At 32.4% G+C, this 125,070-nt stretch overlaps 3 protein-coding genes across 10 annotated transcripts; 1 reads left to right on the top strand and 2 right to left on the bottom strand.

The window, feature by feature from the left end:
* Positions 1 to 37,000: 37,000 nt before the first annotated feature.
* Positions 37,001 to 98,976, bottom strand: LOC132715172 (WD repeat-containing protein 93-like). Of its 7 annotated transcripts, XM_060698157.1 has the most exons (18): positions 98,546 to 98,976; positions 97,129 to 97,330; positions 96,047 to 96,117; positions 95,755 to 95,830; positions 93,902 to 94,035; positions 92,247 to 92,366; positions 85,828 to 85,917; positions 80,829 to 80,904; positions 76,149 to 76,335; positions 73,919 to 74,067; positions 70,812 to 70,943; positions 67,929 to 68,145; positions 67,019 to 67,079; positions 63,795 to 63,951; positions 60,994 to 61,186; positions 54,594 to 54,720; positions 38,937 to 38,979; positions 37,001 to 37,638 (listed from the first exon to the last, which is right to left on the bottom strand). In XM_060698157.1, the coding sequence occupies exons 1-17, from the start codon at positions 98,837 to 98,839 to the stop codon at positions 38,965 to 38,967; spliced, it is 2,301 nt and encodes a 766-aa protein (XP_060554140.1). In that variant the 5' UTR covers positions 98,840 to 98,976; the 3' UTR covers positions 37,001 to 37,638; positions 38,937 to 38,964. The 7 variants fall into 7 exon arrangements, with proteins under 7 accessions (XP_060554140.1, XP_060554137.1, XP_060554138.1 ...); XM_060698154.1 differs by lacking the exon at positions 38,937 to 38,979; XM_060698155.1 differs by lacking the exons at positions 37,001 to 37,638; positions 38,937 to 38,979; positions 85,828 to 85,917 and adding exons at positions 46,386 to 46,515; positions 91,387 to 91,455.
* Positions 98,977 to 99,014: 38 nt separating this feature from the next.
* On the top strand, positions 99,015 to 106,782 carry LOC132715174 (peroxisomal membrane protein 11B-like). The gene is made up of 3 exons (XM_060698159.1): positions 99,015 to 99,221; positions 103,785 to 103,897; positions 104,590 to 106,782. The coding sequence occupies exons 1-3, from the start codon at positions 99,151 to 99,153 to the stop codon at positions 105,138 to 105,140; spliced, it is 735 nt and encodes a 244-aa protein (XP_060554142.1). The 5' UTR covers positions 99,015 to 99,150; the 3' UTR covers positions 105,141 to 106,782.
* A 5,074-nt stretch (positions 106,783 to 111,856) lies between these two features.
* On the bottom strand, positions 111,857 to 118,714 carry LOC132715171 (U6 snRNA-associated Sm-like protein LSm6). 2 transcript variants are annotated; one of them, XM_060698150.1, is made up of 4 exons: positions 118,556 to 118,714; positions 114,551 to 114,641; positions 113,080 to 113,193; positions 111,857 to 112,641 (listed from the first exon to the last, which is right to left on the bottom strand). In XM_060698150.1, the coding sequence occupies exons 2-4, from the start codon at positions 114,639 to 114,641 to the stop codon at positions 112,607 to 112,609; spliced, it is 240 nt and encodes a 79-aa protein (XP_060554133.1). In that variant the 5' UTR covers positions 118,556 to 118,714; the 3' UTR covers positions 111,857 to 112,606. The 2 variants fall into 2 exon arrangements, with proteins under 2 accessions (XP_060554133.1, XP_060554134.1); XM_060698151.1 differs by having other exon boundaries at positions 118,531 to 118,653.
* Between the last annotated feature and the right edge of the window lie 6,356 nt (positions 118,715 to 125,070).

The following is a 125,070-nucleotide window of genomic DNA, read 5'->3' as shown; positions in this document are numbered from 1 at the left end:
GACAATTGAGATGTATTTCTTTGGAGAAAATAATAAACAATACCCCACCAACCAACTTTAATTGTTTAACATAATCTACATTCTTTTTGCTCTGAAAAGAAATATAAATTTTATATTTATTTCTTCGTTCCTGATTTATTTTATTTACTGTATGAAAAATTTCAATAAAAAACACAAATAAATATAATTAGTTAAAAGCAAATTAGAAATTTTTTAATGTGCCAAGAAGTTGTTCAAAGAAAGTGTAAATTAAATGTTTATTTAACAATGTTAAACATCGCTTTTTCCCAAAGTATTCAAATTTAGTCGCTAAACAGTGATATAGTAATGCTGGATTAAAAGTGAAATAGTAAAAAATATATGTTTAATGAAATAAGAAGAAATTGATATGTACATGCAGTCTTTGAAGCGCAATTATACATGTAATGTCATCTTAAATTAAAACTTATTTTCTGAGGTTTTAAGTACATGTTGTTCATGTTATGAAACTATCCAGTCAGTGGAATGCTGACACATCTTCAGAATGACATGTATAATTATGATTCATTGGGATACCTTAAATCTCCTACAACCGTTGTAAATGCTAGAAGGTCGCTATATGACGTTATAATCCGATTGTAAAACCACCGGATAAGGAAATAATGACGCCTTGGTTAAGATTATGTATTTTATTTAAGTAAACCTCAGGATATTACAGACATTGTAACTGATGACCACTCATACAATGAAAAAGTCAGTGTTTCATTTTATACTGTATAGGAAATGTTTATCATTGGTTAAATGTTGATGTCATAATCTAGAGACAATAACAAGGTAATTGTGACTTCTTCATCAACATGACAGCACATCATTTTATATTTGACTAGGTAAAAGTAATAATAGTGTTTATTCAATGTCAAATATGCACAAAATATATACGAACTAAACATAGTTTTGAGGACTGACAATTGATTGGTCCATTGCCTATGTTATGTTGAATATATATTTTAAGCCATTGAAAATATAATGGAACTTTTCGTATTGTGTTCCTTTAACAGATATGATAGATAATGAGACATGTATACAGCAAAAACAGTGTGCGAACGTCATATAGAATCATATTTGACAACAAGGTCTGTCACGACACATGTGCACGTATTTAAAAGGTCATTCTGTAACATAATCATGTCAAAACGCTTGGTCTGTTACAAAACTTATGTTTGCCTTGAATTATAAACATACATGTACCACTTTCTGCATTCGTGTAAAAGAATTGTTTTAGAATTAGACCTCTATATTACTCGATTGATTTTAGTTATTTCATAAAAATGTAGCTCAACAAAAATATTGGGTTGTTCTTGACTGACTTTATGTGTAAGAAAACATGGTTCTATACTGGTTGGATAGGTACGCTATGTGTTCGATGCTAGCGTTTAAAAAACTCAAATGTCCTGGGAATAATTTTTCGCATTGTGCGCAGTGCACTATTTTCTTACGCCTGGCACAAATACGGGGAGCTGTGACTAAAAAAAATATATCCAAGTGATTGCGGGTTCGGGTCCTGCTATTTCCTCTAAAACACCAATACTGGTTAGGTCCAGAGGCAGACTTGATAGTGGTAAAAACATGTTTTTGATTCTGATGAGTTTTGTTATTGAAATTGTATTCCCATCTCCCCAACCCCAACTATATGAGTGTTACTTATATTATTGTTTTCTATTATTTACTTCTGATCTTTCTGTAAACACCAACATGACGGAAACAATAGTTTTTCTTTCCTCTAAGAACTGATATGTTGATGAACAGTGAATACGTATAAATCCAGCACACAGTCAAATTGTAACGACTTGAACAACACTTAGGACAATCGATCCGGATATATGTATTTCATCCTTGAAAATGACTGTATTTGAACAGATAAATGTATTTAAAGTATGATAAACATTCATGTTGTACTGCTGGCGTATGAGAATGCATAACAACATAATTACTTTAATGCAAATTAATTAGACATAATGCATACTTGGAATTATTACTCTGATACTAGTAGTATATCAATTGGAGGAGGAAAACATTCTTTCTATACATTTATTATAATGTATCTACATATTGTGTCAGATCTTACATCTCTATAAATAAATCGTCACTTCTGTAATAGATTGGTGACCATGTGATATTATTTTTTATGATAATTATGAAATGGTAAATATATTGTTGAGATATTCCTTCTGCTGGAGTACATACAGTTGTACATAAGCAGTATTGTAATATCTAGAAACTTATATTAATATATATATACATGTAATTATATTATTATACCTAGGCCAAATGTAAATTTCTGTATGATTTATGGTATATTTTATACAGTTATTACATAGTACAAGAGATAAAGACCGGAATAGAATTTTAATGGGTGCCCGCTAATACGGGTTTTATTGAGAAGTGCTAAATTTTGTCACGAGTATAGTGACTTTGTTTATAATTTAACATATATTCCACATTGATGAATACTTTTGCATTTCAATTTGTATATTTCGCAGGAAAGTGTTATGCCAGTTATTTTTGTCTCTCCTCATGACAAAGGTTGTGCGAGAACGGGCTCTGACAGCATCTTTGTATGCTTTACCATGACAAAGGCAATACCCTGTCAAGTATGATACTGCACGTTTGCAACGTCGCTTTTCATTGGCTAATAGTTACGTTAATATTATTAGTTATAAAGATCGTTTACAGGTTATATGGCCCTATATAAACGGCTATTTGTAAATATTACCCGGGCCGTTAGACGAGGGTTATATTGCAAACAGCCGTTTATATACGGCCATATAACCTGTAAACGATCTTTATAACAAATTTATAATACAGCAAACATCATTTTTAGAGAAAAAGTAAGATTTCTTCATGAATCGACAGAAGACGTGTATATAAAACTTTATAATACTGCACGTTTGTAACGTCGCTTTTCATTGGATAATCGTGACGTTTATATAGTTTTATATACACGGCTGCTGTCGATTCATGAAAAAATCTTACTTTTTTTCTATAAAAATGATGCTTGCTGTATTATAAATTCGTTATAAAGATTGTTGACAGGTTATATGGCCGTATATAAACGGCTGTTTGCAATATAACCCTCGCCTAACGGCTCGGGTTATATTTACAAATAGCCGTTTATATAGGGCCATATAACCTGTCAACGTTCTTTATAACTAATAATATACACGGCTGCTGTCATTGATGAAGAAATCACAAAAAAAGAAGCTTGCTGTATTATAAATTCGTTATAAATATTTCTGACAGGTTATAAAGCCGTATATAAACCTAGCGGTTTGGGTTATATTTCGAAATAACCTTTTATATAGGGTCATATAACTTGTCAAAAAGTCTTTATTATTAATTATCTAACTGGTAACCAGCAGATAATATGTATTATACCTCACTGTTAGAATTCATTGGTGAAATGTTAACAAAAAAGAAAGATGCTTTGACTTTTCTATCATTATCATTTATAACATGATTTAAACATTTAAAAAATGACATTTGATAAACTATGTTTGATTTTCGAGCACTGAATAGAGACATAATGTCGTAGTGTGAGGGCGTTTCTTCCAAAAATTGTTATATCAACAATTGTTTGCAGCTGGTGTTCCTTTTAAAATTAGATAAATAATAATCGTTACACTATTTTTGTATAATAATTAATCAAAATTTGACATAAAATATAAATTTTATAAAATTTGACAGGCGTTAATAATTTATTATCGATTATATTTATTTATTTTACAAACGTTGCTGTAAAAGTTAACAAAACGCGTTCTAGCGTAACGTAAGTCTTTTTCATGTTTACGTCATTTACGTTTACACCGTTACGCCTTTCTCATATTTACATTTTAAACGGCGGTTTATTGCTTTCTGACACGCTCCTTCAAATAGTTTAGCAAAATAAGTTATCGAATCCGGACATCCGTACGTAACTTATGACACAACGTTACGTTCAAATAGTTAAGTAGTGAATTCACGTCCGAATGACTTTTGTTGAACAAAATGACCGCAGTCTATTTATAGATACCCTTTGCATTTACCCTTTTTACTATTTAACCTTAAATATGAAAGTACATGTTCAACTTGTTTTTAAAAATAGATTTCGTAAAATTTCAACAGTGATGAGAATTCATGTTTATTTAACTTCCCTGTCCAGAGAAAAAGAAATAAACTACTAGTCCTTTATAAGTATAAAAGTAGACCACGATGAAATTTAAGATTTTAAACTTGATAAACTTAGAGTCAAATTGCAACATAACGCTCATTACTGCGATTACGTCGTCCATTCCGCGCTTTTTACATTTGAACAAATCTGTGTTTCTTAAGAAAAGAGTAACATAATCTTTATTACTTTTAAATGAAGGTTGTTGAACATGTTAGATGCTTATCACCCAAAATAGTAGCACTGAATGTGTAATTAATTGTCATAAAGTTAGCAATATGTTAAATTAACATACAAAATACTATTCACTATTGTTCATGAAATTGTCCATTAATTTAAAATTACTTTTAGGATACTATACCAAGACACACAAAAACAAAAGAATATTTTTTTTAAGAAATAAAAATATGAGTAAAAGCATTTTAGGGCATACGTGTAATGGACGTGTAACACTGAGTCATAAGCTGTGATTTTAAAAGATTTTTTCCGTATGTACCCTTTTCCTTGTAAAACAAAAACGTTTAAAATCCCTTTTTTAAATTTCCAATAACCGTGTAACTTCTTAAAAACCCAGCTTATAAAATTAATGACGAATCATTTTTCCTCAAAAGGATTAGCAGCGAAAATTACGTGTTTTCAAATGTTCGGCGACTTCCTTTGTTTTTATAAATATTTGAGGTAGAAACTAGGGAACACATGTATAGCAAGAATGCATCTATGACGGTTATCGATAGTCATTATCTATCAGATAATAGTTTGTACTCGTATCTGTGAGATATGATCTGTATCATTTACTATATACTTCATAGAAAGACTATATACATGTATTACTTCCATTAACATTGGTAATTTGTTCATTGTTTAAATAATCGTCTTGCTAACCGATCAGGCTGTTTGATATATTGTCTCGCCTTTTTGGCTTTAACAAGCAAAAAAAAATGTGGCTGAATATTAAACGTGTTTGAAATTATTATTTGTCCAAAAATTTATAAGTGTTTGAAATTATTATTTGTCCAATATTATATTGGTTACAATTCAGTTACATCGCTCTTGAATAACTTAAATTTTGTAAATGCATCTTAACACTAACACACATTTAAATTCATGATTAATAAACATTTTCATGTAATTCGAAATAATAAAGGGTAATCTCATTCGCAATCAGTCTGCATTCATCAGTTTTTAATTCGAATTCAATCTTTAAGTTATTTAAACCTATTTCTTTGAAATCTTAAGGTTTTATTTTATTATGCATTTATTATTTAACCATTCCTTGATTAGAGATTTAACAGCGAAATTGTATAACCACATTAAGGAAAATTGTAGGCATTCATCGTTTATTTTATAAATTACCTCGAATTCTTTCGTGCTAAAGTAAAAGTAAAGTAAATTATTAAATTCAATATCATTATATATAACCTTATTTAAACATACAAACATTGTAAGAAATTATATTTGTTATCATCAAAACTCTGTTCAATGTGTATTTTTTTTAACGAAGTACATTATGATGGTGGATATGTATTTATCTACCTAAACAGAAAGTTCCCGACTTTTACTATATTTGTCTCCCTTGCCAAAAGCGGCAGCCATTTTGCAGGTCAATATTCTATATATTTTAATTGACAGAATATAAACATCAGTATAAACATCTGATTTTGATGAATTGTCAAATTCATTTATACTTATGAAAGAAAACATTATCATAACACTAATATGTGAACGATTTTGTATAGGTTTTCATAATTTTAAGATATTTTATCTAATCTTAAGCATATGACATACATGTATGTCGAATTACCCTGCAAATATGGCCATTCAGAGCAGAAAATAATTTCTACGTGAAAAGCATATATACATGTACTATCAAAAATACTAACTTATGTCTAAGCTGGCTGGAGAAACTTTCATTATGAAATAATATATTTGAACGTTTATTTATCCTTATGTTTAATTTACCAATAGGATCGTTTTAAGTAAATTTTCAAATTACTTATTGTTAGCATATACAAATGTTTAATTATTGTAACTACAATGTATATATTACAAAACTTCAGTTTTCACCATAGTGTCCCGTTGGTCGCAACTGTGACCTATATATGATATTCATCGAATGTCGAAAATACTAAACGTGTGTATCGTTTTGTTGCAGACACGGTTGTTTCAACTGAATACAGTCTTTTATCGTAAAATGAACGGGCTAAAACTCTTACAACAACAACAACAACAACAACAACAACTTATCTGTTAGCATATAGCAAGATTTTTATAACAAAGTGTAAAGCCTCTTAAATATTAATGATTATTTCTGATCTTTTTTAATTCGGCTGCAAAACTTTACTTTTCATGACCTATTTTCAAGTTATTGCTTTATTGCATTAAATCATTTTCTTTTTCTTCTAATGGAAAGACACTGTTTTCTTATCTCCGTATACAAATAAGGGACTGTGCAACTGTCTGATTTCATGCAATGAGAGTAGTTTACCAAGAGTAAATATCGTGGAACCAGGCTAAAATCTGAATTTTTCAACCTATCAGTTTGTTTACTTTTAGAAATTAGGAAACAAGTCCGTTTTGAAGAAATTTGAATATTTTAAAGTTTTGTATTTTTTTAAACAAATGATTAGGATAGTGCTATACGGTTTTTGGCTTCCCTTTAATTTCATCAACTGCACGTATCTTAAAAGACGTTCGTAAATGTATGCAGTGCACAGCTTACCATTCATTCGCAGCAATTTTACGCGTGCATTGTTTAGTGCAATACCGAATTTTATTGGACGAGCACACAGCTGTCAAATCTATATTGACCGAAGCTCTAGCAGAGACTGATGGAACTACAAGTCCAATATAATCAGTACTGTTCTCAACAGTGTATGATGACCTCTTTACTTTGCACCATCATTTTTTTTATTTTGGTATTTGTACAGATATTTTTACTTTAGATACAATAAAAATTTAATATGGATTTTTGGACTCTCGAAAAACGAGGCTAGATGGAGTATGATATGCTTTGATATAGATTATTTAGAAAACGGAAACAAGGCTGTATAGGTACGATATGCATTTGATATGGATTTTTTAGACCCAAATATTATATTTTATATATTGTGCAATAATATGTGGTCATTGTTGAGTACAACACTGAATTCTATTGGACGAGTACACAGCTGTTAATAAATATTGGACGAGGAGCGAACCGTGTCTGAAATAGGTTTTGCATTTGTGTACGAGTCCAATATAACCAGTATTGTTCTAAACCATGTTTATTGACCTCTTCATTTCATACCAGCATTTTTGACATTTTGACAGAACTTTGTCACTTCACTTACACTAAGGATTTTATATAGACTTTGGACTCTTAATGGCAACGAGAACAAATGGGTGCAATATGGATTTGATATGAACCTTTTGGAATCGGGAAATAAAAACGAGCTAGATGGGGTGTGATATGGATTTGATATGAACCTTTTGGACTCTGGAAATGAGAAAGGGGCCATAAAGGGATTTGATATGGATTTTATATGGATTTTTTGCTCTGGAAATGAAGAGGAGGCTGAATTGATAATAATGGATCCAATAATCATTTCTGTTGACACATCACGTGGTGAAAACGCTGAAAGTACATTGGTTGATTTTTTTTCAGGTGTGAAATGAATAGCATATTAAAAGTGAAGCACAAACGGTGATTTATTACCAACTGTAGTTAAATTTCATTTAAATGACGAATTCTTTGTCCTGAAAGAAATGACGATCCTTTGATTGAATTTAACATTAAAGGTTTTCAATATTAGATGTATTACTTAAATCATATGTATAATAAATATGTACTGACTGTATCTCAATTTTGCATTGTCAGCATGCAAGTGGAAAATATTTTAACTGAAATAAACTTTTTATGAGAATATGCTAGAATTTTTCATATTCCTTTGGATAATTAATTTACTTAATGATATATCTTAATTGTACAAGCGTGTCTAAATATTCCAATGCTCTTTTATCAAGAACTACATAAGTTTATTTTAGCCATTATTTTAATGAAAAGCCACCAATCCCGATACGCCATAAATATATTTTTATTGTTGTTTAAATTGTATGTACCTCATAATGTGCAAGTGGCGCGCTTAACAAAAAATAGCATTATTGAATATTGCATATTTTACTAACATTTATTAAATGTGAAGTCAATCGTGATACATATTCATATTATGGTTATGGCGAATTAATCGTCCAAGTCTTTCATCATCATTGTGAGGATAATCATTATGATTCTCGGTATTTCTAATTTTATTGTCACGTAATTAGAATAATTACAAGTTACTTTAGTACTAAATATTGCAACAAAAATAACTATGATCGAAATATTGCGTCAAGCGTGTTGCCCCCTCTAAGATAAAGTATAAAATATTAATAACTCGTGAAAAATATTAATAACTCGTGAATTTAAGGTAAAAAATGAAGGAAAACATTTACAGCATAAATGTTTTCAGTTTATGGTTATTTATTTTACACTTGATTATATGAGCGGGATAATATGAGGGATAATATATGTATGATTTACTCTTTTTACATAAAAACAAAACCTTTTTCCCATAAGAATAACATTGTTTTTTGTTTGTTTTCCCTCGCATTGCTGTCGGATCAGAACTATTACTAAATTCTGTTTAATTTTGTAAATTCGTACCTATACTTAAATACACAATCCTTAAAAAACGCTTTAGATTATGCACGTAGTTCGAAAAAAAATACATAACCATGACATAAAATTGCATCATCTAAAAGGGTCTGCATTTGTTAGTTTTGAATTTAAATATCACGGTTTCTTTTTATTTCTTATTTATCATCAAACAAATCCTGAAAACATTCAGTACGATCTCGTACGGTCTCGATCATTTTCTGTAGAGAAATACTCTCAATATCCAGAGGCCATGATATATTTTCATAAAACAATCTTGTAACTATATTATAACTATAAGTCTATTACAAAAAATTGTTCTGACCATCTCAATGGTTTGGTCTTTACCATGTTTTAGTAGATCTCCCGTCTGCTTTAACTGATGCTTTTCCTTATGCCCCAATTGTTTTAACCTGGCGGAACGTTTTTATCATTTGAATTGCATGTTTAAAGATAATAAAATTGAGCCGCGTCACGACAAAACCAACATAATGAGTTTGCGACCAGCTTGGATCCAGACCAGCCTGCGCATCCGCGCAGTCTGATCAAGAGCCATGCTGTTCGCTTACAAACTCTATAACAAGTAGAGAAACTGATAGCGAACAGCATTGATCCTGATCAGACTGCGCGGATGTGCAGGCTGGTCTGGATCCATGCTGGTCGCAAACATATTATGTTGGTTTTGTCTTGACGCGGCTCAATTATTATTATAAATTTTGAATACTTTTAAAGGAACAAACTGTTCTACCTGTACATATCCCTTCTTTTGAGTTGTGTTTTAGTGATAATAAGAAAGCGTTCGTTCCGTTCTAACATTTTTTCCAACATTATTACATGCATATATGAAATTTTAAGGGTAACATAATATAATATATGAACATGTAATTTGAAATTAACATAACTCCTTCCTGGTTTACGAGTTACCCTAGAATATTGATGGGCTTAAAGCTATAACTTTAAGCTGGCTTTCGGCATTTTCATGCTACTCCAAATTTGATAGGGATCACTTATTCGATTGTATATATATTTTTTAGGTATTTTGATATTAAAGTGTGTTAATGTGGGTTTCGTAAGTTCTGATTAATCACTGAAGCGTGACAACGGTGTAATCTGTAAAAGGCTGGCTTTTTAGATTTTTGTGCATGGGTGATACAAATGGAATGAATTTGAAGTGAACCAGAAGTGTAAAGATGTTGTCAATATCGAGTGTGGTTCCCATTTGCGTTGATTACGACCTGACAGCGTCTCCTAATGCTACTGATATGACCGCAAATGGCGTTTTGTGGGATTCAAACCCACTCTTCTAAAAGGGTCTGTCTAAGCTCCTGGATGGTGCTTGGCCTAACAGGGCGAGCTGAAATCGCTCTCTGAAGAATATCAGAGGACTACCAAGAATGCAGACGCCACAACTCTCCAAAATGAAGTCCAGAATGCAACAGGTGTTCGAGTCGGTTTCAAATTTTGAGTTGTATATTATGATATTTTATTAGCTTGTTCGATTTCAGGTAGTTTTTGTATGCCTTATCAAATTTCTAATTAAATAGAGTACACTCATATTTTAAAATGTTTTATAATATACTGTATAATGTTTACAGTTATTTTATACAGTTAATTCGTCACATACCCTGATAGTTTCAGATATATATCGACTTAATGAGTACATAAGTAACAAATCTGCGATAAATCTATTCAGTTTACTTCTGTTATTACTGTATTATGAATGAGCGGAAACTATTGCAAGAAAAATATTATACCATTAACATGTATAGAGGACACAGCTGACATTGTGTTATTCACTCTTGTATTTGATTAAAATGTTTGTATATTTTAGCTTAAACATGTATAAAGTAGACCGTATAATTTTAAAATTTATATATATAATTTACAAATCAAAATTATGGAGAGTATTTTGTTAAGTGCGTCAAAATCATCTTACAGAATATTAATTAATAAGATATGTTTGTAAATTATCAAATAAATGAAACATTTATATATAGAAAATAATATTTTAAGTTTAAAACAAAATCTTATCTACTTTTATGATTATTTAAATTATAAGACTCATGTGACTGGGTAGTTACGACAGCAAAACCCAATGTTTTGAATGAGTTTGGTTCGCTTCGGAAGTAAGGAAATAAATCGTGTGTAATACATTGCTTCAAAATGATAAACAACAAATGCCGCGTCATGACAAAACCAACATAATGGGTTTGCGACCAGCATGGATCCAGATCAGGTCCTCTACTTGTTATAGGGTTTGTAAGCGAACAGCATGGATCTTGATCAGACTGCGCGGATGCGCAGGCTGGTCTGGATCCATGCTGGTCGCAATCGCATAATGTTGGTTTTGTCATGGCACGGCCCAAATAACAGATAAGATACATTAAGTGACAGACAATCCAATTAAAGCGCTTGTTCCAAAGAAGATGACCCTAGCATACTAAAACATCAAATACCATCGTTTTTATACGGTAATAATTCATAATACATGTATAGAAAGCAAAAAAAGTACTCATCGTCTTAAATTCATTTGACATTTATGATCGAGTTTGACAAATGTGATCTGTAATGGTACAAATTATCACCCTATTCCATATTAAACTATTGACAGACTTAATAACTTATAGGTCAATTGTGCTTTAAGACATGTTTATATTGAGTTTATCGATTAATAGGTAAGTAACATACATATTTCATCGTTGTAATAATAAGGTCAATCAAGCTGATTTATTGCTATATCAGCATATCTCCGAAATATTGGTCGTGTTTTTCCGACCATAACCGAAATAACTTTCATACTGAGTGAGATAGGTGGATGTGCGGGATCCATCACCAAACAAACATTAAAATCAGATGATTACTTAATTTTCATGAACGTAAAACAAAAATAGATAGATAAAAGCAACTTCCATTTAACCGTTTATTCAACAGTTTTCTTTTCTTATTGCGTCGGACTTCATTTTTTAAAGCTATCACCTTGAATCTATGGAAAAAAATCTATTTCATAATAATTTTTTTATGATGATATAACCAAATGCACAACTAGAACAGTAATAAAGTTACATGAATGATTTTGCAAATATTGTATAAATACAAATAACATTACCAACAAACTAAGTTTTACTAAGTGGAAAAAACAGGGTCTCATTTAACGACTTATAAAATTGATGAATCTCTAAAGAAATTAGACTTACTGATCTTGTCAAACAACTGTAACCACATGAGCATGCAGCTCAAATTACATAAATGTTGCACTCATGTTACATGATTAGATTTAAATGAAGAATTTTTATTAACCGTAAAATATTCTACGAAGTCAAGGGCACGTTTATATAATATCACGTTTTATTTTTTATGTTAATTACCTGAAATATGCATGGAAATTTAAAATTGTCGACTTCGCTACGCGAGTCAACTGCCAGTAATTTGTTATTTATGTTATTTAAATGTTCAGGTCTAGTAATATTATACCATTTTATGAAGATGTACCCGTCTGTTCCAATACCCACAAAAAATAAATTATGTTTTGTAAGACACACATGCTTCATGTAAGAGTATCTATTTTGATCTATCTTATTAACATGCGTTTTTTAGGACAGTCATCATTATTCCAAATGGTATAATATGATTTGCTAAGACTCTGAAAATGATGATTTCGCATATTTGAAAATTTTAAAATGAAATTTCTATTTGATGCTGCAGAAAGGTTTACAGCCGTAAAAGGTATGTAATTAAATAGCACAAAAAGAGTAAAAATTCCCATTTTGGTCCTAAAGATATAGTTAAAGATAAATATGTAGATTCTATCCATTTTATTTATATGCGCCATTTGTTTTCTCGTTTAGATGTTTTGAAATTCAATATTTCACCATTTTTATGTTTTTACATTGAATACTACTTAAGCCGGTGCTATGGTGCATGGACAGTTGATTGCACTTTCCAGTACCGTCAATGAACATGATCAATCAAACCGAGTCTGCAACATTTTCAATTAATTTTGCCGTATTGTGCGTTTATTTAGGGATTTTGTTTTGAAGAAATTGAAAAAATACAAAATAAAATTGAAAGACATATCAAAATTGAGCATAGGATGATTTTAATGAATATTAAATTGAAATACATGAATTTCAATTCAATAATTAAAAGAAAAACAGAAAATAAGAGGTCAAGTACAAATACTGTAGTTGAGCTAGAAAGTGTTCCGTTATAGTGACCTTGAACTTTCCAAAGGATTTAAAGACGTTTTCGGGAGTTTTCATGAAGACTAACAGGCAAAAATCAAAAGTGTTCAATATAATTTCTTAAATCTTAAATCTTGACATGTTGTTAGAATATGATAATAGAAACAGTTCAAGCGAAATAAATGGGGGTCACCGTCCTCGTTATTGAGTTATCTGCCCCTGAATTGGACTTTTTTTTACATAAATCAAGGGCAGAACCAGTTGGTTAACTAAAATGAGTACATTCATCAAGATCCATTGTAAATCGTAGAAAATTGTTTTTATTTGAGCTGTAATTTATTTTTTACAGATTGTGATGCACAATGAAACCACACAGTTAAAGCATAATCAAAATAGACATGAACAATAACTTTTTTCTGGAAAGAAATTTGACACTAGAATTGGCCTTTTCAATGATATGACATCATTGAATCAAAATTAAGAATATGATCAATGACTGATCTCAGACCGCGTACCACAACCTTTGAATATATTGACAATTATATGCAGACTTAAATTTAATCTTTTATTTAGATCCAAAGAGAATGGATACAGATTTTTTTTAATGTAAAAATTATTTATTTTGCAAACGAGCCACTCATGTACAATTTTTATTTCAGTGCATAAAATTGATTCTATCTTAGATTTGTTATGCCTGACATAAGTATAGCAGGTCTGCATGTAGATTTAGTTTATTTCTCACTGTAGCAGACATATCATTAACATATCAAGAGGAGAATAGAAAAGGACCTAAAATTGACCCCCACGTACAAGTATAAGCACAAGAGGAAAAGTATACCAACCAGCTGATTCCTATGAGACAAGTGAGGAGAAAACCATCTAACCACATAGTTAGATTACCTTTAATCTTTTATTTTAATAAAAGAATCTTATGGTCAAAAACAGCTTTTTAGAGGTGAAAGAGAACCATTGCAACATGATTACACTTGTCCATTTCAAAGCGGGTATACTCAGTTAATGAATGAGACAAATTTATGCAGAGAATCTAAGTCTGATAACTTTCAAATGTACATATAAATGTGTCCTATGTCTTTGAAATGAATGCGTGAAGTACCAACGTGGTACATACTATACAATTTATCTATCTTTTGAAAATTACGCTTATACATATAAATTCCGTACATTTTGCATTGTTAATTTTTCTTTACAGGAAACGTGATTATGTCACTATAACTGTTGGTTATGTTCTTTATTCAATGCCATTTTTATTATTTATATTGTTCTTTTCGTTTCATCGCCCTGCAGGACACACACAATAATTTTTTTAGATTCGGGTTTCATCTTAATTAATATTTTCAGTTTTTTTATTGGTTACTAGTTCAAAAAGGAGTAGACAAAATTACTATACGTAATGTCTTTCAAAATAATACATGATTTTATGCGTGTAAACTTTCTTTCCTTAGACTTAATCCAAATATTTAGTACATTGGTACCTTGGGTGCTATATTTTATCCAAAGTCAAAGCTCCCTCTTCCCTATTAGGAAAAGACTCCCTCATCTATTAGGAAAGAAACTTTAGCTTCATAATTTCAAATTGTCGGTCAAACGTCATTTTCTCAATATGTAACTATATCTTTGTTGCATATCTTCTTATGTGTTCAGCTGTAAAATATCTTTTATAACATTCTTTGTATACTATTTTATTTCATAATCGTGGACTGTGATATTTCATGCATCTATGTCAGTACCGTCTGTCCTGGCACTGAAGTTAGATCTTCATCTACTGTTTTGATTTGTTATGAAAAACTATCTTATTTAGAAAAAAAGCTCTGAATAGAGAACAAACTTTTGATTACTATATGAGCGTTTACTAATTATTCTGTTTTTTATGATCTACGCAAATGGCGAGATTGATGCATTATCTCGATCATACATCGCAAAGGAAAGTATCGTAAAAGGGTCTAAAGCTTATTTTACGCCGAACATTTTCAAATGTATTTTATGTCATCTAGATTATCTTCATATTTAACAGAATCATATAAAGAAGCATCTGTCAAAAGAAAAATCGCCATTATTCATTTCAAATAATATCGCTCTAAATTATGATACAATGTAATTACAGACAGCAGATTAAAACCTAAGCATCACTAATTTTAAGTAATTACCTTAATACTGATGTATAAATCGAATGCATTTGCTTCTTATGTAACTTTTAGTTCAATGAATGTGGTTTTTTTTATGTTTGAAACTTAAGCAATCACCTTAGAAAATTAGACGCGGCATGGCCAAGCGGTTTGCGTGTTGGACTTGTTACCTATGGATAACTTGACATGTGCGTTTAAACCCCTTAAGGGGGCAATGAGCAAGAAACGTTTCAATCATTGCTTAGTACTGGTTGGCTCCAGGAATGGATTCATGTGTGTTTTCTAACAGAATCGAACATCACTTCTGTATGAACAAAAAGCAGATGAAAAGAACCGTCATGAAATGATCACAGCAATATAGAATATAGAGTAATTGATAAAAAGGGTATGTTAATTGTAAAACACTAACTTTCTTTACCATTTCACACAGCACACACTTAGAGCGAGATAAAATACTTGATCATGTCATGACAAAAATTTGGATAAACTATATAATTTTAATGTCCGTGAAGTACGCGGGCTAACGGGCTAGCAGTCAAGCGGGCTAACAGTATGAACTGAGCGGGCTAGCAGTCTAGCGGGCTAACAGTGTGAACTGGGCGGGCTGGCGGGCCAGCGGGCTAAAATCTATAACTTTATTTATTGAACATAAAAATGTTATGATACAATACCTGGCAGTGTGAAGTGGGCGGGCTAACAGTGTAGCGGGCTAGCAGTGTGAACTGGGCGGGCTGGCGGGCCAGCGGGCTAAAATCTAAAACTTTATTGATTCAACATGAAAACGTTATGATACATTACCTGGCAGTGTGAAGTGGGCGGGCTAGCAGTGTAGCGGGCTAGCAGTGTGAACTTGGCGGGCTGGCGGGCCAGCGGGCTAAAATCTAAAACATTATTGATTGAACATTAAAACCTCATGATACATTTCCTAGCAGTGTGAATTGGACGGGCTGACAGTGTAGCGGGCTAGCAGTGTGAACTGGGCGGGCTGGCGGGCCAACGGGCTCAAATCTAAAACTTTATTGATTGAACATAAAAATGTTATGATACATTACCTGGCAGTGTAAAGTGGGCGGGCTAACAGTGTAGCGGGCTAGCAGTGTGAACTGGGAGGGCTGGCGGGCCAGCGGGCTAAAATCTAAAACTTTATTGATTGAACATAAAAATGTTATGATACATTACCTGGCAGTGTGAAGTGGGCGGGCTAGCAGTGTAGCGGGCTAGCAGTGTGAACTTGGCGGGCTGGCGGGCCAGCGGGCTAAAATCTAAAACATTATTGATTGAACATTAAAACCTCATGATACATTTCCTAGCAGTGTGAATTGGACGGGCTGACAGTGTAGCTGGCTAGCAGTGTGAACTGGACGGGCTGGCGGGCCAGCGGGCTAAAATCTAAAACTTTATTGATTGATCATAAAAACGTTATGATACATTACCTGGCAGTGTGAAGTGAGCGGGCTAACAGTGTAGCGGGCTAGCAGTGTGAACTGGGCGGGCTGGCGGGCCAGCGGGCTAAAATCTAAAACTTTATTGATTGAACATTAAAACCTCATGATACATTTCCTAGCAGTGTGAATTGGACGGGCTGACAGTGTAGCGGGCTAGCAGTGTGAACTGGGCGGGCTGGCGGGCCAACGGGCTAAAATCTAAAACTTTATTGATTGATCATAAAAACGTTATGATACATTACCTGGCAGTGTGAAGTGAGCGGGCTAACAGTGTAGCGGGCTAGCAGTGTGAACTTGGCGGGCCAGCGGGCTAAAATCTAAAACTTTATTGATTCAACATTAAAACCTCATGATACATTTCCTAGCAGTGTGAATTGGACGGGCTGACAGTGTAGCGGGCTAGCAGTGTGAACTGGGCGGGCTGGCGGGCCAGCGGGCTAAAATCTAAAACTTTATTGATTGAACATAAAAACGTTATGATACATTACCTGGCAGTGTGAAGTGGGCGGGCTAACAGTGTAGCGGGCTAGCAGTGTGAACTGGGCGGGCTGGCGGGCCAGCGGGCTAAACATTAAAACTTAATTGAATCAACATAAAAACCTTACTATACATTTCCTAGCAGTGTGAATTGGACGGGCTAACAGTGTGGCGGGCTAGCAGTGTGAACTGGGCGGGCTGGCGGGCCAGCGGGCTAAACTTTAAAACTTAATTGAATCAACATAAAAACCTTACTATACATTTCCTAGCTGTATAAGCTCGGTGAGCTAACAGTGTAATGTGCTAGCAGTCTAGTGGTCTAAATTCCATACTTAATTATTTTAACACTAAAGCGTTATGATGCATTTGTTAGCAGTGTGAACTCGGCGGGCTAACAATGATTGTTTCATATAGTATACACGATCCTTGAGAGTACACTAAATGGTTTTAAATCCGTATTGATATTTAAGTGATGCATGGTATACAGAAAAAACGATCTTAACTGAAACAGAAAAAAACACTGCAACATAAGATTTTAGTAGTAGGGCAGTCAAATGTAGAACCTCATGTAGTGAAGCAGAAGATGCACCAGAGGTACATACATAGGTGTATACATAAACATAAGGACATCTAGGAATCTGGCGATTTATTTATGAGCGGATCTGTGGTCTGGTGGTTAAATACATACATTTGTATATATAATCAAGGGGTTTGAGTTCGACCCCCGCTCCTCCCTAACATTACCAACAGTCTTTCGGGTCCCGTGTATCGGTGCATTACATGTATTTTTCTACAGATATCCATTAAACTGATAATACATTTTTATATTTTTGAAAATTATCTAACGTTTTATCATGTATTAATTTTCATGTTTGTTCATTCGTTTGAACTAATGTGTTATACATAAACTTTGTTGGCTTGTGTATGTATTCAGAAATATTTTTATGTTGCATGTTGTCAGTAAGAATGCATAAGCTCGTGAAAAATTTCGAAATTTTCGAAAGGTTTATTAACCTTTATATATATATACTGTTCCTTGACATTTCTTAATATTTTTTGAAAAATAACTTTTGCATAATATTTGAGATTGTTATAAGTATAGGTTATTGTTTATTTTTTTAATTTTATGGAACTTATTGCAAGCCACGCGAAGCGCAGCATAAGTTCTATCAATTTGAACATATAATACGATAACAAACTCGCATTTTCTTGTATTTTCTTGTCAACGCCCGTATTGAAAAAATGAAAATCAGAATTTTGATCACAGAGAAGCAACTGTTGCCATCGGCGCAGAAACTTTTTATTAATAAAAAGACGACAAAAACTCTTATGGTTGATATTTTATTTTTAACCCTTAATGACGTTTTCGGGAGTTTTCATATAGGCATATAGGCAAAATTAAAACTGTTCAATAGAATTTCTTTAAACTTGGCATGTTGTTAAAATATGATAACAGAAACATTTTAAGCAAAAAAGAATTTGGGGTCACCGTTCTCGTTTTTGAGTTATATCAATAGGCGCCAACAAGAGCCGGTTGATCAGGTTCCACAATGTTCGGTGCTTGGACACTAGAATCATACTCAGTGGTTGGGCAGTAAACAGTGTAGATTCTTGGCAGACGGCGCGAATGCGCACCGACTGATGTGGATCTACGATGTTCGCAAAGGCTGAGTATACTCGGTCAAAGCACTTAAATTAAGTGTTAATGTCTGTAGTTTGTTATAGCCTGCCGGGATTAGGAGTTTTAAAAATGTCTAGATTTTGCTATTAAAACAAAAGATGCCAGTTCCATAACCATCCCTGGTTGGTTGAGACCATGGTTTAAATTTAATACGGAATATTTGACAGGAGTGACCTCAGAACAATCTCTGCCCCTGCACTGAGAGTCCGGTATATTAACCAGTTCGCCACAAGTTGGCTCGAGTACGAAGGTTTTTGTTTTAATCCTTTTGTAAGTCTATAACTGTGCCTGTTTCTTTGCCATGATGAAAAAACGCAAACTTCAGTTAATGAATCATGAACACGCCAGCCCTCCCACTTCACACTTCTTAGAAATGTATCATGAGGTTTTCATATTGTCACACTTCTAAGAAATATATATCATGAGGTTTTCATGTTGATACAATTAAGTATTAAAGTTTAGCCCGCTGGCCCGCCAGCCCGCCCAGTTCACACTGCTAGTCCGCTACACTGTTAGCCCGCCCACCTCAAACTGCCAGGTAATGTATCATAACGTTTGTATGTTCAATCAATAAAGTTTTAGATTTTAGCCCGTTGGCCCGCCAGCCAGCCCAGTTCACACTGCTAGCCCTTTACACTGTTAGCCCGCCCACTTCACGTTGCTAGGTAATGTATCATGAGGTTTTCATGTTGAATCAATAAAGTTTTAGATTTTAGCCCGCTGGCCCGCCAGCCCGCCCAGTTCACACTGTTAGCCCGCTACACTGTCAGCCCGTCCCAATTCACACTGCTAGGAAATGTATCATGAGGTTTTAATGTTGAATCAATAAAGTTTTAGATTTTAGCCCGCTGGCCCGCCAGCCCGCGCAGTTCACACTGCTAGCCCGCTACACTGTTAGCCCGTCAAGTTCACACTGCTAGCCCGCTACACTGTCAGCCCGTCCAATTCACACTGCTAGGAAATGTATCATGAGGTTTAAATGTTCAATCAATAAAGTTTTAGATTTTTAGCCCGCTGGCCCGCCAGCCCGCCCAGTTCACACTGCTAGCCCGCTGCACTGTTAGCCCGCCCACTTCACACTGCCAGGTAATGTATCATAACGTTTTTTATGTTCAATCAAATAAAGTTTTAGATTTTAGCCCGTTGGCCCGCCAGCCCGCCCAGTTCACACTGCTAGCCGCTACACTGTCAGCCCGTCCAATTCACACTGCTAGGAAATGTATCAAGAGGTTTTAATGATGATTCAATTAAGTATTAAAGATTAGCCCGCTGGCACGCCAGGCCGCCAAGTTGACACTGCTAACCCGCAAGACTGTTAGCCCGCCCACTTCACACTGCAAGGTAATGTATCATAACGTTTTTATGTTGAACCAATAAAGTTTTAGATTTTAGCCCGCTGGCCCGCCAGCCCGCCCAGTTCACACTGCTAGCCCGCTACACTGTTAGCCCGCCCACTTCACACTGCCAGGTAATGTATCGTAACATTTTTATGTTCAATCAATAAAGTTTTTAGATTTTAGCCCGCCAGCCCGCCCAGTTCACACTGCTAGCCGCTACACTGTTAGCCCGCCCACTTCACACTGCCAGGTAATGTATCATAACATTTTATGTTCAATCAATAAAGTTTTAGATTTTAGCCCGCTGGCCCGCCAGCCCGCCCAGTTCACACTGCTAGCCCGCTACACTGTCAGCCCGTCCAATTCACACTGCTAGGAAATGTATCATGAGGTTTTAATGTTGAATCAATAAAGTTTTAGATTTTAGCCCGCCAGCCCGCCAAGTTCACACTGCTAGCCCGCTACACTGCTAGCCCGCCCAGTTCACACTGTTAGCCCGCTAGACTGCTAGCCCGCCCAGTTCACACTGTTAGCCCGCTAGACTGCTAGCCCGCTCAGTTCATACTGTTAGCCCGCTAGACTGCTAGCCCGTTAGCCCGCGTACTTCACGGACATATAATTTTAAGCTTTTGAATAAAAATGTAAAACATTTTAAAAGTCTATGGTAAATGCGTATGAAGCCCATTTTCCACCTATATAATCGTAAATCTAGAAGTTTTTAAACATTTTAGTATGTTCTGAGTTTTTGAAGTAGAAGTAAATCTTAATTAATTTTTAAAATTTAATACAAATATATTTGTTCAATTATATTTTGACTTTTTGAAGTAGTAATAAATATTATCTAAATTAATACAATTATACTTTTAAAATTCTTTTCCAAAGGTTTGAAGCAGTAATAAATATTATCTTACTTAATTAAAAAGAAATAGTAGAAATCGAAAGCTTAAAATTACGTAAGTCTAATGCAAACAAGAGCTGTCGGTAGGACAGCAACGCTCGACTATTCTTAGTGCTTGATGGTAAAAAAGCCCTCATAATGTAAAATTTTCTAAGTTAAACAAAAGGGCAAGTTTTTTCTTTTAACCTATGTTACAGAGAGATTCCTATTATGCTCTCAAAGAAGAGCATAAAATTTCAACTTGTTTCAAAGCCAGATGTCAAAAGACTATGAAAATATCTGAGGTGGTATGCAAACTTATATGTAAATTCTAAGTGGAAAAAAGGGCATTATTCTGCCAAATGCTTGATACAGTAACGTCCTCCTGTCTACAGATTGGGGTCATGATGGTGAACACGTGTGCAAAGTTTCAAAGCCACATGTCAATGGACTTTGAAAACAATTGAGGTATTACAAAACTTCAACGTAAATTCTTAGTCGAAAAAGGGGCATAATTCTGTCAAAACGCTTGATACAGTTACCTCCTCCTGTCTACAGGTTGGGGTCATGATGGTGAACAAGTGTGTAAAGTTTCAAAGGCATATGTCAATGGACTTTGAAAAAATTTGATGTATTACAAAAACTTTAATGTAAATTCTAAGGCGAAAACATGGCATAATTCTGTCAAAATGCTTGATATAGTTACCTCCTCGTGTCTACAGGTTGGGGTCATGATGGTGAACAAGTGTGCAAAGTGTCAAAGCCATAAATCAATGGACTTTGAAAATATTTGAGATTTTACAAAAACTTAAACGTAAATTCTAAGTCGAAAAAGGGACATAACTCTGTCAAAATGCTTGATACAGTTACCTCCTCCTGTCTACAAATTGGGGTCATAATGGTAAACAAGTGTGAAAAGATTTAAAGCCATAAGTCAATGGACTTTGAAAATATTAGAGATATTACAAAAACTTTAATGTAAATTCTAAGTCGAAAAAGGGGCATAATTCTGTCAAAATGCTTGATACAGTTACCTCCTCCTGTCTACAGGTTGGGGTTATGATGGAGAACAAGTGTGCAAAGTTTCAAAGTCATATGTCAATGGACTTTGAAAATATTTGAGGTTTTACAAAAACTTTAACATATGTGGTTACGCCGACGCAGACGCAGACGCTCGGGTGACTACAATAGCTCTACTTATTCTTATCTAATAGTCGAGCTAAAAATTGATAATTTTGGTACTAAAAATATCTGATAAGAAATAGAACTAAACGGTATGCAAGACTGTTTTGAATAAATGAACAGTTCATTCATTCATTCATTCATTCATTCATTCATTCATTCATATTTATTTATTTATTTGTTTATATTTCATTTATATATACATTTGCACAGATGACTCAAAACTGTATATATTCAATAGTTGAGTCAGAGTGGATTAAATTATAAATATTTTTTAAATTGACTTAAATTCTTTAGAAAAAGTCCCCTTTTCATTTCAGATGCTGATTTTAAATAACGACTACATGGGCAAACAAGTACTACGATTCTGTATGACGTTTAAACATGGCTACATGACGTGTATTTTGCGATACAAGCATTAACTATTATTAATGTTTATCATCTAAAGAATGAACCAAAATTGTATTGTTTTTATTTGTTTGGGTCGTCAGACCAAACAAATAATGGTAGCGAAATTTCAGAGTCTAATGTTCTTAATTGCAAATGCCGAAAGTAGTCCACTTTTTTGAAGCGGTTACTTCCCTTTTGTATGTACACTAAAGCCGAAAAATTCAGGGGAGATCACTGCGTAAAGATGGTCAAAGACAGGCGCATCAATTTTCAAGCAAAGTAATTCCCGAATGGTCGAAGATTTCTAATATTGTTTTCTGGTATTTTCTGATCGAAAATAACTAAATACAAAGCGGACATTCAATCTCTGACACAGAAGTTTAATGACAAACCTAACAACAAGTAGTTCTCAAAACAGCTTAAAACTAGCGATTTAAAAGAAAGAAATATTTTATTTTGTTACAAGTATCCAACAAATTACAACGCATTTAAAGTTAAACAATAGCGTTGGCTTATAGAATTGTCAATAAATGCACAATCACAAATTACGCGGATGAATATGATTTTATCAATGAAAATACTATTTTTAGCCATGTAGATTACCGAATACTACACAAACCGAGTAGTGGAATATATAGATTCCACATGTCGGACTGTTTGGGCGAGAGGATTTTCGCTAAAATATTTACTTCAATTTTAAACAACAGGTTTACCCTGAACAAAATACCTCGAAATTAATAAGGATTACAAACCTGAATGCAATGGAAGTTCTAAATTTAGAATCACTTGATATTATTCAGACAATATGTGTAAAGCTTCTCCGTGGTACAGTGGTAACGCGCTCGCTTAGTGAGTGAGAGGTCTCGAGTTCGAATCCCAGTCGAGGAAATTTTTTTTTTGTTAAATTCTTTTTTTAATTGTTTTTGTTAAGGAAGTAGCCATGATTTACAAGGATAAAGTGTGGCTGTCGTAAAAAAAGTACATAAATGATTTTTTGATGCAACTCTAGTTATGCAGAATTCCGTATGTGCCTTACAAAATGAATTATAATACATAAAAATAAACTTATACAGGAAAATACAGTACGATTTAGATTGCAAAGATCAGAAAATACCAAAGAACTTGAAGCCCTTTGATTCTTTATAAATATACATGCTTATAGTAAGCTTCAGGATTATTTACATCTGTGTTAAACAACAGTTAAAAGTCGTTACAAGCCCTAATTTAGAATAATATGGTTTTCTTCAGGCCGTTCACATATAAATTTAACCGTGGCTGAAGGGTTTTCGGGCTCGCTTAGGAAGCGAGAGGTCTGGAGTTCAAATCCCAGTAAAGGTAACTCATTTTTTTAAATTGTTAAAGTCAAATAAACATTGGATTGAATATCAGTGTTGCAATTAGTCTTATAGCCAATTTACTACAATTAAAACGCTGGAAAGCATTGGTGGCACTAAACATATAATCTCACAACCTGCACCTTTCTTACATTCTGAGACCCAAACAAATTCAGCGCCTTCTGTGCTTTGATTTTTTTATGAAACAGTATACATAATTATACATGGAGCAACATAATTAACTTTCGTTAATCGGTTATGTAAAGAACAGCCAGTTGCGTCTAGAACCATAATTATAATGTTTATTTTTACAAGTTAAAGGGTTATCAGAATTAAACATGACTTGCTCGTACTGAATACAGAAATATATTAAATAAACCCTCTTACAGCCTGAAAAAAGTTTTCTTTTAAAAATTGAAAAAGGACAAATGTGTTTTAACATTTAAAAAAAAGAAAACGATACACTGAATATTACTTGCATATCAAAGATGCATTTTAGAAATAATTTTATCATCCAGTTTTTAAGATACAAACATTGAAGTACACTTACTCTTACAAAATGAATAACTGTCTTTAATCCAAGTCCTTTGAAATTTCACATAGCGCAATATATATTTTTCAGCTGCTTCTCAGAGACGATTTACTGCGGAATAACACGATTAATTTTTATTTTGCGAGTCGTCAATAAAAACACAAATACATAAAACATCCACATATATTAGCTTTACGCTTGAGGACCTATTTTAAAGTTCTTGCCCTGTTGCAAAACATTCCTATTTACACTTTCGTGAAATGGAAAGACGATGTTACTGTGTACTGACGGTCGTTTTCGTGAAACCAGATTAAATAAACACATTGCCTCCACCTCAAGGGGAACCGTTTTGGAACTGTTTTGCATTTCATAAAACATCTGAATTTTTCAATCTATTTATTTGTTAACTTTTAGAAACAAGTTTGTTTTGAAGATATTTAAATGCATACATCTTTAAAAGTGGTGTATGTTTCCTTTTTAGATGATTGGAATAGTGTTTGTGTGGACAGTGTTGTGTCTTTTAAACTTTAAATAGCCGCCTTCTATACACGCGTACTTTCTCATGTTTGCTATATCTGGTAACTGATGCCTTTAATGTCTTGTATAATGTGCTTATGCTCAAATGTCATGTTCTATTGTTGGCCATTAAATTTTCCTTATTAATTTACATGTTTATGTATCGTTTAATTGTGATATAATTGATCAATGTCCGAGGCTTTAGAAGTAGACGTTTAGGATAAACCATTGCAATCGTGTCAGCACTGTCTATATTTAAATAAGATACATTGTCTTGGATATCGTTGCACAATATGGCAAAATTTGGCATTGACTTAAATGTACCCGTCCTGTCACAGTATAAAACTAGTTTTACAAGTATGAATGTAATGGATTTTTGCGACGGACGCGCCCTCAGGCGCGTTCAGAGCTAAGTCATCTACACATGGGATTTCGTTGGCTACACTCGCGCAATGTGTCCTAAACCAATTAACAGCCCAAGAAATAGTGCATGAATTTGATCCTTCAAAACTCCCATACTTTGTCTGGATATCTTAATGTCTTCCATATTTAGCCTTTTCAATTTCAAATTAAGTTATCCAAGTTAAAATATGAACGTATATTATTGATAAAAACGTTGTAGTCCCGTAGTATTATTGCGCAATATGCAAATTACTGCTGAAACGATTTACCGCTGTCGAAAAAGTAGGACAGCAAATTATACTACAATAAAGGTGTAACCTCTGAGTTCCAAGACATTATTAGTAGGAAATAAATATTTCTACATTATACAAAACATTATTATTAACAAATCAAAAGTTTTTCGTGACTCTAGGATAACTCGCGCATTAATAAAAGAAGAACTATTTTCGTGACTCATACCGCGGGTTTAGCTGAATATTCAAGCAGTTATTAATATATTAGATACAGTACAATGGCTAGTATAAATATCTATTTTTGAAAATGCATGTAAGACACTTTACCGCCATGTAGTCTTTCATGGTAAGGAAGTTATAATACTAGTTCTACTTCCGATTCTTGTGGTTTGTTTACATATTTTACTAGGTCATGATATGAGTTAACCTTCGCTATTCTAAAAATAGATTCTGCTTCACCTGTTCTGATTTTTGGACAGGCGATTAGGAAGTACACATTAAACATGTAATTAATAAACCAGCGGATTGTAATGCAATACTTTTAGAAATGCTATACAATTGTAAGAAGCAAACAAGTTGAAAATGGAATTTAGTGTGAAGTTGAAAAGGACAACTAAACACTGTAGTGCTTAAGTGACATTTAAATTAAAATAAAAACGATGTGCTCTGGCCTCTACATCTTTACCTTGTAAATAAAAAATCTAAGAAATACACTATTAATTGCTGATGATTTTAACCATTTTTTTAATGAGACATATCCAAGAGAAATACAAATACAAATGACTTATATTTTATTGTCTGTATGCCCACTATGATATAACACGAAGCAATTCTAAATAGCATTCTCAAATGTATAAATTGTATCATGTTTAAAGTTTATTTGCCTGGATTTATTCTAGAAATATTTCGTTGATAGTTTTTTTTTCTATTTACATATCATTTCTTAGAATAAATCGATAAGGACACTGATTTACAAGTTTGACCAGAGTTTTTAGGCATAAATTTCATTCTGTATTTAAGTGCTTGAAAGTAGAAAATCTGAATTATATCAATTTGGGACACAAAATATATTGCTCTACAAATCTCGAACTTGTATGGAACAAATTTTCTCTGTTATATATTTTGTGTTTTGTTTTTGTTTTGGTTTTTTTTCTAAAAGAAGCCTTAATTAATGTCTTTCCGGTTGCATGTCCGTCGCATTCAGTGCTGCAGCACTTTGATTTGTATAGTCCCCTCTTCTTTAATTTCAACAAATGCGCAGATCTGAACCGACATTCTTCTAGGTAACATTTTATTCGGTTCTTCTAAAGCTATACAGTGCACAGCTGACCATTCTTTCGCAGTCATTTTACGTGTGCATAAATTACCCCGCTTAAAATATATTTGAACACGTTAAAAAAACATTGTTCTTTGGCTCGCACTAATCTGAATGATTCTTTTTCCGCCGTAAATCTTGTCGCTATTGAAAAAGTAGTAGCGTTTTAATTTGACCAAAGTTGTTGAATGTCGAATTTTCATACTTTATTTAGAATATTCATTTTGAACGAACAAAATACTTGCTTTTGAAATGTGTTATTTACTTAAGATTTAAACCGAATTACACTTATATCATCTATATTTCGTATAAGGCCTCATAAATAAAATACATATATCATGTAACTTACCAGGTGCGTGAAAGCATTTTAAATAATGTTAGTAAAATTGCAAAATGATAAGTCTTTACACCGATTCATGTTGAATTTTTTGATCAGAGATCAGGAAATACAATGCTGACGTTCAATCTCGGGAACAGCATTTCCCGACAATCCTAATAACAAAAAATTAATTCTCAAAACAACTTAAAAACTATCTATGTAAAAGAAAGAATTACTTTTTATTTTGTTACAAGTATCCATCGAACTATAACGCATTCAAAGTTTAAAAGTAGCTTTGACTTAAAGAATTGTTAATAAATGCACAATCACAAAGTACGCGGATGAATATGATTTTAAATAATCAATGAAAATTGCTATTTCCGTAAAGCTTCGGATTAGTGTGAACGGAATTAAACGCCGCCTAAATGAACATTTGTTATTTAGACTTTATGGAACGCCTGGACTGTCTTATGTGTAGAATGACTGATATACATGGTTAAATGTGATTCTGTTGAGTCCGAGATACAATATGCTAGGTCAAAATCCCAATATACTGGGTGGAAATCCAAATGCGCTCAGTTATTGAAGTGTAATGTTGTGTGCTGACTGTATTTTATTCAGTCAAGTCAATGTATTGTCGGGTGCATAAGTCGTTATGTTCAGTTCTTAAAACAAACAGGCATGTGGTAACACAATTATGTTGAGTTAAAAAGATATGTTTTTAGGGTATGACAGTTGTTATGTTCGTTGAAATAGCTCTTCTCATCATGTTCAACCATGAAAATAAACTGTTAAGTGGTACTATCATTTCGTTTGGCTGAGGCAGTGTATTATTGGGTGATCCTTTTATCATTTTCAGTTGAAATGACATGCTGTTGGTGCTTTATTTCAGACTGTTCAGTCGTGAAATAGAACTGTTGAATAGTACTATCATTATGTTCAGTTCAGATGATGTACTGTTCGGTGCAGAGGTCATTCTGTTCAGTAGTGAACACAAAATGTTGTGTGATACCGTTATTATGTTCAGTTCAGATGATATACTGTTCGTGCAGAAGTCATTATGTTCAGTTCAGATGATGTACTGTTCGTGCAGAGGTCATTATGTTCAGTTCAGATAATATACTGTTCGGTGCAGAAGTCATTATGTTCAGTAGTGAACACAAACTGTGGTGTGATACCGTCATTATGTTCAGTTCAGATGATATTCTGTTCGGTGCTGAAGTCATTATGTTCAGGTAGTGAACACAAACTGTGGTGTGATACCGTCATTATGTTCTGTTCAGATGATATCCTGTTTGGTGTAGAGGTCATTTATGTTCAGTAAGTGAACACAAACTGTGGTGTGATACCGTCATTATGTTCAGTTCAGATGATATTCTGTTCGGTGCAGAAGTCATTATGGTCAGTAGTGAACACAAACTGTGGTGTGATACCGTCATTATGTTCAGTTCAGATGATATTCTGTTCGGTGCAGAAGTCATTATGGTCAGTAGTGAACACAAACTGTGGTGTGATACCGTCATTATGTTCAGTTCAGATGATATTTCTGTTCGGTGCTGAAGTCATTATGTTCAGTAGTGAACACAAACTGTGGTGTGATACCGTCATTATGTTCTGTTCAGATGATATCCTGTTTGGTGTAGAGGTCATTATGTTCAGTAGTGAACACAAACTGTGGTGTGATACCGTCATTATGTTCAGTTCAGATGATATTCTGTTCGGTGCTGAAGTCATTATGTTCAGTAGTGAACACCAAACTGTCGTGTGATACCGTCATTATGTTCAGTTCAGATGATATACTGTTCGGTGCACAAAGTCATTTGACAATGCGCTGAGTGGTCATACAATTATGTTGGGTTCATTCGGATTTCTTCGCGTCAAAACAAGATGGCGGGGCGGGAGCAACTAATTTCCATAGGTCACGTCGAGGCTAATGACCACTAAATTGCCAAAACAATTACCTATTTTGAGTCACACATGGCCACAGTATAAAGAACGTTAAATATAAGTATGGAACCCCATTTGAGACAAACATGACCAACAGTAAATGGAACATTATATATAAGTAAGTGTGGCCTAATAAAGTCAAACATGGCCAAAAGTATAAAGAAAATTCTTTATAAGAAAGTGAAACCTAATTGAGTCACATATGGCCACAATATATTAGACATAATGTTTAAGTCAGGGAAATGTATTTGAGTCCTAATTTTATTAGGGCTACCTTACTTATATATAATGTTCCATATACTTTAGTTATGCGTGACTCAAAAAGGTTTCCCTTACTTAAACATAATGTTTCCATATATTTTGGCCTAGTGTGTCTCAATTAGGTTTCCCTTACTTATATAGAATGTTCTTCTTAATGTGGGTATGTGTGACTTTATTGCGCTACCTTTACTTATATCTAATGTTCCATATACTGTGGCCATGTGTGACTCAAATAGGTTTCCCTTACTTAAATATTATGTTCCATTTATTGTGGTTATGTGTGACTCAAATGGGTTACCAACAAATATATTTTAAGTCGTATATGCTGTGGCCATATATGTGACTTTAATAGGCTACCCTTACTTATATGCTCCATATACTGTGGCCATGTGTGATTTAAATAGGGTTCCCTTACTTGAATATGATGTTTTATATTTTAAATTTCGTTTGCTGTGTCCATTTGTGACTCTTATAGGTTACCAAACAGATAAATTTTAAGTTTTATTTACGGTGGTCACGTGTGACTTTAACAGGCTACCCTTACCCATATTTTAAGTTTTATATATACTGTACCCATTATGACTGTAACAGTATAAGTATAGTCATGAATTAACTAATAAATACCCATAGGGTATTTAAAAGTCCAATTTATGAAAAATAACGTTCTTAAGCCCCCCGATAATATTTATAGGGAAGAAAATTGTTTTGGCAATTTAGTGGTCATTAGCCCCGACGTGACCTCTCCCATCTTGTTGCCCGAAAATATCCGAATGAACCCAACATAATGGTTGTATCACACAACAGTTTGTGTTCACTATTGAACATAATGACCTCTGCACCGAACAGTATATCATCTGAACTGAACATAATGATAGTACTATTCAACAGTTCTATTTCACGACTGAACATAACGACCTTTGCACCGAACAACACATTGACTTGACTGAAGAAGATATAATCAGCACACAATATAATGAAAGTACCATTTAAGATAATGATTGTACCATTTAACAGTTCTATTTCACGACTGAACAGAAGGAATAAAGCACCCAACAGCATGTCATTGCAACTGAAAATAATAAAAAGTATCACCCAATAATACACTGCCTCAACCAAACAAAATGATAGTACCACTCAACTGTTTATTTCATGGTTGAACATGATGAGAAGAGCACCAAACAGCATATTATTATAACCGAAAAATAATAACTGTAACACCCTACAACATATCTTTTTAACTCAACATAATTGTGTTTCCACATGCCTGTTTGTTTTAAGAACTGAACATAACGACTTATGCACCCGACAATACATTGACTTGACTGAATAAAATACAGTCAGCACACAACATAGCACTTCAATAACTGAGCACATTAGGATTTCCACCCAGCATTTTGTATCTCGGACTCAACAGAAAGACATTTAACCAGGTATATCATTCAATCTTAACATAAGACAGTCCAGGCGTTCCATAAGACTTTCTGAAAAATAAAGTGAAGATGTTGACTCTAGGACAGCGTTGAATTTAGTACAGTCGACGATCGATAATCAATTTCTACCATAAGTTACGGTCTTATAAGTTAAGCACCCGATAATTTAATCCATGTAAACAAAGCACTATTTTTTAGCCATCTCAACTGCGTATTATACAAACAAAAAGGAGCGAGTACTGAAATATTATATACATGTCAAACTGTTTGGGGGAGAAGATTTTTGCTAATTTACTTACATCAGTGTTAAACAACAGGTTCACCTATAACAAAAAAATCTCGAAATTAATAAGAATAACAAGCTCTAATTTAGAATAATTTGGTTTTCTTATAACTTCCCCGTGGTCCAGGGGTAACACGCAAGTCTAAGGAATGAGAGGTCCGGAGTTCAAATCCCAGTCAAGGCAACTTTTTTTTTAATTTTAAAGTGTTTTAGCGATTTGAACATTCTCCCACGATATGCAAGAATAAAGTGTGGCTATCATAAAAAATGTACATGAATGATTTCATAATGCAAGTTAGAAACTGTGGTCATACAAAGTTCCGTATGTGTCAAACTCAAAATTTAAGCGCAGTTGCTGCAACTCGGTGCCCTGCAAGATGAATTATAGTATATCAAAATAAACTTATACAGGACAATACATACAGGTACTGAACGATTAGATTGCAAAGAAGAGCTCGAGCTTGCAGCCCTTTGATTAATTTAAAGGGTCATTATGCCTCAGAAATCCATACATTTTTTTATTTATTTTAGACATGTAAAACATGTGTTTAAAATGTTTTATCAAAATATATTTAGAACATGTTTGATGTTTAACAACTTAAGAAAGTAGCGCAAAATGTGCAGTAATGTGTCATAAAGTTAGCAAAATTTAAACAAAGTAGTATTTTACCAATTACCACAGAGCAAAAGAAGAAAAACGTAGTTCATCTATATGGCAAATGTGTATTTTTTAAATAAAATGTTTCTAAGAAGTAAAATTGATGGCACTTTTGAGCTATAATGGGCTTTAACTTGTACACATTTTTTGAAAGTTGTTGTTCATATAGCAACGAACTATAAAAAATGCGCCCGATTTTATTGCTGTTTTGTAGACTGTGCAAGTGGAAACAACGGAATAAGTAGGCAGAATTTATCGCCTACCGTGACACAGATTTTGTAATCCACAAATTTCCACATCATTGATATCATGCAGATTAATAGCAGTTTATTGACATAATATACTTATTTAAGATACAGCATTTAATGACACAGCATTTTCTTGATGGGACTTTGCTGGGTAAAGTTCATCAAATATTATGAGAAACATTCCAAAATCAGTGGCTCGTGAAAGATGACATGATTATACATTAAGACATAGTTAATGTATCTTGATATGATTTTTTAAGCTATAAAATAATTCCAAGATACGCAACAAGTGTAATGCAGCGCGAAATAGTTTTATCGCGATAAAAATCAGTATACAATTTTAGTATCGGCATTATGAAATGTAGAGCAATCAAGAGAGTTCAATCATTTTCATAGAGGATATTTATTTAGTTCAGTGAAAGATCGGAATATATTTCACCGAGTGAGCACCAAAAGGAATATTTCACGAGTGGCGCAGTCACAAGTGAAATATAAATTTTTGGTGTTCACGTGGTGAAATATATTTCGATCTTACAATAAAATCAACAATTTTTCTTTTTTAACCTGCAAAAAAAACGTTTAAAAAGACATTTAACCTAAAACAAAAAATGAAAAGCGTGCAAAATAATAATACTACGTGACGTCATTTACGACGTCACGTTATTAAGTTGGTTTCCAGTACTGTGCACGCTGGTATTTCACTGAAACAACGTAAGGGACTTTAATTCAAAACAGTGAAATTATCAAATTGATAATTTCACTGTTTCAAAAAGTGAAATTATCAGTTTTATATTTCAATGATATATTTCTATAAACCACCGGAAAGAATGTAATTAAAAGTGATAATCACAACAGATACGTTTTGTTTTTAGGTGATATTGAAGATAAAAAAGTCTAAAACACTATGAGAACTAAAAGATCGTTTGAACAACGATTAAAGTGTTGAGGCAAAATAAGATAGCTTTATTTTTTGCTTGCTTGTTCCTATGTCAAATTAAAACTGTTATGGCCATATGGCGACTGTCAAGCTTTACTGGAGGAAAAAGACGTCAAATGCCCCTTGAACACTTTCAAGCCCGAACGAGTATTCGAGAGAAAAAATAGCTCGATAACTTTCTCAGGTGTCAGAATCCAAATTTAATGGCAGGGTTCAACCCGACGACAGTGAGGGATAAGCGGTCTAAACATGATGCTGATGATAACAAGGATAATCAAAGCACAGAAGGAGTTGAATTTGTTTGGGTCTCAGAACGGTGAAGGTTGTGAGATTATAAACCAATTTGTTTTTGTATAGTGCCACCAATGATTTCCAGCGTTTTAATTGTAGTAGATTGGCTATAAGACTAATTGCAACACTGATATTCAGACTTAAACAATTTGGAAAAAAAATGAGTTGCCTTAACTGGTCTGACGACCCAAACAAATAAAAATAGATGGCAGTTATACTGGTAATTAAATATTGACTTTAAATGTGAAATGCTGAATGGTAAGAAAAAACAACTTTAATAGACAACCTTCGTGGATACTGGCTCCTGAATAGTCAAAGTGCACGTATTTCATATACATGTACAAAGAAAATGAGACGTGAAGAAAATGAAATCGGTATAATCCTTTGACTCAATCTCTAACTGAAAGCATGAGGAACATGGAAATAATGTATCGCTTTATGGAGCTATGCAAGTTTTTTTTTAGATATTTCTTTGACAAGACGCTGCCCTTAAGTTTTGACGTGATCCATATTATAACGAAAAATAACCTTCTTGAATAATCAATCTTAAGGATTCATGAATTCGCAACGGAAGAGTGAGGAATTTGATTCCGTGATTTTTGTTTTGTAACTTATTTTGCAATATAACAAGGAAAGAAGTCTTTATAAAATTACAGTAATTACCAATATCTGTCTTCCTGGTAGGCGAAATTAAAAAAATCTTGACCATTGCTGAATTTCTACAGCATACTTGACTAGTATAGATCATGGCCAGACTGCATGGACTTACAGTACCCGTTTTTAACTGTAGGCAAAGGATAATGATTTTTTTTTATTTCAGCGGGTAAGCAGAGATTACTCCCCCCCCCCCACACACACACAATCACGCCCTCCAACACATAGCGATCCTTGCTGTATGGTCAGGTGTGCGGACTTACAAACTTTGGAATATGTACAATCCTGCAGGTCTTCTTATATTGTGTGCTTTATTATGACACCCAAGTACATTATTTTAACATTACATTAAGGAAAATGACCATATTTGCTTTAAATTGAGCGCCACTAAAAGAGCCAAAAAATTGAAATTCTAAAAGATCAGCTGGTATAGCCAAATTTGCGTTAAGTAAGTGTTGCAACGTTTATCTTTTCTTTTTTTTGGAAACCGAGTAAGCAATTTTATGAAATTTTGCAACAAAGATATTGGTCATGGTTCATAAATCTTGAAAAAATATATTGCACTTCCTTCATGTCAAATAAAACAAGAACCACCACCGGGCAGGGGCAACGCTCAACTTTTTAGTTTGTTTTTTCCTAAAAGCAAACAAATAAACGGTTTAAACAAATAAAAAAATAAGTTTTTTTCCTTTTTTATTTCTGTGTTACTTTGTCCAAGTATGAATCCTTTCCATAAATAAATGACAATGTCAATAAAATATAACCAATCAATGTCATTTAAAGGTCAAGGTCATATTTAAATTATTCCTCATGTCTGTTTAGTCACAAATGTTCTTTGTCCAAATATGATTCAAATCCGTACACGAATAACAAAATTATGACAACAGAACCTAAATTCAATATTTTGACCTTAAAGGTCAAGGTCATTAAAAGCTCAAGGTCAGTTCAACATTTTATTTGTCTTGAACAAAAGGTTGTTTAGTCCAAGTATGAAAATAATCCATTGATAACGTTACAGCTAATTGTAGCTATAATCAGTGGAAATAAAATAATTTGACCTTCAAGGTCAAGGTCATACATGAGTCAATGTCAATTTAAGTTGATACATAGAGGTCTAGCTCTAACAGATGTTGTTTCTTGATATGAAGTAAATCCATTTATAAACAAGAAAGTTATAGCAAGTTGCAGAAGAAATCAAGATAATTTCATTTATTTAACCTTGACAGTCAAGGTCAATTTAAGGTTAAGGTCACATCTGAATTATGTAATATGTTTGTTTGGTAGCAAGTCTTGTTTTGTCCAAGTTTAAATAAAATCCCTACATAAATACAAACTAGAACTCAACGAGTCGGATGTGTCGCCTTGTGAACAATATAGTTTAGGAGAAATGGCCTGGACAAAAATGAAGAAAATAAAGAAGTGCAGAGTACTGATTGTTGTACACTGCACTTTTTCTTAATGAGAATTATCATCCTATGAAGTTTCATGTCCATAGCTTTTATACTTTAGGAGAAATGGCCTGGACAGAAATAAAGTATGAAAATTAACAAAGGGCAATAACTCAAAAAATAAGATATGCAGAGTACAGGTTCTTGTGCAACGCACTTTTTCTTAATGAGATCTATCATCCTATCAAGTTTCAAGTCCATAGCTTTTAAACATTAGGAGAAATGGCCCATACAAAAATAAAATATGAAAATTTACAAAGGGAAATAACTCAAAAATTAAGAAGTGCAGAGTACTTGTGCACTGCACTTCGGGTCATTATAAGAAGCATGCATACCTGGAGTTTGAAAACAATTCAACTGACTTATGCTCCAGACAAGCTTAAGGGGACGCCAAAGCCGACAACAACATAAGTAAACCCTGCGTCGCCTTTTTCAAGGCGACACAAAATTTATGAAAATTTAACCAAAATTTAATAAGTTGAGCTAAAAATAATACAAGAGGGCCATGATGGCCCTTAGTCGCTCACTGCTTTTCAGTGTTGGAATGTCAATATTTTCGAAAATTAAATTTGAGCTTAAACAATAATTTGAAGAAATGCCATGACCTGCGGCATTTAAGCTTTAGCTTAAACGGGGCTAATCAAATTAATATGAGCAAACTTGATAAAAGACTACCTAAGAATGCTACAAAGTTTAGTGATCATCTAATTCAATTATTTCGGTAGGAAATGATGATCGAAGGTTTTTTTTTATTTTTAGCTTTAGTGGCCCCTAAAAGGGGCTAATCAAATTGATATAAGCAAACTTGATAAAAGAGTACCCAAGAATGCTACAGACAAAGTTTGGTGATCATCCATCCTTTAGTTCTCTAGAAATAGACATTTAATGGTATATCTATTTTTAGCCCTAGAGACCCCTAAAAGGGGCCAATCAAAAATGTATTAGCAAACTTGATAAAAGACTACCTAAGAATGCTACAGACAAAGTTTGGTGATCATCCATCAATTAGTTCTCTAGATATAGACATTTAAACGTTTTTCTATTTTTAGCTTTAGCAGCCCCTAAAAGGGGCCAATCAAATTCATATGAGCAAGCTTGATAAAAGACTACCCAAGAATGCTACAGACAAAGTTTGGTAATCATCCATCAATTAGTTCTGTAGAAGAAGAGGTTTAAAGGTTTTTCTATTTTTAGCCCTAGAGGCCCCTAAAAGGGGCCAATCAAATTAATATGAGCAAACTTGATAAAAGACTACCCAAGAATGCTACAGACAAAGTTTGGTGATCATCCATCAATTATTTCTGTAGAAGAAGATGTTTAAAGGTTTTTCTATTTTTAGCTCTGCTGACCCCTAAATGGGGCCAATTGGAATGACATGAGCAAATTCAAGTGCGACTGTCACAAGGATGCTACAGACCAAATTTGAAGTAAATCTGCCTAGTAGTTTCAGAGAAGAAGACGATTGTTGACGCATGACGACGGACGCCAGAGCATCCATAATTTTGAGTTGGTCAGCCTCCTTTAAAAAGACTCAGTAAAACAAAACAACACTATTAATATCACAGCTTTATTGTTAAAACCATATAATTACATATATATATCAACAATATATCAACAATAAATAATAATAAAATTGTAAAAATGCAAAATAAAGTTACAGATAAAGCTGGAATATACCAGATATAAGGTCCACAGTACAGTACTGGATATTTTTAATACCAAAAAATACCATCATTTAAAAACTCCATGCAACCACATCATCAGTAAAAGTACAAGTTTTTGTCTTTGTTCATCATATACAACTTTTTAAACACAAGTATCATAGAATTTGTATTTATGACTTTAAATGTAAGCTTATCATTGTTACAATCAAAAGATTGATTTAGATACATTAGGCACAGTATAAATGTACATTAAAAATCTTGCACAGTTTTTGATTTTAATCAAATTAAATCTCATCCTAACAGGATATATTTGTAGGTCTATCTATATGTAGATAAGGTTAAATCTTTGCTAAATTTAACCTTATCTACATATAAATGAATAAACTATAAATAAACAAGTCCAAATTGTTCAGGAGATTCAAACTTTCAGTATCTTAAAACTTATTCACAATACTCAAAGTTCAAAACATTATGTTTGTAAAGGTCACAGGAGAACCCTTGTAAAGGTCACAGGTGAATGGTTCATGGTGAAAGAATCAATGCTGGTTGAACAGGTCAAACTAATGGTTTTACTGGAAGTCCTACTGATCCAGGAGTCTGAAATCAGAAAATGACATTGATATTTTTTTCTAATGAACATTGATCTACCTTAATCTAAATAGTCACTTACAGTGTGAAAATAATTCTTGTTAACAAAAATGAATATAGAGTCTGAAGTTATGCATAATTATTTAAGAACACACATTTTAAAAATAGCAGGTTCGAATGTAAAATGAAATAAAATTGTTAAAATCTTAAACATGTTTGTCATGTAAATTAGAGTTCAACAAGAAAGACAAATATAGTTTGCTGTATTTGTTATCAACAATGATTAAAAATGCTCAGGTACATGTACTCAAATTTAATATTTCTTGATACTTGCTTAAAAAAATTCATTTCATTTTCCTGAAACTTGAAATAATGTTTACATAGAAACAGAAGCAAACTAGGTACAATTTTGTTACAAGTGTTATTAGAAGCCAGAGTAGAAATCAAATATCACTAGTTAACTAGCTATATAATATATGTACACATGTAGTAACAATCAAAAACATTCTCTATCATAGATAGATAATATCTGGATATCTCAAAACAAAAACATAACTAATATAAATTGCACAACAAGACATTGTCCATACTTTAGCTTAATAAAACACTACCATGCATTATTAAGAAGTCAAATATCACACATACAAAATGTACTTAAAATGGTTAGCATAATATTAGGTAAGCATGCATTACTTTCACAGGCATAACACTTAATAAAGTAAAAGTAATTGCATTTTATAGTCTAAGTTTCATGCTTACGCTCATTCACTGACTTTACAGCTATTACCCCTGGTCATTGGGCTACTGGTATTCTATCTATCAATCTCCCTGGGGAGTCTTTTAACTCTGCTTAGTGCAGCCGACACTTTGGTGCAATGGAATTATACCACCCTCGCAGGTACCCATTTACACCTGGGTGAAGTTAAGCAATTGCATGTTAATTTCTTGCTCCAGGACATTAGCAGTGCCCCTGGTGGGGTTCGAACCCGGGACCTCTTGATCCCTAAGCGCGCGTCCTACCACTGGACTACTGCTCCTACAATCTTACTCCTAATAACTTGTACTATCTTGTCTATATATTTTTATAACAAAGAATTGATTAAGCATTATGCAATTTTAAGACAAGGCAGGCAAAAAAATATATTTAGAAGGTAAAGTCAAAGAGTTTTATTACAATGTTACAAAGATACATACAGCATCTATAGGAAAAGCTATGAAAGATAACATTATATGAAGCAGTATAGATACATGCATTATTATACAAGAGCAGATTATTTACTAAAAGCAAAGCTTATCACAAATATTACCATCTTTTATTTTGTTTCATCCAAGCATTCAAGGTAGTGGTAGCTAAATTTAAACAAAACATTATAAAAATACAATAATAATATTCAAAGTATTACAGATTTTTAAACTAATAAATCTTAAAAATATAGCATGACTTAATAACATCCACTATTATATAAATAAAGATTCCATATTGTACCCTTTTAACAAAGAGTTTTTAACAAACAAAAGGGCCATGATGGCCCTGAAGTCGCTCACCTGTATCATGCCCCCAGAGCGGGACAAGTTTCAACCCCAGGGCTTTTATTTAAACAAACTTGGTAGACACCCATTAGAAGATGTTTCATGCTAAACATCGAAAGTCTAGCTTGTCAAGTTTTTTCTTTACACATATAGTTAAAAACAATGACACACCTGGGGCAGGGCCAATTTTGACCCAAGGGCTTTTATTTGAACAATCTTTGTAGACACTTACTAGAAAATGTTTCATGCTTAATATCTAAACTCTAGCTATTCAGGTTTTTTCAAAAAAGATTTTTAAGTTTTTGCTATACACATAATTATAAGGAAAATCAATGTCCCTTGTGGCGGGGCCAATTTTGACCCCAGGGCTTTTATTTGAACAAACTTGGTACACACTCATTAGAAGATGTTTCATGCTTAGTATCTAAACTCTAGCTATTTGAGTTTTTTCAAAGAAGATTTTTTAAGTTTTTGCTATACACATATAAGGAAAATCAATGACCCCCGGGGCGGGGCCAATTTTGACCCCAGGGCTCTTATTTGAACAAACTTGGTAGACATCCATTAGAACATGTTTCATGCTTAGTATCTTAGCTCTAAGTTTTTACTATATGCATATAGGGAAAATCAATGACCCCCTGGGGCGGGGCCAATTGTGACCCCAGGGCTTTTATTTGAACAAACTTGGTAGACACCCATTAGAAGATGTTTCATGCTTAATATCTTAGCTCTAGCTTTTTGGGTTCTTTAAAAGAAGATTTTTTAAGTTTTTACTATATGAATATAGGGAAAATCAATGACCCCCTGGGGCGGGGCCAATTTTGACCCCAGGGCTTTTATTTGTACAAAATTTGGTAGAAACTCACTACAAGATGTTTCATGCCAAATATCTAAGCTCTAGCTCTTTGGGTTTTTAAGAGGAAGATAATAAAAGTTTTTTTCTTTTGGTTGCCATGGCAACCAGAGTTCTGCATGGAATTAAATTCTTTGAACAATTTTCAAAGGTGACCACCAAAGGAACATTCCTGTGAAGTTTGGATGAAATTGGCCGAGTGGTTTATGAGGAGATGTCATTTAAAGTAAAAGTTTACATATGACGGACGCCGGACTGACGACGAAAGGACGGACGACGAACGGACGGACGGACGCCGATTGAAAAGCGATCACAAAAGCTCACCCTGTCACTTTGTGACAGGTGAAGTAAAAAGATAAATGAGAAATATTTCAAGTATGTAAATATAATAAAATTACATAATCAAGAAAATATCCAATTTTTATTGTCAGATCTAAAATTAAAACATTCTTTTTTCTTAATTACAAATTTAGGAAAATTGTTAATTTTTTTTATAAATTCAATATCTTATTTGGCAAAAACATATATATGCTCATCCCCAATATTATAATACAAAAGAGTATGTAACATTATTATTAAAATATTATACATGTAATTGTTTATATACATTATACAAGTAAAATTAGACCACAAACATGCAAACAACTCTAAAGTCATTAACAAAATATATGAGTTCATTATAAAATATGTTTTAATATATAATACCAAATCATACTGCATTTTATATATAGTATATAATTAATTTTATATAGTATATAATTATTACCATTAAATCTTATATTATATAAATTTATACCCGTAACATATATAGTAAAGTAAGACCCAAATATTAAACCAGAGAATGAATTGTAAAGGATGTCACAAACATCATGATCATTTATTAAAATGCTTTCTAATTAAATAAATGTTTAGTTTTCATATATTAAAATTAATAATATGGTTAATTCATATTATGAATCTATTTTTCATGTTCTTATGGTCTTTTTCATATGTAACAGTGTTGTTGTGCTGTAAAGTATCCATTCAGCAATGGTGTAATGAAAATTATTACATTGATTTACATTTTTCTTATTGTTCACTGTTGATAAATGTTTATTGTTACCTCAATGGTGTATCGCACTGCTGTTCATGTATTTAATGTGTCTTTTTGTATACTTGTCAGGAAATTTATTATATATTGAAGGTTTGTTGATATATGTTAAAAATAGTTTTTTATTGTAATTTAGAACCTTTCCGACTTACAAAACATGAAATATCTTGTGGAATTTATAAAATTGATAATTATTGGATTTTAAACATGATTCTTTGAAACATTGTTGGATTATTCACATGAAACATAAAGAAAAGGATATCAAAATTAATTAACCATTTCTTGTTCTTTTTACTTTCATGTGAACTTTTTCTATTGTAGCATAATTGTAAAGCTTGAAATTGAAACTTCGCTACAAGGGAAATATATCAATATAAATTGACAGAGACTGTTAAATAATAGCATCATGAAATATATAACAAGAAGAGTTCATGTGTAAATGATAGGTAGCTAAATTATAAATGGGCAATCTCTGTTTTGCAGTTCTAAAACATGCATATCATGAAGTTGATCATGGAATTTCTGGAGTCAATGTTTACTAATATGACAGGTGCAAGCAAGAGTGTTGATTTATGCAAGAACAATACATTTCAAATCAGTGCTTCACATATTAACATATTACCTGAATGTACACTAGACCTTCTAACATGTAACATTAAAAGCAGTTTTCACACAGATCATAAATATCAAATACATGTTTTCTCTGATTATAATTACAAAACAAAAGTTGTCAGTCAGATTATAGCATACTTGACTATTCTCAGTGCTGAAAGTGAAACATTAGAGTCTAGATTACGAAGAATTTTCATAGTATAAAATTAGGCCATAATTTTGTAAAAAATCCATGTTACAGTTATAGGGCTTGGGCAGTGACCCTCCTTGTTAATTATGCTTTCAAAGTGTTTTAACTCTTTTCTTCAGCATAGTTTTGAAGATACCAACTTACATGCGAAAACTTAAACATAGTTTGGCACCGAAGCCAGGGTGAATACAACAGCTCTCTTTATTCTTCAAAAACTCAAGCTTATTATGTTACACCTTAAAAAAAATCTCAAGAAACCAAGCGAGTGAGTATGTTGCTCAATTTTGCTACTTCATTGGTATAACACCTGTACTGTGTGGCTGCAGAGCTGCAATTAAATACTTGCAGAAATTATGCAGTCGATGCCATATTAAAACATAGTCATATACATAAGCCTGCATTGATCCATCAAGTCCGATCAGACTATTATATTACCCTGTTGAATGCACATAAGCAATATAGATCAAGTTTTTAGAAGAAAAGAATCATTTTAGCATTTTTTTACAGAAAGTATTTAGTCACAATGTAACTATAAAAGTAAAATGGAGACTTTCCTGCATATCTATTAGAGAAGCTACCAAGGTGTCGCTTTGTGTTTTTTTCAAGTATTATAAAAGAACTAACATAATTCTGAAGGTTTTACTAAACTGTTTCTCCTCATCAAAATAATTCAACTAATGAAACTAAAACAACAGTCGGTGATGACAGCAGAGTTCCTCCTGAAGTGTCCACATGCACATTGTCTCGATACAAACATACACATTGTCTCAAAATACACATTGTCTAAATACACACATGCATATTATCTAAATATACCATGCACATTGTTTAAATACACAGAATCTGATGCACATTGTGTCAATTAACAAGCTCACATTGTCTTAATATAATACACACACTGTTGCATTGTCTCAAAACACATGTGCACATTGTTGAAATACAAACATGCACAATGTCTCAATACAAACATGCCTATTTGTATCAATACAAGAGCCATGTCAACATGGCCATCCCCCGCCGAATGTGTTTGCTCATTGGAAGAATGTATATGTAGTAGAGCAGAATAATTCCATTTTAAGAGGTCTTTTGGTAATGAAAACTGATGGCTATAGTGATTACAGATTTGAAACCTATTACAGATTTGAAACCTATGTGAATACTGATGGCTGAAAATAACAAAGAGCAATAACTGAAAAATAATGCAGGGTAGGTTATCATTCTTGTGTGCTGCATCCCTCCTCAATAAAATCTATCCACCTATGAAGTTTCAAGTTGATACCTCAAATACTTTTTGAGAACAAAATTGAATTGAAAAATTGAGTATGAAAAATAACAAAGGGCAATAACTCAAAAATTATAAAAGGTACAGTTATCATTCTTGTGCAGTGCTCACCTCCTGAGTGAGATCTATGCACCTATGAAGTTTCATTTTGATATCTCAAAGGCTTTTTGAGTTAGGCTCTGGACAAAAATTAATTTTGAAAAATAACAAAGGGCAATAACTCAACAAGAGCTGTCACAGGAGACAGCAAAGCTCGACTAATAAAATACTGGACGCAGTAAGGAGGACAAAACTATGAAAGAAAAATCAATTATGTATAATTATGTATTAAGTTATAGTAAAAAAAATAATAGTTGTTAACATAAATTCCATGATCAAGGGGAATAATTCTAGAAATAGTCATGCTAGAGTTATGGACCTTGTCAAACAACATTTGTGTAATGATAAGAAATATATATTTGAAGTTTGAAGTAGATACCTTAAAAAGTAAAGAAGTTTTTATATTTCTTAAAGAAAATCCTAAGTTCAAAGAGAGATAAATGTGTAAATATTGCTTCAAAAGTTATGAACATTGTCACATTAAATGTAATTGATGATAAGGAATAAGTATTGGAAGTTTGAGGTAGATACCTTTAAAAATAAAAAAGTTATAATAAAAAATAACATTTTTCTAGTAAAATAATCTAAGTTTATGGGGAGATAATTCTTGCAATATTGGTGCTAGAGTTATGAACCTTGTCACATAAGATGTGGATGATGATAACGTAAATATATTTGAAGTATGAAGTTGATCCCTTTAGAAATAAATAAGTAACAGTAAAAACAAGCAATTATCATAGTATTGCAAGCAATCCATAAGTCCCCTACCGGTAAGAGCCCAAGCAACATTCTGAAGGGCCATTGGCCATTCACTTAGGTTCCTATTTTAAGTAAATTTGTTGAAAAAGTTCTTTAAAAGTGATCAAGGAAACAGTTTTTATGTACAGACAGACGGACTGAAGGATACTCTAAAGTTATTTTTTAAACATCCCTGTTATCAAAATATAACATTTTTAAAATCCTATCATGATTGAAGAAGTTGGAGTAAAAATTACCAATTTCTCAAAAAAAAGTCTAAGTTCAAAAGGGGCATAATTCTGGAAATAGTCTTGCTAGAGTATTGAACACTCACAAATGTTGAGTGACAATAAGAAACATTTATATGAAGTTTGAAGTAGATACATTCAGAAAAAGAAGTTATTAAAAAAAACAATGTTTTTTTCATGAAAATTTTAAGTTTAAGGGAGGTAATTCTGATAAATTTTGTGCTAGAGTTGTAAACTTTGTCACATATGATGTGGTTGATGACAAGCAACTTATATTTAAAGTTTGAAGAAAATACCTTAAGAAATAAAGAACTTAAAGTGAAAAAACTTAAAAACTAGAATCAGAAATCTTGAAATTCAGTCTATTTGTTGCCATAGCAACCAGAATTTTCAACATAGGAAGATAAAAAAGGATGTGCATAATTTCCATACTGCCATCTACCCATATGTCAAGTTTCATAAACATATTTTCAGTACTTTTTCTGTTATCACTGGATCCAGGTTATGTGTAAAATTTGCCATATTTTCAGTCTATTTGTTGCCAAAGCAACCAGAATTTTCAACATAGGAAGAAAAGAAAAAGACGTGCATAATCTACATACTGCCATCTATCCATATATCAAGTTTCATAAAAATATTTTCAGTACTTTTTGCATTATCGCGGGATCCAGGTTATGTGTAAAATTTGCCATATTTTCAGTCTATTTGTTGCCATAGCAACCAGAATTTTCAACATAGGAAGAAAAGAAAAAGACGTGCATAATCTCAATACTGTCATCTATCCATATATCAAGTTTCATTAAAATATTTTCAGTACTTTTTGCGTTATCGCGGGATCCAGTTTTGTGGACGGACGGACTGACGGACGGACAGACGGACGGACAGACAGACGGACAGATGGACGGAGGGTAAACCTAAAGTCCCCTCCGGTAAACCGGTAGGGGACTAAAAATATTTTTTATGGAAAACTCTAAGTTCAAAGGGAGATAAATCTGAATATATTGGTGCTAGAGTTATGAACCTTGTCACATAAGATGGGGATGATGATAACGTAAATATATTTTAAGTATGAGGTTGATCCCTTAAGAAATAAAGAAGTAACAGTGAAAAATAGTATTTTTTAAGGAAAATTCTAAGTTCAAGGGGAGATAAATCTGAAAATATTGGTGCTAGAGTTATGAACCTTGTCACATAAGATGGTGTTGATGATAAGGAACATATATTTGAAGTTTGAAGTTGATACCTTAAGAAATGACAAAGTTATAGTGAAAAATATTTTACTGCACCAAAACTTTAATCTAAAATCTGGACGCGGACGCCGACGCCGGGGCGAGTAGGACAGCTCTCCATATACTTCGTATAGTCGAGCTAAAAATAATGCAGGGCAGAGTTATCATTCTTTAGCACTGCACTCCTCCTCAATGAGATCCATCCACCTATGAAGTTTCAAGTTGATACCTCAAATACTTTTTGAGATAAGCTCTGGACAAAATAGCATGAAAAAAAACAACAAAGGGCAATAACTCAAAAATTGTATAGGGAAGAGTTATCATTCTTGTGCGAAACATTCCTCCTCAATAAGATCTATCCTTCTATGACATTTCATGTTGATATCTCAAACACTTTTTGAGTTATGCTCCACTCAGGTAAAAATTAGGTATGAAAAATAACAAAGGGCAATAACTCAAAAATTATGAAAGGAAGAGTTATCATTCTTGTGCACTGCACACCTCCTGAGTGAGATCTATGCACCTATGAAGTTTCATGTTTATATCTCATAGGCTTTTGGAGTTATGCTCTGGACAAAAATCAATTTTGAAAAATAACAAAGGGCAATAACTCAAAAATCATGCAAGGTAGAGTTATCATTCTTGTGCACTGCACTCCTCCTCAATGAGGTCTATCCACCTATGAAGTTTCAAGTTGATAACTCAAATACTTTTAGAGATATGCTCCGGACAAAAATTTCGGACGGAAGGACGGACGGAAGGTCGGACGGATGGACGGAGACTATTTCTATATCCTCCGCCGAAAATTTTCGGCGGGGGATAATAAGCATGTGCATATTGAACTTAATAAAATATACTTTCACACTCATTTCAAACAAAAGAGTTAAACTCAAGTTTTCCAGCATTTGAAATCAGATAGTCTGTTAATTCCAGATATGCAACAACAAAAGCATTAAACACACCAGAAACATAAATAACGTACCTCATAATAGGGAAAATGGATTTTGTCATATTTCTGAATAATACAATTATTGTTATCTTAATTATCACAGCTGATTTGACAAATACAAAAATATGCTCAATACTAACATGTACTCTCAAAATCTGCTAATTTAATTCCCTACAAACTGCAGTTATCATATTCCTAATATAAGGCCATTTGTTTACAAGTATATTAGAAAGTTATTTCCTTATCTCAAACTTATTTTATTATTATGTAAAACAAGACAATATTAAGAGACAAATATATCAAAGTCAGTATTTTTAAGACCAATTTTTAAAGTCAAAGCTGAAATAATTTATGTTACTGTTGGTTTGTTTACTCACGGATTTATATTACAGGGATCGGACACTCACAGTTAACCCTATATAAATGCTTAAATATCTTGTCGTGCACCCGATAAAGGTACATCGATCGATAATTTACCGGCACTACGCGTAAATGCCCGTTCGCAACGGATACCTACTTTACAAAATACCATATAGCTTTACCATTTTTTATCCGATTTTGGAAATTTAAAGTTTATTTTGAAGAAAAATGCTTGTTTAATTCAAATATCTAATTTATTTTTTAAAGGTACAGTTAATATGTCCGCAACGACGATTAAAAAATTATCTTGACGAAATCCGCTGTAAATTTACATTTTTTATATAAAAAGCAGGTATTTGAAATTTATTATTATTATGGTAACTTAATAAATTCAATTTCAAAATAAAAAAGAAGCCGATATAAGTTATTCACAGATGATCAAAGATGCAATATTCAAGATTTATTGGGTTATGTAGTCAAATTTATTAACGCCAATTGCTTAAATTTCTTTGAAGTTTAATTACTTTTGAAGGGGGTTAATTACCAAGTAACAAGTGATAATTGAAAAACTTTGTTTTCAAACTTTCATTACCAGGTTACACGTGATAAAATGAATGAAAATAAACATATGACAAATAAATCATTTGACGTGAAGGATAACTATGAAAAAAATCTGTTTCAAAATAAAAAAAATATTATAGAACAGCTGTTCTGTATGCCAATAAAAGTTTCTTCCTTGCCAATCAAATGAATTCATCTATATATGAACGCTTGTCTAGAATGATCTGAAAATATATTTAATACACTACTTACTAGAATATTTACTAAATTTATACTAATATACAGGTAATCAAATAAAAAATGTACAAATCATTTGGAAATAATTCACAGAAATAAAGACAAATTTCAAATATCGAGGGTTCAAAGGTAAAAGGTTATAACTGCCACTTTTGCTGAAATTGACTTTTTATGTTTTTTATAATGTACTTATTGTCCTTCATGTCTTACGAAAATATTATATAAATATTCAATCCTTATAAGGGCAAAAAAATAAAAAGTATTTTGTAATAACTTCTTTTCTACAAATTATTTAGGGGTAAAAGGTTCTAAGTGTACTTATTACCTGTTGTTTACTTGTTGTTACACATGTTGTGAAGAATCTGTAGTGGAAAAAGGTTATAACTGATTTTATCACCTTTTTCCCCTGACAGAATGCTGCATTCATACAGTTCACAGGCACTATCTGTTATCTCTTTTCCCACGAAATTTGTCTTTTAGAATTAAATGCAACGAGAATATAACCGAATATGATAGACAGAAAATATTCAGTACAAACTGGTCAATGGGTGATTATGTAAGTCAGAGGCAATTCATTTGTTTCCATGTTGCCAATAAAGAACCAGAGAATGCATCTAAACAGAGAACAAAACAAAGACCTATTTCGAATTCGTTTTTCACACAGGTAGAAAAGAGGGCGTGAGGGATGTTGCACTTATTCATTATCTCTCATGTACAGACTCAATCAAACCGAGTCTGCAATTTTTATGTAATTTTGTTGTGATTAATGCTTCCGAGGGATCACTTTGTTTCCAGAATTTTTTACTAAAAACTATCGATGTCGGTCCCAAAACAGTTGCAAACGCAGTTAAGCACAAAGTGGCAGGGTTATATGTTGGTAATGACAAGAGAGGGAAAGCTGTGCCTGGAAATAATATCACAGATCATTTGTAAAGAAAGACAACGAAAGCTTTCCGACTGTTGAATCACACTACACACGAAGACCCCAACAAGAAGTATCTAACGCAAGATTTAATTATAAAACGAATATACTCACTGTATGTAGAAAAATGCAAAGGACAAAATAGAAAGTGTGTTTCAGAGGCTGTGTACAGAATGATTTTTAGTACAGAATATAACTTTTTTTCCGTCCTTAGAAAGATCAATGTCCAATCTGCAATCTGTATGACACTTTGAGAATAGAAGATAGACTAGATGAGGCAACAAAAGCAAAATATTAAGAACAATAAGTGACCAAAAAGAAAAACAGTGCAAGAATGCAAAAATCAGCCGATAAAAAACGCACAAAGAAAGATCCAAAGTTTTCTGTGTCGGCATTTGATATCCAGGCTATTTTGAAAAGACCACTCAGTTTAATTGGTGATCTTCGTTACAAATGAAAACTGAATTGTTGCAATTTGTCATTCAATGAACTGGGAAATGGTAACGGGACTTGTTATCTTTGGGATGAGACACAAGGGAAACGAGGCTCGTGCGAAGTAGGAACTTGTGTGTACTTGTATGTTACTTCTGATGCAAGTAAGACATCTGGTATTGAAGAAGTGACATTATATAGTAATGCATGTGGAGGACAGAATTGCAATCAGTTTGTTGCAAGTTGCTTAGTTCACTGTGTCCAAGATATACCTCACATCAATGATAAAACCACACATTTCTTGAAATTGGCCATTCATTAATGGAATGCAAATTCCATACATGCATCTATCAACTTATGTCAAGCATGCAGTAAGCCTTACAATAGTTCATGTTCCATCGCAGTGGGAAACAGTTATATCATAAGCACGCCGGAAGCAACCATATATTGTCGTTCTAATAAAAATACAATTACAAGTTGTACAAAGAACAAAACTTTGGCTCAATGAAATCGATGTTGATGGTAACGTGTTAATTGGCTGAATATATATAAAATACATGGTTGATTTAGGGATGGATAAGGCTTATCCGGTGAGCTAGAAAAGTGTATCTTGGCGAGCTTTAGCAAGCCAAGATTCACTTTCGCAGTGAACCGGATAAACCTTTTCCAGCCCGACATCAACCATGTATTTGTTTTATCCTGCTTTGAATAATGTTTTTAGAATAATTAAATGGTTCCATTCTTCTTTTTCCCCGATAAAATAACATCTATAATTATGTAGTTTTGTTTTGCTGCTAAACATGTGACGTTATCGAATGACGTAATGACGTGATAAAGACAAAAATACAGTATTGTTGTGAGCTATGGTTTTGTGGGTAGTGAGTTCAAGGCAGTTAGGTTAATGCAGAAGAAGAACAGAAGCAAAGAAAAGTCTCTTAAGGCTCCACGAAAGGCTTATACAAAGAAGCTTCCAATATCTGCTGCAAAAGCTGATTTGATGTCACTTGTTGCCTATGGAACAATTCTGAAGGAGTGCGAATCATACTATGAGTCATTGCCATGCAGCAAATCTATAAAAGACAAACTTTCAGTGCCTTCTGTTAGTGAGAGTGAAGAAGATGAGTGGAGGTCATAGAATAATTAATGACAAACATTCACATTTTGTGACATGAAACAGTAGTCTTTATTTACTTAACTATGATATGGGTCACTAATATCCTTAACTGCTGATGTCTGGGGTCTGTTTGACTTCAGTTCGATTATATACCAGAGAACATTCAAAATAAATGAAATTTGTAAACTTAGATTTTAGTGCGTATTTTCGTAAACTTTATAGTTATTAATTTATTTCTGTAGAATCTAAATATTGAGCAGGTACATATTTCATATTTCTATGAATGAAAAGTGTTAATTTTGTGTACGAGTATTAATGTGCATTGTGTTAATTACATTACGTAAGGTTCTTCAAAGTAAGGACATAATTGATAAATTTGCAACAGTAACAATTACTGCAACATCTAAATTTTTCAGAGGAACAATATAACCTTATAACCTTTTACCACAGTTTATCTCTAACTTTTATTGCTAAACCTTCAGAAGTAAAAGGTCGTAAGTGCAGTTATTACCTTTTACCGCTCAAACTTGTAGTCTTGACAGGATCTAAGTACATTTATTACCTTTTACTTCTGTAAAATGATATCATTTTGATCTTAGAACTTTAAAACAAACTATAATTACAGTGTTTTATCAGCACCAAGCAATGTAAACTAAGCAAAATATGATCTAATGTAGTCAACAAATATGGGAGAATCAAAATTGTTATAACAATATTACGGAAAATAAAGTTGTATTAAAAAAATATGTTTTTTGCGTTTTTCTCGAAATCTTGAAAATGGCAGTTATTACCTTTTACCTTTGAACCCTCGAATTATGAATTTCTTTAAAAGTTATTAAGCAATCAAGAAACATTTTTTTGCAATGCACCCATTAAACCATGTTAAAAAGAATTATCTTAATCTGAATCGCGGTAATAATTTGTGCTTGAAGTAAAAGGGCGTCAAAATGTAGAGAGTATGCCTAAACAGTAGGCGAATATTTTTTAAATTAGGTACTCTTTTAACTAAGTGTTGCATCGTTCTATCGGCATATTTTCTCAATTAATACTTTAGCGACACAAAATAATACTGTATCAATACATTCATATGTGTATAATTTTTCACAAAGCTGCAATAACACCACATACTCTTGTGAAAATCTGTCATATTTCGCACTCCGCGCGTTCCGCCATCTCTCATTTTGTCCACCTTTATCCGATGTGCGATTCCATGCATGCGCGCGACGATCAATCACCAGTCTATATAAAAGACATGATAGACGTGTACATCCCAGTCAGAAATCTGAGGTCCCAGAATAACTCAATGACATTAGTTGTGCCTAAATCTCGGACAGTACGATATGGTGACAGGTGCTTCCAGACAGCTGCAGCAAAATTATGGAACGCGTTACCACCTGACGTTAGAGACTGTAATACCTTGCCATGTTTTAAGAGAGCTCTCAAAACACATTATTTCATAAAGTTCTATGGACGTTAGTTCATAAATCATCATACATGTACTACTTTTGCTATATTATCAGTGTTAATTTTAATTGAGCCTTGATTTTAAACTAAATGTGTCTGTATTTCTTACCATCCTTTACTGGTTTTAGATTATCATTATTGTTTAATAGGTTTACTTAATTAATGTTGTACATTATCTCTTATATATATATGATTATGTTTTATCGGATTTATGTAAAGCACTCTTGAACATTTATTATTTATGAAAAGAGTGCTATAGAAATGTGGTATATAATAATAATAATAATAAATGCAGTGAGTTGCACCATAATTATACACTGCACTGACTTAAAACCATAAATTTTAAAATGCAGGCAAGGACAACTAAGTCAATAGTCTTTTATATATGTATATCTCACCTTAAGATTCATAAACATATATCTTGCTGTTGAGGAAGGAAAATGCATTAATAAAAAACAAAATGCCATCATGAAATTACAAGTTAACTTGATAATTATATACTATTAAAAATGCATAAACATATATTTATCCTGTTGTTGAGGAAGGAAAATGTATCAATAAAAAATCAAATCTCGTAATAATTATGAACAAGTTAATTAGATATATATAATATGGATATCACAGATAATTAAGAATTAGTAAAGAACAATGACAATTATAAAGTATCAGTATAATTTTCATTCATTCATGATATATCATTTTTATAATAGTGATCTTTGTCAAAGAAGTACTTTCGTTTGTTGTATTTTATGATGTTTTAATTGGTGATTTAGTCTATTGCAAAGTATCATAATTGTTTTTATTTCCCTGATACAAATTAAACAATAATATTCAGGTATTTAAAGAATGTCAAATTGATCAATATGTATGAATGCTATATAAAGCATAATTATGTTATTGATCTGTCAATGATAAATTCTTGTACATTTTAAAGCCTCTAAACATATTTGCATTTTTTTCTGTATCGAAAGTATACATGAATGAATTGCACTTTTTTCTTCAGATTTTACTTGTCAATTTCCAAACTAAAAAAAAAAACTGAGTTGGCGGGTCTCGGTAAACCAAAAGATATAAAAATATTGATATAATGCAAGTATTAAGACGTCACCAGACATCAAATGCAATATATTTAGTTCTTATAAACGCCATGTTAACTATTAAGCTCCTTTCATAATCATTGTCTACGTCTTTTCATGCATCGCCTAATTTAATATGCAAATTTGGCTGCAACCCCTTACAGTAATGACATAGGGGGACATGCTTTACTGAAAATTGATAAAAATATTTTGTTTTCCAATAGCTAGTTTCATTCTCTGGTAAATTTTTTAGGTTTTTTGAGGCTATGGGCACGTGGGATGCTATATTACCTGCCCACTAATTAGCATAATTATAATGGCTTAGTAGGTGTTTTGGGAATGGTAAGATATTTGGCAATGACTTAGTAAATTTATTTGTGAAATACAATGATATTTTTTATTGTTTTCCTTTGTCACAATATCTTTGATTAACACTTGTATTTTATGCAATTCCCTTACCACAAGAACGTGTAGGGGTTTAAGTAAAAGAAAATCAGACATTAAAGTAATTTCTAATTTGTCATAAGTACTTGGATACACCAGCAGTTACCCTTATATAGATAACAATGACAATGTATGTTTATAAACTGTAACATCCGAAATACCTATTTAAATCAAATATATATATTGTCACCTTAGTGCAGTAATGGGTTAACTATTTGTATCATAATATATGATTAAACCAGAATTAACCCATTATTGCACTAAGGGTGATGATATATCAAATATTAAAGTACAAAATTAATAACATTACACAATTTCAAGAAAGACAAAAAAGTTTCAAATAATGCTACAAAGTAATTAAATCATGTAAAATATGAGACAATTATTTCCTAAGGAAGATGACAAGAGATTTTTATTATAATTAAGTGACAAACTGAAAACTGTCAGGTAAATTATATAATAACAAGAAACATGGCAATGCCATGAAACCAGGTTTTCAATTATCACCATTGTAGATAAATATGTTGTATTTGAAATACAAATACAAGCAACAAACAATGTAACTATGTGCAATGTAAAACATGAATAATGTAGGAGGAATTGCCACTGAAGAAGTGTTCACTATAATATTATGTATAAGGAAAAAAACAAAGGGCCATAATTAGGTCAAAAACTATCCAATCACAAAACCCCGACAATATGTGCCAGGGTGCTTGATGACAAAGCTTCTGTGAAAGTTTGAACAAAATCCGTTGAGAAATGTAGGACGAGTTCAGCACAGAAGAATTTGTTCACTATAATTATATTGATAATTCTGTATAATGAAAAACAAGTTACAAAGTAGACATGAAATAATATATCATATCTTTTTTAAATTACCTCCAAAGATGATATGACCTTTGACTGCCAAATCAAGTTAAAATCATGTAAACAGGATTTTCAATGTTAATGTCACTGTGACCTTGACCTTGGAGCCAGCCATGCGGAACATGCGTTCTGCACGTCATCTTGATGTGGTAAACATTTGTCTGAAGTTTCATCAAAATTCTTCAAAGGGTTGAAGAGTTACAGAGCGGACAGGATTTTCAATGTTAATGTCACTGTGACCTTGACCTTGGAGCCAGCCATGCGGAACATGCGTTCTGCACGTCATCTTGATGTGGTAAACATTTGTCTGAAGTTTCATCAAAATTCTTCAAAGGGTTGAAGAGTTACAGAGCGGACACAATTTCGTTTGACGCCCGCCCGCCCATCCGCCCATCCGCCCAGCCGCCCATCCGCCCATCCGCCCGCCATACCCCAATCTAATAACCAGGATTTTCAAAATTGAAAACCTGGTTAACAAGAGGTTACAAAGTTGTTATAAGTCATGATGGTAGTGCATAACACAGTAATCAACAGTTGTGTAAAAAATATAGGGGTGAAAAGGATGGGCAGTAAAATTTTTCATTAAAAATGCACACAATATTTGTGCTTATATAAGATTAATGTTATATAAGATTTATGTCTATATAAGGTATAAGGATATACCTACCACTATATTGCGTTTAGTAGCATTAATTCTAGCAATCTCTTTGATTGAATGGATGTTATTTATCTCATCTTTCAACATCGCCCATCTATCCTGCATCCTATTCTTCCTCATTGCTTGTAACGCAATTCTATAAATAGACAATATTGAATGAGTGTATGTGCAATTCTGCATGAATGTTATTTAAGAAATAATATATCCCAAACATTGATTTTATCGTTCAATAACATCACTGTTTGTCGTTCGGATGCGACTAATTATATCACGAGGGCGTAGCCCGAGTGATATTATGATGCGCATCCGAACGACAAACAGTGATGTTATCAAGCGATAAAATCACCAATTTAGATAAAAAAATTTTATTTCGATTCTAACACAACATCAACAAATAAATGCTGCAGTATCTGATATTTAGCAAAATTGCGCCTGATTTGTTTCTGTACTTATTCTTTTAGTGGTTATATCACATGTACGTCACATATCTAACTATAGAACGTCAACTGTGACTCTATTGCATAATATCACACACTTTTGGTTCTTCTATATTCAATCGTGAAAAATGCGAGCGTGTTAGAATATTAAATAAATGTGCCTCTTGTGAGCAAATATAATTTTATTCATTGAGTTCAAAAAATTTAGCAATGAAGCTACCCAAATATGATATTTTATTTAATTTTACCAAAGAAATATGGTGCTATATCAGCCAAATATATGTCATGTTTGTGAAGAAACAAATATGAAAAATAAATATGAAAGTGGGCAGAGCCAAAACTCATTTATTTATAGGATTACTTTCTCAGAATGATGTTTCTCTCACAGTTGCCGTCAGTAGCTTCAGCTATTCATTTCATCACCAGAAATTATCTGGTTATGTTTTTCAAAATGGATCAAGATAGCTTAGATATATTGTGTATTGAATTCAAACCACCTCACACACCTATATTAATCAATGTATTACTGTGTGCTGTACAATAGCAACTGCGTAGCAAATAGGTGTACTTGTAAACAATTATTTTCCTTGAAGGTAAAATTAAATAAAAAGGATATTTTTTTCATTTTTCCAGAAATATGGAATATATTTTCACTGAACATGATCAAATTCTATATCATTTACTCGCCGTTCTGGCTTGTGAAAATATATGGAATTTTATCATATTTCATGAAAAAGTATTTCATATTTCACTCAAACAAAAAAATATCCTCTTACTATTTATAACATATATATATCCAAAATAAAAACTGTTTACAGAAAACTATAATCATTATTTCATTAAAATGCTCACTGTGTAACAACCACATTTAGCACAATTTTACACTAAATTTGTATGTTTGTATAAGTAAAATGACATCACATCATGTACAGCCTTGCAATAACTTTTTTACGTTCACAAAAGCGGCATGGGTTTGTAACTAACAGAAACAAAATGAATCAAGTAAACTTTCATTAAATAGCTACATCATAACTTTAAGCTTCACTGATACAGGTAGTACTCCAGATATCCCATCATGCATTACTGTTACCAAGAATTTGCCTACAACAATCTACCTTCTATAGACATCATCAGTTGAAAACATGAAATGACCATAGCAGGATTTTAATGTAGAACATGAGTGGTGAAAGATATAAAAGTGCATAACCTGTTTTCATACTAGAATCAATAACACGGTGATAGGGCGATTACCACAACTTTTCCGCGCAACGTCAAAATATCATCCTTCTGACCGAGACACCGTATATTTATGGACAAAATATTAATAGCGGGATAAACAAATTCCAGGTAATAGCTTACAAAATATCTTACTGCTGGACATTGCAAGATTATTCCAATTGTTTAAGTATTCCATCGAATTTTTGAGACAATTTATTGTTAATCTAGCACAATACAATTCATAAAAAAACACATACTTCGAAGAAATAGTGTTTACAAAAGATCGTGAGTACCTCAACATGACTCGTACTTGTCACAAAAACGTGTGTTATAACGACGATGTCTTTGTTCTATGACCTAACAAGCTCGCATATTTATTATGGTTAACCCTAAGTTCAAGTTCCATACAAAATTGTATGTTTCTATCGTAAATTTCAGGGAATATTTGTTGAAAAAAGGCCTACTGACCCGAATATTGGAGCACCGTACAACACTGAATTCAAATACCGCATTCTTTTTCCGTTAGACCGATAAATACTGGAACCGTCTTCTTTTGAATTATACAATCTTCTTACAAATATGTTTTATAAAAACTTTTATTTGATGAAAAATTGATGAAAAATTGTTTACTTGCTGTTATGTTATGTTGCTGTTATATCATACGTTATGTTATGGAAAATTTCTGAAGGTCTGATCTGTGTTATTACTACCAGTTAGATAAGTGCAATGGTATCTTTTTATAGATAAGGATGTATTTTCCTTTTCGAACTTATTCAAACAGATAAACCCCACATGGAAAGATTGAAGTTCTTGGCAGACTATACGTGTGGTCAACAAACAACATCGAGAAACAAAAGGAATGAACTATTTGTTACTGGGAATTTCTTATTGCATACTAATTTGATAAAGTTGCAAAAGTCATAACACAAATTTTCATGGTGTAGTTTTTGCAGGAACCCGGGCAATATTTCCATAATCTCTTCAGTCATCGTCTCCAATGTGCTTTTTTTAAACAATCTTTTGCGAAAGTTTGACTTCATATTCTTTTTCTTATGTGGTGCGTTACGCATATCGTCCTGAAATACAGGGAGGCGCTGATCCATTGGCGTACTGCTGATATCAGAAGACTTAGTTGGGCGCTCTCCAGTTGCTGCAGTATTGGCAGCTTTGCCAATTTCGCACGTTGCTTTGGCTTGTTCAGAAATAGGTTTGAACGTCTTCTTTTTCTGAAAGCAAACATTAATATCAAAAATCAACGGTGCTAAAAAGACCGAAAAATGCAGTGATTTTAAGGAGGAATAATGCGGTGCCCTAATCTTATGATTGACAAAGTTGTGCGGTGCCTTAAAATACACACGTGGAAACATAAAAATCACACCAAATATACAAAAAACGGGTTATTTATGTATTGTAACTTGTTCATACGACAATAATGTACATATTTATATCGTATTTTGACCAGTTATATGAACTGAACGGACTAGAAATACGTTATATTTCGTAATCAAAGCAAGATATTTTTCAGTATACCCTAAATGTTTTCACTATCCTGACTTAATTAATGAAGCATTTTGCATGTAGTAAAGATAAATAAGTTTCAAAATAAATGGCACATTCGATGGAAAAGGAAAAATGATGATTTTACCTTGTTTTGAGCAAATTATATGCTGTTTTCGTCTCAGTTACAGGCTTGCTATCCATTTTGTTCCACAGAAATATACGGTGTCTCGGACAGAAGTAAGATATTTTGACGTTGCGCGGAAAAGTTGTGGTAATCGCCCTATCACCGTGAATTATTACACCAATATAAAATGTATAATGTAAATCATTACAATGCATTACATATTCGATACCTTTAAAATTTACTGAAAGCATGGGGCGTCCATGGCCGAGTGGTTAAGGTCCTTGACTTCAAACCACTTGTCCCTCACCGCTGCGGGTTCGAATCCCGACAGGGACCTTGGATTCTTCTATGTGAGGAAGCTATCCAGCTAGCTTACAGAAAGTTGGTGGTTCTTCTCAGGTGCCCGTTTGTGCCTGAAAAAATGCACAGAGGGGCACCTGAGGTCTTCCTCCACCAGTAAAGCTGGAACGTCGCTCAATGACCTATACTGTGTCGGTGTGACATAAAACCCAAATCCAACAAAACAAGAGGGCCATGATGGCCCTGAGTTCGCTCACCTGTCTATAGGCCCCTGGAGCAGGGCCAGTTTAAACCCCAGGGCTTTTATTTGAACAAACTTTGAAGACACCCATAAGAAGATGTTTCATGATGTAAAATTTTAACTACACACATATAATGAAAAACAATGATCTGCCCCCCCACCCCCTCCACCCCCGGCAGGGCCAATTTTAACCTGAGGGCTTTTATTTGAACAAACTAAATGGTAGACACCCATAAGAAGATGTTTCATGCTAAACATCTAAGCTGTAGCTCATTGGTTTTTTTAAAAGAAGATTTTTTAAGTTTTTACTATACACATATAGTTAAAAACAATGACACCCCTGGGGCGGGGCCAGTTTTGACCCCAGGGCTTTTATTTGAACAAACCTTGTAGACACTCACTAGAAGATGTTTCGTGCCAAATATCTAAACTCTAGCAATTTGGGTTTTTTTCAAAGAAGATTTTTAAGTTTTTGCTCATGATACACATATAAGGAAAATCATTGACCCCCGGGGCAGGGCCAATTTTGACCCCAGGGCTTTTATCTGAACAAACTTTGTAGACACTCACTAGAAGATGTTTCATTTCATGCTTAATATCTAAACTCTAGCTATTTAGGTTTTTTCAAAGAAGATTTTTAAGTTTTTGCTATACACATATATAAGGAAAATAAATGACCCCCGGGACGGGGCCAATTTTGACCCCATGGCTTTTATTTGAACAAACTTGGTAGACACCCATTAGAACATGTTTCATGCTACATATCTTAGCTCTAGCTCTTTGGGTTCTTTAAAAGAGATTTTTTAAAGTTTTTACTATATGCATATAGGGAAAATCAATGACCCCCTGGGGCAGGGCCAATTTTGACCCCAGGGCTTTTATTTGAACAAACTTTGTAGACACTCACTAGAAGATGTTTCATGCCAAATATCTTAGCTCTAGCTCTTTGGTTTTTTAAAAGAAGATATTTAAAGTTTTTTCTTTCAGTTGCCATGGCAAGCAGAGTTCTGCATGGAATTAAATTCTTTGAACAATTTTTAAAGGTGACCACCAAAGGAACATTCCTGTGAAGTTTGGATGAAATTGGCTTAGTGGTTTATGAGGAGATGTCATTTTAAGTAAAAGTTTATGGACGACGGATGGACGCTTGACGGACGCGGGATGACAAGCAATCACAAAAGCTCACCGTGTCACTTTGTGACAGGTGAGCTAACAAAACAAATACTGAAAGCATAATTTCCTAGAAAACGCCTCAACCATCTCTATCATGTCTATATTTATATCAGAAATTTAAATTTAAAAAAACAAACAAAACAAAATAGCTGCCAGTTCTTAAAGGGATACTCAGGCAAAATAATGGCAAAAATATAAAAATGATTTTCTGTACTGAAATCACCCTAAAATGACATTTCTTAAAGTCCCAACATGAATTTCTGTATAAATTCTATATATTTTGGGTTTGAAGTTTAAATATATCTATATATGTTGAACGGAATTTTGACGCGAACAGAATCACCGAATAGTTTAAAAACAAGTCATGCGATTTGAACAAACCCTGGAAGTTACAATAACAAATATTGTGGATATTGTATGATTGAAACAAGTCTAAGTAATTGATTTGACATGTTTTTTAATGTTTCCAGAGTACAGAGTGACAACTATTGTGAAATTTTAGCACTCTAACCTGACCCACGCGGGTCAAGTTAGGAAAACACCATTTTATTCTTTATATAGAGAAAAGTTTTGTTCCTTTGACTGTTTAGTGTATTCATTTTGAGGACATTTACAGAATAATGAATGAAAATTTCAAAACTAAGAAATGAAAATTTTGCCTGTGTCTCCCTTTAATACACTTTAAATTATCCCATTCACATTTATCAATCGTTCATTTTCTTTGTATTTTTATTAAATTAAAGCAAAACTTATTTAATTTATATTAATAAAATTTAATAACCAAACAAATTATGTTTAACTATTGTTCACATAAATTAAATTTAACCCAGCTATCTATCAATTTATTTTAATAACAAAAATCATAACCCTTAAATTTCTAGACAATAAGTGTTTGCAGAGCCGATGTTATTGGTAATGATATTCAATTTCAGTCAGAATGAACATTAAATTTTACACTGTTAAGTTCATGAATTTTCATAATTGCATGTATTGAATAACCGCCCCAACCCCTATAAAACAACAAAGAATTCACTGGTGCAACCAAACAAGAAAAAATCAGCATTTTTACTCAGGAGAATTATTTTTATTTTCTTATAACATCTTTCATTTTTACTCTTATCTAAAAGTAAATGAAACACAATTGCAGTATTATAAATTCAATATATACAACGATGTGGAAATATATGGTGGCATACAGACTCTTGTGACCTACAGGTCCTTCAACCAGTGCTGTTTGGTACATTTTATCATTCAACTTCTATGGCCACTGTCTAATATCACTTGCTTAAAATCTATTTTTATATCAGGTAAGTTATCAAAAATAATCATCAAGCAAGTGTTATAGGCCTGTTGCCTTGCCATCTGAATGACAAAATTTTCTAGGATGTATATACATTGTAATAATAATAAACTGACCTTTCTGCTAGTAGAGAATCCACTCTCTCCTCTATTGTTGTATGTACAGTGAATGGTTGACTGGACCTCTTTATTTTCCAGTACTGGTCTAGTGACGGGAATGATCTCAACTGGTAAACAAACACTACACCAGTCTGTAAACTAGTGTCAGCATCTATCTCACTGCTCTCCTCATCTACAGGCTTCTGATTTCCTGAAAATATAACATATAAAAACAGTATAATATTGTATGTTTGTAGTGTTGATTTTCATGATGGACAGTTACAATCTTGTATTATATTAGTTGTACAAGTTGCTTGCAGAATATACAATTGAATATAGCCTAAAACCCAAGGCACAAGCTAACTGATCAACTCAGTATGACATATTGTAATTGAGATGTCCCCATTAGCAACTGTGTGAAGAATGGGTACAATATATATCTTAAAGGGACTCCACTGCAGTTTTTTGACATGACGGGACTTTTGAGATTAATGTTCCACTTAATGTAGGTAAAGATTAATAACTTGAGTGCAAAATTTCAGATCATTCACTCATTCCGTTTTTCCAGAATAATTAAAAATTATAAACCCAATAGTTGAAGTTGTTTTCACTCAAATTGGGCTAAGAATAGCACAAAAATACAATTTTCAATTTATTTTTGAGTTTATTTCTTGAATTTTTTCGCCTATCTTTCTGATTTAAGTGCCTCAACTGATCTCTGTAAGAAATTCAAATTTTATATTTTTTTTGGCTTTTGGACCTCAGTAAAGTTCCTTTAAGATAATTAATTTACGAAATTGTCTACCAATAACTCACTTTTGCAAACACTGTATGTCAAAACAATAATTATGGGAGGGGTAATTTTGCATTTAATACCTTATAAAATTTACCGATTAAAGTTTTGCTGGATTCTTTTTTTCAAATGTAGAACATATTTATAAGTGCAATTAATGATGCAGAAATAAGTCATAACTGTTACTATTTAGACAAGGACGTTATTATGCCAGGATAATTGAAGTAACTACACATTATTGCATATTTGGTGCATCTTGAGACATCAACAACCAGAAATTAAACCATATCATATTCCTGCAACCTATTAGAATGATGTTATAATGGCAACTCCAACAAAATAAGTAAGAAAAACACTCTCCTAACACCTAATCTAATGAAATGCCCGATGTTGATGATCTAACGAGAAAATATATCGCTAAAAAGTTCACAACACAATCATTACAGTTAAATTATGATAATGGCCTGTCTAGACACTATTATCTATGAAGTTTTAAGGTTTCTGTTTTTCTCATTTCTTATAAGTCAGTAAGTTGAGTATAATAAAAGAACTCAACAAAGAACAAAACAAGACAACATCAAAGTGACTGACATTACACCATTTATAATGTGTTACAACATGACACTTTGTGACACCACAGCTTTTATTGAATAAAAGCACCATGGTTATGCTAAAGGGCTTATATATAAATAGATAAATTAATGCAGGGGAGATTAATGTACTATTAAGATTTTAAGAAAAGTAAGAAGAATTTAAATATTCAAGTATTAATTTACTTGTTACAAGGGATTAAGAACTGATTTTGAGTATTTATCACATATATCTACTGCATCTAACCCAGTAAGGGCTATTAAATTTTGCATATTTTTTACCTATTCTTGTAATTTACATGGATGGCAATTTACATGGATGGCAATGGGTAAATAATTTTCTGATCGACTGTGTTGATGTCTTGCACTGCCCCTCAGATTTCGGGATGTTCTTACCAGCAGTTAGGTTAAACAAAGATGGCAAAAATTGTATAAGAATCTATACAAGTCACTGAGAATAACATTCCCCAACATGACATACAATGTTACATCAATTCCGTCAGATGTATTGTACAGGTAATACATTTTACACCCTGTTGACATTTACTCAATTTTCCGCAGAAAAATCACAACAAAATCATTTCTAGAGTTAGAAAGTATGCAGTTTAATTCACAAAATTAGAATATGCCCCAATATCACATAATGCGTCATTTTCATTTGACCCCTACAGTGTAAAACTGACTATTTTTCACCTAAACAAACTGCTTTTTGAAAACATGTCTATCACTTATAATGTAGGTTATTAAATAACCTAAAATATGGTACCAAACATATAATTCTAAAACTGGAAATAAATAAATAATTTTACATTTAGGTGTTTTTTCTCCAAGTGTAGCAATCCAGAGATTCATTTTAAATAATTTATTTAGGAAAAGTGTACAAATCAAGGCTATGTTTAATAAAGAAAGATTTCAACCATTTTCAGTTGTTCATTTTCAATACTAAGGTATATTTTTTGTAACTAAGTATGTTTTAATCAAGAAAAGCTTTTGGTAGGACAGTGTGCTTGACTACTGGAAGTGCTAAATAGTAAAACAATAGCCTAGATAATGTAGAACTTTCTAAGTTCAAAAAGGGCTATAATTCTGTCAAAATCTAAGTTTAACTTAGAATTATGGGCTTTGGACAGTGACATCCTATTAATGTAATACTATGCTCTCAATCAGTGTAAAGTATCAATTATTCCCTTCAGTAGTTTTCGAGATACCAACTTGCATACTAGAACTTTACCTTAGTGTGATGGCAACGCCTGTGTGAGTGAACAATACCTCTCTCTATTCTTCAAAAAGGCAAGCAAAAAATGTCCATCATCAAATCTAAATATAATGATCTCTTAAATTATGTTATTTATATCATAACCAAACAAATATTTATTTTCCATAACATCTTTTAACCTTTGACATAATTAGATACTTCAAATATGTCCCCTACTCACCTTTAACATACATATTTTGACCTTGACCTCCCACTGCAAGGACAGGATCCCAAGGTGAAGACAGTTCATGTGTTGAAGGAAGCTGAATCTCACACAGAATGGTTCCCTGTAGAGTGTCTCTAATTTGAATATCTCCCTTCCTAGTAACAGTCAGCAACTAAAACATATCAAACAAAATGTTGTTCAATATTTTTACAGGATATATTTGTTCATTTTGATTGTAACTCACTGGTCACCTTGGCACATTCTTTCTCAGTCTGTTAATTTTCATTTTTCTATGATCTCATCAGCATGTAAAACAAGTGAGATATCATAGATTATATATATTTAATATAAAAAAAACAACAACCAAATTTTCGTTTCGTTTCGAGCTAAATTACTTTAATGATTTAATGATGAGTGATAAACAGTAAGTGATAAACAGCGAGTGATGAACAGCAAGTTACAAACAGTGTGTGATAAACAGCAAGTGATATAGATTGAATCTCGATGCTAATATGTACAATTTTATTATAAGAATGTAATGAATATCATATCCATATCATTCATTCAATTAGATTCAATTAAATTCAATTAAGCACAATTTAGATTCACAGATGGTTTGCCTCATCAAGAAAGATCTACCTTTGGAGAAGAAAAGCATTTTATTGTTTCACAAGCCCCAGGTGTTCACTAACATTTGTTTAATATCAACATTTCAGGAGAAAATTATAATGGTTATATTTCATAAATTTCATTTTCTTGCAACAAACAAGCAGTGGTAATAGTCTGGTCTGCAAAAAAACTTGTAAGTTTTACCATGCTTGCAGATTTAGGTGCATTTAAATCAGGATTAAGGAATTTCAAAGTTTCAGACAATTAAAAGACAAAAACTTAATAAAACGTTAAACTTGGACTTAACTGAGGTTATTTATTTTGTCAATACAGGACTGGAAATATTAGTTTGTATGTGAATTTTGATGTAGGTCTGTACTGATAACTTGAAGGCAATATTTCAGATGATTTGCTCACTCTTTTTATATCAAGAATATTTGAGCCGCGTCACGACAAAACCAACATAGTGCGTTTGCGACCAGCATGGATCCAGACCAGCCTGCGCAGCCACGCAGTCTGATCATGCAGGGTCCATGCTGTTCCCTATCAGTTTCTCTACTTGTTATAGGGTTTGTAAGCGAACAGCATGGATCCTGATCAGACTGCGCGGATGCGCAGGCTGGTCTGGATCCATACTGGTCGCAAACGCACTATGTTGGTTTTGTGGTGAAGCGGCTCATTTGATATTTAACTTAATATTGAGTATATTTCTTTATTAGCTTGCCTGCATATTATTCTATCTGTTTTAAATGCTCTAACCTGACCCACATGGGTCAAGTTGGGAAACCTAATTTTTATTCTTTATAAGGATTCATATGACTGTTTAGTGTATTCATTTCTTGGACATTTATAGAATATTGAAAGAAAAATTCAAATTGAAGAAATGCCTGTGTCTCCCTTTAAAACAGATATTTTGTATGTGCAGACTTCCTGGAATATCTATTGTGTTGTTAAGTGCAGAGACTTTATGAAAAATTCTTTGTGAGGTGTGGGTCTAAATCTGGCTGGTATGTGGTTATATCAAGTTCATACAATATTTCTATGTATTTTGGGTTATGATGTTACATTTTGTTACATGCATATGGTTCTGTGCCATTTGATATGCAATTGGATATGAATTGTGAACATAAAAGAGAGATCATAGAACACTGTTGTTTCAAGTAAAACAAATTTACATAAAATGCACACAAAAATATAAATGCATTAAAAATCAACAACAAATATACAAAAAGAAAAATTTATCAAACATTTAATTTACTATAATAACTACTGTAACAGTTAACCTTTACCTCTGGTTGATTCTGGTATGGAAATTTTAAAAATAATATCAGTTGTATAATGTTACATGTGAAGTTTTAAATGAGCCATTAATACATGTATGTATAATTTATGTTTTTTTATATGATGGATCATTTCATCATATTTCATTACATAGAGGACAAATATAATCATTTGTTGATAATTTATAGAAGTTATAAACATTTGCTATACAACATAAAAGTCACCTGTTTAAAAGACAGATTATTCTCTTTAATTCCAGGTATCTTTATTTAATAATATATGTCTGTTTCATATACAAACATGGAGACCAAAATAGAACAAATTTAAAGTATTTTAATTATTTGAATTTAGATTAATGTATTCAGCTTTTAAATAAATCAGCAATACTTTGTATTGTGACAATAAACACAAAAAAAGTTACCTATACAATTAAATCTCGAAAAAAAGAAAAGAAAATAAAGGTTGACTGGCATCTACAAAAAAGATATTAATTCATTATTCTGCATTTATTTTTTTAGATATTTACCGATTTTTTTTAATGCAATATTTGATATTTTAACTCCGACAATAAATGTGTTTTAAAACCACAACAAAAACATTTCTTGCTGTAAGACATCATTCTTAATACAGACAAAACTTTACCAGATGCATCATCAGGGAGAGACAAGTGAAAATTTGAATCTCACTTTTGTCTGACATTTTCACTGTGCACAATTTCTTTTTGAGCTGGTTTTCAAGGAAACAGATTTTCTTCATTTGACAAGAAAATGAACTAAATGATGATTTAATGACATTATTTTTGGCCCACGAGGAAACTGTGTAACCCTGAGACATTTAAATAGTCATAAACAAAACATTGCCACCATCTATCTTGTTGTCATTCATGTGATATTAATATGAAGCTCTACAAGATCCTATAGTGTTTTATTATATACAGTTATTCTTGTGACTGCATATAAGTTTCAAATAATATCTTAGAGTTACATAATAAACCAAAAGCCTTGAACATGTTATTCATTTATTTCACTTTTACTTTGTATACATTTCTAACTTTCCCAGCAAATACATGCATTGAGTGCATCTTTAACAATACTGATTCAGATAAAAAGTTCCTATTTTGCTCTCAAATAAGTGTGAGATTTTTCAACCCATTCCCTTTAGTAGTTTTTGAAACACCAACTAGCCCTCAAAAACCTAATCAAAATGTGGCACCCATGCCTGGTTGAGAACAATAGCTCTTTCTTTTCTTGGAAACAGTTGTGCTAAAAATAACATCATTTACTGTAATGTTATCTGTTTGCCTTTAAATTGTAACACCTTGATAATGTTAAGAAGTAAAGTGGACATACCATATCAGGGTGAGTATCAAATGGTTGTAGCACAGTGATGGTATCATTGTCATTTTCTACCCTGAAATGTATTAGTGTCTGATTAAAATAAAATGTGTATAATTATTCTATCATGAAATATGTGCTTCTACAATATTTATTAAGGATATTGAACTTTTAATGCAAGTCCAAAACAGCACTACTTGTATAATTATCACATAACAACGGCAACAATTATATTTTTCATGATTTATCTGCCTATTCTTTCTAAACACATCTAAGTGACACATCTATTGGACAGAGATGTGGACAGACATTACAATTTACATTCTTGGTGCTATAGTTGTCAAATGGTTCAGATTAAAACAATCAACTTTTTATATCAACATATTTTGGAGGAATATTCATAAAACTAAGGTCATGCTTTAAACAAAAACAGAATGATACTCTTGGATTTTTAAACAATCATTAAAAATACTTTGATTTTAAAGGTGATTTATACTGTATATAGTTTATGTTACATTATATGTTGTTATGTTACATTGTATATATATGCTGAGGCTCACATGGAAGATCAGGATAAGGATTGTTTGTTTGTTTTATTGGGTTTTACGTCACACGGACATAGTATAAGTCATATGACGACTTTCAAGCTTTACTGGTGGAGGAAGACCTCAGGTGCCCTTCCCTGCATTATTTCAGGAAAGAATGGGCACCAGAGTAGAACCACTGATGTTCCGTAGGCTAGCTGGATAGCTACCCACAGCATGAGGGGCAAGTGGTTTGAAGTCAACGACTTTAACCACGCGGCCACGGACGCAACCACACGACCCAAAACCAAATGTGCTAGCTTCTTTAATAAAGTTGTTACTTACTTACTTAGCACTTATTATATTGCATTCGTTATGTAATTTTATATACAGAAACTTACGGCAGTGAGATAGTGTTGACTTGTAGTGGTATAGCAGCTGTCCCAGTAGAGACTGTATAGAGGGCGCTGTTTGCACACATCACTAGTATATAGGTCCCTGTACTGGTAGGGTATGGGGGATAGGCTGGGGGATCCTGGGGATACAGTGCCGGATCCAAGAACCTTATCTGGACAACAGGAGAATTCTCTTGAACATTCACAACTCCCCTCTGTGTACCTGACAACAAAATATGTACATGTATGTATAAACGGGGTAATAGCCACATATGAAATTTAATGCTAGTGGGTGGTCTACAATGCATTTTCAATAAATATTTCAAATATTAATCTAAACAATAGAAATGTATCATTCGATATTCTTATAAAATATTTCTTGAAAAATGTCAAAGTGGTTTAGTATGGACACTTAATATATGCAGAATCATAGTAATTATACAATGTATTTTAGCTACAAAACAACAGCAGATATTAAGTAACTGATCAATGCTAGAAATTACTCATGTTGATTAACCATCCCAAGGACCGCCACTATCTCAAGGACTGACACTATCCCAAGGACTGTACTGTGGTGGTGGATAAAGGTGTGGGTTACAGTAACTGTTGTGTGGTGAATAAAATGTAACAATTTATAATGACTATTACATTTTTTAATTTTAAATAACACATGTCATGCATATATCTGAGTAATCATTCATAATTAATTACACTATAGTATAAGTAGAAGATACAAATATTCAGATTGGTTGAAATTCTACCTTTACCTGATTATGACACATTGCTTATTGTATTATTTAAATGATTCAAAATGCATTTTTTGGTGGTTTTTCATAATTACTCACAAAGAATATAACATATATCTTTGAATATCAACATAGTTAATATTGCATAAGAAAATGATTCATTTACTTGAACACATTGCACTGAAATTGTGATTTAATTAATCCAACGTTTTATCAAATCAAATGAGAGAATTAAAAGACCTAATAAGCCCAAAATGGCTTTTGTAAAGTAAGACGTCCTGTTAGCTCAATAGGTAGAGAATTGGATCCAGAGTGAAAACTACTACCACCACCACCATCACCTTTTTAAAAGTGTTCTATAACAGTTTTGTTTTGCTTTTTAGCCATTAGTTAATTTATAGTTATTAAGTATTTTGTTCAGCGATAACAAAATGCCGCTTTGTTTATCATTATTTTGCTACTTTCATGAAATTTATTTTATAAATCTTTAATGTTGACTTAAACACACTAGTGTAAACATGTTCTACTACATGTATTATGTCTCAACTAAAGGACTGGTTCCTCATTTTACAGAAATATCTGGTAACTTAAAATGGCTTTTATCCCTGCCAAACTTACATGTACTCAAAGTAATCATTAATCATTTTATTCATAGCTTTTCTTTTTCAAATGCAAAATTGCAGCTGTTAAAAATTTGTTTCTTTAAATGTCTACATCGTGTTAAAGGTTAATTTTAATGCAATATTATCAAAGATTTATATAATGCACTGTAACAGCAATTGATATCAAACAATTTTAAGTCTCACACATTCTAAAATACTCTACATTTTAAACAAAGGTTCACTAAAGAATTATGTTTGACAGTACATTGTTTCCAAATGATAAATGATATGTCATTAAAGTAAGTAAAATTCAACATGCAACCTGACATTTCATTTGAAAATTTGATCAAAAATAGCAGGTTTTTGTATTACACATCAAAGCTTTAAAATTAAAGTAACAAAAAATACTTGTTTTTTGTTATCTTCATCTTACATAACAAATATCTCATTTATAAAAAAAAAAAACCGCCTGACTTCCAGATCTACTTTTACGCAAAAACGAAATTTCAACAAAATTGTTAAAATTTCACTACTTCTGTGTAATCCAGCTATTACAGTACAGAAAAATAAATTTTGAGGATATTTAGTTTTGTTTTTTACAAAACATTATTGTTGGACCATCTTTTTTCACATGAACAGGTGCAAAAACTAAATATCTTTTTTTTTCTTTAAAGTTTCGGTTTAATTACGGCACACAACAATAACATTTTTTTGTCTTTTATTTCCTGTCCAGGATGCGCTATTTTATATGATCATTTTTGTAGCTTAAGTGCCTTGTTTTTTTCTTTGTTCTTTTAAATATCTTTTTTTTCAACATTGTAAAACTTGTGGAACACTGTTCTATTGTGCAATCCATGTCATCTTTAAATGATTCTAAAAAATCTTTTGTTTTAGGAACACAAGCTATATGACTGAGTTGGAATACAGTTAATAGTATCTATGCCTATAAATGAAGCAGACAGATACACTCATTTTTGCATTAATCCTGAAATTTAATTTGTCTTTTCACAAATTGTTATACTTTTTTATTCTTTGAAGCGCTGATGTTGACTACCTTTTAAAATGAAAGTTTTGTGACTAAATTGCTGTTTCCCAGACAACTTGACATATTGTAGCTACTTATTAAAGTTTTGCAAAAATCAGAAAATATCTTTCTTTGTTTTGGCATCTTATTGTGACAGTTTTGCAAAAACCTAAATAAACTTTTCAGAAAAATTGTCCCTATGCAATTAGTCCCACCCATAAATCCATGGATCTTGACTAATGATCCGTACATCCTTTGTTGACACAATACTGAAGTTAACTTAAGTTAATTCAACCAAATATAAGAGCCATGTCGACCCTAGACTGTTCATCTGAAGCCTTTTGCCTGGTCCTACTTTGTACAATGCAGAAAAAGGTGTGTAATGTGAGTGTACTATATCAGCTCATGTAAGCAAAGAACTAAATACATGTAATAGCAACCCACAGAAGTGATGAGTCAGCATATCAATTTTTTTGTTTCAATTGCCATAAAAACACAGAGTAAAATTACAACTTACCCATATGTCTGTCCCACACAACCAAATTTCCATTTTCCAGTCCAATAGCTATCACATTGGTGTCAGGAGAAACCTCGGAACTTGTGATTTTACACGTAAAAGGCCAAACAAGATCTGGTTTGAACTCTATATCTAATACACAGGGGAAAAAATGTAAGGTTATCACATAAACAAGAGGGCCATGATGGCCCTGAGGTCGCTCACCTGTATATAAGCCCCCCAACGTTGCAGGGCCAATTTAACCCAAGGGCTTTTATTTGCACAAACTCGGTAGACACCCATAAGAAGATGTTTCATGCTAAACATCTAAGCTCTAGCTCATTGGGCTTTTTGAAAGAAGATTTTTTTAAAGTTTTTACTATAATACACATATAGTTAAAAACAATGACACCCCTGGGGCCGGGCCAGTTTTGACCCCAGAGCTTTTATTTGAACAAACTTTGTAGACACTTACTAGAAGATGTTTCATGCTTAATATCTAAACTCTAGCTATTTGGGTTTTTTCAAAGAAGATTTTTAAGTTTTTGCTATACACATATGAAGAAAATCAATGACCCCTGGGGCGGGGCCAATTTTGACCCCAGGTCTTTTATTTGAACAAACTTTGTAGACTGTGACTCACTTAAAGATGTTTCATGCTTAATATCTTAACTCTAGCTATTTGGGTTTTTTCAAAGAAGATTTTTTAAGTTTTTGCTATACACATATAAGGAAAATCAATGACCCCAAGGGGGCTGTGCCAATTTTGACCCCAGGGCTTTTATTTGAACAAACTTGGTAGACACCTATTAGAACATGTTTGATGCTAAATATCTTAGCCATAGCTCTTTGAGTTCTTTAAAAGAAGATTTTTTAAGTTTTTAATATATGCATATAGGGAAATCAATGATCCCCCGGGGCGGGGCCAATTTTGACCCCAGGGCTTTTATTTGAACAAACTTGGTAGACACTTATTAAAACATGTTTCATGCTAAATATCTTAGCTGTAGCTCTTTTGGTTCTTTAAAAGAAGATTTCTTAAGTTTTTACTATATGCATATAGGAAAAATCAATGACCCCCGGGGCGGGGCCAATTTTGACCCCAGGGCTTTTTATTTGAACAAACTTGTAGACACTTATTAGAACATGTTTCATGCTAAAAATCTTAGCTCTAGCTCTTTTGGTTCTTTAAAAGAAGATTTTTAAGGTTTTTACTAGTATGCATATTGGGAAAATAAATGACCCCCGGGGCAGGGCCAATTTTGACCCCAGGGCTTTCATTTTAAGAAACTTGGTAGACACCCATTAGAACATGTTTCATGCTAAATATCTTAGCTCTAGCTCTTTTGGTTCTTTAAAAGATGATTTTTTAAGTTTTTACTATATGTATATAGGGAAAATCAATGACCCCCCGGGGCGGGGCCAATTTTGACCCCAGGGCTTTTATTTGAACAAACTTGGTAGACACTCACTAGAAGATGTTTCATGCCAAATATCTAAGCTCTAGCTTTATGGTTTTTTAAAAAGATTTTTAAGTTTTTACTATATGTATATAGGGAAAATCAATGACCCCCCGGGGCGGGGCCAATTTTGATCCAAGGGCTTTTATTTGAACAAACTTGGTAGACACTTATTAGAACATGTTTCATGCTAAATATCTTAGCTTTAACTCTTTTTGGTTCTTTAAAGAAAGATTTTTTAAGTTTTTACTATATGCATATAGGGAAAAATCAATGACCCCCGGGGCGGGGCCAATTTTGACCCTAGGCTTTTATTTTAAACAAACTTGGTAGACACCCATTAGAACATGTTTCATGCTAAATATCTTAGCTCTAGCTCTTTTGGTTCTTTAAAAGAAAGATTTTTTTAAGTTTTTACTATATGTATATAGGGAAAATCAATGACCCCCGGGGCGTGGCCAATTTTGACCCCAGGGCTTTTATTTGAACAAACTTGGTAGACACTCACTAGAAGATGTTTCATGCCAAATATCTAAGCTCTAGCTCTTATGGTTTTTTAAAAGAAGATATTTAAAGTTTTTTCTTTCGGTTGCCATGGCAACCAGAGTTCTGCATGGAATTAAATTCTTTGAACAATTTTTAAAGGTGACCACCAAAGGAACATTCCTGTGAAGTTTGGATGAAATTGGCTTAGTGGTTTATGAGGAGATGTCATTTAAAGTAAAAGTTTACGGACGGACGGACGGACGGACGACGGACGGACGCCGGACGAAAAGCGATCACAAAAGCTCACCCTGTCACTTTGTGACAGGTGAGCTAAAAACATGCATATATACATGTAATTTTATAATAATTCAAATAAATTTCTCGAATTGGAATTGGCTTAAACACTTAGTATACTATAATGCTGTATATACTATAAAGAACTAAAGCACCCACAAGTAACAATGTATTTCTTTATTGTAGACTGTTATCTACATATGTGCATAAAAATTCATTATTGTGTTTTGTTCTTTATGGCATATTTCTTGGTTCATGTGTCTTTCAAAAAAATTATTAAAAGTTACCAAGCTTATAATGATGACTTTATATTTGAATTATTTTCTATTACACAGCCATTGAACATCTGGTATCATCTTATTTATGTACCCATTTTTTTTTTGCGCGCTTCTTTCAAAACAGTCTATATTTGCTGGGTTTTTTTTATGACATGTCGTTAATAACAAATTTGTACGATATATACAGGAGAATATAGCCTTGCTGACAGAAATATAAATGTCTCCATTTCATTGAGAATCTATTCTTCCATATATTATCCTGTCAGGAACTTGTATAACTAATAATATATATATATGTAGGATAAGAAATAATATGTTTTATATGACAATAAATGTTCATATAGCACAATATGATTCTGTCCAAAACAATTATGTCTATAAATAAACAGAATCATTCTGGGAATGGAGGAAAATAATGTGAAATAATCTAATTTTTTTAATTTTGAATTTGAAATGAAGAAAGTGATTATAAAGGAAAAGTGGGCAAATATTTTTACGATGTTTATATTTGAAACGTGCAATTTTAGTGTGTTTATAATGAAGAAATGGGCAATACACTTTTGGAGGTTTTTTTTCATTAGAAAAAGGGCAATGCTTCTTAAGAGTTTACCTTTAGATGTCTTTATTAATGAATACTGCATCAAAGTGGTGGAGCCTGGCCACCAGACTGCCACAGTTGTTGGTCTCCCCTCTAGACTGACTTGTTCCAATCCCTGTGGTAACATGCGACCAGCTGTCAGGAAATGAAAGTTTGGATACCTGTCACAGGAAATAAATTTAGACAAGATGTTTACCACATATAATAATCATTTTGTCACCTTAATTCAATTACGGGTTATCTTCTTATATAATATAATAGGAGTTAACACATTATTGCACTAAGGTGACTATATATATATCACTTACTAGAATAACATCTTCAATATGTAGCATTATCAAGGAACAGTGCTTTTTTCTGGTCCATTTGATGACCAATATAAATGGGTCATGTTCCAAAATTCCCAATTCAAGGAAAAAAAATTAAAAAAAAAAAAAAAATTATTGTCATTTTGTTACATTTAACTGCATTGTGCCATAAAAAATTGTAATACTGCATTCCAAATTGTAATATGTGCTTATGAGTGAAATATAAAGTTTAATTAACCAAATATTTGCAGATTTCTTTGTTTGTTTGTTTGTTTACAATATGTTGCCAGTTTTTCCAAATTTGTCTAAAACATAAAAATTCCAAATTCTGGGGTCCTGTTCCCAAGTTGCTGAAAGAGAACCCTGTGAAATGACCACATACATGTACATGTATCTTAAACTATAGTATCATAACCTTCAATTAAGGCAACAATATCAAATGATAAAATTTGATAGTCAATCTAATTTGGACGTATTGCACCTTTTTATTTGTTTGCGATGTAATTAATAATTCATTTTTAATATATGAATACACAACAATAAAGACAATACAACAGCATATGAAAATTGAGTAGATTCTTTAATTTACATATCATAAAAACACTATGATCTTAATTATCTTAATTATTACATCAAAGGTTAAACGCAAAACTGGCATATCTTGCTAATTACGTTCACTGAATTAACGACATTTTGACATTGACCCATTGATGTACGTGACATTTCATACAGAAAAATGTTTAACCACAAATTAAATTAATCAAAATCATGTCATAAAAACCTTCTAAACATTTCAAAGTTATATATCACCCCACCTCTATAATAAATGGATGTGGTTCTGCGGTCAAAGGTTTTATAATGGTAAATGATGGAACATTTTTTTCAATAATTTGCTATATGTTATAATAACATTGTTATACTAATCAGCTGTTATTCTCAGAGCTATTACAAAGCATTTTTTCTCTATATTTCATAATTAATGAGGTCAAATATTTGCATGTATTATTTACCACTGTTTGCCTATAGTACAGATATATTGTTAACAAAACACCGAGCGAAAAGTGTTTTAGTTTATCTTATGTAAGCATCTAGCTTATTCTAAAACATCTCAACATGAACAGTTAGACATACCATGCTTCTCTATTTATTGTACATCATATAAAAGTGTGTACCCGCTGTCCCCCATCCAAACAATGTACCCTATCACAACTTATTTCAATGAGTGGCAGAAACCATTCATGGATTTAAAATGATGCTATGCTGCTGTATAAACATGCAAAATTAGACTGAGCCTACAATATTTTCAATTTTGTTGTTTTGGACGTTCTTTAGGAATTCTTATTTTTTTAATTTTTTTAATGATGTACAGCTAGAAGAAATGCATAATATTACTTGAAGAAATTTTGATATTTCTGAATAAAGTTATCCATAACTGTTTCATGTATATTCACATATATTGTATAAATGTAAATGATTTGAAATTTAATTAAAGTTAGCTCCTAAAACACTACAGAAGAAATAAGTAGATCTGAACTTCAGTCAGATTGTGTAAATTGTTGATGTCAGCCATTGGTCATAAATGTCAATGAGCTGTTGTCACTTTCTAAGGTTGTATGGTTATATATAAAACTCCCAAGCTTCAAAAATGAACGAATATCAAAAAGTAAGTGCAGCTATCAGAGTGAAATGACAGTTTGTACAATAATTTATAACATCCTAACACATTCAAAATCACTGAATGAATTCAAACTGTACAGTTTTACATGGAAATTGAAATTCAAGCTCATTTCTTTCTTTAAAATCTGTAATATTACATTTACTTTAACTGGAATATGCGCATTTTTCAACATATTAATTTTGTAAAACACACCTGCTTATGTGTCTGATCTTTTATTTAAGTGATTTGAATCAGACTTTAATATGTGCACACTTACTGTTGTAATTTTTCCATATTTTCGTCATCTTCAGGGAGATATTTGAGAAGGTTGTCATGGATATGATCAAATACTGACTGCCGTAGATCAAGGTGAGCTTGTGTAAACAGTAAGTTATGTCCTGTACCAATCACATCATTACTCTCAACTTTCTGACATGTAGCTAGAAGATTGGCCACTGATGAACCTACAGAATATAAAAGAGCTTTTAGTATAGTAAAACCTGTCTAGAAAGACCAGTTTAAGAGAATGTACAAAAAAAGGACATAGTCTTTGCTGACAGGTGGTTTTTAAAAAAAAACAATTAGTTATATACTGTAATAATTATTGTTCTTATCAATAATTTAATACCCTAAGAAAACTGTTCTATTATGATGTGATTTTAATCTGTTCTTTTTCATGTCTGGACGATATAAACACAGTATTTTGACTGTAAAGCGATCTATTAGATCTACATTTTCATGAGATATAGATTAAAATGCCCCTCCATGCATTATTTCAAACCCATATGGGCACATGAGTATAGAAGCACTGCCATTCTGTAAGCTAGCAGGATAACTTCCTCACATAAAAAAATCCAAAGTCCTTGACAGAATACGAACCTACAGCAGTGAGAGGCAAGTGGCTTGCAGTCAACGTCCTTAACCACTTGGCCACGGACTCAATCATGTGAGCATACCTTAAACAGCTCATGAATAAAAACAGTCACAAAAACACCCTTAAACCCTATTAACAATCAGCCTTTTTCTCAAGAACTCTTTATTCATATTAAATGTTCTATTTTTTGGTTTCTGAAAATTGTACTCATTGGTAATACACCTTCACCGTCATTTGTTTTTTGGCCTTAAATGGTAAAGATATAACGATAAAGTTTTTTGTATAAATAAAATACAGCTTTGTTTGTTTATGTTTTGCTTCTTGCATGACAAATCATTTCACATTCACAAATGCTTTCTCCATGTGATAAGCATCTTAAAAGCTCTTAATCCATTATTTTAAACATTATAAAACACGGTTTTGCCCCTTTTTTACAGAAAAAATCATAGTAATTACTTAGGCTTACTATGCCTTTAATTCATCATAAATTTAAATTCAACAATCAATCAACAAATAAGTTATAACCACAGATTGAAATGCATGTCTGCAAGAAGAATGTCTAAAGAACAGTTTTATGTTAATGATAATACATTACTTAATTAACTAACAGACAAACTTTAAAACTGATTCGTAATTTTGTTCCTTAAAAGTAGCATATATTTAGATCCAGAAAAAAAACAACACACTATATTAGGGAAAACAACACCAAATTTATCATACCAACATAAGTCATCATCAACATAAAATGACATTTCTATTTGAAAGGTTAAAAATCATTTTTAATGAATGAGATAAAATTAATGTTTCTTCAACAATCTGAAGGGGGTTTAAGGTCAAGTTTGTGACCCTAATTAAAGAAGTCAAGTGACTCTGGAAGCCATTAAGACTTATACAAGCATTATTTCCTCAGTGCAGTTTTACCAGACTCATATGGAAAAGTCTACATAATTTTATTAAATCTTTATCACAAAAGACAATGCATAGATACCTGCTGACCTGTCTAATTCTAATTATCAGATTACTGGATACATTAAGAATTTCTGCACATGCTTTTAACAAAAGAGCACATGGTTAAATCTATTGTTATTCAAATAAAAGGTCAGAATACATATCTATCAATACTAAGTTCTAGCCTTTACAGTTAAAAATGGCTTTTAGTTTATTCATAACAGTTATAAATGAGCTTTAAACAGTACAGAATCTAACAATAGCATTTTACTCAAAGCAAGATTTTTTGGTCAATTTAAGATATTTCTTCAGTCTAAACACCCTTACAAATGAAAAACCACAAGAGCAAATAATCAAATTTCAATTAAGATAATTGTATTCAGCTAAATGCAAATTAACAATTCCTTGATTTTCAAAGTTAATCTGTCAGATGTATTAAAAAATCTCTTTGAACTCTGTTTATGTTTATTTGTTTCTGACAATAACCTAACAATTTCAAATGACATTAAAAGAAATTATCTGATTATGAACTGATGCAACCTGACTGTGACTTCTTATTGTAAATCAACAGATCTAAGTGGCATTATGCCTTTCAAGAGTAAATGGCGGGTGTACAGGTCAAAAACGAAAGCAAGCTTTACACTTAGTGGTTGTGGTTTTCAATATTATATTGCTTGCCAATAAAAAAAGTTTTTGCAGTAAAAGGCAATACAAGAATCTCTGTATTTTTAAAGTGAACTAGTTGTTTGATACCCTTGAATATTACAGCAATGTTTACATGACATAATTTATGGTAAAGTGAACAAGTGGATAGGAATGAATTTTTTTAGATTTTTTAAGTTTTTTAGTGCTTGCCTATAATACAAAACATTGACAGTTAAGGGCCATAATTCAAATAAAATCTTTGACAGAATTACCTTCTCCTGGACATGTTTGGGAATCATGATTGTAAACAAGTATTCCAACTTTCAAAATTAATATCTCAAACAGTTCAGTCAAAAAGTGGACTGGTACTAAAAACTTAACCAAGATTCTAAGTCGATAAAAGGCCTTAATTTTTAAACAAATCCTTGACAGAGTTACCTTCTCTTGCGTACAGATGGGGGTAATGATGTGAAATAGCATTAAAAGTTTCAAAGCAATATCTCAAGGGTTAAGGCAATAAGTGGATTTTACCCATATTCAATGTATTTTCTAAGTCAAAAAGGGGCATAATTCTGTCAAAAACCTTGAACAGAGTTATGTCCTCTTGTCTGTTGATGAAGGTCGTGATGGTAAACAAGTATGGTCAGTTTAAAAGCAATACCTCCAATGGTTTTGAAATAAAGTGAGGTGGTACAAAAAACTTAACCAAGCTCAATACACTTTCTAAGTCAAAAAAGGGCCATAATTCTGTCAAAAACCTTGACAGAGTTATGTACTCTTGTCTGTAGATGGAGGTTATGATGGTGAACAAGTATGGTAAGTTTCAAAGCCATACTTGTAATACTTCTGAAATAAAGTGGGGTGGTACGAAAAACTTAACCAAGGTGTGACGCCAACGCTAACGCCGACGCCGACGCCGGGGCGAGTAGGATAGCTCCCCTTTTCATAGAAAAGTCGAGCTAAAAAATGAAAGCAAGCTTTACACTTTGTGATTGTGCTTTTCAATATTATAGTCTAGTACATGACTGTGCATAGTCAATTACCCACTGTGACTCAGAAAATTCTAAAAATATCACCACAGTCTTATTATTATAAAAGGGATATAAAGCATTTTCCAGTCCAGACCCACAATCCTTTGCAAGAGATTCATTGGCCTTTGAAATTGGTTGATTTCCACCATCTTGTTTTTTGTAACCTGATGTGCTAACATTAATTTTTTATCCATTACCAATAATAATTAACATCTTCCTAATCTGTATGCTTTTATATATTTTATTTTTGCAAGTACTTTTTGTTACTTCTTTTGATTCCTGTAACAAATTCAAGAAAACAAGGTGCCAGGTGTACAAATCGGATAAATATGTCTCACGTCAAACACATTAGAAAATATAAATATAGCATAATGTAATTTTATCTAGCCACCACAAAAAGCATCAGTTTATTTGGGTCTCAGATTTGTGAGCTTCAATTACAGACTTCTTGTGTGTTTTTATAATCAACCAACATGGTATAGGTAAAATGATGACTTGCTTAGGCTTTACTGCTGGGGGAAGACATAATAAAATATCACATGTATCAGTGCTAGAGTATTGTATCTCATGCATTATTTAAATGAAGTTACAAATATCTTGCTATATGGCAACTAAATGTCACTGTAATACCAATGTGTGACATTTACAACAACACTTTAGTCCTCTATATCAAGTTGTTTTTTTTATATACCATACATTACTTGTGTCATCTCATGTTAACTCTATTTGAAATACAGCAGCTCAGGTGGTGGAATGAAAGGTGTTTTTTTTTATAAATTACAGGAACCTCATAAAAAATCATATTTTTATTGTAAACTTGATTTATAACTTGTGTAGGAGGTGTAATAGTTGTTTCCTTTATAATCAATAAGACAACTTAGATAATTTACAGCCAGTCTGGGGCCGTCAAGGCTGATTGCTGTTATTTAAAGTGCCTAATTTAGATCACTAATGGGTTTGAACCCTGTCAGGAGTGTTGAATTCTATTATATAAGGAAACCAGTCAGCTGCCCCAGTACAGTCCTTGGTGATGACTATGCCAACTTGACTGAAGTACCAGATATGAATAAATATAGTGGCTCCAGAGGAGTAAAGGGACTTTTGTGTAACTTTTTACTTTAAGTCAGTGACCTTAACCACTCAGTTATGGAGGCCCCTGTATAAAATTATTCATTATAACATACACCTTATTTCATTAAACAACTTACTAAAACAATTTGAACCCTTTACCTACAGGAGCTAAATGTGTTAAGCTAATAAGCCACCAGTATAGTCTGCCAGGCCAGTCTGTGCATGTCCATGCAGTCTGACCAGGCTCTATAATACTGGTAGTAGCTCAATTTGTGTATTTCGATATAAAAATCCCTTAAACTTTGCATGAACTGTTCCAGATTCTAAGATGGGCAAGTCCATTACAGAAATTCAGGAGGTCATGGGTGAATACTTTAGCATATATTACCTGCAAGAGGAGGTGATGGTTTAACCTTCATGACCAGCTGTGGTGACCCAAACTTATATTCACCGGACAAAGGATCCTAGATAGAGAAAACATACATTATAAATTATTATAAACCATGATAAATCTTACAAGGCGTATACACATAAAATAAAAAGAAAAGTCAATAAAAAACAATTTTAAACAAGAATAAAAAAAGAAACATTTTTATATTATGGAAAAAACAATTAACATGCAAATATTAACTATGAGGTATGAGTATTAAACAGATACTAAAATACTATTTGATTTACATTATTATAGAAAACATTTAAGACTTCTATAAAAATACAATTTAATTTCCTGGTTTGTCAAAAATTATTTTATTGTCACTACAGAATAAAATGTCAGTACTTGTATAGATTTATTGAAAACAATTTATCATATTTGAAAAGAAATACTCCTTGATCAACTAATAACTCATGTCAATATATAAACAAAGTGTTTAAACATAACACATTATTTATCTGATTTCTAGCAACAACAACAACAACACCTTGCCAGTATATCGTAAGTAAAAAGCCAGACCACATGCACATCTGTGCAGTCTCAACATAACTATGTATACAATGTTTGTGTAAATCTTAGCGTTTTTTATATAGAAATTCCTTAAAGATATAAAAGTACTATATTCATTTTTAGGCACAATACTTTTTTTGCAGGCATTTATTGAAATCTAGGAAATTTTTACAAAATATGTGTAATTTGAATAACGGAATGCACAAACTTATACATGTATATAATGTTTAGGAAGCTGCATTCTTTATAAGTCGGGTTAACCTGATTTTGTCCTTTCTTTAAAAACCTTTTTTTAATGATACAAATATTCATACAGTGTTTACCTATAGTGCAAGAGTTTAAAACATTTTTACCATTAACCCTTTCCCTCATGAGCATATTGTGAAAAATGGCCGTTTTCACTGAAAAGCCTCCTGTTACAAGTTCAAACTCAGCTATGAAACTATGAAAAATGCTTCAATACTAATCAAACTTGGCACAAATGTTGACTGGACCATTGCCTTTGTAACGACATGCTCAGTCTTAAATTTCCTGTTACCATGACAACGAGGGGACATCTCAAAATTGCCAAAAATCACTATTTTGCCTTGATTTTTTCCATCAAAATTGATTTCAAAGTGCTGCAACTTCTAAATGGATTGAGATAGAGTCGAAGGCTTTTCAGCGTTGGTTACACATTACCTTATGATCAGTCTGGGGTCATCTATAGCCGCTCACAAGTCCAAAATTTTCTTGGCGATGAGGGGGACAGCCACCCCCTCCAAACCCCGCAAACAGAAGGGGGCACATCCCCCTTCTGGCAACCCTCTTTTGGATGGGGGGCAGCGCCGAAAAAGTGCTCACTTTTTTTAGCAACATTTCTCAAATGAAAACATGTGTTTGGGGCCCAAATAGGACATTTTTTCACTATTTCAGGCCTAAAAAAAAGGGGGGGGGGGTCGAAAGTGCGTTGTTTCGCGTTTATATGAGGTAAAGGGTTAACTATACGATTTATCAAAAGTGGGGTAGGTCCCATTAATATAAAGAGAGATTATCTACAGACAGACAGAGAGCCAATCTGTTAATTTTTAGTCCACCTCAGAGCCAATAACTGTCATAAATTGAACCAGAATCTTAAGTAAAAATGTAATTCAATATTTTTGACACCACAAAATAACAATTTTACTACAATTATTTGATTTCATTGTAAACCAAAGAAGAGAAATTATTTTAATTCTAATACAGACTTATGTGATAATTATAATGTTTATTTGTGGTAATTAAAAACACATAAATATTCATTAAACAACCAGAATATACTTAAAGCCTGAATATATAATTACACTGATAATATTAACATAAAACTATTTCACAATTTTCAGTATTATGAACTGTAAAACAGTAAAATTATAGAAAATGTTACTCAGAAACGAGAAAATGCTGATTATAAATAATTAATATAAATGATTATAATTAAGCACAATTTATCTTAATAAATTTTTAATACAAAGAGTTTTATGATATAAATAATGTGATAAATATGTAAAATTTTGATAAATCAACGAAAATGTACCAGTTACCCTGCAAGCAAATTAGTAGATAAGCTGATAACAGTATACTAGGAGAATTAAATGACAGGGGGATGCAAAAACAACTGTCACTATTGCCAGAGAATTGTCCCACAGCCTGCACTGACAAGTGAACCTTTTTTCCAGAATTCATTTTATAAATATCATTTTGACAAGTGAAGAAATGCTTCATGATAAATATAGGGTAATTAAAATCTAATTTTGCCTAGGATACTGTAAAATATTTTGGTTATTTAAAAAAAAAAATCCAGAAAAAAAGAAATCCCCTTTATCCTACTCTAATGTTTGCTCTTTTTTATTAAATTCTAGATATTTAGTAATGAGTTGAAATGTACAGATTGCTGCTGGTCGGCCTGGCTGTAAACTACTGGCTGGTTCTCAAATATCAAAACTGACAAAGAATCCCCAGAACTCAGCCTAAACGTCCCCACTCTAACTGAACACTGATCCTTACATAAAATTGTTTACATACTTATAGTTATTACAAGTATTCAAAGGTGACCTTAGTCAGAAATTTGAATTCAAGTTAACATACAATTTTTACTATAATAATAATAATAATAATAATTATAATTATAATAATAATAATAATGAAAGTAATAATAATAATGATGAGAATGATGATGAAGAGAATATTAATATTATTAATATTAATAATAATAATGATAAATGATAGTGATAATAATAATAAGAATAATGATGATTTAATGGCAATTTTGACATAACATGTGTATTTTATACAATTAATAATTTTACTCCCAACAAATGTTATATTAGTATAAGAATACCCTACAATAAAAGAATAATGCTATCACATTTTAAGGGTCTACTCCCAATATTGATGTAATATCCTACTGAATTTTAGAATGTTACTATTGTATCATTTATAGTCTAAATGTTAGATCTACAAAATAATTGATTATAATATCATTGTACTTTAACAGCTAGAGTAAGAAAACATAATGAACTAGTAATAGATTGATTACTGACATCATTCATTATAATTGATCATCTCTAAGAATTCAGAGATAAGTTTTTTGTCACTATCAAATATCAATATCTTTAGCAACCTAAAAATATCAAGAAAATCACGTTATCAAAAAAATAAATAAAAATAATAATATTATAAAAAACAAAATAAAAAAACGTGTATAAATTTTGACATTGAAGTATGCAAAAACTTTTTTCTCTCTCAAATAACAATAATGGTTATGCATTTGAAAAGAAAAATCACAAAAAATCACATAGACTGCATGACACAAATACAAAACTTTTTTACATATATGGTTCAATGTGGAACACTTCAAATAGTCAGTTACTTGCTGTGTTTAAGTGTGCTGTGAGGTAACAAACCAAATGACACGTGAGGTAAATACAACCAATCATAACTGATGTGTGACTGTTGGTGCTATGACAGAGCATTTTAATAATTTAAAGTATGATTCTCAGACAAATGATAGCTATATTATAATACACCAATTAATTGTAACCCCTGCTACCACCCCACTCCACCCTGCTACCCCCATCCCAGGGGATTGTAGGACTTTGTAAAGCATGGCCCAAACTGGAAGTGTGTAAAATAATAAAGTTTCAGCAAAATGCCCTGCAATGCTGGTTAAACATATCTGATGGTAATTTTTGACAGCAAAAAACTAGACCATGGTAGTGAACCTGAACCGAGTCTGTAGACAGACAGAAGGTTAAATCTTAATTTCCCTTGCAATTGACTGCAGTGAACTGCTGGAACTGATTGTCAAAATTATGTTTTGCCAACAGTATGGAGCAAGGCTCAGTCTGCGCCTCTGTGAAATGAGACTGACTAGGGTTTATACTGAAAGTACCTCAATAATTGTATTTCCATACTGAAACCCCTTAAACTTTGAATGTACTGTTCAAATTCCAAGCTTGGCTAATGCATTATACTAATGGGAAAACTAATGATTCTTAAAATAAGTGTTGATTGAAAAACAAGAAATTTATATAAATCACAGGTTTATAACTCTATCTTGTTTGATACAGAATTACAAATTCATCTATCAGGAAAAATATTCAAAGGTTGATAATTATCATATTAAACTATGGAATAATTTTACCTAAAGGGAAATGCCTGCTAAATGCCAATAATTACTGCCATTCACTGATTGCTAAATTCAAATTGCTTTCTAGTATTGTTTGTAAGCAATTGCTGTCAGGTAATTGTTTATGAACTGTTGCTGATTGCTTACTGCCAGTATTATGCTAGCTACCTCACTAATGATAATCCTGCTTTATCTTTCAGACTATACTTTACTAGCATTGGATGCTTGCGGACAGATGTGCATTGTCAACTGAAAATTTTATAGCTGCATCCTGTCAGTTAATGAAAGAACAACAAATGAAATGGAGTCCATTTCTTTTTTTAATTTATTTTCTTGTAGACAGCTTGACTTTTGTTTAATTTAAAAACTGCATTGTATAATATTTTTGATTAGTATAGTTACATGACAAAATGAAAGATTTTGGTGTAAAACAGACTTTAGATATCAAAGTTAATATACTTAAAAGAACTCAATTATATACCAATTAGTAAATGGCAAGTCCACATTAAATGTCTCATTGGTGTAAGGGAGACAACTCTAGTTAGAACTATTGTATTGTGATATCAACAGTGATAGATCGTATGTGTATCATATCAATATAGAAGAAAACACTACTTTAGTAAATAGAAGATAAACCCCATTCAACCAAAATTACTGTGGTTAAATACATTTCTGTGAAGTTAAGGACAATTCTAATTTGATTAAACAGAAAATAGAACAGACATTATTTGGGTACCTGTTTAAAATTGAATGTGAAAGGTTAGGGAAATACATGTATGTTATGACATCATGACTTACTCTTGGTGTATCTAAATTCAACATTGTGGGATCTGTGCCCAAGTTATTGGACTCAGAACCCTGCAAGGACTTTCCACTGGCTGGTCTGGACTACATGTATGTACAGAAATACATTTATATTAAAAGTATATACATGTGTATTTTAGAGAATTTAATAATTAGGTAATTAACACCAAACACTTTTAAAATTCATACATGTGTAAATTAAAATTTACAACCTATCACTTAAAGGTCAGCAGACATTTTCACAAAAAATCTTAAGATTTATCTTAAGTTTTTGACTTACGATAATCGTAAGTTAAATCTTAAGTCATTTTCACAAAGCCACTCGTAAGTAAAAATTTTATCTTAAGATAAAACTAGAAATGTGTCCATAGGACACGGGTGCCCCCACCGCGCCACTGTTCTGTCAATCTTTTTACTAAGTCAAGGGAAATAACTCTACAAATACTGGATAAATCCACAAGCTAAACCCCGGTGCAAATCTAAATTGCTGAGCAACCTGCCCATAAGGTTTAATGACTATGTCAAATCCTTTTTGAGTAACTTGTGACACAAGTTGAAAATTGCAAAAAATTTCTAAGTGAAGGGCTATAACTCTAAAAATACTGAATAAATCCAGACAAAATACCTGGTGCACAACTGCACATACTGATCAATATTCCTGTAAAGTTACATGACTCTAAGTCAAATACTTTTTGAGTTACATGCAACACATGTTGAAAATTGCAAAATTTTACTAAGTCAAGGGCAATAACTCTGAAAATACTAAAAATATCCAGACGAAAATACCCAGGTGCACAACTACACATGCTGATCAACATTCCTGTAAAGTTTCATGACTCTAGGTCAAATACTTTTTGAGTTACATGCGACACAAGTTGAAAATTGCAAAATTTTACTAAGTCAAGGGCAATAACTCTAAAAATACTAAAAATATCCAGACGAAAATACCCAGGTGCACAACAACACATGCTGATCAACATTCCTGTAAAGTTTCATGACTCTAGGTCAAATACTTTTTGAGTTACATGCGACACAAGTTGAAAATTGCAAAATTTTACTATGTCAAGGGCAATAACTCTGAAAATACTAAAAATGTCCAGACGAAAATACCCAGGTGCACAACTACACATGCTGATCAACATTCCTGTAAAGTTTCATGACTCTAGGTCAAATATTTTTTGAGTTACATGCGACACAAAAGTGAACGGACGGACGGACGGACGGACAAGGGTAAATCTAAATGCCCGCCACTAACGTGGGGGCACAAAAATCACTTACGATAAATCTTACGACAAAAACATCCCTAGCAACGTTCATTTGATAGTGATGTGCATGCTCTATATTTGATTCCGGTTTTAAAATCAAGTAATCAAGAGCTTGAATATCTATTGTACACAATCAAATTTCAATAAGAACAAAAAATGGTTCAAACTGATATAATTTATATCTTGATTGAAATAATTATATATCTAAAAGATTCAGAAAAAGGTCTACTATGTTATAAATAAATAAAAAAGTACCACTTGTACATGCTGGCAATTAAATCAAACTCACCAATTGTACAAATTATAAGTTTTCAATAATACAGTATAGTTCACATTTAAACTATTCATAACCCTCTCCATCGTGACGTCATCAAGTCATGACGTCACAAATGTTTATGTTGAAAAATAATTATACCTCAATTTGTGTTATTTGTAGCATACTGTTTGCTTAATATTTATTTGTCCTCCAACTTTTTGTTTGTTTTTATGCAGTTTAGGTAAGACATACATGATATTTTACCCTTAAGAGAGAAAAAATTACACTTACCAACGGGGAAGACCTATCGTAAAGTTACGACAGATTTTGCACTTAAGATTTTCTTAAGATTTTTTGTGAAAAGGAAATTTATCGTAAGATTTCTCTTACGACAAAAGATTGTCGTAAGATTTTTTGTGAAAATGTCTGCAGTATTGTTTGATTTTATTGGCAAGTCAATTATGCATACATTATAACCTGCCTTTAAATATTCAACCTAACATCTATTAATATCAATATACTTTTCAAAAATAAATTTTGAATATTTTTTAAATAGTTCTATAATGAGCTTAACAAAAGCTAAAATCGATAGTAGCTGACTGGAGATAAGGTGTTGGCGTTACAGAGATCATCAGTTTGAGTCCACCTGGCAGATTACATTTTGTTTTATTATTTTTTTACAATCTTTCCATATCTTAATAATATTATATAGAAAAAAATAATTGGTAAATAGAAATTCACAGATCAATACAAGCCAGATTTAGCTCTAAATACATAATTATTACCATTAAACCATGCTGTTTGTAAATGCAATTGTAAAAATTCAAAGGATGGATTGGATTCATTTAAATGACAATAACAAAGAAGTTTGTCCTAAATGTCAAAAATACAATTACTACAATGTAATACTTGTCAGTGGGCCCTCAAAAGTATGTGAAAGGACGGAAAAAACAACGAGGGACCTAACATGCCATAATCTGAAAATTGGTTAAATTCAAACTCACAAAATGACCATTATGCTAAATAAGATATTTTGTATCATATACTTGTTTAACTGCTGATTTAGTCTCTCTATGTGTAACAAACACATGTGAAAACCTTTTGAAAATTTATGTATTCTATTCTCTGACCATAGAGTAAGTATGCAATTGACTGTTTAATAAAATCAGACAAAAACTGAGCTGACAAAAAAACTGGATATTGACATGACCATTGCTGGTAATAATTGATAAATATTTGAAGACAAGAAAATAAGCAGAAGCTGGTATAAAATTACACTGCAAAAAAGTTACTTCACAAGATTTTAAACATAAGGCTTTATTTTTGTACAGTAAATGAACACATATACAGGTACATTATCATACATATCATAGCTTGGTCAAGGTTTAGCACAGAATAGTCTTCAAATTCAAGTTAAAGAAAGTACCAGCATAGTCAAGAGTTTTGAGTACAATATACTTAAGTTCACAGCAATTACATGTAGTCATAAGTTTAGCATAAAATATATTGAAGATACTCTCTCTGCAAGAGAAACAAGCTTTTTTATATTAAAAAATCCATAATGATACATAGTAATGAGAAATTATCAAGTATTATATTTTCAATGAAAATAATCACAGAATTTTTCAAACATGGTGTGTCCATGGACCATTTTGAGCTCATTGTAGTTTTGAGTGGTCTTTATACCAAAACTGACGTGAAACTAGACTGCCATAAAGTGTTCATATGTTCTAGGACTGAGGCTTCAATGTTAAAGACATCCATCTTAGAGATAATATGTACAGCTTGTACTTAATAGGGTATTTTGAAGGAGTAAAAAATGCCTGAATAATACAGAAGACCAAATTTTTATTTTATTAAAGTTATCAAATTACCACAAATGGAAATTCTTAAATGGTTGCTGAGTTATAGAAGTCCTCATGATGAAAAATGGCTGTCCTGTAACCAAAATATGTGTAAGGGAAAACTAATTTGATAACGCAAATATCTATCAGTCACTTAATGATTTAGGCATGAACAATACTGTTACCTAGTTGGGAAAAGATTATAAAAATTAATTATTTATAACTTTTAAACCCCAGTTCTTTGATAATTTCTCATTTTTATACACATAATAAATCATATATTTAACACAGATACATTGAATGCTTTCTTGCGTTTCCGGCCACCATGTTGCTTTTTTAAGGGCAGCAATGCTGATTCTATCACCTATATAATTATAGTAACACATACAATTATACCATTTAATATCACGTGATCTTTACATGGCAGTTTCTTTAACAAACTAGACAAAAATTGTCATACGTTATATAAGTAACACATAGGATTGCAAGTCACTGTAAAATAGTATTTTTACAAGGGATGATAATATTCACATTATTCACAAACCTGTGTGCTATTTATTTTATTACCCAGAACAAATACTTCAAAGCGACACTGTTTCTATAAGCTTTTATTTTTCAGCTTTTTAGTGTGAAAAAGTACTGTTACATAATTTTTAGTCACATGGTACACTTGAATTAACAGTAAAAATAACTCCCATTGGCCTATGGGAAATTAACATTAAAAAATTTTTGAGGGGTAATATATTACAAAAAAAATTAACATGACAGAATATTTTAAAGATTTAAAGCAGCTCATGCCTCAAGATGAAAGATATAAATCTTCAAAACATCAAACTTACAATCCATGTAAAACTTTGAATGTATTTCGCAAAAAAATTACAGAATTTACTTTCTTTTTCATGAATTTCTACACTATTTCTAAAAGAGTGCCTTGGGATGTAATCATTTATTTGTAAATTTGACAATAATTATACTAATTAAAACATCTTTTTCATGAAAATTAACAAACTAATCTGTACATTTTGTACAAAATGATTTTTTTTAATAAAATAAAATATTGCAGCATCATGCAGTAGGGGGTGTTCCATAAACCATTCTATTTATAAACAAGCTTGACCTAAAATAAATATCACCATTGAATTTATGTTTATGCAACAAACACCAAAATATCAACCAAACACTATCATAATATACTATATAAACCTGGCAAATAAATGAACCAACAGCGATTTTTTAAACAATGCTTTTATGCTTTGAAATTGCATCCTAATTATGCAAACCCAGCCATGCAAGAAGCCCATGTGCATTTCATTCACTTAATAGCCTGCCAATTTTACCAGCCAAACGTGCAGTTTCTTACTTTCTTGCGAGAATTTTGCATTTGAGAATTTCTTACAAATGCATTGAACTTGACAGACTTGGCAGAATTCATAGATGACGCTAGACTCTGTTTGAATTGATAATTATTAATACAGTATTGTATAAAGTTATATCACTATGCTATAAATATAAAATGTTAAAACTAAAATAATAAAACCTATTGTTTGCCGTTAAATTATCAATAGAAACTTACTATTGTCTAGGATAAAGACTACGCTTAGTCGTAAAATAATAGATGGAAAAATAACAACTACATGTACTTATAAAAGCTGGCCAGCAATACAATAAAGTTCAACAACCTAAATGCATTCTATGTTTAAACTAGTCAACCCTTTTGCTATTTAGGTGATCGTTTTTACACTAAGGTAGTCAAATTATTCAATGTTAAAGCTGGCATGCTACATTAAATGAGCCACACCATGACAAAACCAACGTTACAAGTGCGTTTACGAACAGCATGGATCGGGACCAGCCTGCGCATCAGCGCAGTCTGATCAGGATCCATGCTGTTCGCTATCAGTTTCTCTACTTGTAAAAGAGTTGGTAAGCGAACAGCATGGATCCTGATCAGACTGCGCAGATGCGCAGGCTGGTCTGGATCCATGCTGGTAGCATACACACTATGTTGGTTTTGTCATGACGCATCTCAAATGTCATCTTAAAAGACTACTTTACAGTAAAAATGTTAATCAAATAAAAGCTGGCCAATTAATGAATATCTTAAAACAATATATTCTACAAATATAGTAAATCCACCTTAATGCTGGCTGACAACAATAAAAACCTGCCTACATTCTAGCTATTTTACCGTTTTAACAAGAGACTGTCTTTCGGGCTGAGCAAAAGTCACTTTGGATCGAGTAGGTTCAGAAATTTTCTATCAAACAAGGCAAAGTTTAATTCAGTATGTTACTCAACTGCCGTGTAATTACTCTGTTATTACTCAACAGAAGAAAATCAACTTTAATGTTATGTAAAATTTGTTAAATGAAATATGTAACTTCAAATAAAGCAAATTCTTTATTATATAGCAGTATATACACTTCTGAAGAGGTGAACAATCCATCAATAAACTTAACACATAAAATGATACAACCACAATGCCACCTGTTACAGGCAGTAACTTAATAAAATTAAATTAGTGTTGTGGCTGTTATGCACTTCACTTCTCAATAGAATGAATAACCTTGTGACTGAGAATGTTCAAGATATTGATAAAAACATTTATTTTCAACTTATTATGATTAAAAATAAGGGTAACATATAGAATATGTTCATGTAGGTTCATTACTAAACATATTGAACTTGATGTAAAATAAAATAATATTGCCAGAGACTTGCAGCTTGCATAATATGACTTTTTAACCCTCTCACCTCTATGTGATCACCATACCTTTAGCTAGAAACATTTTAATACATTAATCTCAATCTCTAAATAATGAGTAATTTGGAAACTCTCTAAACATATTTTTCAGCCTTCTTACAGAATGGATTAGAATCCACTTATTACTGGCTAATCTACATTACAGATTCTCTTCAATTAAGTATCAATCAAATCAAGAATTATAAAAGCAAAGATCAATTGCCATAAACAAAATAAAATCAATCTGTTATTGAAAACAATCTTATAACTTTGATAAAAGTATGTTATTATAGAAACATAATTACCTGAGACTGTTCAGCAGTATCTAGAGGAGCCACGGAGTTAGCCACAGATATAACACTTGGTTCATCTGTATCAGCTTTGCTGGGGGCCACATCACTAGGGGCAACAGATTCCGCATCCATCTAATTTGTAGTAAAATCACAAATTTCATTATTCTTGTCTGCTAAATTTCTTCGTTTTTTTTTGTGGGATGAAAGTGTTTGATGATTTTGTTAATGAGGTATACAGAGATAAACATGTATTTGTGTACACCATGTAAAATTCCAAGTGTGATAACAACAAAAACAACATTTAAAATGGGTATGATATTACTGTTTGAATTATATAAATGGTACATTATTACATTAAAATTAATACATAAAATCTACACATTTCTTTAACCAAATATTTTAGTCACATTTAGCAACAGACATTAAAATGAAACCATTAGAAAACCAAATCTGTTCAACTCAATAGTGCCTATCAATCATTTCAATTTTGTTAACATTAAGTTGCAAATAAATCGGGAAAAATGAAACATGAAATTCAATGTTTTCCTAATGGCACATGATAATTTTTCTTCAAACAAAGAGGCAAGACATAGTTCACATACACATAAATGAAAAATCAAATAAATAATACCATAGTAAACAGAAACAGAATCACAGTTAAAGATAATGCCCACACTGAAGAGGTAGGATAATTGACTACTACACTTTTGAACTGTATTTATTACATGCTTTTCGGTGGTTTAAAGAAATATATCAGTGATATAAAACTGGTAATTTCACTGTTTGAAGCAGTGAAATTACCACTTTGATAATTTCACTGTTTTGAATTTAAGCCCCTTACGTTGTTTCAGTAAAATACCAGCGTGCACAGTACTGGGTACCAACTTAATGACGTGACGTCGTAAATGACGTCACGTTGTATTATTATTTGGTGCGCTTTTCATTCAGTATTAGGTTAAATGTCTTTTTAAAACGTTTCTTTGCATGTAATAAAAAGAAAATTTGTTTAGTTTAGTGTAAGATTGTAATATATTTCACCTTGTGAACACCAAAAGTTCATATTTCACTCGTGGCTGCGCCACTCGTGAAATATACCTTTTGGTGCTCACTCGGTGAAATATATTACGATCTTACACTCAACTAAACAAATATCCTCTATATAACTCATTATAAATATTAATATCTTGATACCAAAGTGGATAGTTTCATAGAAATATACTCATTTATTAATTTCAATACATACTCATTCATAATTTCAAAGTCAAAGAATAATAGTTCATATAATTTGTCACCTTAGTGCAGTCACTCCTTATATAATTTAATAGGAGTTAACCTGTTTCTGCTCTAAGTGATAGTTCATATAACTGTGACATTTCATATAACTGTGACATTTCATATAACTGTGACATATCATATAATTGTTATATTTCATATAATTGTGATATTTCATATAAATGTGATATTTCATATAACTGTGATATTTCATATAACTGTGACATTTCATATAACTGTGATATTTCATATAATTGTTATATTTCATATAATTGTGATATTTCATATAAATGTGATATTTCATATAATTGTTATATTTCATATAATTGTGATATTTCATATAAATGTGATATTTCATATAAATGTGATATTTCATATAACAGTGATATTTTCACCTCTGACATGGCCTCCTCTTTCTTCTCCTTGTCTTCTTTCTTTTTAATAGCTGCTGTTATTGTTTCAAGGTCACTGACCCATGTATCTTTTGGCAACTTGTGAACTTCTAACCACATGTCATGACTTGATGGATCTATGTATAAACAAAGGATCTGAATCAAACAGAATTAGGTTTCCTATATTAAATAATAGGTAAATTCCTTTAAAAATATAAATACAGAAGAATATTTCCCTATTACTTTCAATACAAACAGGAGGCAACAACAAGAGCTGTCAGAAGGACAGCGCGCTCGACTTTTTTAGTGCTTGCCTATAAAACAAAACTTTGACAGTTAAGGGCACACAAGACTTTAACTAGGAATTTCTAAGTACAAATCAAGAAACATTTTCACAGAGTTATCTTCTCTTGCTTACAGATAGGTCTCATGATGGCACATAAGAACTCCAACTTCCAAAGTAATATCTCAAATGGTTAAGTCAACAAGTGGACAAGAATGAAAATCTTAACTGAGTTTCTAAGTCAAAAAGGGCCATAATTCAAATAAAATCCTTAACAGAATTACCTTCTCCTGCCCATGTTTTGGGACCATGATGGTAAACAAGTATTCCAACTTTCAAATTAATATCTCAAACAGTTCAGTCAAAAAGTGGACTGGTACTAAAAACTTAACCAAGATTCTAAGTCGATAAAAGGCCTTAATTTTTAAAACAAATCCTTGACAGAGTTACCTTCTCTTGCGTACAGATGGGGTAATGATGTGAAATAGCATTAAAAGTTTCAAAGCAATATCTCAAAGGGTTAAGGCAATAAGTGGATTTTACCCATATTCAATGTATTTTCTAAGTCAAAAAGGGGCATAATTCTGTCAAAAACCTTGACAGAGTTATGTCCTCTTGTCTGTTGATGAAGGTCGTGATGGTAAACAAGTATGGTCAGTTTCAAAGCAATACCTCCAATGGTTTTGAAATAAAGTGAGGTGGTACAAAAAACTTAACCAAGCTCAATACACTTTCTAAGTCAAAAAAGGGCCCTAATTCTGTCAAAAACCTTGACAGAGTTATGTACTCTTGTCTGTAGATGGAGGTTATGATGGTGAACAAGTATGGTAAGTTTCAAAGCCATACTTGTAATACTTCTGAAATAAAGTGGGGTGGTACGAAAAACTTAACCAAGGTGTGACGCCAACGCTAACGCCGACGCCGACGCCGGGGCGAGTAGGATAGCTCCCCTTTTCATAGAAAAGTCGAGCTAAAAATGGCACTAAATTCCCAAACAATAATTTAATCAATTCATGAAACCCTAACAAAATGTGCCAGGGCAATAAATGACAATATTTAAGAAAATTCAGTCTAAATCCCAGGAAATTAGAAAGTGTTGCAAACAGATGAGTATTATTATCCATTATATTAATTTTTTTTTGGAGGGTGGGGTTGCCTTTAACGTCGCACCAACATAGAATAGGTCATATGGCGACTTTCCAGCTATACAGGAACATTATTTAAGGCACAAACAGGCACCTGAGTAGAATCACAGAAGTTCCCTAAGCTATCTGGATAGCTTCCTCACATGAAAGAATCCAAAGTCCCTGTCGAGATTTGAAACAACAGCTGTGAGGAGAAAGTGGTTCGAAGTCAAAGACCTTAACCACTCGGCCTAATGAAAAAACATAATAGATCTATATACATGTATAAGAAAAAGAGAAATACAAAAATAAATTGATCCATAGGGGATTTGAACCAATGCGCTTCTTGTGAAATTTTGTAATTTTACTGTAACAGCTTACTCCACACTATATAAATTCAAAAGCTCCCAAAACATTGAACTGTAAAGAAATCAAATTAAAGTTCTTACTTTCCATGACCACGCCCATATAGTCCCCATCTGTTGATGCCTCTATTTTACTGACCAGTAGCTTGTTGTCAGATTCCTAGATAAAGATAGTCATAACAAAGATTCATATTCAAAATGTAACAAGCATTTTAAACTCTTATAAAAAGTACTTTTACTATATTTTGTAAATATTTTTCCTTACATTTTTTCTGTAATGCCAGATGAAGAGGGCGAAATAATACAACAGACTATGTGTGAATTTAAAAATGGCAGACAGATTTTTTTTCAATTGCAATACTTAACATTTTCTTACCTGAGAATTTAGAACTTTGACCAAGAATAACTTGTTAGCACTTTGGGAAAATGCAAACAGTCTTCCTACCCCTGAAAATATAAACAATCTCAGATATTAACTAAAACAAGAGGTACCTTGTCAGTGGACAGCAGACTAGATTATTCTCAGTGCTTGATAGTCAAACAAAAGCACAAATAATGTAGAATTAACAAAGAGAAGGATTTCATTTAAGAAATATTAAGCCATAAGTTATGAGTCTTAGATAGTTACATTGTTACAAAAGTATTTTGCAATTTCCTTAAGGGCCATGATGACTTCATTCAAAATGTACACCAGAGCTAGGGGTCTTTGAAAATTAGCTAACCTTTAATAATAATCTTAAAGAAAAGATTGAGGTTTCATGTGAATACCATCAGTAATTATAAATGTTAATGTTGCAAGCAAAACTTAAACCAGGAATTCAGAGAGGGCCATTAATAAGACAAATTCTATGCAGACTTGTGAGCCTTGGATAGTGATTTTCAATTATATAATATAATACGGAAGACTTGCAAACTTTAACCTGGAATGTCCAAGTTCACATAGGGTCATAATTCAATCAAAATCAATGCTAGTGTTATATTAGGACCTCTTATTGCAATCTTTAAGACATATATTAGTTTCAAATACATACAATCATATATCTTTAGCAATTGATGAGATATTATATTATATATAAAATTATGTAAAATTGCACGCAAAAACTTTAACCAAAGTGCCCAGATAAGAATAGTATCACTACAGTGGGAAAGGCAATCTAATATAGCATTCAATATTTTAGTTCAAACACTAGCATCAGTTACAATTTTAAACAACCTTGATTTTCTTGATTTTATTAGTCCAAAATTATTAGCTTGTATTACAGCAATAAAGTTAGAGAACTTCATCTTGAAATTGATAATGAAAATTCTGATGATGCTTCAAACATAAAATAATATACACATGTAGTCTATAGCCGGGCAAGCCAAAGCCCTGCAGGCCCGGACTTTAGACTTCCCCGTATTAGTTGTGAAAAAGTAATGTTGTAATCACCTCCTACAGCAATTCTGGTTTATACATACCCATGTCATCTATGGTAGTTATCATGTAAACCTGAGGTGCCAATGTGTAGGATTTAATGTATGACATTTCAGCATTTTCTGCCTCCCAGCTGCTGATAGTCTGTTGGGTAGCAGCCTCAGTTACAACCAAACCACAGGGAAGTCCAACAAATATATATTGTCCATCTGGGGAGTTAGTCATGCATGTTGAATAGCAAAATTTCTGTAATGCAAAATTCAAATTTCTGTAATGCAACATTCAAACACTTACAAGTATTTATAAAGAGTATTTGTTACTTTTATAATGGAAAATACTGAATGACACTTATAAAGTTATAAATGTAAGAAATAAATTTAAAAACATAAACTTTGATGCAGTAAGACGGACTTCTTTTCTCCAAGCGTCTGGTAATTTCTGTAAACATCATTCAAAATGTCTCGTAACAGTAAATACTACATTAAAAAAATTATATGTTCTTTAACTGCTTAAAATAAGATATTCACAATCTTAAGTAAAAAATTCACAATTTGTTAAGAAACGATGCTTTTTTTTCACAATTTTTATGGTACCAGACCCATTCACAATTCAGGGGAAAAAAATCGCTGTCTTGGTGTCCATATAACAAGTAATTTACACTGGGGAAAACCTGTGGAAGCAATCTGTAACAATTTTTAAGCATACAAAACTCTTGGACTTTTGAAAGGAAATCTATCAACTTGCCCGCTAGAAGTAAAATTACAAGCATGTAAAGGACTAATATTAGACCAGTTTTAGGAACTTGTAGTGCAGCTTGGGATCTGCATCAACTTTATCTACAAGAAAAATTAGAAAGTGTTCAACAAGAGAGAGCAGTTAGTTTTATAACATCAAATTATAACTATGAACCTGGTACTATGACAACACTTCTGAAACAACTAAATTTACCATCCCTTATGGTTCGAAGACAACAAAATAGACTCATATAAATGAATAAAGGTGTAAACAAACAAGCACATATAAATATAAACATTTTACAACGTAGTAAAAGATCTACCAAGAACCAACATAGTCAACATTTCCTTCGTATCCAGTCAAGTACTGATGTGTTGAAGTATACTTTTTTCCCAAATACTGTGAAAGAATGGAACTCTTTACCTCCAGACATTTTAAATAATAATGAAAACACCCTTAAGGACACATCCAGTTCATTCGCAAAAATCATTAGAGAGGGTATCATGTTGCCCTAAGCCGCTTGATAATTGCAAAGGCCGGTGTAAACAATGTCTATGATGTCACACCGTATACAGATCAAGATCGAAATACCATTCCACGAAAAGCATGCTACAGTACTGAAACGACTGGCACAAGCAAAAAGTAAACAGAATTAAATCCTTTCATAGTTTAACCTTCAAAATGCTTTTCAATAGTCATTGCTTATGGAGTGTCAAAGATATAAACCTGTTTTTCTGGATACTGAGTTGCTGGAATAACTGCCTCAAGTTCAACTGAACTTTCATACTGTGGTGGCCTCACTTTACTTGCTTCTTCTAATCTCCGTTTCTCGCGCTCAGCAATTACTTCCCATGAATCATCTATCAATTCTCTAAGAGTTTTATCAATCATGCGATATGGTTGTGGAAGGATGTCTTTGAGTAACTCTGGATCGTTAACATAATCATCTTCAGATTCCTGTGGTAATTTATCAAGGGAAGGTGGTGTGTAACTCACATTCTTACGGATGTAAACAGGCATGTTTGTATATCTTATGAGGAAATTTTCCTATTAATAACAGTAGAAATTTACACTTGGACTCTTTGACGGTATTCTTAAATATGTGCAATAAAGGAGAAAAATGAATAAACTGTCTCTATGTCCACCATGACACCGGAAACGCAAACAAAATATTCGGAATAATTCGATCAAATAAAATTTATAACGAAGAAATCCGAAGCTGGTTGTCAATTCGAATGTAACAGGTGCTCGATCTAAATACTGACCTCAGACGTGCTGTCATGTTGACCAGACAAGACAGTTTATAATATTTATCTAAAATATATAGAATTATGTCGACAGATATTTTGTCAAGTATTATAAAATTCAATGCCCAAACAAATGGGAGGGATAAAGTATGCAGGTAAGTTTATTAGATAGACTAACAGTAGATATTTCACTTACACTGGTGGGCAAGGTGTTAGGCATAAACAGTCTCTAGTGTCTCATAGTCTTCATGCATCTGCCAGGAGTTTAACTTTCACTTACTTATTCTATTTTTATTAAAATGTAACATATACAACTGAGAAAACTTATTATTTTATTCAGATTAAGAGCAAAGAAAATTATTTCACTATTTTAATTTACTTTTAGTTTTCATACCTTAAATTTTAAGACAATTGTCTTTGTTAAACAACCATTGAGATATTTGATAAATGCCATAGAGAAAATATCCACATTCAGACAGGGCTACTCCGCTAGGAAAAGATGAACCAAAAAATAAAGATTGGTTTTGCTTTTGAAGCTCAGACAGTTAAAATGTTAATTGCCTCGGAAATATGAGAACACAACTTTACTCACTAGGCAGCAGATAGGTGTTAATTGCCATGTTGTGCACATAATAGTTTACATACAAACATTATATGGAATAAACTATGATGTAACTGACATGTCTTTGCTACAATATTCAACGTATTTTCCGGAATTTTATTCTTCTAACTAAATTTATTGTCTTTGTTAAACAGTTAAGTACCACGGAAATATGAGGCACCAGTATACTTTTGACAGAATTCTGGTTCTTTTTGTAGCTTGAAAATTTTCTGGTTAAAGTTTTGCATTTTTTTTGGATCATAATTGGATGATGAAACTTATGGTACAAAAACTGTCATAAGCTGTAACATATAGAATATTATCTACTGTGTGACACATTGAGGAAACAACAACGTATTCAGTTAAAATCAGTTTTAATGGGCCAGACATTTAGCTCTAGACCATAGGTCGGTCATTTTGAAAACAGTTTGTCATCATTTAAATCACAGTAATGGTGTATAATTTCAGTTTTTTCGTGTTTCAGTTTAAATTTCTGCATGTTATTGTCCCCCGCCTTTTCGAAGAAAAAAGGAAGATATAGAAATAGGCTCCGTCCGTCTGTCCGTCCGTCCGTCCTTCCGTCCGTCACACTTTCGTGTCCGGTCCATAACTTTGTCATTTATCAAAGGAATTTGAAATAACTTGGCACAAATGTTTATTATAATAAGACAATGTGTCATGCGCAACAACCAGACCCCTACCTCCAGGGTCAAGGTCACACTTGCTCATTCAAGGTCAACATTGCCTATTTGAGGGTATATGTCGTGTCCGGTCCATAACTTTCTTATCTATGAAGGGATTTTGTAAATACTTGCCATAATTGTTCACAATAATCAGACGATGTGTCATGCGCAAAAACCAGTCACCTACCTTCAAGGTCAAGGTCACACTTGGAGGTCAAATATTAACATAGTCTGTACAGGGTATATTTCGTGTCCGGTCCATAACTTTGTCATTTATGAAAGGAACTTGAAATAACTTGGCACAAATGTTTGTTATAATAAGACGATGTGTCATGCGCAACAACCAGACCCGTACCTTCAGGGTCAAGGTCGTACTTGCTCATTCAAGGTCAACATTGTCTATTTGAGGGTATATGTCGTGTCCGGTCCATAACTTTCTTATCTATGAAGGGATTTTGTAAATACTTGCCATAATTGTTCACAATAATCAGATGATGTGTCATGCGCAAAAACCGGTCACCTACCTTCAAGGTCAAGGTCACACTTGGAGGTCAAATACTTACATAGTCTGTTACAGGGTATATTTCATGTCCGGTCCATAACTTTGTCATTTATCAAGGGAATATGAGATAACTTGGCACAAATGTTTGTTATAATAAGACGATGTGTCATGCGCAACAACCAGACCCGTACCTTCAGGGTCAAGGTCGTACTTGCTCATTCAAGGTCAACATTGTCTATTTGAGGGTATATGTCGTGTCCGGTCCATAACTTTCTTATCTATGAAGGGATTTTGTAAATACTTGCCATAATTGTTCACAATAATCAGATGATGTGTCATGCGCAAAAACCGGTCACCTACCTCCAAGGTCAAGGTCACACTGGGAGGTCAAATACTTACATAGTCTGTTACAGGGTATATTTTTTGTCCGGTCTAAAACTTTTTCATAGATCAAAGGATTTTGAAAATACTTTGCACAAATAGTCACTTTAATAAGAGGATGTGTCATGCGTTACACATGCGTCCCTACCTCCAAGGTCAAGGTCTTACTTAGAGGTCAAAAATTAACATAGTCTGTTATAGGGTATATTTTGTGTCGAATCTAGAACTTCTTCATAGTTCAAGGGATTTTGAAATAACTTTGCACAAATAGTCACAATAATAAGCTGATATGTCAGGTACAACACCTACACCCCTTAAGGTCAAGGTCACACTTAGAGGTCAAAGGTTAAGAGAGTCTGTTATTTGGTATATTTTTTGTCCCATCCATTACTTCTTCATAGATTAAGGGATTTTGAAAATACTTGGCACAAATAGTCACAATGATTAGATGATATGTCATGCGTAACATCTGTGTCCCTACCTCCAAGGTCAAGGTCACACTTAGAGGTCAAAGATTTACATAGTCTGTTATAGGGTATATTTTGTGTCCAATCTCTAACTTCTTCATAGTTCAAGGGATTTTGAAAATACTTGGCACAAATAGTCTCAATAATAAGACGTTATGTCATGCACAACACCTGCTCCCCTACCTCCAAGGTCAAGGTCACACTTAGAGGTCAAAGCTTAACATGATAGATTTTTAAATTCCGTGTTTCATTTTATTTTTTTAACAAATTTATTGTTACATTTGCAGATCTAGCATTGATCATAATTTTGGACTGAATGTCCTGAGATCCATACATATGTACCTCAATCTTTTGAAATAGCACAATTTTATGCTTCATATAAAACTCCCGGGGTGGGGGACGTTGGTAACTCTGTTACAAATTCTTGTTTTGCATAATTTTAAATATCAAAACTATCTTTAATTTTTTTAAGTCAAAATATATTTTTTCAACAAACAAGAACCTTAAGAAAATGTTGATTGTTCAGACGTATGCACAAATTTAACAGACTTATATTGTTGCTTTTTGCAGAATTTTGTAAAATGTTGTTCTGTTTTACGTAAAAATCTAGAGATTTGAAATATTCTGCACACATTAAACTTTGTTGTTTAGCTGTTTGAATAAAATATGTTAATTCACACCAATTTAAACACTGGTCACATGAAAATATGCAATTACCGTGAAATAAGTGATTAACGCAGAATTAGTGTAAAGTTAAAGCAATTGTTTTTACAAAATTGAATTGGTCAGGTGTGGCACTAAGTGTGTCACAATTCATTTGTAACACTTCAATCATATTGGACAAAAAATAATTTCAAACACTACTGTAAGGTGAATTATACAAAGGTGTTGTTGCAATTAGATATGATAAGAAATTATGATAATCAGTCCAAAATATAAAACTTATCATACTTTATCAAATGCTTACATTGATAACTGTCAGGTCATACATTATAACTTACATATCAGGGTGGTATGACAGTTTATAAACTTTTATTTGAAAGTGACCTAGTTTATTTTAATCCGGTCAAGATCTAGATTTTTATTTTACCATGAGCATACTTGATAACTTTTCAACTTTGTTTTAATGATTAACTAAATTCAACCTGTTTGTCATTTAATTATTTATACATATCAACAGGTAAAAGGGGAAGGGCACCAACTTGTACATGTATTTCACAGTATTGTTTTAGTTATTAATTGTGTACAGTCAATTGTTTGCCATTTCCATAATTTTTATTGACCATTAATTCAAAAGGAAACCATGCATGCTGTTAAAGACCCTGTAAACTGGTATACTGCAGTATTAGCTACAGTTCAAAACTTAAAAGTGTATCAGACAGAATATTACCCAGTAGCAAACTTTAAATTGAAACAATATCAAAATTAAAATCTTTTCTTTAAAACAAATTAATAATATAATGTCAATATGGCTGTGCTATATTTTTTTTTTAATGACCTGCGGTTTTGAATGCCCATCAGATTCTATTCAAGTATGAGTCAAAACAGATTTACATCTATTGACCTAAATTTATAGACTAATTATTTTTTAGAAGGTTTTTCGTCTAAGTTTCCTTAATTTATTTTTTTTACCATTTGATGATAGTAATATTGATCTCGATACTTTAATCAATACATGTAGATACTGCCTGAATAGTACAGAAATTTGATACACTGATCAATAGAAGTCAATACTGTCTGATGACCTAGTGGTAAGTACTAGGGAGCTTGGTTTTAAGTTGTAAGTTCGAATCTTGGACAAACTTTTCTTTTGCAGTTTTCATTAATTGATTTTTTATTCCAGAAGTTCAAGCACTTATAAATACATGTACTCTCAAAAATTACTTGAAAACTACTCAAGACTGCAACATATATATTACTCAGAAATTTTAAGTATTGGTATCAAATCCAAGCTGTGGAGGACTTCTAGCAGAGTGAGTGTACTTAAGTACTGAAACTCAGTAGTCTACCCATGCAATAATTGCATGATTATAATATATGTATGTACATGTAAATATATTATTATTGTTGGGTATATTCTATAGGTTGTTCCAGTATGGATGTAGGCTAGCATGGGGAAGGTTACAACACAAAGATAAGAAGGAGTTACTACAGACAATCAAGAATGTTGAGTCAATGCTTAGTATGACCAGGAAATGTTAGTATAAACTTTTATACATAGATAACATGCTAAAATTGATCATTTATGAATTATTAGCAATAAATCTTTGCTCTAGAACAGTTATTGGAATATGTACATGTTCCAGGATTAATTTTGATAATTATGCTCAATTTTATTTTCAGTTAATTATGTAAATGCCTGAAACAAAGGATAGTATTAAGTTGCAAAGTTATTAAGAATAGAAATTCAACAAAGTTAATTCTTATGTTTGACTTAAAATTCTTTTGTCACAGAACATTTGCATGGGGTAAATGACAGTATTTTAAGAATAACAAGTACTGTAGACTTTAAATAGCACATAACTTTATATTATTAAATATTTATCTGTGGACCATATTTTTCCTTCTCCAGTTTTTCTCATCTCTTATTGCTCTAATCATTTGTTACTGCTGGTTATGGTTCCCCACTTACAAGGGGTAAAGTGGTGGATAGAGGAGAATATTCACTTTCTGTTTATGCTGTGTTTTATTTTATTGGTATAGTAGTGAAGTATATCATAATATATGACATTGTCTGACTTTAACTTGCATATTTGAAATTACTTAACAGGTCAGTTTTTCATAAGGACCCCATAATTTTGCAAGTATGATGATGCAATTAAGTTATTGGTTTTTATTTCTCTTAGAAGGTATGAAAATATAAAATGTTATACATGTGTTTATTTTCAGTATTGCGATTTGGAAAGAGTTTGGATTTTCTTCAAGGAGCTCTAAAGAGTATCCATATAAAAGATACAGTCCTCAGATTGACTTTAACTCTGTCAAAGATCAACCAAGCTTTCTATCTCCTCTTTGATCATATCCTATGGTTTAACTCAGTTGGTGCCATAAAAGTAGACCGAGAGTACTGGGGAAAAATTTCAGCTAGGTTCTATTTGGCTACGCTCTTATTGAACTCAATTCGTGACTTGTATGGAATTTACTGCGTTATACAAGAAGAGCTTACTGTAAGAAAGAAACTGTCTTCAAGCAGGTACAAGAATGGCGACACAAATTATCAGTCTCTTAATCGTAGACCTGCGACCATGTTAGAAATAACACAACAAAATATCCCTCTTGTTCTAGATACTGTAAAAAATTTCTTTGACTTACCAATTCCATTATGTACACTGAAGTACATGCAGTTATCGGCAACAAAACAAGGTATTTTTGGACTTATATCCTCAGTTGTAGCTGTGGCAACTGTCTGGAACCCAAATCTTAAAATAGTGCCATCATAAAAGTCCAGTAACTTCTCAAATATATAACTATCTGAGAGATTCCTATGCTGTCATTCCATGTCATGACCCCCTTATACATGTTATAGGCATTGGTTAACCTTTTTAGCTCACCTGTCACAAAGTGACAGGGTGAGCTTTTGTGATCGCTTTTCGTCCGGCGTCCGTCCGTCCGTCGTCCGTCCGTAAACTTTTACTTTAAATGACATCTCCTCATAAACCACTAAGCCAATTTCATCCAAACTTAACAGGAATGTTCCTTTGGTGGTCACCTTTAAAAATTGTTCAAAGAATTTAATTCCATGCAGAACTCTGGTTGCCATGGCAACCGAAAGAAAAAACTTTAAATATCTTCTTTTAAAAAACCATAAAAGCTAGAGCTTAGATATTTGGCATGAAACATCTTCTAGTGAGTGTCTACCAAGTTTGTTCAAATAAAAGCCCTGGGGTCAAAATTGGCCCCGCCCCAGGGGGTCATTGATTTTCCCTATATGCATATAGTAAAAACTTAAAAAATCTTCTTTTAAAGAACTCAAAGAGCTATGGCTAAGATATTGAGCATCAAACATGTTCTAATGGGTGTCTACCAAGTTTGTTCAAATAAAAGCCCTGGGGTCAAAATTGGCCCCGCCCCTGGGGGTCATTGATTTTCCCTATATGCATATAGTAAAAACTTAAAAAATCTTCTTTTAAAGAACTCAAAGAGCTATGGCTAAGATATTGAGCATCAAACATGTTCTAATAGGTGTCTACCAAGTTTGTTCAAATAAAAGCCCTGGGGTCAAAATTGGCCCCGCCCCAGGGGGTCATTGATTTTCCCTATATGCATATAGTAAAAACTTAAAAAATCTTCTTTTAAAGAACCCAAAGAGTTAGAGCTAAGATATTTAGCATGAAACATGTTCTAATAAGTGTCTACCAAGTTTGTTCAAATAAAAGCCCTGGGGTCAAAATTGGCCCCGCCCCAGGGGGTCATTGATTTTCCCTATATGCATATAGTAAAAACTTAAAAAATCTTCTTTTAAAGAACCCAAAGAGTTAGAGCTAAGATATTTAGCATGAAACATGTTCTAATAAGTGTCTACCAAGTTTGTTCAAATAAAAGCCCTGGGGTCAAAATTGGCCCCGCCCCGGGGGGTCATTGATTTTCCCTATATGCATATAGTAAAAACTTAAAAAGTCTTCTTTTAAAGAACCCAAAGAGCTAGAGCTAAGATATTTAGCATGAAACATGTTCTAATGGGTGTCTATCAAGTTTGTTCAAATGAAAGCCCTGGGGTCAAAATTGGCCCCGCCCCAGGGGGGTCATTGATTTTCCCTATATGCATATAGTAAAAACTTAAAAAAATCTTCTTTTAAAGAACTCAAAGAGCTATGGCTAAGATATTGAGCATCAAACATGTTCTAATAGGTGTCTACCAAGTTTGTTCAAATAAAAGCCCTGGGGTCAAAATTGGCCCCGCCCCAGGGGTGTCATTGTTTTTAACTATAATGTGTATAGTAAAAACTTTAAAAAAATCTTCTTCTAAAAAGCCCAATGAGCTAGAGCTGAGATGTTTAGCATGAAACATCTTTTTATGGGTGTCTACCAAGTTTGTGCAAATAAAAGCCCTTGGGTTAAAATTGGCCCTGCAACGTTGTGGGTGGGGGGTGGGGGTCCTATATACAGGTGAGCGACCTCAGGGCCATCATGGCCCTCTTGTTTGTTAAGGTCAATGTTCTCAGAAACTATCAATTTAGTATCAAAGCTATTCAGTTCAAACATGGTATACTTGTTCACTACCAAAATGTGACATGATCTCAACAGGGTAGATAATCCATATAATGTATTTATAATTCTTTGAGTTATTCCCCTTTTTAACTTAGATTTTTTTTCTCCAGAAAGTATCAAAGTTACTCACTTTAAACTTTTACTTGTTCACTTTCAAAACAAAAGGGCAAAAATGATAAAGTTATGTTCCTTTTTAACTTGGAAATTTTTTTCCTGGTAAATTTCTTTTTATCAAAGGTATTTAATTCAAAGTTGTTTTTACAAAACAATTTTTCCTTTTTCACTTAAAATATTTTGTTTTTGTCAAACACCATCAAAGATATTCTCTTCAAACTCTTAAAATACTTGTTCACAAAAATGGGAGATACGTCCGCTAAGAACAATTGCAGAAAAATGGCACCTTTCCGAATGAGAAAAATGGAATCTGCTGTCTGCAGACAGGTCTTGATATGAAGTTGAAGTACTTGATGCAAAATGTGATAAATTAGTTAGATTATAATTATACTTTGTTATAAGATATGATTGCTTTTAATAAACATGTTTTAGATTATTTATCGTTTGGTAGGATTGTTAAGCATATCATTTGCAATACAACAATAGTTTGAAATAGTTTATGTTTCTGGTGAAGTTATAGCATTGTACTTTAAATTTCTTGTCATTGTTACCTCCCTTAGATTGTAAACAAGGTAAAATTTATTCTAGAAAAAGATTAAACATAAATCCTGGACTTGACCTCTTCTGTTTATTATGATATATGAATGTAACACTGTGTACATGTAAAGTACTGAATTTAAAGGACACTGTAGTTTCAAGTTTATTTAATTGTAAAGGCAAGATATCTTAAAAAAAAGATGAATTGTAATATTATTATTGTAAAATTTGATCGACTCTGTAACAGAAATTGTTCAAATATTCAAAGAATATTGTTCCAAAATTATTGCTTAAGAAATATGAGGTATTCATTTCTGCTTTCATTATATATTCAGGAGATATGCATTATACACATAGACTAGTAATACTGCTAGTTAATTAAATGCTTAAAGTGACATTATGTCCATCCAAGGGTATATAGTGAGTGAACGGGTGAAGATCAAAATAAGTTTTCATTTTGCCATAATTCCTTTTAATTTAATTATTAAGTGCACAAGAACAATAGATAACGCACAGATCCAAACGAAATTTATGTAAATATCCATTAGAATTACCTATAACGCTTAGTGTATAAAACGAGTGGGGCAGTCTTTCTATATTTTAGGCAGATTTATGATTTTATACTAAACATTTTCCAATATCAACTGTTGGTCAAACACCATATTGACAGTCAATCTTTTGAAATATGAAGTCAATTCAGCTAAACTTGACAATGAAAATATGAGCATAATGTCACTTTAATTAGAAATTTATACCTGGCATGTTGCATATAACATTTACACATAATATATATTTTAATTAATTTATGTATATTAATTCCATCACCTCTATTGCAGTAAAAGGTTAACTCCTATTGTTCCAAATATAGGAGACAGTTAGTCTATTACTGCACTAAAGTGACAAATTTTATTGATGTTTTTGTATATGTTTGTAGAATAATTTATTCCAATTAATTTTATAGCCGCATACATGTAATACTATATATTTTAATTTAAAATACAGCTTTAAATTCTGTTGGGCCGAGATTGAAAAGGTGTGTTTTTTAATAGAAGTGTTTTAATACATGTAGTTTTAATTGCTTTATCGCATACCTGAATATATTCTGCAACATATACTGCTTATATAACATGAACAAATGATACTGGGTGAAAAGAAAATCTATATTTCATGAGAGTATAATTAGGTATGGTATTGACAGAACTTATTTCATTTTTTTGTTGTTGAATATGTAGACAGAACACAATTATATAAGTTATAATTTAATTTTTTTTTATTAATTAACATTAAAATATTAGACTAGAATCATCTGGTAAATTGCTTGAAACAATGTAAACTTAAACACAAATATTTAGTAAATTTTACAATTTCTTAAACTATTTTTATTTGTGCATTATATTTTAGCACTATGACACTGTGAACTTGATGATTTTAAGCTAATCTGTTTGGAAGAAAAAGTTGAGCAATTATGATAACCGCTTTATTGTTGTGCAAAAACTTAAATATTTGTCATTTACAAGTTGGTGTAGCATGTTCTAAATGAAATTTACTCAGACACAAATTAGATCTGGGAAAATCATGGAGTAGTTTTAAGTTTTTGTTAAACTTTTTTGTTTTATCAAATATAACATGAATGAGATTGTTTTTAATAGACATCAAAATAAATGAGCAAGACATATTAACTGGTTATGTGTTATATATCATGTATATTTAATGATTATCCTGTTTGAAGGTGGTGGATATAATTATGATAAATGATCAATCCAGGTACATTAAATTGCTCCACCTTTGTAAGATTCCAACAAGATCTTCCACCTTGCTAAGTTTGGATGTAATACTGACACTGTCACAGGGTTGGCAAAATCAAGTTTCCTTGTGGTATTGCCCAGGTAATAAATGCCCCACAGCCTGTACAGACAAGTGGACATTTTCAGTAATTTACTATATAAATATCATTCGGACAAGTTAAGAAATGCTTTAGATAAAAGTAAGTCAAGATCAGATTTTGTCTGCTCTGCTGTTATACTATTCAGCAGTTTTTTCCAGTTTATTGGAGAAAGAAAGTTGCTGTTCATCTTTAAATCAGACTAGGCCAGAAGGTTATAAAACTTATATCTGATATCTGTCTCAGATCTCAGGGTTTTCATTGGTCAGAGTCCTTAATGTGCTGCTTTCTCACCTTTCTTATTGGAATCATATATGACAAATATCTGAGCTCTGGACATTGAGCCACTTGCCCCTTACCGCTGTAGGTTCGAATCCCGACCGGGACTTTGGATTCCTTCATGTGAGGAAGCTATCCAGCTAGCTTACGGAACGTTGGTGGTTCTACTCAGGTGCCCGTTCGTGCCTGAAATAATGTACGGAAGGGCACCTAGGTCTTCCTCCACCAGTAAAGCTGGAACGTCGCAATATGACCTATATTGTGTCGATGTAACATAAAATCCAAAACAAACAAACAAAATCTGGACATTGAAAGGTCTGGAAGACTGTATTTTTATACCAGTCAATGTGATAAGAGCACAGATCATTATAAGGCTTAGCCATTTTAACCACAAAAGATATAATTCACAGAACTTTTGTAAAGATCTACAAGAAAATCATGCAGGTCAAATACCCTAGTTCTAGTACATTGTAATTTCTGAACATGATTTTTATTTTAAGATTTCATTATAATGTCTATTTTTAGCTATTGTTATCTACTAATGGATCAAGCTCGAACAATAACATAACTGAAAAGGGCAACATATGAAATGTTCCTGTAAAGTTTGGTAAAAATCTACCATGTGGTTAAAGGAGATCCTGTTTAAAGAAGTTGTTGATAATTATGCACATAAGACATCATAGTATCATAAAAGCTAATCTCTGAGCACTTTTGCTCAGGTGAGCTAAAAAGTGAGATATTCATTTTAACTGGTGTATAAAATATGTTAATCTCGCCTAGGACGAGGGTCAATAAAATGATAAGTGAAGTAATATACATAATTTTCAGAATTTAATATTCAGAAATGATATAAAATTGATGATGACAATGAAAGTGAGATATGCAACTAACTACAAGTCTACAAGACATTCAAACATTTTGTTTCAATAGTGACAGATTTATATTCAACATTTGCTCAACTTGTAACAAATATTATATATGCATGAATATGTTAAGAATCATTGTTAAACAGCTGTAATATTAAGTTCTTAACCTTTACATTGCTTCAATTTTTATAACGGACTTCCACTGCAATGAATCTGGCACAATAAGTAGTCTGCATCAAGATACTGTTATACGAGGGTTGTCCCAATATTCTGTGACAAATTTGTTTAAAAGCTAAATAAAACAGATACGAATTTTATATTTTAATATGTTATAAACCCATATAATTTAAACATTTTAACAAATTTTCATAGATAAATATCAACAAACAACAAAAATATGCCATAAACACCATGGCAACTAACTGAATCGCGGCGCACGTCCGACGTCAAAGACGGCGTTAAATCTATATAAGGTGCCTTTCTCAAATACTTTCAATGGCTTTCAACACAATAATGGTACCCATAAATCGTCAATTTCTGACTTAAATCATGTGGTTGTTAATGTCTGTTGAATGTTTGGATGGCATACATTAATTTTTGATATACGCGAACTTCCGGTCTCGTTACACCTGTTTTTAGCTGTAGGAAAAAGGCGACGAAGATCGGTCTTCCTATCCGTGTTTTCCTTATTTTCGCTTTTTGTAGCGCAAAACTCTGGTTCCGTTCATGCCTTTTGTACACAAATGCTCAGAATATGTTGCTTAACTGTTCTATTTGGTATATTTGTTGAAAATCGTAACATGTGTCATCTCGAAATAGTCATGAAACCTGAGTGACATGTTCACTGCGCCGCAAATTCTTCGAACGTCGCCATTTTAACTTTCCTATTTTATATGAGATATTTTCATTTATTCGTATCTTTTTCGTTTCTTAAGTTATTTAACTAAAATTTTCAGAGATGATGTAAACATAGCAGCAGAGGAAGTCAACGTCACATTGTGCAGACACATCACCAGATATTTTAAATATACGTTATTAATTTCAGCCTATTCACAACAAAATGTAAATTATTTGACGTGCGCCGGCAACTCAACCTAATGTCGTTAATACTGAAAATTTCTAAGTAACTAGGGTAAATTTTTTGTAAATGTGTTGTTGTAATGTTAAATAATAAACTTAATGGTTATATGTGTGAATTATTTTCTATTGGCGTTAAAAATGAACATGCTATAAAATTTGTCACGGACTTTTGGGACAACCCTCGTATTACTGCAAATATGTAACGTCTTTATTCATTGGATTATTTTCATGTTTATATAAACTATAAAAATGGCTGCTGTCAATTTATGAGTTTATGAAGTATTTGCATTTATTCTCAAATAAACAAAGCTTGCTGTATTATAAAGTGATTAATATAAAGATTATCAATAGGTTATACTGCTGGTATATAAATATTTTTTTTGTAATATAACAAAAACCAACCATTTATATAAAGCCATATAACCTGTCAAAAATCTTATTACTTAATAACACAGAGAAGACCTACAGTATTATATAGAGCTTGATCAGCCTACACGGATATATAGATTGTCCTGGCTCCTTATTTGTGGCACACATTATTACCTTCAAATGGTAGAATAACAAATCACAGCTGTCATGAACAGTACATATGCTTGAATAATGAGCAATTATAAAACAGTGATTATAGTAAGTTTTTGTTTACAATCTGATGAGAATAACTTCAATCTACACTTGCAGGTGTTACAAGTAGAACATAATATGCTTTATATTACAATGCACTCACAAAAATAGAGTTCAAACTTACACAATATCCATAGAGATTTTTCACTTTAGCCTAAATCAAAAGAAATGAAGGCAAATAATCCAGTAAATGTGTTTTATCACTGGTCCAGAATTAATCGATTATCATATTCTGCAGCTTCATTACTGTTTTCTTTATTTTATATACTCTTCATTGTAAATTATTATGTCAAAGTTTCTTCAGTTTCTAGTTCCCCTGTCACCCTCTTCTCTTTTGTGTTGAAATGTAAAGCACTGAAAAAAAAGAGAAACTGTTGAACATAAATAGTATGAAATAAACTGAGAATAAAACAAACATAGGGGTTGTCTTCACACCATGGTACAATAGTGTATTTATCGTTTAACAGAATAATGCAAGAGTGAAAAAGTATTTGCTGAAAGTTATAACAATAATTACACACCATAATAATTGTATGGGCTTACTTTATTATTTTCACATGATATAACAAACAGTCTATTTATTTCTATTCTTGTTTGTCTTAACTTACAGTAATATATCTACTGCCCTATACGTCACATACATGTATAACTTCAACATTATTGTGTCAAATCTCTGTGAATCCTTACTTGACATTTAACATTTCCACACTATCATTTATACATTTTAAAACAAGAAAATTGCAACAAATAAAGGTTAACAAGTTTGGATTTTAAAACTATACTATTACCAACCATTATTGCCTCTAATGAATGCATCTCCATATTTGTTTTTAAGCTGTCCATTTACATACTCTTCTGTTTGTTCAAGGGCAATATTCATATAACCATCCAAACATGCTAACACCCCTGAAATATATTACAATATAAAATTTAATGTATTTATGAGTTATTAGCAAAATTTTTAATATTCCCTAAGTTACTTGAAATCAGACTACAATATTAGTCTCTCAGATTAAAGTAACATCTCATATACACTGTAATTATGAATATGTGTTAAACCTTGCAAATATTATGGTCAATTTATTGTATGGATTGCAGTATCATTAATGAATATATAATATTGCTTTGAAAGTCACCCAAATGTGTGTCTGATAACAACTGTATCATAGTCATAGAAGTAAGAAAACAACAAGCCATTTGTTGTTGGCAATAGTGTTTTTAATATACTGATTAGGTTTTGACAAGCTGAAAATTGTTTAACTTTGAAAGTGGAAAATGTGTTATAAACTGTTATTTTGTAATTCTTGCTGCTGAATCCAGCATAAACAAGAATTTGTAACAGAGTTACCAACGTCCCCCTTCCAAGGAAACTTTTACATTAAGCACAAAATTGAGCTATTTCAAAAGATTGAGGTACGGATCAGGACTTTCAGTGCAAAATTTGATCAATGCTAGATCTGCACACATAGATCTGCAATAATTTTATTAAAGATATTTGCTTGTTTGGGTTTTACGTCACATTGACACAGTATAGGTCCTATCGCGACATTCCAGCTTTAACTGGTGCAGGAAGACCTCAGGTGCCCTTCTGTGCATTATTTCAGGCACCAACGGGCACCTGAGTAGAACCACCCACGTTCCGTAAGCTAGCTGGATAGCTTCCTCACATGAAAGAATCCAAAGTCCCTGTCGGGATTCGAACCATTAAAGATATAAAATATGAAGAAATAACTCCTCAGTCCTGTATATATGTCAACAGAAAACCATTTGTATAGTTGTTATCACTATTTTAAAGACACAAAATGTGAAAATTACAATATCAATGCAGGGTATTGTCTGTTACAGAGTATATTTCATGTCCAGTTCGTAACTTTTTAACCGTAACTTTTTCATCAATCAAGGTATGTGGGCAATTCACCAATGTATCGGCCTGATTTAGCATCATACACACAAATGTACCTTGTAACAGACCATTTTAGGCTTTGACCTCTAAATGTGATCTTGACCTTTGAGGTAGGGATCTGAGTGTTGCACATGACATGTTGCCTTATTATTGTAAACAGTTGTGTCAACTTATTTCAAAATCCCTTGAGTGATGAAAAAGTTATATACCGGACACAAAACATACCCTATAACAGACCATGTTAAGCTTTGACCTGAAAGTGTGACCTTGACCTTGGAGGTAGGGGTCTGAGTGTTGCGACTGACATATCATCTTGAGTTAAACATTGACACATTTGACATTTTGAAATATTTATTATACCTCTGTAATCTACACCAGAGTTAAGCTTCACTACAACTGGTCTTCCAATGATCTTTTTCAAAAATTCACTTGGTGTCTGTTTCTTACTCATCTGTAACAAAAGAATCAAAACAACTGTTTTGTTTTCAAGAATATATCAGTCGAAAAAGGGGCATAAAATTGCAAAAAAAACAAATAAAAATTATGGGACTTGGGCTAATAATGGAAATAGGGCCAATCATCGGACTTGGATCAATCATTTTTTAAGATAATCACTGAGAACTAATATATGAAGATTCTACACATTCCCTTCAATAGTTCTGGAAATACCAACAATAGCACCGCTAACGAAGCAATTATATACCCGAAAGTGTTTTTTTTTATAGTAAGGATGAAGCATTAAAATTTTGTAAGACATGAGAATTAGCTGTACATCCTATAAAAATTTACAGCTGGAGGTTGATTAATACTTAAGTTATTAATAATGACCTTAACCTTTGACCTTGTGACCCCAAAATCAATAGGGGTCTTCTACCTTATATGGACAATCATCCTAAGAAGTTTGAATATTGCGTGCCAAATAGAACTTAAATTATGCTCTAGAAACTGTTTTCAGTATTAAGATGAAAGTGACTTTGACCTTGTGACCCCAAAATCAATAGGGGTCTTCTACCTTATGTGGACAATCATCCTTAGATTAGTTTGAATATTGTGGGCCAAACAGAACTTGCGTTATGCTCCAGAAACTGTTTTTGGTTTTAAAGTAATTGTGACCTTGACCTTTGACCTGGTGACCCCAAAATCAATAGGGATCTTTTGCCCAATATGGACAATCATCCTATGAAGTTTGAATATTGTGGGCCAAATGGAACTGAAGTTATGCTCCGGAAACTGTTTTCAGTTTTAAGGATACAGTGACCTTGACCCTTCACCTTTTGACCCCAAAATCAATAGGGGTCTTCTACCCAATATGGGCAATCATCCTATGAAGTTTGAACATTGTGGGCCAAATGGAACTTAAGTTATGCTCCGGAAACTGTTTTCAGTATCAAGGTAATAGTGACCTTGACCTTTGACCTTGTGACCCCAAAATCAATAGGGGTCTTCTACCCAATATGGAATGGATAATCATCCTATGAACGTTTGAACATTGTGGGTCAAATGGAACTTAAGTTATGTTCCGGAAACTGTTTTCAGTTTTAAGGTAATAGTGACCTTGACCCATGACTATTTGACCCCAAAATCAATAGGGGTTTTCTACCCAATATGGACAATCATCCTATGAAGTTTGAACATTGTGGGTCAAATAGAACTTAAGTTATGCTCCGGAAACTGTTTTCAGTTTTAGGGTAATAGTGACCTTGACCTTTGACCTTTTGACCCCAAAATCAATAGGGGTTTTCTACCCAATATGGACAATCATCCTATGAAGTTTGAACATTGTGGGCCAAATGGAACTTAAGTCATGCTCCGGAAACCAAATTGCTAATGGACGGACGGACGTATGTTCTCAAAGGACAGTAATTATGTGGCTATTCTACTGTTCTCTCTTTTGTTCTTTTTAGCCACACAAGAGAAAATAGCCACATAAAAGCATTACGGAATGAATGACATCAAAGAAAAAGAACAGTTACCTAGTGTCCCTCTAGCCACATAATTACTGTCCTGTGGGTGCGGACAGACAGACAGACGGACGCCAGGGGGTATAACATAATATGCCCTTTCGGGCATATAATGAAAAAACTGAACCAAAGTGTGACACTGACGCCCGAGTGTGAACAACAGCTAAAGACCTTTAAATAACCAAGCTAAAACAGTCTATAAAATTGTTAATGCCAAATAAATTTGGCTTGGTTTTTCAGTACCTCATATTTTGGAAATTCCACAGACCAAACTATTATCACTATCCAGTTATAATCATAACTCAATTGTTGAACAAGTAAATGTTATTAAGGCTTGCTTTTAATGAATGCATCAAAAAATTAAATGATATAATTATACAGATCTCTGACAGGTCACATTTATAGCATTCATTTTTTATCTGTTTATTGCCTGTTATCATATGCAACACTAGATCTAGTACATGTAATTAGTTATAATCATTTGAAATAAAAGAAAATTTGTTAACTTCTTTTATCAAACATCTCCAAAAATAAAAAATGATATGGAGTAACATCAATAAAATCTAAATAGTGGGGGGGACGCCAAGGTGTGCACTCTCTTGGGAGTGAAATGTCTTTGCAGTAAATCACCCTTAATGCTTTAAAACTGTGAAGCGTAAAACTTTAGTTATAACCACAGGGAAATCTGTCATTATGTTATTAAATCTATATATATAATATAAACAAGGGATACAAGTTGTGGTCTCCCATTACCAGCATGGTTTCGTAAAATGCATTCACACGTGTAAACTGTATAAAAGTTATTGTAGAAGTTAATATATGAACGAGTTATTACCCAAGTTCTACTACAAACTCTTCATTAAAACCTGTAACATTTCAGGAAATAACTTACATTTCAATATTTACATTGGTTGTCAAACTGTCATCCATTATCATTATGCAGGTGTGTTTATGTTCCGAGTATTTTCATTTGCTGATGAAAAAAAAACGCTATCCGTCGCAGTTATACGCTGTCATTTTCCAGATTATTATTATTCATTAGCCAATGACAGTCTGTGTTAAGTCTGTCGGTCCTCGGACCTCGCCAACTAAAAATCAGGAGGGCCGAGATAAATTTCTATACAGTCAGTCCTCAAGTCCTAGTAAAATTTCAGCCACTTTGAAACAATTTTTGGCCTTCTAAAATATGCAAAACTTCCTAGATTAATCTTTTTTTTCATTTTTGCTTGTATTCAAAGACCCAGATAACCAAAATCACCGCAAGATACAACCAGTTTTTGCTAAGTAATGTAAGCCATCATCTTGTCTTGGATAATTTCCTTACCAAAACATATTTTTTCTCCAATCTTCAAATTAAACCTTTAAAAGATGTATCGTTTCCTTATGAATTATACTAATGTTTTATTTATTATGTTTCTGTATATTTTTTTCGTAGTATCTTATAGTTGAGTCTGATAATTCATATGTGCTAAATATATTTGTTTATAATTATGGCATTATCCCTCCCCCACCCCTACAAAAAATACCTTTCAGAGTCCGGGCCGGGAAAAAATCATCAGGGCCGGAAATAAATCTCAGGATCCCAGTCCTTGTGGCTGGAAAAAAATTTTGACTTTCGTATTGACTGCAACGGAATTGACAGTCACTAAGAGAAATAGGGTTTATGCATGGAACATACGGGCACATTCAAAATGGTTGCCGAGGATAGAAATTATCAAAACAAACAATAATTGTTACAATAATTTGTACCAGAAGATAATGATTTCATCATTGATGGTGGTAGATGATTGATTTTTAACTGATTACATGATTAAACTTTTTTATATGAGCATACATTTGCATTAGATATCGTTTTACAAACCAAAATTTTACGAACGTGTGTACAAATGAAACACGAAATGTTAATTTTAATAATATCTTGTCCATGTATCAAAGTGAATCATTTTTTTTTAAATTATCGATTTTTGTATGAATGTCCAACAATCAAAAGCTGTTGTATACTGCGTTCTATTTACTTTTTCATGAATTAAGCAATTTTGAGTTGTATCCCTTGTTATATTATATATATAGTGGGAAAGAAAAAAAAGACAGAATCCCCTGTGGTTAAACCACAAACAATTGTCGATTGGAATAAATTGAGTGATAGTGTTGCACAAGCTAAGACAGTTGACTGTTTAAAATCAGCCATATTCCATTTGTACTAACTCCTCTCTGCCGTTTCTTATATGCTGAAAGGCCCTGCAACGTACCATCCAGATCCAGAGAAACGTCTGGCAGTCAGAAAAACAAGTGTATCCGAAATATATACCTCTGTAGAATATGTAAAAAAAATTAAACAAAAGAACACAAAAATATTTTGAAAACCAAATAGCAATCTACCTGAACGATCAATTAAGTTTCCTACCTTATCTCAATTTGACAATGTTTATAAAACAGATAAATTTGTATTTATTTACGAACTTCTCACGTCGGTTTAAACTGCTAGCAATGAATAGTTATTAATATTTAAGGACTTCCTATAATTAAAATCAAAGGCCTTAGTATGGTATAAACGACATATAGACCAAGGTTAAAAAAAACAGATTTTACAAAAGATATCAGGAGTTATGTTTCTTATCTATAAAAAGATTTAAAGAAGTATTATCGAAAAGCCTATTTGACCAAATCTATTCATTACTATATTTTTTCCTAACTATAAGCCGTAGGTGATCGCATTTTTTTCATATCCGGTAATAAGGGAAGTGCTTTTTTCTAGTATCCGTACTAGGCTTCTCAGTTTAAAAACCGCACAATTTAACATGACTGATTGTGTACTGTTTTCAATTGTACCATTTTCAAATTTATTACAGGATGCAATTACATTTAAGGTCACCATTTTATCACAGAAAATTTTACTAATGAGTATAGCAGAACAAGACAAAGTTCCCAAGAATATCAGGGATTTACATCCCTTAAAACTTCCAGGGGTTCATATAACGATAACAATGAAAAGTATCCAGGGGTTCAATATGGATGCAGTTTGTTTAAACCACAAGTCGATGGGGATCAACCTTTAATTAAAGATGTCAAACATCAAATTCAAGCAACCTGAATCCTTACTAAATCATTGGTAGTTACTGATAGTATCAGTAAGTTATTAATGTGTCGTCTGTTTGTTATTTTTTCACATATATGGGTCTTTAAGATGTGCTTGTATGTGCTTAACATGTGCTTGTATGTGCTTATATATGTATAGTCTTTAGATGTTGCAACGTTATGCCCAGTGGCGGAATCAGGCCTGGACTTCAGGGCTGCAGTCCCACAGCTCGGCCCAAAGATACGTTTACCAGCTGGGCTGGAAAATATTTTTGTCAGTTTCAAACTTTATTGGTTATAGTGTACTCCCTTATCAAAATATATATGCTTATAGTGTTACTTTTTATTTGCATTATGTGATAGTCCCATGCAATTTCCTTGTTTTTACATACAGGTCTATTTTTAGCTAATATAATTCTTTTACAAGAATGTAAACATTTATATCTTACCGTTTTGTATTATCTTTCTTGTAATTTTTGTAACTTTTAAACGTGCTATGATGCTATAATATCTTACATGCAAGATAATACAAAGAAAAGATATACATAAATATAAAAGAATTATAGATTAGCTAAAACAGACATGTATAAAAAAATAAGCATAAGCACATCTAAGTACATGGATAAAGAAATCAAAATAAGTTCTCAGCAACAACTAATTCGTTTCTGCAAAGAGCTTACTGGCCGTATTTCATTCTATATATAATAATGTTAAAATAATATCCATAAAAATAAATTATTTTACAAAAAATAAAATTGTTTTCTCAACCTTTACTTGCATTCGAATAAAATGAAGCATACGTGACATCATATATGGGGATAAATATAGAACTGCTTAGCAATAAATTTTCCAAATATTTAGAAAGTGGAAAGTTGAATGTTTTGAATAAAAAATGCTAATACAACATTTGTGTATGCATTCGACCTCTCATATATTATATATGATATATATCCTTTGAATGAAGACATAAAATAATCATTTCCGAAATTGACCATTTTTGCTTTCTACGTATATTTAACTTTGAAGAAATTAACTGAAAATTAGTAAGGTACCCAACTTCCTTGAATTTTTCTTGGGTTAGAAAGTCCCTCTAGATAGAGAATTTACAGATTTTGATATATTTTACAGACATTTGTTATTAATATGCAGCCAATATGTTACATTATTAGACCTGAAATCTACGTTACCGAAGAAATACAGTGTCATTACCGAAATAAATGCCATCCTGTTATATTGTAGTTTCTTGTTCAAAATATTTCTGGCAAATTTTGCAAAATACCCTAAACTTTTACTTTAGCGATAAAAAAATGACACAATGACAATGACAACATCAAATTTTTAATATTTTTCAACCTCAAATGCTTTATTTTATTGAGAATGGGTGATATATGTTTTGTTTTATTTGAATTATGTACCTTTTGAATAAAATTTCATGGGCATAGTTTATAGCCGGGAAAGCCAATTTAAGATCCTCAGCTTCTTTCAACTTTGTATTTAAATCCCCTAATACATTAGCAACTCGATATAACGTTCTATATTTGTCATATACGTTAATATATAATCTGCACGAGAAGGGAGATAACCGTTTGATCACTTATCAAGTAATGGTGAAAATCATTATTTCTCTTTCTATACATTATAATTGGATAAGAAATCATATACAACGTCTACTAATTCTCTCTATATATCCCAGCTGAGACTTGATGAAAATATACATGTATGAGTATTAGTATGGCATAATTAACAACAAATAAATATAATAAATATATATATTCATTTGGTAACCATATACTTTCACCATAGGATAGAGCAAAATTTTCTGAATCTGGTTTCCTTTTCCTTTTTTCTGTTCGAGCTTTCTCGAATATCTGTAGCTGCATTAAGTTTTAATCATTTTGCGTCATTAGCATTTCGAAATGTTTTTACGTAAATGAAAACATTTTGATTCAATTTGATAGACTTTTGGGTCTTAAACCCAAGTTTTGATGTTATGAACTGAAACATTTCAGTGTGAACCTCGGAATGTGTACTATTATTTATCTGTCAAGAAAAATATCATCTGTTGACTTTAGTTAAAGGACGTAAAGAAGAATACAATCAGTTGGATATAAATAGTGCACCAAGAATACTGTACGAACTGAGAACATAGATAGAAGTACCTGATTCTGTCCGAGCTGCGTTAATTCAGTTTTTGTGTATGATGCACATGGACCATACAGAATGCTGCACATAATTTGAGGTTAGGGTATTATTTCCTGCATAATGGTAGACAGTTTGGCAAGCTCTCTTTGTAATTTGCACATTTGCATTTATTCGAAATTAAGTTAGCACGAGCGAACATAATTTCAACTAAGTAAATAGTTGCTTCATGATAGACATTATTAAGTCACAATGGGTCACTTAACGCTGCTCTTATCTCTAATAAACAGTCTACAGATTCTGTGATAGCATCATTTATTGTGAAGATGACAAGGAGCTTAGTAAAAAACAAAATCTCATGGGAAATTCAAGCTGTAGTCTTTTGACTGCATATATTGCATCTGTATTCCCTGGAGTTTTATCTTACCAGCCTGTGTAGTCATGGCACTTGTTTATTATATTGAGATATGTTTTCCTTATCATATAGGGAACCAAACAAATTGGACCCTGACCTGACGGCAAAATTTAGTCAGCAGACAGTGCATCTGGTCAGCAAATGAAATAAAACTTCATACATTTTGGCGTCGTGCACATTGACCGTATGGACTACAATCAATAAAAATAGTAACTATAATAATAGTAATGATGTATTTGCCATAACATTTGCCGAGTGTTTAAATGTTTCGACAATAAACACAGACATTTTCTTCAAAAATGCATACAGTGCATATTGTGTAGGCAAATTGTGCAGACGCAACGTTGGTTTTTAAAAATAATAAGTGCGGGCAATTAGAGAAACTCACTTTTACATGAAATGCGTCATACAGTAGGCCTATATTTCATTCATACAATTAAGTCTTGCTAATATTTGTATATGTGCGCATGTTACAGATATTAAGAGAAGTAGTTTGATTAACTAAATTGGGAATACAATATGCGCTGAAAAATACCCAATTTTGTGACACTGTCTCATTTCGATTTGTCTAAATATCCACGAGCACAGAATTCAGAAAAATGTGAATGGTCTTTGTTTGAACGATTCGAGCAACACATTTTTGTCTTAATGAATCAAATAAAACATAGATACAATGATATAAACATTAGTATAAACATCATTTATCAATACTAAGAATAATGAGCATTGTAAATGTTATCGCCAATTCACCAGGAAACAAAGATATCAGCTCATATATTCACAAATAAACTTACTTGTCCAAAATACGACCTACTTGTACGACTTTGTTTCGGTTTTGTTATAATATTTTTCTGGTCCTTCGGGGATGATTGATTCCAGCTCGTCAATGTTGAAGATTAAAAGCAACTTAAGCCGGTGCTAGGGGCATCAGAGATGTTGCACGTTTTCTTCTTCTCTCGTGAACATAATCAATCAAACTGAATCTGAAATTGTTATATTGTATGCTGTTTTCAATTCTTTTAGAGATCACCCCTTTACCAGATTTTATTTTTGCAGCAATGGCTTGTACTGTATGGCAGTTGTGAAAAGCTGCCCTGTACTTCACTTCAGTGTTGTTATAATTTTTCTGGTCTTTCGGGAAAAATCATTGAAGACAATAGAAAATAGGACAAGACGATAAGATATGTTTGATTTGTTTGTTTGTTTGTTGTATTTTGGTGATGATGTCGATGTCAGGTTCTTCAATTCTAGTCACCTGAACCTGAATAGAATAATATTTCATTTGAGGAATTAATTTCCTTTAACCAGTTAAGGAAAGTTTAACTCCCCCTTTTACTGATTCTTTTAAAAGATAAAACAACAAACGAACCGACGGACAATGCAACATGTCTTTTTAAATCCTAAACCATTGATGGTGAGTCAAATATACATGAGAAATGACACACCAAGTATATTGATTTTTCAAATCATAGACATGAAACACTGAAACAATTTAAATCAAATTGTAGTTTTTGCTCAACGTCAAATTTTTCATAAGGCTTCTTTAAAACCAAAGGTACAATAATACAGACCAACTACAAATGAATTTTTATGAAACATATCAACAACAGGAACATTATATGTAATTATGACTTTGATATACAAGTGATAATGTAATATATTGTCGGTCAAGTAGTCATTATTTGCTTATTGCTTGATTTAATTGCACCCGCTTTGAAATTGCAGCGTTAAGCAGCGCAAAAGTCAACATAAATGATTTGCTATATTTGACATGTAATCTCCAAGGTACATCTGTCAAGAATTATATTTATTCGACACAAAACTACGTATTAAGGTCAATACAAGGTTATAGGAGATGTATTCCCTCCCTCTGATAATTGTGCCTGTAGTAATTATCGTTTACATTCAGTTAACCTAAATCTTTTAAATTATCTGTTTCTTTACTGTTGCCGATAACAATGTTAATGTAATTGTATAATATAATTATTTACAGTTATGTTTTGAAGGTGTTTTCTTCGTCAAAATAGTATTTACTTTATTGATATTGAAATGAAAACAGATGTAATTGATTTATGTACTTGATTATGGACGTACAAGTGCTATTTTAGTATGATCTTTAACGTCTGTTGTTGTAACATTATAAGTGGTTAATTGTCAGCTTATATCAATACGTCTAAATAGAACGAAATGTATTTACTGTTACATTTATTGCTAGAAACTTGTAATTATTACAGTTTATATCGTATCGTAGTGTTCATCAAACAGATTCCTTTTAATCCAAACATATGTTTGTTATTATTTCATCTGTCATATTGCATCTTATTTTTTGGTTTAATATGCAGTGGCACGAGAACAGAAATAGGAAGCTTGGCGTCTGCGGCCGAGTGGTTAAAGTCTTTGACTTCAAACTACCGCTGTAGGTATGAGCCACATTCGAGTCTTCAAATTATTTATATGAGAAAGCTATCAAGGTAGCTTACGAAACGTCGTTTCTACTCTTGTGCCCGTTTGTGCCTGAAACAGGGCACAACGGGCAACTAAAGTCGCAAACCACCAGTAAAGCTAGAAAGTCGCCATACGACCTATACCGTGTTGATGCAACGTAAAACCCAACCAAAAACATACATAAATAAAAATTACAAATATGATCATTAAAACATGTATTACTGCCCAACGCTTTCTTATTAATAATTGAAATTACATTGTAATGACTCATTTTCGACAAAAAAACACAAAAAACAGAAACATTATGATTTTGCATGACTTCACAATTTACAGGTTAAAACTATGTTGATATCATGAATTATATCTCATTCTGACACTATTTTAATCAGAATGAATGGAAATAAGTCAAGTAAATATCTTTTAAAGTCTAAGAGCTGATATTTCTTACTCAGCAACATTTTACGCGTACATGTTAAAGATGCATGTTTCAGTATGTTCTGTCACCTCATTGATATAACATATATTTTTCGTTTAGTTTGAATATAAGCATAATTTAGATAGTATCATTGTGTACTCCTCGCATACAAAGTGATTTATTTTATGTTGTAAAACTTGTAATGCGTATAAAATAATACTGCCGTATGTAAATTTTTACGTGTATGGTTTGATTGAGTCTGTTCTTGCATGGACGATTGTGGTCAATGCAAGATGCTGTCTGAGACTCCAGCCAAAGTTAAAGTTGAATATGGGAATTTCTAAGTGACACCTTTGTCGTGCCAATAAATATAAAATGGCATCTAGTCGCCAAACATATAAAAAGAGAGATCAAACTTTACCTTGTCAGT

The sequence above is a fragment of the Ruditapes philippinarum genome, unplaced genomic scaffold (genome assembly GCF_026571515.1).
Source record: "Ruditapes philippinarum isolate M1 unplaced genomic scaffold, ASM2657151v2 ctg2457_1_1_1_1, whole genome shotgun sequence".
Lineage (NCBI taxonomy): Eukaryota > Metazoa > Mollusca > Bivalvia > Venerida > Veneridae > Ruditapes > Ruditapes philippinarum.
This window is presented reverse-complemented; position numbering and strand designations above follow the sequence as displayed.

Coding starts and splice junctions, on each gene's coding strand:
- LOC132715172 (XM_060698152.1), bottom strand. CDS start 98,839: ATGCCTGTTTACATCCGTAAGAATGTGAGTTACACACCACCTTCCCTT. Junction 97,331..98,545: donor CTCAGTATCCAGAAAAACAG/GTTTATATCTTT, acceptor TTTGCATTACAG/AAATTTTGCTATTCAACATG. Junction 70,944..73,918: donor ATTAATAAAGACATCTAAAG/GTAAACTCTTAA, acceptor CCTGTGTATTAG/ATATAGAGTTCAAACCAGAT.
- LOC132715174 (XM_060698159.1), top strand. CDS start 99,151: ATGTCGACAGATATTTTGTCAAGTATTATAAAATTCAATGCCCAAACA. Junction 99,222..103,784: donor GGGAGGGATAAAGTATGCAG/GTAAGTTTATTA, acceptor TATATTCTATAG/GTTGTTCCAGTATGGATGTA. Junction 103,898..104,589: donor GCTTAGTATGACCAGGAAAT/GTTAGTATAAAC, acceptor GTTTATTTTCAG/TATTGCGATTTGGAAAGAGT.
- LOC132715171 (XM_060698150.1), bottom strand. CDS start 114,641: ATGAGTAAGAAACAGACACCAAGTGAATTTTTGAAAAAGATCATTGGA. Junction 113,194..114,550: donor CTCTGGTGTAGATTACAGAG/GTATAATAAATA, acceptor AATATATTTCAG/GGGTGTTAGCATGTTTGGAT. Junction 112,642..113,079: donor ATTCATTAGAGGCAATAATG/GTTGGTAATAGT, acceptor CTTTTTTTTCAG/TGCTTTACATTTCAACACAA.